The sequence below is a fragment of the Rhinolophus ferrumequinum genome, chromosome 10, assembly GCF_004115265.2.
Source record: "Rhinolophus ferrumequinum isolate MPI-CBG mRhiFer1 chromosome 10, mRhiFer1_v1.p, whole genome shotgun sequence".
NCBI classification, from domain to species: Eukaryota; Metazoa; Chordata; class Mammalia; order Chiroptera; family Rhinolophidae; genus Rhinolophus; species Rhinolophus ferrumequinum.
In genome coordinates this window covers 25851196-25995374 of record NC_046293.1, presented here as the reverse complement: position 1 = coordinate 25995374, position 144179 = coordinate 25851196, and the positions used below count along the sequence as shown (strand labels likewise).

The following is a 144179-nucleotide window of genomic DNA, read 5'->3' as shown; positions in this document are numbered from 1 at the left end:
AGTGTTTTCTGGATTAATCGGGGGAAAGGGACAAGTAAGAAGTGTAAGCTAAAACACCCAAGAAAAAATTACACAGTGCTGAACAAAAGTGACCAGGACATAGATTATGTTTATTTTGGGAAAATATGGAAACAATCACTGTGTGAACCCTAGTTTCAAAGCAAGAGGCTCAAACTAAGTTTAATGAAATAAAAAAATTAAAAATTAAAAAAAATTAAAAAATATATTTTTATTTAAAGTAGAGACAAATAAATTTCATTATCACGAATATAAATGGTTTAAAATTTGTTTACAAAACATTTTTACAATGAGATAAATACATATTGATACATTTCACTGTGTTCTAGAGTTAAAGAAATGAGCATGATTTTTTAATGTAATAACTTTCCGTTTTTAATCATATAAGGTACGAATTTTTCCTAAGAAAATAGTTAAATAAGCTATTTTTTACAGATATAACAATGTTACTTTCATAATATTTCCCGTTTCCTGCACTCTACCGGATGATGATGATGATGTGTGTGTGTGTGTGTGTGTATGCTCACAAAAGGAACAGAAGTCTAAAATTTGTATGAGCACAGGAACACTTTCATCCTGTGAGCTTGCTGCAATATCGGGGTAGAGGTAAATTATTATTGTTTCCTTTGTTTACTTGTCTCAAACTTCATACTTTGAGACCTTACTTTTAGTGCGAGTCTATGAAATGTAAATTGGTTGGTCAAACCTCAGCTTGAACTCAAAAACAGCAAAAGAACAGTTGAACTAGGAGATTCTTAACAAATTAGGGTTGAAAGCAGAGCCATCCTCCCAGAACCAGGGTCTGAGTGTTTGACCCTGTACACAGGTGGTGCAGACTTCTTGAACCCTGGTTAGGAACAGAGTCAAACATACAGGATGAATCCCTTTCCTTACAGATCCGATGACAGATTCATGTGTTACTTCTGCCTGTGCAACCCTGGATACCTTGCATTTTGTATAAAGTAAATGCATGCCATCAGCCTCAGCCATTTAAAATCATGCTCGACATTACTTTTCTTATAATAAAAATTCACATGACTTCTCTCTCTCTCTCTCTCTCTCTCTCTCTCTCTCTCTCTCTCTCTCTCTCTCTCTCTCTCTCTCTCTCCTAGTATACATTCATCCATGGAGTATAAATCACCACCAAATGGCATTCATCTTAGCAGAGGTCAAACTTAAATGTTTTAAGCAACAGTTCCTTCCTAAGTAATTAGAGAGCCCATCCGAAGACATCAGAATTCAATGAAATTTGTGAATAAAACATTGGGTATGTCCTAGAGTTTGTATAGTTTGTCAGCATTGGTTTTGAATGTAGTGGTAGGAAAATTTTCTTTCTTAAAATGATGGACTAATTTTTTTTTCATACCTCTATGTGGTTCCACATGTTCTTTCATAGACATGGAAAAAGCTACAATAATTTAAACCAAATAACAGTGATGAGTAAAAAGTTATTATGATTCAAAGTACTTTAATTTTTTGTTGAATATTCGATAGATAAGAAGAAATTTTACTCTCTATGGAAGCCACGCAATAGAATTCTGATCATCTGTTTTATCCCTAATTACTTAAATTACAAAACACAAAATTCATGTTTATTTAAATAATAAATCAAATAGTAAGAATCTTAAATATATGTACTTTATTCATAACTTAGACCATTTTATTTTCACACACAGTTGGCTATATCTTAGTGTTTAATAATGACTAATTTTTTATGTATTGTAAATTTTTCTAAGAGTTTAATTACCTTTCCTAAGAACCTGAATTTTTGCTATTCATGTAATTTGTTAAGGTACCTCATGCTAGTTTTACAGTAAGTATTTTAAAGAATAATTAATAAACAGATAACAAATTCAAAAGTCCACTTAAAGTGTTCAGCTTAACTATGAAGTATGGTCTCCCAAAGGAACCTGTGTGATACTTAGTTTGAGAAAATATTGATGTAGCTCTATCTTCTAACTGAAATATACTGGGATTCTGACAACCACAAAGACCCCCACACTCTATCAAAATTTTTGCATAATTACAAATGAAGTAATACTTGTAACTGTTCCCAATCTACTATGAAACATGCCACAGTCACAGAGAGGGGGAGACAACTTCAGAAAGAAATGAAGAAAGGACCTACATAAAATTGAAGTTTTAACAAGACCATATAAAGGAAGTAAGACTTAGAAGTAGAAAACTGTGGTTACTATAGAGTTACAACTGGATAACAGGCCTGCCTCATATCAAATCCTACTTAAGGCAAAAATAACTCAACAAACATATTCTCCCTTCTCACATATTTGAATAAAATATAACTTACATATTAAAAAGTAATAAAATACAAAGTTTGATAAGCTTGAGAATCAACACCCATGCAACTACCACCCCTGCCAAGAAACACAAAATTCCAGGATCACCAAGATCTTTCCTCATTTAAATTTCCAGTTAACATCTTCTTTCTCCTTACATATATTACCACCACCACCAAGATCTCTAACATTATCTAGACATCTAATGTGTACTATAGGCTAGTTTTGCCTGTTTTTCAAATTTATATGTAACAAGAACAATGTAATACAAATTCTTCTGTGTCCAGCTTATTCTCCTCAAGTTCTTGTGATAGTCACCCAAGAACACCTCTCCACTTTACTGACGATGACTAGGCTAGATGTAAATTACTGTGGCTGGTGGACACACTGATTGATTTAAATTAGTTGGGGGTCAATTTGGATACTAGAATGGATCATAAGGATTATTACAAAAGAAAATTTTTATGCATGGAATTGCCAGGAGGATGATCTTTGGCAAGTTGCTGACTCCTTTCAATAATGTTTTGGTTGTTTTTGTTTTGTTTCCCTTTTTTCTTAGGTCTTTGTGAATGTGTCTCCCACTAAGTCCAAAAATGAGCAGGTTAAAATAGTAAACGTGCATTATATGACACAGTTTCTGAGGATTAGGAATCCTTGAGTAACCTGGGAGGAAGGATACTCAGATTCTCTCAGGAGGTCGCTTTCAAAATAATGGCTGGGGCAATGTAGTCATCTGAAGGCTTGACTAGGGCAGGAAAGTAGTTTTCCAAGAGAGGCTCGCTATGTAGCTGTTGGAAATAGACTGATTTCATTGCTAGTTGTTCATAAGAGGCTTTAGTTCCTTTCATAGTGCCGCTCATGGGAGGATAGTTGGCTTCTGCAGATCAAGCGATCCAAAGGGAGAAAAGAGGGAGAAACCACACTGTCTTTTATAAACTAGACACAGAAGTGGCATGCTATCATTTCCACTGTTTTCCATTGGTCGTACAGATCAACCCTGATACAATGTGGAAAGAAATCATGCAAAGGTGTGTGCACCAGAAGGAGGGGATTATGGGGGAAATCTTGGTGATTGGCCATAACACCTGTAGGGAGCAGGCTGTAAGCTGACAAGGGCGTGGCAGCCTGCAAGGTCATTCCTATGGGAAGCTTCACCTCAGCATCTTTCCAGGAAGAACAAGATAACACTAATGCAGCCACAGACATACAAACTTGCCAATACACAAAACAGAATGTTCTACTGATACCTGCTTGTTCTGCTAATACTTGTTTGTATAGACAACTGTTCTAACATTGTATAAAAACTGTGTGTGAAATAAAGACTGCGCCACTGCTCCGCCATCCGCTGACGGTGGACCTCTGGATCCCAGTTTTCCTGTCTCCGCGTCTTTTCTCAATCTCCTCGCCCTTCCCCCTCAGGCCGAGCCCAACTGGCCGCACGGGCCGCAGCAAACTACTTTATGGATTTTCATCTATAATAGTGAACACAGCCTGATTAAATAAGACATAACTGTTTTAGTACTGTAACATTAATGAGTACAATTACAACAGTTATGATGTGACCCAAAAAGGATAAACAAAGTGGAGAGTCGTGTTGGTGCCTCCATAGTCTCATTATACACAGTTTGACAGGGGTTGGCAAACTATGGCCTGTGGACCAATTTGTCTCACCATCTATTTTGGTAAATGAAGTTCCTTTGTAAGAAAGCCAAACAATCATTTACATGTGTTCTGTGTCTTAAATTGCACTGCAATGGCAGAGTTGAGTAGTTTCAGACCGGCCTAAAAAGTTGGGAACGTTTATTAGCCAGTTCTTTAGAGTGTTTTTCACCCTATGTACTAGGATGTAAAGTGAAAACATTCAAAAGATCCAAAATTATGGAAATGAAAAAGGGGGTTGCAGTGTATTCCAAATAGTTGCAGGGCTATTTAATTAAAAGAATTCATAAAGCTCAAGTGAACATACTCATATAATGCTTGTAATGATGGCAAATAGTATTATACAGTGGGAGATAGAGAATTCAAAGAAGAAGGTGGGGACCAAGAACCTTCCAGGAACAATCTCCCCAATGTTCTCATTTGTACAGAGACCTATTCTTTTCTGGATGAAACTGCTTGGTTTCAGGAGAGCTGAGGCAGAAGTTTCCTGAGATCCTTGTCACTTAGTGGAGACAATATCTAACTGGTTATCTCAACTGTAACTTATCAAGAAGCAAATTGGCCTTAGGCTTCACTGAGACTTAAGAACTTAAAAATCCTTACCATAAATAATTATTTAATTATTATTTGGGTAGTTAGTTAGCTCACTGTCCTTGTTATGGTCAAGAGGCAAAAACTGATGCTCAAGCATCTCTGGAGATAAGCATAGAGTTGCCCCAGTCCAGCTATGAAATAATTATCTTCATTAGGAAACATTAGAGGTCACTAATGGAGGAACTAAGAATTTATATTAGGGTAACTAGAAAAGTATTTCTTGTCCTGGCACATGTGAATTGAGTCCCTAGTTATTTTACCAGAAATCAAAAGGCAGTGTTTAAATTCAACAAACTATGCAGTAGTGATTAAAACAAATCTTAAGAGTTTGTCGGTATGGTATGCAGAGCTCTAGCTGACATCTAAAGTTTCCATTTCTGAGATATACATCCCTATAACCCCCTCTCCTTTAGTTTCAGTGGGATTTGTGAAGACAGGCATATCTCCTTTCTCCAAGCTTCTATTTATTGTGCTTCACAGGTGTTGCATTTTTTACAAATGGAAGGCAAGACCCTCCACCAGCAAAAGGATTATGACTAGCTTTTTTGTGATATTGTCTCTATTTAGGTGGTCTGGAACCAAACCCACAATATCTCTGAGGTATGCCTGTATGATGGGATGTGACTCTGTGATGAGAATACAGTAAATGTCAAAGACGAGGCTTTGACATTAATGAGGGTGTCAGATGGGCACTTTTTTATTAGGGAGACCACTTCATGGATGGTATCGATGCTTGACCACAGCAATATACATATACATATATATATATATATATATATATATATACATATCATGGAATGTGGAGTACAGCATATGGAATAGAGTCGATGGAATTGTAACATTTTATAGGATGTCAGAGGGGTAGTAGTTTGGGGGAGGGGGGTTATCACTTTGTGAGGGGTGTAAATGTCTAACTATTACATTGTTTTGTACGCCTGAAACTGATAAAAAAAATAATAATAAAGGTATAAGCTAACTATTGGCAATATTGTTTTGTTATATTGTGTGTTTCTTGGACATTTCCTTACCTTTTACATTCAACACTGAGACAATCACTCAACTATACCCTTCCATGTGCATTAGCCCATTTCACAGCAAAAAAATAAACAGAGAGCAAAAGAAGAAAATTAATGTCTTTCCCTGAGAATAATGAGAAATCTCATTTCAGAGGGAAAATTTGGGGGAGGGTACCAGGGCCGGGGGGAGAGATAGAAAGACCTTTACATAAAAGAAATCTTTCCCATCCCAAAGACTACTAATATATTTTCAGGGTAAAGGAAAGCAGAACGCAGGTAAAAATGGGGGAAGAATAGCAAAGTGAAATGGGTCAGGTGGTCCCAAATGGAGTATGACTAAAGTGATAAAACCAGGCTGTGAGAAACAAACACTGCCGTGGGTGACCATATCCTACATTCAACGCAGAACTTTCCATTACAATTCCATGAAATGATAGGGGAGCTGGAAAAACCATCTGAGTTGTAATTAAGAGGCAATGGAAATTTCTATTCTCGGGGGGGACAATTTTGACATAGATTATTCTCTGAAATCCCACATCATCCACTGTATTTATCACCTATGTTTACTTATTGCTGTTGTAACTGTAATGAATGTTTATGAGTTCTCAGAAAAAATCATAGATTTGGCTCTGGACACTTCATGGGTGATGATATGAAAAGTGATCATTTGAACGTATGATTGGGTTTGGCTAAATGAAAAGAGTTGAGATTCATCCTGAACAAATATTGTGAAAATGGACCATCCTTGGTTCATTACAGAGAAAACCACTCTAGTCAGGTAAAAAACAAAATAAACAATAAACAAAGATGAAATTGCCTGTGGGAGGAAGACAGGAAGATGGGATAGTTGGGACAGAAAACTATTTAATTTCATTATCAGCTTACCTATACTGTTTTTAAATTTGTAATTAAAAGTATATTATTGTGGGCCAGCCTAGTGGCTCAGGCTGTAAGAGTTCCGTGCTCCTAACTCTGAAGGCTGCCGGTTCGATTCCCACATGGGCCAGTGGGCTCTCAACCACAAGGTTGCCGGTTCAACTCCTCGACTCCCGCAAGGGGTGGTGGGCTGCGCCCCCTGCAACTAGCAATGGCAACTGGATCTGGAGCTGAGCTGCGCTGTCCACAGCTAAGACTGAAAGGACAACTTGAAACTGAACGGCACCCTCCACAACTAAGATTGAAGCAACAACTTAACTTGGAAAAACATACTGTTTCCCAATAAAGGTCCTGTTCCCTCTCCCCAATAAAATCTTAAAAAAATAAAATAAAATATATATATATATAATTGTGCAATCAGATGGACAATAAAGCCAAAACATGAAATATCCATTAGTACAATGCATGTTCTCTTAGACCAAGTTAAAAAAATTCGAAAGATATTATGTCCCGTCCCTTATTTTTCACAATATAACGTCAGTGCATTTTCCTAAGTCAATCTTCATACAAGAAATGTGAAGAGTTCAGGTGGTAGTTCTGTTATATTTATATTTTGAGAAACAAAAAATGAAGTGTTCTTCCTGGATCTTTATATATGAAATATTAATTTGGATTCTTAATTATTATGATATAATTGAAATATAAAACTAGAAAGCAAACACAGATGTCCATATAAATTTTTTAAGATGTCTGAACAATAGTTAAAAAAAGAGAATAGTTAAAGAGAATAGTTAAAAAGGCTTTTGAAATCTGTGAAGTCAGGAAAATCCCATCCAGGTCACAGACATCAGGACTCTGTGTTCCCAGTCCTTCTGTGAGACACTCAGAAAACCCTCAATAAAATGGATTTCTCCCTCTCCCACAAAAAAAAGGGAGTTGTTCATACTTTACACATAACTTTTAGGAAGAAGTTCTTGGGAGTAAGTAGTTATTAAGATTTTCAATGCACATGTAGGTGACTCTTACTGATGGATAAGCATAAGGCAAGAAACACTTGTGGAGTAAAGAAATAGCTATTGTAAATGTATGTGATCAGGGCTTGTGTCTCTTTACTTTTGCAAATCTCAAAGCCATCACACAGGAACCACATATTTGGCCAAAGATTATGATTGTTCTGCAGAACTCAGGAATTCAAGAGAAGACACACAAATGTGTTCATCTGTGAGTCTGAATGATACACATGAGGAAAGTGTCCTATGGCATTTTTAGCTCTAAATTAAAACATATAGATGGGTAAATATCTAGAAAGAACTAACTTTCAGAAAAGTGAGGTAGAGATGGTCCTTTATAACATACACAGGACTGAAATTATGTTGATATATATTTTATTATGTAAATTTTTAAATTCATGCAGATAAAATTTACAACAATGTATACGGAAGAATATATCACATGCAGTATTGAACACATGCATTACATCAAAACACTCATGAAATTATTTATCTTGGTGCTGTATAATTTTACCTGTGGGTGCATAATTTTATCAATCTTAAAACACAGGGTTTCAAATATATGAGATAATTATATAATAAGAAATAATTTGAAACATTTCACACACCTTTGAAGTAGATGATTTATAATAATATAAGAGGTAAACTTACTATTCTTAGTATTACTGGACCTTATTACCTACCCCTTCTGACCTAAGAAACACCTAAATAAGCTCCTATAAGCTTCTTCTTACAGATATAACGGCTTTTACTTTCACAGGCTTTATCCAGAGTACTTCCGCTTGCTCTATAAGTTATGCAATTCTGTATATTTACAGTTTGTGACAATGAAAATCTGTAATGAAAAATAAAATATTAACATATGGCAAAAGGAAAAGAGAATGTTCAAGGATGGTGTTTTTATTAAATGGTATAACTTTTTAAAGCATTTGAATGAGATATTAACATACTGAGCCATTGCATATTTTTCATTCAATAGACACAATTTTCACGATATTACAAAAAGGATTTATTGCCTCAATAATCAATAGTATTGACGTCAGGGATTTTTTTGTTCCTGCCATTGTTCTTAATGGTTTTAATATGTAACAAACTTTGCCTCTATTTTGTTTAAAGATGTATTGACTAATTTAGCTGAGGAAAAGAAATCAGAGCATAAAATTTGTCATTGTATGATGATGCAAATACCATGTTTATAAATGAACATGAGAGTCTAAGATTACAAATATGTAGAAGCCCAGCATATTTGAAACATGAGGATGCTGAGAATATTGGGCTCCCCCAGGCTAAAGAATATAATGACTATCCTGTTTTCCCGGGGCAGCTTCTCTCTGCGTGAGCATCAGTACATGCACAACACATCAAAGTGTGTGTTTCAAAGAAGAAAGAGAAAGTCATAGCTCTTTTATGGTCACAAGTACACTAACTTCATATCACTTGAGCATATATATGGATGTTCTAGGTGGGGCTAAAATTGCTACTGTCCTATATCTGTTCTATTTTCTGTATTCTCAGGCTCCAGAGAGGTTATTTTAGCTACGGTATTCCCGGATGTTCCAATCTTTGGTCGGACTAAAGGATAAACTCATAAAAAGACCTTAAGTGAGAGAAACTTACAGATCTGGGGAGAGAGCAGAGCCATCCTCCCACTGCCAGACACCCTGTTCTTCATTGTAAGACAGTCCAATCCAGTAAAAGTTTATACTGTGGTTCATGAAACTCTGATGGGAAACAGAGACGAACATCTTAACTTAAATTGAATCTACTCTGAGAATAATGTAACTTCAAGAAAATCAGTGTCCAACATTAGATCCAGACTTCAAGTCACTTGAACTGAAATCCTTTTTTATGTCTAGTTTAGGAGGTATAGTCACATGTCTCATATTTTCTCACTATAGGACCCATTCATTTATGGAGACACAATATCACAAAATCTCATTCTTGAAAGAATAAAAAATATTATAAAGGGGTTAAATTTTCATAGAACAATTTCTTCACAGATATCGACAATCAAATTTGATCCCAAATCACCAGTATCGTGTCAGATAAAATTATCTGATAGACCTACTCAATCTACACTCAACACAGGTTCCTCATGTTGGAGAAATCTTTCACTTTTTGTTAAGAATTGGGTAATTATTATGATCATGTTCTCCATGTTCATTGCACATTATATCCAAGAATGATGATAAAAGCTATATAATTATCAAAGAAAATATAAATTCAAGAACTGAACATTTAAAAACTTAATTGGTTGGTTATTTGAATAAAAATAATGACCTATCATTTCTTCTTTGATTTCTCTAAAATGTCTCTTAAATATTATCTATCTTGGAGTATCTATCTTGGATTATCTACCTTGGATTTCTGTAATATAAATATTTGAGAAATTTTATGTTGGTTTTATAATGAATGTTCTAAGGGATAAGAAATCTGTAAGTCATTATTAGTTCAAATATAACCATCCAGTTATGATCAGATTAGAGATTTCAAAGTACTCATTTTTCTTAGACAGCATATTTTTCCTAGGTCAAAGAAAGTACCAGAAACCATAATTAAATACATACCAATTCATCTTCGTTTTGCAAATGAAGCAGACTGGAATTCTGAGAGGCACAGAAATCCCTGCTTTCTGTCCAAGTTTCTTTTCCATTAGAAATGAAGTAACAGTTGCATCGGTACCCAATCCACTTTTCTTGACAGGAACAGCAGTCAGAGCCTCAAAGAGAAAATGAAAAATGAATGATGACATTGGAGATTCAATTTTTTTTAAATGGTAAGTAAAAGTATATAGCTTTCAAGTACATAGTTTTATAATATTTCATCTATATATTGTATTGTGTGTTCACCACCCAGAGTCAGTTTTCCTTCTATTACCATATATTTGTCCCTCTTGCCCTCTTCTATCATCCCCTCTCCCCTTCCCCCTGGTGTGTCTATGAGTTTTTGCTTGTTTGTCTTGTTTGTTGCTTTAAATTTTATGTCCCACATGTGAGTGAATCATATGGTTCTCAACTTTTTGTGTGTGACTTATTTTGATTGGCATGATAATCTCAAGATCCATCCATTGTGAGACTTAATTTTTTAACTGGTATTTACTCATTCAAAACTCATTTTTTATTCGTTTCTACAAATAATCTTTGAGAATCTACTACATTACCAAAGTGCAGAGGATATTTATGTGCCTAAGACAGACATGACCTTTTCTCCTTGTGGATATTACAACTTCCCATCATTTATTAATTAATAAATGTTATTTAATTATGTAACATTAATTAGGGTAATTATGCACCAAAAAAAATTCATTATGTTAAAACATCCCTTAGAAGAGTGTAGGATGGGAGTGGTGGTGGTTAAAAGAATCTTTTTTTAAGGAAGTGACCCAAAGTTGAGCTCTGGTGTGTAAATACGAGTAAATTAGAGCAAAGAGATATTTAAAGAAGGTATACATTTTAGTATATTTCCTGAGTCAGAAAAGAGTATGGGACCTTGGGAGAAATTTGATATATATCTTGAACATTTTATTTTCAAAATGAACATAAATAAAACAATTAGTTTAAAGTCCAGTCATACAGTTTAACGGTGATAGTACCTTGAACATGTACTATTCTCAGTGATAGCTACTCAAATCTTTGCCAAATGAATGGTGCTAATATTATAGAGAGAATGGTGGTTACCAGTGGCTGAGAGGTAGGGGAAATGAAGACATGTTGGCCAAAGGGTACAAACTTTCACTTAGAAGATTAAAAAGTTTTAAGGATCTACTGTATAACATTGTGGTTAGAGTCAACAATACTGTGTTATATATTTGTAAGTTCCTAAATAGTAGATGTTAAATCTTCTCACAATATAAAAGAAATGATTATTTTTTGACATAATGGAGGCATTAGGTAGTGGCCATCATAACCACATTGCAATATATAAGTATATCAAATGAACACATTGCATACCTTAAAATTACACAATGTTGTACATCAATTATATCTCAATGAAGCTGAAAAAGTTCTAAGAAAACCACAAATATAAGTAAATTCTATAGGATCACAGAAGATGGTAAGACAACTTGCAGAACATTAGGGAAAAAATATATTTAAAAAATTGGACTTGACCTGGCTTACATTGGATAAGAAGGGTCAGAATTGCCAGAAATCTCTTAAAAATTGGCAGAGTACCTTAATAGACACTTCTCCCAAGAAGATATCCAGTCAACACATATATGAAAAAGTGCTAAACCTCTCTAGCTATTAAGGAAATGCAAATCAAAACCACAATGAGAGACCACCTCACATCTGTTGGAATAGCTATTATCCACAAGACATGTAATTACAAGAGTTGGAGAGGTTGTAGAGGAAAAGAAACCCTCATACACTGCCGATAGGGATGTAAATTGATACAGCTACTATTGAAAACAGTATAGTGTTTCCTCAGAAAATTAAAAATAGAATTACCGTATAACCCAGCAATCCCTCTTTTGGGTTTCTGGGTATCTATCTATCCAAGAAATCTGAAAAAAATTATCTGTAAAGATATACCTATGTAACTTTATTAACCATTGTCACCCCTATAAACTTTAATTTAAAAAATTATATATATATATATATATATATATATATATATATATATAGAGAGAGAGAGAGAGAGAGAGAGAGAGAGAGAGAGAGAGAGAGAGAGTCTGACAATGAAGTTCACGAACTTGTTGCAATGATGTTGTTAACCTTTTTTTGGTATCAGAGGGAATATTCCTTAATAATTTGTATTAACTGGACAAACAGTGAACCAAGAATATGATTTGGAATCGCTGAAAAGGCTGCATGGGAAAGTTAGATAAAAAAGACCTGAACTTTTCTCCAACAATTCATGGCTCTTGCATCATGACAATGCACCAGCTCCCATGGCACTATCTGTGAAGGAGTTTTTAGCCAGTAAACAAATAATTGTATTGGAACACCCTCCCTACACACCTGATCTAGCCCCCAATGACTTTTTTGTTTACCCAAAGATAAAGGAAATATTGAAAGAAAGACATTTTTATTACATTCAGTACATCAAGGGTAATACGATGACAGCTCTGATGGCCATTCCAAAAAAAGAGTTCCAAAATTGTTTTGAAGGGTGGACTACATGCTGGCATGTGTGAATAGCTTCCCAAGGGGAGTACTTTGAAGGTGACTATAGTGACATTCAGCAATGAAGTATGTAGCACTTTTTCTAGGATGAGATTGCGAACTTAATTGTCCTTACCTCGTATGTACCTCTGTGTTCATTGCAGCTTTAGTCATGGTGGCCAAGACATGGAAACACCCACAGTGTCCTTCGATAGATGATTGGATAAAAATGATATGGTATATATGCAAAATGGAATACTATTCTGCCATAAGAAAAGATGAAATAGTGCCATTTGGGACAACATGAATGGATCTTGAGATTATCGCGCCAAGCAAAAGAAGTCAGAGAAAGTCAAGAACCATATGACTACACTCATTTGTGGGATAGAAAACTGAAATCAACAAAGGAACAAGACAAACAAAGAAACAAAAACTCATAGACACAGACAACAGTTTAGGGTTACCGAAGGTTAAATGGGGAGGGGGGCGGTGAGGTTAAAAAGGGTAAAGGGGGTTTAACATATGGTGATGAAAGGAAATTTGACTTTGGATGGTGAACACACAGTGTAATACATAGGTGATGTGTTGTAGAATTCTACACTTGAAAACTATATAATTATATTAACTGTCACCCAAATAAATTTAATTAAAATGAATTAATTAATTGCAGAAATCTCTGAACTATATTCTGAATTATGGAACAAATAGAAGGAAAATTATAAAGATATAAAAGTATGAGTTATGAACAATCACAGAATGGTGATTAGGATTAGCTGAAATATTTATTATAATTTATTTATCATTTGTTACTTAAACACAAGTACTCATGTAGGAAAAATATGTCATTTCAGGCTAATATTTTCCTTATTAATTAAATAAATGCACACCTATGTAAATTAATAATTCTTACATTAGAGAACAATGAAATGAGACTATACTACAGTTAGTGGTTAAATTGTTTTACTATGTGTAATATTCCATGAACCTTCTGTGTGAAGAAAACAAGAAACTGTCTGCTCATCTTCTACAAACAAAGTTTTTCCAAAGTATGGAACCTACCTTCCGGAGGTTCTGTGGCTCCTGGTGATGATATTGGCCCAATACTTTGTTTAGGAAATACTATAGGAAATGATTAGAAATTACTTAATTACATACAAACTTATGGAATAACAAGTTATTATACATTAGTAGAATGAAACCTTTATTCTTAAATGTTTTCATTAGAGTTTTGATTTTAATATAGACTTGCTTACAAAAACTTACAATTTTTCAACAATAATCCCAAAGCAGCCATCAACAGAAGGCATATTACTGCTAAGATCCCAGAAATCAACCTCCATGGAGTGGTCCGAAAAGCTGTAAAGAAAGAGAGGTAAGGTAGTGATTTAAAGAGCAAACACAGGAGCCGAAGTTCTTAAAAGCAGAAACCTGGAAGAGAGAATTTAAAAAGTTGCTTGGTTTGACGACCCTATCATTGAAAAATGAAGACATTCCCTTCAGAACTTCACCCAATAACAATTATTTTATGAGATATACTTTTGTTCTTCAGTAAGATTACCCATACCTTTTCTTCTTTACCAGCTCTATCTCAGAAAAATGGATTTAACATTTGTTTTTTAATTTGGCAAAGCAGCTTAGAGTACTGCAGTAAAAAGACATCAATGGGCACCAAGGTGTTTTACGAGCTTACATGACGGACATTTACTTTTATTTTCTCAAACAAAAATCACAAGATAGTTGTATGAACCCTGTTATGTAGATGAGCAAATTTAGGATTCATTAATAACATTATTTTGTAAAGGTATCAAAGCTAGTAAATACCCAAGTCAGAAATGAAATGAAAGTTTATCTAGGCCCAGAGTCCTTATTTAACACATTCTATCATTGTCTCAATGATTCTGCTTAGGAGTGCGTCCCCCTGCTAATCTCAATGCATTCTCTGCTCTGAGAAATGGCTTTTTAGGTGTTCATGGCTTTGTAGAGGTTTTATAGGGAAGAGAAGACATAAGAGCATCTGTACCCACTATAATAAGAAGGTCTCCAACGAATAGGTGGGCAATTCCTTGAAGAGCTGGATTCATTTCACAGCACATTGAATTATACATAAGCAACCATTTTTTACAAGAACATTACATTTTCTCATGCCCAAAACAAGTTGTTTATACCTTTACCCTTAAAACAATTTAATATTAGGAGATTCTGCATTAACATTAGGACGCTCCCAAAAGAGTGTTGTCATTAAAAACAGTCCCACATGACAAACAGTTAGTCTGGGTGGTTTTTGATGTACCACAAATGGTAAATTTTTAAATAATACTTTTAAGCATTGCATCTTATATATTTGACATTCTCTCATTATGTTAGAATTATGTTGCTCATAATTTAGATGAAAATTCAGTTCTCATTCAAAATTTAGAGCTTTCCCTCTCAGAATCACCTCTTTAAACCTGTTATAGAAGATTCACAAAATCATTTTTAAGTTACAGAATAAAGAATGAGAGAAATAAAATGAAGTGGAAAATCCTGATACTCTAAAACCTAAAATTTTCCATTTTTTTCTGAAAGCATGCCCTGAAATTAGCCATATCCATAAAATAAAATTTCTGCAAATTTTTATTTTTTAATTTTATGACTTGGGTTGACATACCTGCCATGAGAAATATTATTCCAGTGTCGATACCAGTAAGCCACGATGTGTGCTTTTTCAAGAAGCACGTTGTTGGATCACTGACTTGAGATGGGGGCTAGAAATCTGAAAGTTGTATATGTAGAAATTTAAAAGAAAAAGGAAAAGAAAAACTGTGTATATAAGCAGTGTTCTTCATGAGACAAGATGTATAGTATGAACAAGAAGCAGTAAAATCACTAACTTCTAAAATGTTACGGAAACCACAACACAGGAAATTCTCAGTGCACATGTGTAATGCCAATTACTTTACTATCAGAAAACAAGGTGAGAGAAAGGTGTTTGTTGTTTTTTTTTTAATGTTTAAATATTAATGACCTTTTTAAAATATTTGTAACATAGGAAAAAAGATAGGCAAATCAAAGGTAAATTAACTTAGAATAATGAAGTTCCACAAAGTATTTTCCTCTTTTAATAATGAGAAACATTTGCAATTTACCTTTATTAAAGTACTTGGCATATGTTAGCTCACTTATTTCTGAAAAGTGGGTGGTTTTTGAAAAGAAATAAGTGAGTATACATAAATATACTCATTTTAATGATAAGAAAACTAAGGCAGAACTACGTATTTGAGTAAAGTTACCAACTTTGAAACTCAGGCAGTCTTTCTCCAGAACACACATTCAAAATATTTCAAATCAAGCCTATCTCTCTGTGTCTGTGTGTTTTGTTGATTTTTATTTCCTTTCTTTAGCAGAGAGTGGTTACTATTTCCATCTCTCATTATGTTCTTCTGATTGCTGCCTCATTAACCCAGCAATGAAATGCAAAGATCAAAAAGGAAGAAACAGAGTGACTTTCCCATTACTGTTCCATGTACACACACGTCCACACCTGTTCTGACTGCCTCAGCTGGTCTACGCCCCACCCTTCAATGCCTCATTCACATGAGCCTTAAACCTTCCTTCAACATGTAACTCTCCATTGTTCTGGTCCCTTGAAGTCCTTCGAACATGACTACAGCTGCTCTTTTATCTTATTTGTACTAATATTTTAGTATTATGTTTTTTATTGTGTTGTCTCATTCAGATAGTATACTGACAGTTGAATTCATATGCTTTTTTTCCTGCAAAGAATAACCTTATCAGGGCAAAATTCAAATGTGGGACAGATGGGCAGAATAAAAATCTTGAAAGTAGAGACCTTGATCTATGATTAAGTATCTGGAAATATAAACTACCATTCACCCCATAGGAACCAGACTCCCTCCCAATTTTTTTTTTAAATTTGTGTAACATCAGACGTGTGAATGCCTAGATCTGATTTCCAACTTTTACAGTAACTGAGATGTCTACTTTTCACTGGCCCAGAAATCCTAAGGCTGGAATGGCTCAGTGAGAGTGGCTGCAGGTGCTGTCACAGGACCTACTGAGGGTAGGATGGGTACATGGGAGAGCTGAGAGAACCCTCGGTGCAGGCAGTGGTCTATCTCACAGGTACATTTATTCATGCCGTGAAGGAAAGGGCATTGTACAAATATACAGCGATGTGCATGGTCCCTCTAACAGCTTGCTGAAATTTACAGCAGGGCTAACGTTCCATCTGATGGAAGTCCAGGTAGCACTGGTTAGTGATGGCCAGGGGCAGGTGTAGGGCTCGAAGCTTTCAAAGCTTTACTTGTTTACTTACTGATTTTGTAAATGACGAAGCTCATCAGCCTCATCCCTACCCAGATCTCCTGGTAAACCTGGGTGTAGTAGGGCTTCATGGGGACCCAAACATTTCTAATGAGGCTTTAAAACATCTCGCAGTAGGACCAATGGCTCAGGCCACCCCAACCCACAGTCAACGTCTTGGGAAGGTCACCGAATGTACAGGTGGTATACAGGGACTGCTGAGAGCCAAACAAGTTTTTTGTTTGTTTATATTTTTATGTTTAAGCATTATAATATTTCCATAGGTGAAACTTTTTGTAAAATTTGGCATTTTCAACCTAAAAACAAAAATAATCAAACAAGCAAACAAAAAAAAAAAAACAGAAAAGAGAAGAGAGAAAACAAGGATTGTGATTTGATTTCTCAATTTCTGTGAAGTTAAAATTTCCATCCTTTAATATGCATTATGTAAATAGACCTGCTTTCACTGAACCACCAAAATGAATAAAATTTAAGTGCTTACCTGATAATGTAAACATGGAAATTCTTCATCCACATTTTATGCAAGTCCAAGTTGAAAGAGGTAATGTATGTGATCCCTTGCCCACTTGAAGTCTATTCTTTTTTAGTTTTAATGTTGGACAAAGTTGAACTAGCAAAAACTGCCTAATTTTTCTCATTTTTACAACATGTAACATCGCCTTAACTAAATAGATTAAGATTTCGCTTTCAGTTTTTGTTTTGAAATGGTACTATTTTGTGACTGAATATATAGAAAGGGCCATTACTACACTTTTAACAGTAATAGGACCACCGTCATTTGGAAGTTATTCTAAGTTTTCAGAACCATATTTGATGAAACTTAATTTAACCGTTGTCTTTTTTTTTTCATCTTAGTTGACTGACTCTGAAGTAAAATCCATCAAAGACGTGTTCAATTCAAAAACTCAAGGCAGAAGTCACAAAGAAGATAATTCTTTCTGAGCTGGGAACCGTGACTGATTGCTTCATTCCTATAAATAGGCACATGAATTGTTTGTGTACCAGTGTCCCTGTTCGTTATCTACACTTGGAGCAGAGGTCAGCATTGCCCCACTCCCATCCCTCAAGATATTTGGTGAAGTCTGCCCAACCAATATCTGCAATTCTGTATTTCATTTTGTCTGTTTTTGAAATTTATATATTTAGAACAATATAAAATATTTTGTGTCTAACTTATTTTCCTCAACTTCTTGTGATAGTCATTCAAGAACTTATATCCATCTTATTGATGATAACTAAGCTACATGTAAAGAACTGTGGCTGGTGGATAAGATCCACTGATTGATTTGAATCAGTTGGGGTCCAAGTTCAATACTGGAGTAGGGTCAACTTTACGAAAACAAAATGGATCACAATGATTCCATAAAGGAAACTTCGAGGCATGGAATTTTAGGAAGTGGCTGACTTCTTTCAATAAGGTTTCATGGGGGAGGAGGGGTTGTTTGTTTTTTGTTTTTGTTTGTTTCCTTTTTCCCTTAAGATAGGCTTTTATGAATGAGTCTACTGCTAAGTTCAACACTTAGCAGCCTAAAAGACTAAACACTTACTATATCACAAGGTTTCTGATGGGTTAGTAATCCTTGAATAACTTAGCAGAATGGATGTGACTCAGGTTCTCTCATGAGATGTGGACTGGGGCTATGTTGTCATCTGAAGGCTTGACTAGGGCTGGAAAGATGACTTACAAGTTAGGCTCATCACATAGCTGTTGAAAATACACTTTATTTGATTGATGGTTGTTCATAAGAGGCTTCAGTTCCTTATCACATGGTCTTTTCAACAAAGTTACTCTTGACAAGACAGCTGGCTTCCCTCAGATCAAGTGATCCAAAGAGAGAGAAGAGGAAGAAGCCATACTGTCTTTTAAGATCTAGACTCAGAAGTGGCATGCTATCACTTTGACTGTATTTCACTGTTCGCACAGATTGACCCTGATACAATGTGGAAGAAAATCATGCAAAGGTATGTGCACCAGAAGGTGGGGATCATGGGGTCGTCTAACAGATTGGCTATAACATCTACTTTATGTTATACATTTGGGTTCACATTTTATAGTGAACACAGACTGATGAAGTAAGACGGAGTGTTTTAGTTACTATAAAATGTATAAGTAAATTTACAACTGTTGTGATGTGACCTAAAAAAGGATAAAGAAAGTGGAGAGTGGTTTGGTGCCTACATAGTCTCATTATGCACAGTTTGACAGGAGTTGGCAAACTATAGCCTGTGAACCAAAATTGTCCCAACATCTATTTTTGTAAATAAAGTTTCCTTGTAACATAACTAAACCATTTATTTACATATTTTCTATGTCTTCTTTTGCACTACAACAGCAGAGTTGAGTAGTTTCAACAGAGACTGGCCCACATTTACTATCCAGTTCTTTAGAGTGGTTTTCACCCCATGCACTAGGGTGTAAAGTGAAAACATTCAACAGGTGCAAAATTATGGAAATAAAAAAGGGGGTTACATGTTCCAAATATTTTCAGGTTTACTTAATTTAAGGAAATCATAAGTCTTCAAGGAGCACACTCATATAATGCTTTTAATAATGGCAAGTAATATGATACAGCAGGAAGAAGTGGATTCAAATGGGGGCGGGGTGGTGAGGCACCAAGAAATACCTAGGAACATGCTTCCCAATTTTCTTCATAATTGTGCAAAGGCCTGATTCTTATCTGGATGAAACTGTTGATATTGGACTGATATTTATGTGATGAATCTTGATTTCAGGAGAGCGGAGGCAGAAGTTTCCTGCAGAGTCTGGTCACTTGGTGAAGACAGAATATCTAACCAATTATCTCAACTAAATATCTAACCATTATGCTGTAAATCTGAGGTGAATATAAAATAACATTGAATGTTAACTATAATTGAAAAATTTTAAAAGGGGGGGAAAGGTGAAGGGGAATAAGAGGTCCAAATTTCCATGTATAAAACAAGTAAGTCATGAGAATATAATGTACAGCATAGGAAATATAATCAATAATATTGTAATAGCATAGTATGGTGTCAGATAGTTGCTGGACTTGTCATGGTAATCATTTCTTTATGTATATAAATGTTGAATAACTATGGTATACACCTGAAACGAATATAATTTTGTATATCAGCTATATTTTTAATAAAAATCTTAAAAAATAAATAAACAAATTGGCACTAGGTACCATCTGAGAATTTTGAACTTTTAAAAACTTGGCATAAATAGTTAGTTAGTTAACTGTCCCTGTGATGGTCAAGAGGTAAAAACTGATGTTGAAGTATCTCTGGAGATAAGCAAAGAGCGTCCTAGTCCTGCTGTAAAATAACTATCTTTATTAGGCAAACTTTGATATCTCTAATGGAAAAACTAAGAATTAATATATTGGGGTAACTACAAAAGTACTTCTTGTCCTGACACATGTGAATTAAATTCCTAGTGACCTCATCAGAAATCAAAAGGCAGTGTTTAAATTCAGCAAACTATTGAGTGGCAATTAAAACAAATTTTAGGAGTTGTTGGTATGGTGGTCAGAGCTCCAAGACGACCCCCAAAGTTTCCATGCCCCACACTTGTATAATCACTTCCCCTTGAATTTCATGGGGATTTGTAAATACAGGCATACCTCCTTTTGGGGAGCTCCTCCTTATTACCTTTCACAGGTGCTCCATTTACAAAGGCGGGCAGGATCCTCCCGCCAACAAAAAGATTATGACTAGTTTTTCTGTGTGTGTGATTGTCATGCGGGGTCTCTAGTTCTGCTCCCCACATAAGAACACAGGATATGGAGGCCAAAAAGGAACACCCACGGAGCCATAGATAGGGGAGTCATACCACTATAGTCTCGCTGGCGGCTGGGTCGGAGACACAGGAAGCAGGAGCCACACGATCTGCAACCTGCCGTCCGCTTTTCTACCAGCCAACCAACCCCACTTGCTAACTGCAATCTGCTCTTGCCAGCTCAGCCACCATGTTCTTGCTAGCCCACATTTGCTGCTAGCGTAGCCACAGCAGTTATATTAGTGGCCAGTGGCTCACTGGTTACAGCTGACGGCCAACTAGCCACAGCTGATGGCCATCCAATCACAGTTGATGGCCATTTACTACCTGAGCCAGCACCTTTCCACATGAGGCTGAGAGCCTGGAAATTGCATTCCTGGCTCTGTCCCCACAGTGATACTTCCTTTATTAAGGTGATCTGGAACCAAACTGTCAATATTTTCAAGGTATGCCTGTATGATGGGATGTGACTCTGTGATTAGAATAAATTAAATGGCAAAGATGGGGCTATTTTTCAGATGTAATTAAGGTTCCACATTAGCTAATTTTTGTTAATTGAAAGACATATTATTACGGTTTATCCTGACTTAATCAGAAGAAAAGTTAAAAGAAACTATACAGGTCAACTAGAAAGAGGAGTCAGAGAAGCTCTCCACATGGCCTTGAAGAAACAAGCAACCATGGTGTGACTGTCAGTGCAGAGGGGCAGCCTTGGGAGCTGCGGGGCTCCGTCCTACAACCACAGAGTAGAAACTCTGCCAACAGCCTCAATAAGCTTGGAAGAGGAGGCTGAGTTTCACCTCAGAATGCAGCCTAGCCAAGACCCTGGTTCCAGCCTTGTGGAAACACGAATAAAAGAAGCAACTAAGCCATGCCCAGTTTCTGATCCATAAATAATGTGATAATAAACTTGTGTTGTTTTAAGTTTCTAAAATTCTCATATTTATTATGCACCAATAAATAACACATATATACATGCAGAATAGTTCATTTGGGTTACAGGCTAAAATTAAGGCAGCATAATCTGAGTATTTGCAACATAATTCATTATATTTTTTGTGGTTTTTGGACATTTCCTTACCCACTCCCTTTAGTTCTATATCCAGCCCTGAGATAGTAATCCACCTATATCTTTCCATGTTCATTAGCCCATTTCCAAGCAAAAAATAGTAAAAAGAAAAACAATGTGTCTTTCCCCAAGAATATATCAGAAATCCCAACTCAGAGAAAAAAATATATTTGGTAGAAAGACTGTGGGGACAGAGCCAGGAGTGCAGTTTCCAGGCTCTCGCTCTCACGTGCAAAGGTGCTCACTCGGGTAGTAAATGGTCAGCTACTGTGATTGGATGGCCATCAGCTGTGGCTAGTTGGCCGTCAGCTGTAACCAGTGAGCCATTGGCCACTAATATAACTGCTGTGGCTATGCTAGCAGCAAATGGGGGCTAGCAAGAAGATGGTGGCTGAGCTAGCAAGAGTGGATTGCAGTTAGCATGGTGGATTGCAACTAGCAAGAGAGGTTGGTTGCCAGAGAGAAATGGATGGCAGGTTGCGGATAGTGTGGCTACTGCTTCCTGTGTCTCCAACCCAGTTGCCAGAGAGACTATAGCAGTATGACTTCCCTATATATGGCTCCGTGGGTGTACCTTTTTGGCCTCACCATGTCCTGCATTCTTATGTGGGGAGCAGGACCAGAGACCCCCACACGACACCCTGCATGACAAAGACCTTTATGTAATGGAAGTCTTTCCCATCCCAAAGGCTATAAAGATATTGTTAGGATGAAGGAAAGCAGAATGCATGCCGGCATGGAAGGCATATAATAAAAATGAAATGGGTCATATGGTCCTGGACTGTGTATGACCAACATGAGAAGACCATGCTGTGAGAAAGACACTCTGTCATGCGTGACCATATCTTTCATTCAACACAGAACTTTTCATCACAATTCTCTGAAATATGGAAACTGAAAACACCTGTGAGCTATAATGAGGAGGCAACAAGAATTTTCTTCTCTCAGTGAAAACAACTTTAACATAAATTATTCTCTGAAATTAGACATCATCCAACATATTTTGCACCTTCTGGCCCTTCACTGTTTTTGCAAATGTAATCAGTATTCATGACTTCTCAAAAAAAAAGTCAGATTTGGCTCCAGGCACTCATAGGGTGATGACATGAAAGGTAATAATTTGAGCATAAACTTGGGTGTGGCTGAATGAAAACAGTTGAGCTTTATCCTGGACAAAATTATGAAAATAGACCATCCTGGTTCATTACAGAAAAAGAAAAAACACAAAAAACACTTTAAGCAGGAAACAAACAAACTAAACAAACAGGAAACTCGGAGGAAATTGCCTTATGGAAGGAGGACAGAGAGACAGGTGAGTTGGGACAGAAAACAACTGATGTTTGTCATAAGCTCATCTAAACTATTTTGTAAAATTTAATTAAAATGTAGTCCTTGAAACCACATGGACAACAAAGCCAAAACATATAAAATATCCAGAAAGTACAAGCATATCCTCTTAATCGAAGTGAAATATTTTAAAGATGTTACATTATATCCTTTTTTTCTCATAATATAATTTAAGTGCATTTTTCCTAAGTCAATCTTCATGCAAGAATGTGAAGAGTTCATTTTTATAGTCCTATTATATCTATATCTTGAGAAAGAAATAAGACGTCCTTTCCTCTTCCTGGCTTCTTATATATTAAACATCAATTTGTGTTCTTAACTATTATCATTTAATTAAAATATAGAACTAGTAAGCACATAGATATATCAATATAAATTTCTTAAGATGTATATGTAACATTAAAAAAAGGGAAAAAAAAGGAATTGGCTTTTGAAATCTGTGAGTTTGGAAAAATCTTATCCAGATCACAGGAACTGGACTTTAGGGTGTTCTTACCCCTTCTATGACACACTCAGAACGCCCTTAATAAAATGGGAAAATGGGTGGCTCCTTCGCCCACCAAAGGAAAAAAAAAAAAAAGAAGAGAATTGTTCAGTATTTAACACTTAACTTTTAGGGAAAGGATTGATTAGAGATTAAGATCTCCAATGCACATGCAAATGATTACTAATGGATAAGCCTGAGGCAAGATGCATCTGCAGAGTAAGAAATGTGTATTGGAAATTTCTGTGATCAGGGCTCCCCTCCCTTTACCTTTGCAAAATCTGAAAGCAATCACCCATGACTCATATATTTAGCCAAAGATAACTGTCCTTCAGAACACAGCCACATCAAGAGGAGACATACAAATGTGTTACCCTCTAGCACCGGTTGACACACATGAGGAAACTGTCATATGGCATTTTCAGCAACAAATTAAAACATATAGATGGATAGATATTCAGAAAGAACTGACTTCTGGAAAAGTAAATGAAGATGGGAATTCCCAATTTAGTATTTCCACAAAGGTTTATAATGATGTTGTATATACTATTTGATGTGAATTTTTCTATTTAAATTCTTGCAGAGAAAATTTACAAGAATGTATGCCTAAGAATATATTACATTCAATATAGAACGTATGCATTAAATAAAAATGTTCATGAACTTCTTTATTTTGATGCTTTATAATTTCAAGTGTAGGTACACAAATTTTATCAATTTTAAAACACATGGTTTCAGACTTATGAATATAAAATATCATACAAAACATTTTTCAGATCCCAGAAGTAGATAATTAGTAACAATATAAGAGTAAAGTTACCATTCTCAATAATACTGGACCTTCACTGCCCTCCCCTTCTGCCCTAAGAAACTCCTAAATAAACTACTTCTCACAGATTAACGATTTTTTTCTTCCACACGGTTCGTCAGAAACACTTCTGCTTGTGCTATACGTTATGCAGCTCTGTGTATTTATGGTGCGAGAGAATAAAAGTCTGTAATGAAAAATAAAATGTTAACATATGAGAAATAGAAATGAGAATGTTCAGGAATGGTGTTTTTTATTAAATGATGGAAATTTTAAAAGATTTGACTGCAATATTAACATACTGAGTGATTTTATCTTTTTCATTCAATAGCCACAGTTTTCACAATTTCAAATACAATGTTACTGAAACTCAGTTATTGCTTCAATAATCAATAGCGTGAGGCAAGCGATTTTTTGTTCTTTCCATTGTTATTAATGGTTTTGATATATAATAAACTTTGCCTCTATTTTGTTTAAAGATGTGTTGACTAATTTAGTATAGGAAAAGAAATCAGAGCATAAAATTTGTCATTGCATGATGCTGCAAATGTTTATGAATGTTTATGAATGAAAATGAGATTCCAAGATTACAAATATAGAGAAAATAAGCACGCGTGTATTTGAAACATAAAGGATGCTGAGAATATTGGGCTCCCCTAGGATAAAGAATATAATGACTATCCTGTTTTCCCGGGGCAGTTTCTCTCTGCGTGAGCATCACAACATGCACAACATATCCACGTGCTTGTACCATGGAAGAAAGACAAAGTCAAAAGCTCTTTTATGGTCACAAGTACACTAACTTCATGTCACTTGTGCATAAACTTGGATGTTCTAGGTGGGGCTAAAATTGGTACTCTACTGTATTTATTCTCTTTTCTGTATTCTCATGCCTTAAACAGATTATTTTAGCTACAGTGTTCCTGGATGTTATATTCTCTAGTCAAACCGAAGGATAAACTCATAAAGAACAGCAAAGACTGGGACTGCCGGAAACTTACTGATCTTGCGAGAGCAGAGCCATCCTTCCGAAACCAGGCACATGTTATTCATTGTAAGACCATCCAATCGAGGAAAAATGTGGATGGGAGTTCATGAAATTCTGATGGGAAACAGAGACAAACATCTTAACCTAATTTGAATCTGCTCTGGGAATAATGTACTTTCCAGAAAGTCCGTGTCCAACATCAGATCCAGACTTGAAATCACTCATACTGAAATCATTTTTAATGTCTAGCTTAGGAGGTATAGGCACATGTCTCATATTTTCTCACCTAGAAGGCCCATTCATTTATGGAGACAAAATATCACAAAATCTCATTCTTGTAGGAATGAAAAATGTTATAAAGAGAATTGGAGTTTTCATGGAACGCTTCCTTCACAGGAGATCAACAATCAAATTTGATCTTAAATAAACCGTATCCTGAGGGCTAAATGTCTTGGATATACCTGCTCAACCTATGCTCAACACAGGTTCTTCCTGCATCTGGAGAAATTTTTCAGTTTTTCTTAAGAATTGGGTAATTTTCATGGTCATATTCTCCATATTCATTCCACATCATAATCAAGAATGATGACAAAAGCTATATAATCACAAAAGAAATTATGTATTCAATCAAAGAACTAAAAATTACAAAGTGGTTTAGTTGGTTCTTTTAATGAAAAATAATGTCCTGTTATTTGAACAGGACACCTCTATTTAAACACCTCTTGAACTTTATGTGGCATCTATCTTGATTTTTATTTCTATCATATAAAAATTTCAGAAATTTTATGTAGGTTTTATAGTGATTGTATTAAGGTATAAGAAATTAGTAAGTCATTACTAGTACAAATATAACCATCCATTCACTATATGATTAAAGACTTGAATCAAAAGTAGTCAGCTTACTTAGATAATATTGTTATCCTAATATTGAAGGACAAAGAAAATATAAGAACCAGAATTAAATACATGACTGTTCATCTCTGTTTTGCAACTGAAACAGACTGGAATTCTAAAAAGCACAGAAATCCCTACTTTGTATCCCAATTCTTCTTTCATTAGAAACAAAGTAACATCGGTACTCAATCCAGTTTTCTTGGAAAGAACAGCAGCCAGAACCTAAGAGAAAAAAATAAACCATGACTGATGGCATTGGAGATTCCATTTTTTCAGTGCTATTTACTCATTCAAAAATCATTTGTTATTTATTTTTTTCTAGAAATATTTTTTGAGAATCCACTACATCCTCAACAGTTTAGAAGATATTAATGTGAATAATATCATGAGTCAAACATGACCTTTTTCCCCAGGGAGATTATATAATATAGATAGGGACAGAATTACATAATTTCCAATTATTTATTAATTATATTTAATGATAATTTGGATGATTACACATAAGAAATTAAGTATGTTAAACATTGTGTATCAGAGCATAGGATGGGGATAGGTAGGTACTTAGAAGAAACTTGTTTTTGAGGAAGTTACCCAGAGTTGAATTCTGCTGTATAAATAGAGTAAACTCGATGAAAGAGATAATTAAAGGATGAAAGTATTTAAGCATATTTCTCAGGTCAGAAAAAAATGTGGTACATTGGGAGAATTCGGATATATATTTTGGATATTTTATCTTTAAAATAACTATAAATAAAACAATTACTTTGATATCCAGTCATACAGTTTTCTAGTAATAGTACCTTGAGCATTTACTATCTTCAGTGATAAGAGTGATGACACATGGTATGTACTCAAATCTTTGCCAAATCAATGGTGTTCAAGTTATAGATTAGAATGTTGCTTACCAGTGTTAGGGGGTGGGGAAAACGGAGAAATGTGGGCCACAGGGTACAACTTTCAAGTTAGAAGATGAATGAGTAGTGGGGATCTACTGTATACCACTGTGATTATAGTTAACAATACTGTATTATATACACGTAAGTTGTTAAAATTGTATATGTTCTCACCACAAAAAAAAATGGTAATTGTGGGGCATGATAGAGGCATTAAGTAGTGCTATGGTGGTGATCATATTGCAATTTCTAAGTGTATCAAATCAACACATTGTACACCGTACGCTTATACAATGTTATGCATCAATTATATCTCAAGCTGGAAAAACACTAACGGAACAAAACTATAAATAAATTATGTATAATCACAGAAGATGGAGAGACAACTTGGAGAGCATTTGGAAAAATGCATTTAAAAAACTTGGACTTCGTGCTGACTTACATGGAATAACTAGGGTCAGAATTACAGAAATCTCTACACTCTATTCTGAGTCATGGAAGAAGCTGGAGCAAACTTAGTGATACGAAAGTATGAACTCTGAGCAAACACAGGCAAGTAGTTAAGTGTAATATTACTATAATTTAGTTTTGGTTTATAATTTAAACATGACCACTTGTATAGGAACAAAATATGTCATTTCACGCCAATATTTTCTTATGACTTAAATATAGAAATCATGCAATAACAATATAATTTAATAATTCTTACATTAAGAAATAATGAGATGAGACTATCCTACAATTTGTAGGTAAACTTATTTTTAACTAAATGAAATTTCCCATCACGCTTCCTTGTGAAATAAATAAAAAAAATGTTCATCATCTACCAACACTGATTTTCCAAACAATAGAACATACCTTCCTGGGGTTCTGTGGTGCGCCCTCGAGATAAAATTGGGTGAATAACTTGATTAAGAAGTACTATAAGAAAGGGTTAGAAATTTACTTCATTAGATATAGGCTTATGAAATAACAAAATATTACACATTAGTAAAATGAAACCTTTATTGTGAAATGGTTTCATCATCGCTTTGCTCTTTATATAGACTTGCCTATAAAAACATACAGTTTTTCAATGTTTCCAAAGCAGCCATCAGCGCAAGGCACAATACTCCTAAGATCCCAGAAATCAACCTCAATAGAATGACCTGAGTATCTGTAGAGAAAGAGAGGTAGGGCAGAGACTTAAAGAGCAAACTTGTAAAAAGAATGTATCAGAGAGAGAATTTTAAAAGTTCTTTGGTTTGGCAACCCAATCATTTTGCCAAGGCAACACTGGAAAATGAAGACATTCCCTTCAGAATTCCATTCAATAACAATAATTTTATGAGATACACTTTTGTTCTTCAGTGAGATTACCATACCTTTTCTTCTTTACCAGCTCTGTCACAGATAAATGGATTTAGCATTTGTTTGTGTGTTATTTTAATTTGGCAAAGGAGCTTAGAGTACTGGAATAAAAAGATATCAACATACACCAAGTTCTGTTTTACATGTGTACATGACAGACATTTACTTTTATTTTCTCAAACAAAAATCACAAGATAGCTGTATGAACCCTGTTATGTAAATGAGCAAATTTAGGATTCATTAATAACATTATTTTGTAAAGGTATCAAAGCTAGTAAATACCCAAGTCAGAAATGAAATGAAAGTTTATCTAGGCCCAGAGTTCTTATTTAACATATTCTACCATTGTCTCAATAATTCTACTTAGGAGTGCGTCCCCCTGCTAATCTCAATGCATTCTCTTCTCTGAGAATTCTCTGCTCAAGGTGATCATGGCTTTGTAGAGGTTTTATAAGGAAGAGAAGACGAAAGAGCATTTGTACCCAGTGTAATGAGGTCTCCAACAAATGCCTGGGCAATTCCTTGGAGAGCTGGATTCATTTCACAGAACACTGAATTATACATAAGCAACCATTTTTTACAAGAACATTACATTTTCTCATGCCCAAAACTAGTTGTTTATACCCTTACCCTTAAAACAATTTAATATTAGGAGATTCTGCATTAACATTAGGACACTCCCAAAAGAGTGTTGTCATTAACAACAGTCCCACAGGACAAACAGTCTGGGTGGTTTTCGGATGTCGCAACAAAAGTAAAAAACGACAACAACAAAAAAACACTTTTAAGCATTGTGCCATTGGTATTAAGCATTCTCCATCTATGCTATGCTAGAATTATGTTGCTCATAATTTTACCTGATCAATTCTATTCCCACTCAGAATGTAGAGCTTTCCCTGTCAGAAGCCACTGTGTAAGCCTGTTGGAAAAGCTTCACAAAACCATTTCTAAGTTACAGAATACAGAATCAGAGAAATAAAATTCACTGAAAAATGCCGATACAGGGCAAGCTAAAAATTTCCTTTTTTTTCTTCTTAAAGCATGCCCTGAAATTAGCCATATCCTTCTGCTTATCATTATTTTTTAATTTTATGACTTGGCAGGACATACCTGCCATGAGAAATGTTTTTCCAGTGTCGAAACAGGTAAGGCACTATGAACTTGTTCAAGAATGGTGTTTGATCACGGAATTGAGCTGGAGGATAGGAACTTGAAAGTTCTGTATGCAGAAATTTAAAAGAAAGAAAAAGAAAATTTGTGTATTTAAGCGAAGTTCTTGAGTCATCTACTGGTGAGACACAACGTATATATATTATAAAAAGAAAGTGAAATCATTAGCTTCTAAAATGTTCTGGAAACCACAATACAGGAAATTCTTAGGGCATTTTGCAAAGTGAATTCTTTGACTATAAGAAGATAAGGTAGAAAAAGTTATTTTTTAATGTTTGAATACCAATTATCTTTCAAAAATAGTTGGAAAATAGAAATAAAATAGGCAAACCAAAGGTACATTCACTTACTATAATAAAGTTCCACAAAGTTATTTTCCTCTTTTAATAATGAGAAACAGTTATAATTTACCTTGTACTAAACCCAAATTAAAGCACTTGGCTCATTTATTTCGGAAAATGGCTTAATGAGAAAGATGCATAAATATACCTATTTTACTGATGAGAAAACTAAGGCAGAACTACACATTTGAACCACATCACTAAGTTTGAAACCTAGGCAGTTTTTCACCACAGCACACATATTTAAAATTAAACTCATCCCTCTACATATTGCTGTGGTTTTTAATTCTCTCTCCCCCACACTTTTTTTTCTTTTTTTTAGGCAGAGAGTGGTTGGTATTTCCATTTCTCATTCTTTGCTTCTAATCACTGCCTCATTAACCAGCTATGGAAGGCAAAGATCAAAAAGATAGAACTAGAGTGACTCCCCATTACTGTTCCATGTACACACACACACACACACACACACACACACACACACATACACACACGTTCTCTATGACTGCCTCAGCTGGTCTAGGCCCACCCTACAATGCTTCATTCACCTGAGCCTTAAAGCTTCTTTCAATATGTGACTTTCCATTATCTCTTCCCTTCAAGTTCTTTGCATGTGACTACAGCCGCTCTTTTACCTTATTTGTACTAATATTTTAAGCACTATATTTTCTACTGTATTATTTCATTCAGATAGTATACTGACAGTTGAATTTACAAGTTTCTGTCCTCAGAAGAATAACCTTACCAGGGGGAAATTCAGATGTGAGACAGATGGGCAGAATAAGAATCTTGAGAGTAGAGTCTTTGATCTATGATTAATGTATTTAGAAATACAGTCTATAACATTCGCCCAATAGGAAGCAGTTCCCAAATAAGTTTTGTATTTGTTAATGTTCTTTATACTTAAGCATTATAATATTATCATAAAGAAAATTTTTGTAAAAGATGGACTTTTCAACCAAAAAACAGAAACAAGACTGATTTGATTTCTCAGTTTCTGTGAATTTAAATTTCCATCCATTTAATATGCATTTTGTAAATAGAGTTGTTTTTACTGAACCATCAAAATAGATAAAATTAAAATCCTTACCTGATAATATAAACATGAAAATTATTCATCCACATTTTATGCAAATCCAAGTTGAAAGAGGTAATGTATACCTAATCCTTTGCCTACTTGAAGTCTATTCCTTTATAGTTTTAATGTCGGATAAAGCTGAACTAGCAAAAACTGCCTAATTTTGCTCATTTTTGCCCCATGTGACATTGCTTTAACTAAATAGAAGTTTAAGATTTTACTTTGAGCTTTAGTTTTGAGATGATATAAATTTGTGATAGAATATATAATAGTGGTTATTACTATACTTACCTTACTAAGAGAACCATCTTTGTTTGGAAGTTACTCTAAGTTTTCGGAAACATGCTTGGTGAGACTTATATGAATCATTTGTTTTTAACCTTAGCTCACTGACTCAGAAGTGCAAATCCATTAAAAAGGTGTTCAATTCAAGCACTCTAGGTTTGAGTCACAAATAAGATAACTTAACACACAAATATACACACTCACACACAAGATATACGTGTGTATATGACATACACATTTAACCCATCCCCTTATTCTTTCTGAACTGTCAACCCTGGTTGATTCTTTGATTACTTCTTGTACATAGGTAGTTGAATTCCTTCTTTGCCAGTGTCCCTGTCACTTATCTCCACATGGAGCAATGGGTGTCATTGCGCCACTCCCATCCTTCAGGGTATTTGGTGAATTCTGCCAACCAGAGCCTGCAACTGTATTTGCAGACTTTTTCTCCTAGAACAGCTGAAACCCTTGCTGCTCTCACACATTGCAGTCCAGAAGTGCTAAGTAGTTCTCACCTGGAAGGGCCACAACAAGTAAGCCTCAAGATTTGGAGAAGTCCAGCAAACTCAGCCCTACCATAAGGCAATTCTGAACATTGAGGTTTGTCCCATTTTCCAGAATCAGTCAACAGTGTGATTCTAGTGTCCTCTTACAGTAGCTCCTTTATTGTATTATTTATTGTAGGCTTCCTTTATTATATTCTGCCTCCCATTTTCTGTATTAGCAGTCTTTCCTACATCTTTGTGCCTGGAGCCTTCTTCTCCCCCTAGATCTACTGAAAGCTTTGCTGTCATCACACCTACAAATTGCAAGATTTGATATATAAATATCCCAACTCCTTTTGCCTTTCTAATATGCAGAGAGTCTTTGGGGATGCAGCGTTCAAAAAACAAAATGGATGGAAAAGTGTTCACCATTCTTAAGACTACAAAAAACTCCCCTGACATGATGGAAAGGAGAATAAGTTAATAGTGTAATGGTGGAGGAGGGTAGAAAGACAAAAAAGAGAGGTCAGAGTGGTCAGACTGAGTGCTACTGATAAGAAGGAAATGTTCTGTGAGAGGAAAGGATGCATTGGGGAACAGTCAGGTACCACTCAAGTCAGCACTTCACTTTTTTAATATCTTGAATCATTATAGTAAGTGAGTAAGCATCTGAAGACACCTCTATTCTTATTATCAGGAGATTATTTCCCTTTGGAAGAGATAGCATCCATTCTATTTAAAACTGTCAGACACCTGTTCCCTGCAACAAGCAATAATCTTTGTAAGCCCTCAGCAATACTAAATAAATAAATAGATAGATAGATAGATAGATAGATAGATAAATAGATAGATAGATAAATAAATAAATAACCAAGATGAAAGCCTAATGGTGAAGTAGAAAATAATGTTTCCGAACCTTGGTTTTGTTAGACAAAAGATATCCAAGTTTATCATCATCTGGAAAATAATAAAATACCCTTTATACTTATACAGAGAAAGCTGATAAAAATAGAAAAACCAGAATAGAAACCAGTTGCTCCTTGGAATAAGACCAGGGAGAGGACAAGCAGGAAAAATAATTGTTCACTTTCATAAGTCCTTCTGTATTATTGATTTTTAAAGCATATGCATGTTTTGTTTTTGCAGAAAAAGACACTTGAGCAAAAAAATAAAACTTCAAAAAGCACAATTCACAACTATTTTAAACTTCGAGTTTCTTAAAGATGGCATTTTCTAATCTGTATCTATCATTATATATCCTAAATTCATTTCTTCTATGTCTCACTTCCTTCAAGAGTAAAAATGATTTTCATTTGATAGTCACACTATCCTTAGACTTTAAGAAATAAATGAAGGTGTTTCGTTATCTATGTGGGACCATTGTGTAGTAACGTGGTAAAATCAAATCATATGTACCTCAATTGTATTTTTAGTGCTTGACAAATACAATAGATGCAAAATAAGAATATCAGTCCAAGTTTCTTAAGATATCTTTGTAACATTACCATAAAAGTGAGTTTTACAATACATGACACATGATATTTAGGGAAAGTGTTTTCTGGGTTATCAGGGAAAACAACAGATAAGTGAGTGACTCCTTTACTGAGAAGCATAAGCAAAAACACACAAGAGAAAAAGTACAAAGTGCTGAACAAAAGTGATCAGGTCGTAGATTATGTTTCTTTTGGGGAAATCTAGAAGCAATCACTGTGTGAACCCTGGTTTCAAAGCAAGAGGTTCAAATTAAGTTTAGTAAAACAAGAAAAATTTTAAAAGTAATTTTCTCGATCTCTGTATTTCAAGTAGAGACACATAAATTTATCAATAACAGTGTAAGTGATTTATGTAATTTTTATGTAATATTTATTACAATGAAATAAAATAAACATTGATACATTTAAATATACTTTCTTCTGTTAACAATTCTTTTCACTTTTTATTTTGAAATGACTACAGATTGTCAGAAAGTTGCAAAAATAATACAACAGAGGGAACTCCCTTGTACCCTTCACTCAGTTTTCCCCAATCGTGAATATCCTACTTAACTAGAGTACAATATCAAAACTAAGATATTAACATTAGTATAATTCATAGACTTTATTCAGATTTTACCAATTTTGCAAGCACTCATTTGCTAGAGTATGTTTGTGTGTGTGCACGTACATACATAGTTTTATGCAATTATATCACATGTGTAAATTCTTGTAACCATCACATAATCTACTTTTTTATGTTCTAGAAAATATTTACTACTAACTATTTTGTTACTCTCAAGTATGGTTATTAAATAAAAGGCAAAATATATGATTGCAACTTTTCCTGTGTTTACAATATTTATTTTAATGAGTTGTTTTGGTAAGGGGGAATTTTAACATTTATGGAACACATATCACATGCCTAATCTAGTGTTTAATGTAAATGTCTCATCAAGTATATGAGTACACATTAAATGTATCAGTACATTTCATCCCAGTGAAGTATTTTGGCATCTCACTATTTTGCTGATGCAGAAAGTTATTGGTACACAAGAAATTCTGTTATGTATAATACTTTCTTTAAAGTGATGATCACACAAGTATACCTAGCAATAGGAAGTTATTTCAATTTCTCCAACTTCTGAATATTTTTGTCCGAGATTTAAGATTCTGACGTTATTTTAAATTGAGTAGCCAGTTTCTTACTGGTTATTAAGTTGCACCACAGGACGTTTTCGAAGAGTTGACTAAGATTGTGCTTTACAGGTCTTGCTCTGGCCTCTAAAGTGTAGAGATAATGCCCTTGTAGCTCCAATCAGGGAAGGAAATGTTTGTCATCGGTAAAGACGCTGATTTTCAACATATTGTTTTAATTTGTTCTCTGATATGTTACCCAATATCTTTGGACACTGCATTGTTAGTTTTACAAGTACCATACGACAGCATTTTGCAGTTGCAATTTAACTCCCGGTGACAAATTCACTCATGAATATTAACCAGAGACATTATACAAGAACATTTTACTTTTTTGCATGAAGAGTACCATGAGAACTGCTTTCCATCAAAAGAAATAAACAGAAAAACAAGAAATAAAACCAAAGCAGCAACCTATTCTTTCCTAGTTCAAGAACAGCTTACTCAGACTCAAATGAAAGCAACAAAACAATGTGAAAATTTTGGATATATTTAGATCTTTCTCAGCACTTGACTCTGCCTAATAGCCATTTTATACAGTGAGATGTCTACACAGAAAAAGAAGCACTCAAATAATGATCTAATTGATAATACAAATTTTGGATAAAACATTGGTATTCTTGGATTGTTTAGGGTAGGGAGAGGTATATAAAACCGGAATGGAGAAAAGGTACAATTTGTTTCAAAATTTCTTAATTTTATTCCTTAATGAATATCTCTTCTAATTAACAAGTCCCATCATGTGAGACTTAAGCAAAGTGTAAAAACCTCATGTAAGAGCTGCAAAAATATTGTTGGCTGCAGCTGTGGCTTGTCTGCCCCCATTTAACTGGAAACAGTTTCTCTGTGGTGAGCTGTTGGATGGACCTTTGGGTTTTCACTCTGAAATAACATGCCAAATGTGACAAATTTGTCACTTCTTGAACTCTGAAGCTCAAGTAATTTTACTGAGTATCACTGAAATGGCACTGAGCCTCTTTCTCAGCCTTTAGGCAAAAATATCTACATTGTAAAGCTCTACTGTCAGTATCTATTGATGAAACTTGGACATAAAAAAAGAGACCAAGGAAGTAAGAGGATTCCATAAAGAGAATTATCAGATTATTCAGATCAGTAAAATTCCATGAGTCTAAAGAATTCAACTTTTTACTTTTGTAGTAAACTCTTACCAAGTGTCAATTAATTTACACATTACCAAGCTCCAATATCCTGAAATAAATCTGAGAAAAGAGTCATATAAAGGATTATTGTTAAAATTTTATAATTTTTTCTAATTCTTTAGTAGAAAAGTAGTCTATAATTTATTATATTTAATTATTATCTATAAAACAGTGAAACAATTTTTGGGTTTACTATATGCCAGTTTTGTTAAATATTTTGCATAATTTATTTAATCTTCATAAACCCTATGTTATTAATGCTATTATTTTTTAAGTTTTATACTTGAAGACACAGAACATTATTTTAAAAATATTCTCAAAGTTAGCTAGCTAGCGATGGCTGAGCTGAGCTTCACTAAGCTTTGTCTACCTCAATGAACAAAATGTAGAGAGACACTTTGAATAATTGTAAGAGAATATATCATTTCACTTCAATTATCTTGGTTATTACTAGTCTTTATTTGATTTTAGATACATAAATAACCACAGATGTATTGGTATATTTATTATACAGTAATTATATGTTTGTATATATGTATACTTATGTAAATACACACACACACACACACACACACACACACTTGACTAGGTACTATCTGATCGTTCTTTTGCAGATAAAATTCAGATTTAAACAGATAATCAAAACAAGTTGTCACCACATTTTTGTATTCCCTGAAAGTGTTTCTTAAAGTCTGAGCAAGCTTTTAGTTATACGCATTATTTCCTGATTTCCTGATTTCATGTCTTTTGTCTTCGAAGAAGCATAATTTAATTTTTAAAATATCTGTTTATGTAGACTAATATCTATTTGTGAATTCTAAGCTGTTTTCAGATATAAAATCATTCACGTGAAAAGGATATTGTCAGCAAGGTCCTTTATAAAATTTATTTGGATTTGTTTGACGTTAGATTTCATGGGGAGAAAATATTATATTTTGCTCCCTTCTTCTACTCTGTGTGTGTGTATATGTGTGTTTATATGTGTGAGAGGGTGTGGGTGGTGAGTGGTGGGAAAGGTAAGAAATCTTTGACCAGAAAGATGTAGGTGCAAAGTACGCATTATAATTTGACATTAGCAGTTAAAGGATATTTACTCTTCACTACAAGAGAACATTATGTTTATTTACAATGTTTCTGGCAGACACCAAGGGGTAGAATTACGTGAATAATGTCATCTCTTATTTTAAGATTACCGTTTAGTGAAAAAGGCAGAACATTATAGCACAATTTATTCATAACACAATAGAGGTGCATAAAACATGCTCTAAGACAGCAGCTTTAGTTACAGTAAATCTTCTTCATGACATGAAGTAGGAAATGTAAATTATGTGTAATTTGAGAAGAACTTTATCATTGCTAAGCAATATGATTTTGTCCTGTTACCTTAGGATAATCAAATTTTTAATATAATATATACAAAGTTTATAATTTACTTATTTAAAATGAACTTTTGCTGGGTATAGACCCCTTCAAAGTGCTGGAAACTAAAAAAGAAGCAGAGATGGCCTGTATTTTGTTTAATTTTTCCAGGTCCTTAAAAATGTAGTTGATTCTCTTAGTGTTTCCAATGATTGACGTGAGAAGAAAGTGAGTGTTGGCTGTTGTTATTCTACTATGGGAAATTGTAAGAATGTTGATCAACACATGGAGGCATCCAAAGATATATTATCAAATCTTTGCTATGTACTTGGTTGTGTCTTTAAAATGATATGCTAAATGTTCGGAAACTGCCATTAGTTAATCTGAATGATTTTCATTCTTTCTCTTCAATACTAGAAAACAAAATCTTACCTTCCATTATATTAAACTTATACAATTTTTATGGATACAGAGTTGAAACAGCTTTAATGGAAAAGTGAAGCTGATATCTGAATGTGTTCAAATCAGTTATATTTTTTTAAAGTCACTATTGTAAAGGTATTTAAAGTTAAATTATTAAGATTTTCCCACTATTATGTCAACAAGCATCAACACTTGCTCTGAAAATATTTTAGGCTAAAATTGATTTACTCAAGAAATGATTGCTGGTTACCTACTAAGTGAAGGGCGCAAAAAAGAAACAAAAATCCCTGTTTTGTGGTAGTCTTACTCTATTATCGGAGTCCAACCATCAGACCACACAAGTGTAAAAGAGTTTATCAGAAAAAGAAATATGAAACAAAGAAGGAGGATTTGAAAAGCTGGGAGAAATATGACATGTGATTAAATTTCAAAACAGATGACGAGGGAAAGCCTCGGTGTGAAAAAGAGAACTGAGCAGACATAATGCGTGTGTGACTGAGCAAGCCAGGCCCCTGGGACAGAAGCACCAAATGCTCTGTGGCTTCCACAGTTAAAGTGTAAGATTCATTTGGCTCCTTTATTGAAATAGACCTCAAAGTGTTACTAGGAAATGCATAAACCAATTCTACATGTGCTTCCTTATACTAAATCTAGCTATATCAAGAAAGAATGGCCTAAACTCAGTCAAGAACCCTGAATTATTTTATTTTCATTAGAGATTGTAAAACAGATTTTTAGTTTGTTTCCAAAATGGATGAATTGACTTTTAGTTAAAAATATCCAACATTTGACCTCAAGCTTTTTGACAGCAAATACATAGAACTTTCTGATGCTTTACTAGTGATAAAATATCAGTTACAAAAAATAAAAAGGGATGATTGCAAGAAGGCATGGGCTACAATTGATGCATTTCTCAACTTTTGTCACTATTTACTTTACATTAAGCTAAACAGACAGACAAATATCCTTATAACAACAAAAATTAGTAGCCACAAGGATAGCGAGGTTTCACTAAGGAGTTTTGCCTGCAAGAGTAGTAAAGGCCTGATTAGGGCATCCTATCCATATTTGAAAGCGAAAGAAAGGAAACGTTATTCACATTTTGACACCCTTTCTGCTTCCTAGAATTAGATATATTCATGTACTTCTGAGGGAGATCTGTCACGCCTCTCTAGAAAGGCCAGGCGATTTGTCCTTTGCCCTAATTGAATTGCTCAACAAGAACCCAGGAGTTACTATTCTAGCACTATAGGAAATTCCAGGAAATAAAGGAGAGTGGCTGCACGTGAATAAGAACTGGGCCAGTGTTCCCTAATTTCAGGGCTGAAATACAATGAAAACATGGGCAAACATGAGCAAAGATACGGTAAGAGTGGCACTTATGGTATGAACACCAGATGCTATCCTGAATCACAAAAGTGTTTCCAAATTAGTGTCCATACAGTTATGTACAGTGTCTACACATCTCGGTGAGCTTGGGAAGTATGGCTGTGAATTGCAAGCAGTGTCTTTAGTGGCTGCCACTATTAAATGTACGCACATGCTGGCAGTGACTACAAAACACTTAGTTCAGGTTACAGTGTCCAGCATAAGTGGAGCTACAGTAGCCCCTTTTTTGTTAAGGACACAGTCTTCAGTCTGGCACCAAGTGGAGTCCTGAAATCAACTTCCAGGTCTCCTTTGTTTTCTGTTCCAACCTTAAGACATGTATGGTTTGAGAAGGACTAATCTGTCCCCTGTGGACATATTAGTTGGATCTTCCAATTATTTCAATAGCTGAGATTTCAATTAAATTTATTATCCTGAATGTCTATTTTTCAGTGCTCTTCTGCTCCATGATTCTATAGTCCCAAGATTTAATTCCCATGATCACCTGTCATTGACCACACCATTCTGCTGAATGTTCACCATTGTTCATCTGAAAGGAAATACCTCCCATTTCCAAAGTGGATACAGAACACACTTCCAAAAGAACACATCTCAGGAAAGAGTCATTTCTGCTTCCTGTTGAGCCCTAACTGTCTAGTGATAAAATAGGACAAACACCACAAAGCACATGATACAACTCAAGGAAACTCCGGGATAGCAGGGTAGCCATGGTGCCTCAGACACTGGTCATGCCATAGGGAGGTATGCTTGGCTGGGCACGGCTAAAGCCACTATAGATGGTGCCACAGGAAAGCAATCCTGATTCCGTTCAGACTCATCTGTCTATAGAGAAGTCAGGAAGCATCTAACCTGGGCTAGAGCTACCAGGTCATACAGTGGGCTAACACTCAGGAAAACACTTCAAATAATCAGTGGAAAAAAAGAGTGAAAAAAAAGATCTGTCACAGCTACAAAAGACAGGCATTACAAAACATTAAAGAAACATATCAAAGGGTCATATTAAAACATTTTTGCTGACAAACTAGGGTTTATTATAACTTCCTTCTCACATGTCAGTTTATACCATTTTCAATATTTTTCAGATCCAAATTTAACCTTTGATATATAAAAACAGTGATTTGTTCCTTGAAAATTCCTAAAGTGTGCAAGAAAAGTTCATGAATTATTTATACGTTAAAATGTTTATTCTTAAGATAAGAATAGCTTGTCAGACTAGTTTAATGTATAAACATATAAAATATTTAATACCTCATAAGTTCTCAGAAACATTAGGATATATATATATACATACACATATATATGTAGATATTTACATATATGCACATATATGAGTTCATAAGACAAAGGCCATTAATTACAATACATTATAGGACTAAACATTACTGGCAATGATGTCTGGATTATGAAACGGCCCTGACCCTTTTGGTAAGACCTCATCATCAGCTCAACACACTCTATGTGAGTGAAAGGGGTACTGTACAGTATATAATATTTCCAACCGCATACTTGCTGGTGCTTGAAATAACATTTAACACCTATGCTAGCCTTGACGACCCACGATCTTGGGGATGAGGTGAATGGGTCACGGGCAGAGGAAATAGCATGTCTGATCAAAAGAAGCCACAGCAAAAATATAGTGGGGCTTGAAGCAATTTACCTGGTCATGGAACAGAAGATAATGCTTGAGGAGAAAGGAGAACAAAAAGGGAGGCGCACGGCCAGGATGTGGGTAATCAACAACACTAGAACTGTCATTGTCTGTGTCATTTTCACTTGGACAAACATGATCACAGGAAATGACACTAATTTCACTAATTCCACGAAGAGAGGAGGGGGAAAGAGGTAAGAGCCAAACAGAAAAACAACATAAAGCATTGATTAGGCTGACACAATATGTTAAATTTATTGATTTATGTGAACTTTACAAGTGTGTTTTTATCTGACATTTGTAACTTTATTTACCAGGGTTATACACAATGTTAAAGTAATCAGGTATTTGGATTTTAACAAATATTATTAATAGAATAGTGACATATAATCCTCAGAGGACATGATTCTCAAATCGACAAGAAGGCTAGATAAGTAGGAAGATGAAAACTAGAAGAGCTTATAGATTATTGATAGTTTTAAGCGAATTCAGATAAAATAATTATATTTGTATGTTAGTGATTGTTACTCAGAATTCCAAAGTCCTATTCGTACAACCAAAACAATGAAAATAACTTAGATAGTGCCCGTGTCAGTTTAGGATTCAGGCTTCTCTGAATTTCCCTTTAAACCTAAATGCAGTTTTGTTCTTTACCTGCTTCCCTCGCATCTCCAATAGTGCATGCAATTCTCAGATAATTCAGTTTTTCAGTCATATTCAGTCACAAAAACATGCCATTCCAACAACTCAAATTTCTAATTCTATGTAATAACACGATTATTAAATATTATTCAAATTTAGTATTTTTCTCCTTACAGCTTTAACTGAGTTCAGACTGGGAAAGCAGCACAGGCCAAGGGTGTGTTTGGCTTCTCTTTCTCTCTAAGGGCAAGGTCTTAGGAAGTTCTTGGAGAAACGCCCCTGGGGCCCGGTACCTGCAGCTCCTATGACCTGGGCAATTAACCTCCCTGCTCTGTTGTCTAGTTTTGACTCTCCCCTTGAACAGAAGACTCTGTGCACCCATTAAAGGCTAGAAGTCCAACAAGACTTATAGGGCTGATATCAAGTTTTCAGCAGGGCTGAATCTGTTCCTTGCTTCAGCTAGCTTCTCGCGTCTGCCAGTGTTCCTTGTCTTGTGGCTACATCACTCCAATTTCTGTTGCGTGGTTACCTGGGTTTCTTTTCTCCTCCGGACTCAAATTTCCCTTGGCCTCCCTCTGATACAAATATTTGTGATTATATTTCAAGCCCACCTGCAAAATTCAAGCTACTGTCTCTATCTCAAGATTCTTACCTTCATCAGTTCTGCAAAGTCCTATTGCTATATAAAGTAATATTTACAGTTTCTAATGATTGTGTCCTGGATGTTTTGGGGGCAATAATTCAGCCTACCACAGAACCCAGGATGCCCACCATTTGCTCCCTGCTCTCTGTGGGCGCCTTTTAGCCCACTGGGAACACGCAGTTTATCCCAGTATTGCAGAAGTGTAATACGTTCCCAGTGGTGCTTTCACTACTGTGTCACCAAAAGCACTTCAGTTGACATAATTCTGGTATGTTTTATTCATAAAGCCACTCCCACATCCATTCTCCATGCTTCTTTGCCACATTCTGTGTGCCTGGCAGCCAAACTCTAGCAACCACACCTATGGATTGATTTCACCTTCCTTGGCCTCTGGTGTCTGGCTGTTGTCAGCCATTAAGAGACATTGGCAGATCAGGGGGATAGAGGAGAAAGTGGACAAAATATTTAATTCTCCAGCTTCCTCCTTGAATGGTCAGGTCCTGGCAGTGGCCAGAATCTATCCTATGAGTTCTTAGCATCTTCTGATGCTCAACGATGTGATCATTGTCCTCAGGTCCTACGTTGCCTAGAATATATGTAGCTTAAAACTCTATTTGATTTATTTTATTTATTAAGAAATTAAAAATGAGTTATGATGAAGTTCTCTGATGTTTTTCTAGAATAATGGCTGCTAAAAGTGGGTGTCAAAAAATGTATACAGATTTTAAGAAAGAAAAAATCTATATTAAAATTGTAATAATATATACCGATAACAAAAGATGAATACAAGTCACGTTTGTCTTCTGCAATTATAAGAGGTGCTCAAAGTGGTTATCATCAGCATAATTTTAATAGTTTTGTCCTTTCTTAAAATGTGTATACGTTTTTTTGGCACCCACTGTATTTGTCATATAATTGCTAAATAAATAAATCATCTCTGTTTTGATATGGCCCATGTTGCATTTTTTTCAGAAAGAATACTAGATTTTGTTCTGCATTAAACCCAGTGGCTATTTTTAGTTTATGCACCCTGCATCTGGTCAACACACTTTAGGTATGTAAAGGTGTTGATGACCTATCCACTCACTGTACACGACTCTGTACAGAATATTTCCAACCACAGTGTTGCCAGCATTTGAAATTGCATTTAGCACCTTGACCACTCTTGACGTTATTGTAATGATTCTTGGGAATCTAAGCAGCAGCAGTGGGGTGGGGGAGTGGGGGGTAAGAGTGCTTATGGGAAATGAGAATAAAATTTCTGATGAAAAACTAAGATCTTACTGCAGAAGATATTAGAAGTAAAACCTGTGTAACCAGCCAAGAAGCAGTAGGTTTAACTTAAAGGAAGTAGAAAACATCAAAACTGAGATTTACAAACTTGAATGGGGGGATCACTGTCACTTTAACTGTCACATTTTAGTGTCATTATCAGTTGGACATGCAGGATCACAGCTAACAGAGACACATAACAATGTGGAATAACATGAGGCTGGAACAATATTTGATGTAATGAGAATGAGAAACAAGATAAGGATAAAAAAATCACAGATGCAAGTCACACATATGACTATGTAAATATTGAAGTCATGTATTTCTTAAAAATATGTATTTCTTAAAGATTTTTTTTTCAGTCAGGTGTTTTTAGGTGACATATTTTGTGAACAGAAATAACAGGCAAGTAAATGCATATATGAACCGCTGACACACTGCCTATTTATATAAAACAATCTTTCTTAATCTTGAACTTCTTAAAAAATAAAATATGCTGGGATGAGAAAGTTTTCAGAAAACACATTCAGGCACTCATAGTGGAGAAACAGAAAGCTAGACCATGATAAAAATAATTCCTGGAATAATAAGTGAGTATAAGAACCATAATTTGCACAACATATTGAAAGAAGCAGCTCATTCTTAGCAATCAGTAGCAAAAACTCTATACTTAAGTGGCCATTTTAGGAAGAATATAATTTAAAACTAAGGAATTATTTTGTGAATAGTAGTAAGGGTTTTTAAATCCATGGTTATCATGACACACAGACTATATGAGATATGCAAGAGAAGCAAGTGTCAGAAAATAAAGAGAAATCAAGACAGCACTAGTTCACTGATTATTCTTATACATATTGTATGAACAAAGAGGAAGTGAAAAAGGTAGAGTCAGACATTACTTTTGTGTATTTTGGGGGGAGGCCATAGCAAAACTGAACAATACTAGTACCTATGGATTGTAGGCAACTATGGAGATCCATCAAATACCTTAAGTACTAGCCATTTGGGGTGGTTTTACAATAAAATATAAACCATTGCCAGGCTGAAAATGGTCTGGAAAGCTAAAAAGTTGACGCAGATTATTTTCATGGGCCAAAATGGTGTGACAAGCGTTGGATAAACAGACTGGAATAGTAACACTATTGCCTAGAAAAGGGCTGGCGGCAGTGAGGCAGCACTGATGATAACTGTAAGCCAGGGGTGACCAAACTGCGGCCCGCGGGCCAACTGCGGCTCGCAATCCATTGTTAATTGGCCCGCAGCAAATTCCAAAAATATATTTAGTTTACTTGAATAAACCAGGTGAGGCAATACGTACTTCACCTCGAGTGAGTGGCCTGGCTGTTTGTGTATTTTACCGTATATGGCCCTTGGTGAAAAACGTTGAAAAAAGTTTGGACACTTCTGCTCTAAGAGGAGGTCAAATGTCCAATGTAGTTAATTTGCCAGGAGAGGATGGGGCAAAATGCCCTGTGCATTGTGGTCTCCTCCACCAGAAAACAACAGGATCAACTTGGGTATGTGTCACAAGCCTGGCATGTGGTGGTAGCCTCTGAATCAGAAAGAGTCCTATACTTCATGCCAGTCTCTGATGTCCCTGTTTTTGTCATGTCCAGTATGATGATGGATCCAGGCAGCAGTGGTAGCATTCAAGCGTGCAGAGTCAATCAGCAACTTGATTCTGATCATTCTCACCAGAAAATGTGCACATCTACATGACAGACACAGACAAATCAGTAGATGTATATTTGTACAGTTTGTGGCCCAGAGGAGGAGGTCTTACATCTGCCAGGGTAGGTTTCTAAATCTAGGCACCATAGGTGGCAACAATCCATCTATAAATCTATGCAAAAACATAACAAGATTTATCCAGAGGAATACTGGCTGAAGCTATGAGAATGGCTTTGAGTTCTGCTAATTGAGTGTGGTGACCATATAAATCTTAGGTTTTGCCTAGCTGGCAGTTTGCCAAAACAGGCACATCTGTATCAGATTTCAAATAAATTATCAGTGAACCAAACCTAAGTATTTAGAGACCCACTGCGGCCATCACTTTTCTTCAGGTAATGGAATCGGGGATAAAGTTTCTTCAAAACGGATAGGTGATACTTTTTCAGGTAAAGACAAGACACTGCTGCAAGCAGGCTATCTTCTGTTCTTGAATAGAACAATTCTATCTGACGAAGAAAGCTTGTCGTGTCTTTCTCACACTGTTATTGCTCAATCCAAGTTGTATCACCCCAAAATAGAATTGTCAGGCCGAGGAGTCACAAGGTCCCATTTTTTATGTCCCATTTTTACAAGAAAACTTGATTTAGAGCAAATGCTATTTTTCAAACACAACGTAAAAAGTAGCTATGTTAGGGAGACAACCAATTTATATCAAGGGACAGCTTCAGACAGAGGCTTCCTTTGATAAAAGGCTCCCTTCGGCCAAATCATCAGTTACAGAAAGTTATATTTCCAAGGGACAATTAAGGTCATGAAACCACAAAGTTCGGAAGCATGCTACAGATTACCAGACTTCTACCAACAACCACTCAGAGTATGATGATTTGCAGATTAACCCGTCAAGTAGAATGCCCAATACTTTTTCCAACACCGGATAAGACGCTGAGCCTCCCTGTTTCAGGTGAGATCTGAGGTGAAGAGACAGCAGTGTTTGTGTGACTTTTTAAAGTTAAGAAATTAAGTATTGTGAATCAGTACATGTCGTCCCAAGAAACTTTACTTGGAAAGCAGATTTCTGAATTTGGTGGGGGGTGAATCAGCCTCCCCACCCCCCACGCACATTGGCTGAGGTATAATACCACTGTAGTCAGGGCTGTTGAGACCAAGGTTTTTCTGACTTTCCAACTAATAGAGCATTGTTTATATGGTGAATACTTTGGATGTTGGTGGTAGAGACATTCCCTATAAATCTTGACCTCCCCCCCTCCCGCCCTACAATAATGGCAGATACCAGGGAGTTTGTCTCTCTACACAGATCTACTTCGGTCTCTTCCGATCTAGAGGATTCTCTGGCACAGATGGGATGAAGAAGTACAAGCATGTAACACCTCAAGTCCTACAGTACATTCAAATGTAGAAGCAACAACAGTAATGCATTGAATTGGCCCATAGGTTTCCACCTACGAGATTCTGTAAACTTTGCTTTCCCACCCTGAAGACTGCCCAACTCCATCAGCTGAATCTAGTATGCATCTTTTCTCTATGAAACTGGGTATAATGATGACATGGGTGACTGTATCAAACAGAGCCTTATTATATATGATTTAGTAGGCAATAATTTATAAACAAAGAGAATATTCTATTTGGTTTCTGTGTTAGAGAATTCCATGAAGAAAACGATTTTTTGCTGGGAGGGGCAAGCATATTTACTAATATGTCTATCAAACGAAAGCCACTGATGTTAAATGGACTCTGAATATTTGCATATTCAGATTTTTTTTACACGTGCAGGAATCCACAATGACTAGGCATTTGCTGTGGTTGTGCATAGATATGTGAGTTTTGTATTATTTAATTTACATATTTTTTCTATTTTTTACTTTGATTTGGTTTTGGTTTTATTATAGCTAGAAAGAAATTTGCTTAAATTAGAATTGTAAATGTTGCAGAAAATATTTCCAGTTGGCATTACGTGTGTGTGTGTGTGTGTGTGTGTGTATGGAGAGAGAGAGAGAGAGAGAGAAATGAAAGAGTAAGCAAAAATCAGTTAAAGATCTAAATGCATAATATTGAATATTTTTATAAAGCATATTTTGATAAGTCAACCTACATTTCAGTCACAGCTAAAGGACCTGGGACATGGCAGAGGAGTGCTTGATTTCTGACGATCTGGATTCAACGTACCATTTACAGAGCTAAGGTGGTGGTTATAGAAATATGCCCTTGAGTACAAAAATGTCTTAATTAGTGTGAACTATGTAAGTAGACTAAGGTTATACAACTTTTTTTTAATATTTGACAACCAAAGAATTGTGTATCATAGAAGTCACCAACAGAATAAGGATGAAAGTTAACAATTTTATGCGAAACTTTGGACAATTTTCTTCTCTCTATTCCTAGCTTTCTTAAGGAGTAATCAGTAATAAGCACTTGCTACAGATTCCTTTACTCCTTATTGATTCAGTTTCTGTGGTGGAACATGACTTATTGATTCACAGTTTCTGTGGTGGAACATGGGAATCTGAATATTGGGAAATTCTTAAAAATAATTAAGACTGAGAAGTACTCTTCTGTTTCTATAAAGGTTTACATATGCTCAATTACTTTTAACATTATTTTCTAACATGAGACCACCCAGTCAACAGAGACTAAGAATTTTCCTTCTTTCTAATAGACTTTTATTTTCTAAAAGTGGCAACCCTAACTACTGTTCTAGGACTAAGGGTAAAGTTAAACTAAATCAACTTCTCTCTGATTACTGACAGGAAAATTTTCATTCTAAAATATCTTCCCTGAAGCCAGGCTTTATGTGAATTTATAGGCTGCATTAACACCACCTCTCTGGGTAAAAAGATCACCAAAGATTTTATTTTTTTGTATTTTTTGTTGTTGTTGTCAGTTTATTGAGATATAATTTATATATAGCACAGCATAAATTTAAGGTTTACAACATAATGATTTGATATATGTATATATTGCAAAATGATCACCACAAATAAGTTAACATCCATCACCTCACATAGTTATAAATTATTCTCCTTGTGATGAGGACTTTTAAGATCTACTGTCAGCAATTTTCAAATATACAATACAATATTGATAACTGTAGTCATTGTGCTGTACATTACATCCCAGAATTTACCTTTTAAGTGAATGTTTATACCTTTTGGCCACCTTCACCCACTTTCTTCACCCACCACACCCCACCTCTGGCAACAAATCTGATCTCTCTTTCTATAATTTGTTTTTAAAGATTCCACGTGTACGTGAGATCATTCAGTATTTGTCTTACTCTGTCTGATTTATTTCAGCTAGCATAATGCCTTCAAGTTTCATCCATGTTATCCCAAATGGCAGGATTACCTTCTTCGTTAAGGATACATAGTGATACATTGTGTGTGTGTGTGTGTGTGTGTGTGTATCTACATCTGTATCTATATAGCTATACCTATATCTATATCTAATAAATATATATACCACATTTTCTTTATTCATTCATACATCCATGGACATTTAGGTAGTTTCATGCCTTGGCTATTGTAAATAATGCTGCAAGGAACATAACTCTTCTAAATTTTTATGCTTTCAGGTCTTACATTTGCCTTTAAACCATTTTTCGTTAATTTTTCTGAGTACTGTAAAACAGGAATCTACTTTTACTTTTTGCATGTGAATTTCCAATTTTCTAAGCATCATTTATTGAAACAATCTTTTCCACATTGAGTTTTCATGGCTCTTTTGTCTAATATTAGTTGACCATATATGCTAGGATGTATTTCTAGGCTCTCAATTCTGTCCCATTGATTTATGTGTCTGTTTTTATGCCAGTCCGATACTGTTGTGATAGCTATAGCTTTCTAACATAGTTCCAAATCAGAAAGTATGGTTTTGTAATATGGACAATATTAATTATTCTTATCCATTTATAGGCATACCTCAGAGATATTGTGGGTTCAGTTCCAGACCATCACAATGAAGTGCATATTGCAATAAAGAGAGTCACACAATTTTTTTTTGGATTTCCAGTGCATAGAAAAGTTATATTTACACTATACACTACACTATGTAGTTTATTAAGTGTGCAATAGCTAAAGTACATTAAAAATACTTTATTACTAAAAAACGCTAACCTTATAAATCAACAAGTAGAAATCTTTTCACTGGTTGAGGGTCTTCCCTAGATAATGATGAAAATGCATTACTATGAAGTGAAAGAAAAAAAAAACTGAAGTTTGCCTGTATTTGTACCTTTTTCAATTTTTTTTCATCAATGTCATATTATTTTCAGAGTAAAGAGCTTTCACCTTTTGGTTAAATTTTTTCCTAAGTATTTTATTGTTTCTGATGCTATTGTAAATGGAATTGTATTTCTTTTTCAGGTCATTCATCATCATTGCATAGAAATGCTACTAATTTTCATATGTTAATTTTGTATCCTGCAACTTTACTGAATTCATTGAGTAAACTTAACAGGTTTTGGTGGAGTCTTTAGGGTTTCTTATATATAAAATTATGTCATCTGCAAATAGAGACAATTTTCCTTCTTTCTTTTCAATTCTGATGCCTTTTATGTTTTTTCTTGCCTGTTTGCTCTGTCTAGGACTTTCATTACTATGTCAAATTAAAATGGTGAAAATAGGTGTCTTTGTCTTGTTCTTGACCTTGGAGAAAAAGCTTTCAAACTTTCACTATTAAGTATGATACTAGCTGTGGGCTTGTCATATATAGATTTTATTATGTTAAAGTATGTTCCTTCTATACCTAATTTGTTAAGAGCTTTTATCATGAACCAATGTTGAATTTTGTTCAGTGCCTTTTCTGCATTTATTGAGATAATCATATGATTTTTGCTTTCATTCTATTAATGTAGTGTTTCACATTTATTGTCATCAGAGTATAGCCATTCCTCTTACCCTTCTAATATAGTCCTTCTTGGTCTCTATAGTCCAAAGGAGTGTTTCATCCTTACCTGTTCTAGGATTTTCACAATGCTTTGTTGTCTATGGACAGTGCTATTTGGTCTTTTTTGAGGGGAACTGACATCAAAGACAACCTATGTTTCCATCTTGATGACATTACTCCTCCAAGGTTTTGTTTTACGTGTCCAAATTTTAGTAATGTTTCTTTGTCAGCTTGCAGAAGCAAACATAAAATTTCTCTAGAACAAATCATTTCATACCAGGCTTAATAATTTTTATAAATAAATTAGTGAGGAAAATAAGAAGTTAAAGCCATAAACAAATACACTAGAAAACTAAGCACACAAATAAATAAGAAACCTTAGAAAGAACCAGCAGGAACAAAAAGACAGCAGGAGATGCTCACAAAACTACTATTACTTCAATAATCAGACACATTATATAAATTAACTATATTTACTATGTTTAAATGAATATAAGACAAATTTGGAAATGTGTTTAAAGAATAAGAAACTCTTAAAAATAACCAAGTAGATTTGAAATTGTACTAAATAGAATTTCTAAAAAAATACACTGGGTGTTGGATAGATACAGCATCTACTTAAAGATGAAGAGATAATTAATTAATTGGAAGACATTTCTGAAGACTTTGTTCAAAATACAGCAGCAATAGGCAAAAAGAAATTACCAAAAAAAATTAAACATGAAACAACTTATACAAATACCTAAAGGTAGCATTCCAGGAAGAGTGAGAAAAGGGCAGAGGTGCTCTTTGTGAAATTAATAACAGAGATTTTTCCAGTGATAATGAGACATCAACCCATAGATTTATGAAGTCTAGTTAATATTAGTCAGGATAAAAGAACGAAAAAAGGGTCACAAAAGTACATATTACAGTAAAAACTGAAGAACACCAAGAACAATAATAAATTTCCAAAAGCAGCACTAGGGAAATGGTAACTACTGCAAATAAACATTTGATATCTTTGGTGTGCTAGATGTATCAAAGATATGTTAAAATTTCCCCAAATGATTGTGTTTTGTTTATTGCATGCTCTCTCTTTATATATGTATATAAATTATATTATAGATAGATATAGATATATACTATTTGTCCTTACTATATTTCAAAATTATATTAAAAGTTTATATTAAAATTGTGATACATTACTGTTGAATTGAAACCTTTATTAAGAAACCTACCTTAAATACTACATTTTGAACTAAAGTATATTTTGTTGGATATTAAGAGCTATGATTGCTTTAATTTGATGTGTTTGCATTACACTATATCTATATCTATATCTATCTATCTATCTATATTTATTTATTAATTATTTATTTATTTATTTATTTATTTATTTATTTATTTATTTATTTTTCCCTCATGAAACGGTTTTAATGAGTCTCAAAATTCTGTGACAGATTTTTGGTCAAGTTGTTTCCATTAAAAAGTACTGATTTCAGGTGTACAATTCTGTAATACATCTGAAACTTTATTAAAGTTACATCTGTAAATTTATTAACCATTGTCACCCCAATAAACTAATTTTTTTAAAAGTACTGATTTTAAAAACTAATAACTTAATAACACCCACACACATACAGACACCCACACACCAAAAAAAAAAAAAAAAAAAATAGTCCACAAAACATTGTCCTTTCTTCCTGAAGGTTTTATGATGCTTTGCAATCATTAACCAGACTTTTACTATTAAACTTAAATGGCCAGTTGAGACAAACAGTTCTGAAACGGTTCTCCCGCCACTGATTGAGAGTAAGGGGTTGTCACCTTAATAAACTTTAATTAAAAAAGACTGGGGTGGCAGGTATTGGGAATAATATTCATTTAGCCTTCTGAGCTTTCCGGGCAGACTTGGTGACCTTGCCAGCTCCAGCTGCCTTCTTGTCCACTGCTTTGCTGACACCCACAGCAACTGTCTGTCTCATGTCACAGACAGCAGAACAGCCCAAAGAAGGTTAATCAGAGAAGTTCTCAACACACATGTACTTGCCAGGAACCATATTAATAATCGCAGCAACACCAGATTTCCAAAACTTCAGGCCATCTTCCAGCATTTCCCCAGAATGATGATCAATGTTCTCCTTCAGCTCAGCAAATTTGCAAGCAATGTAAGATTTGTGATGGGTGCGTATCTGGCACTGATTTGGACTAGATGGTTCAGGATAGTCACCTGAGCCGTGAAGCCAGTTGCTTTCATTGATGGGTCATTTTTGCTGTCACCAGCCACATTGCCACAACGAACATCTTTGACAGACACATTCTTGACATTGAAGGCAATACTGTCCCCAGGAAAAGCCTCACTCAAAGCTTCATGGTGCATATTCAACAGACTTTACTTTTGTTGTAATATTGACTGGAGCAAAGGTGACCCGCATGCCAGGTCTGAGAACACCAGTCTCCACTCAGCCCACAGGGACAGTACCAATACCACCAATTTTGTAGACATCCTGGAGGGAGAGACACAAAAACCTTGTCAGTTGGATGAGTTGTTGACAGGAAGCAATCCAGGGCTTCAAGCAGCATGGTTCCACTGGCACTGCCATCTTTATGGAGACTTTCCATCACTTGAACCAAGGCATGTTAGCCCTTGGCTCCAGCATGTTGTCACCATTCCAAACAGAAAATTGGCACAGATGATACTGTGTTAAGGTTGTAGCCAATTTTCTTATTGTAGGCACTGACTTTCTTAACAATTTCCTCATATCTCTTCTGGCTGTAAGGTGGCTCAGTGGAATCCACTTTGTTAATACCAATAATTAGTTGTTTCACACTCAGCGTGTAAGCCAGAAGGGCATGCTCATGGGTCTGCCCATTGTTAGAGACACCTGCTTCAAATTCACCAACATCAGCAGCAACAATCAGGACAGCACAGTCAGCCCGAGATGTGCCTGGAATCATATTTTTGATAAAGTCTCTGTGTCCTGGGACATCAATGATGGTCATATAAAACTTGCTGGTCTCGAATTTGCACAGGGAGATATCAATGGTGACACCAAGCTTATGTTCAGCTTTCAGTTTATTCAAGACCCAGGCAGACTTGAAGGAGCCCTTTCCCATCTCTGCAGCCTCCTTCTCAAATTTTTCGATGGTTCTTTTGTCGATCCCACCACATTTGTAGATCAGATGCCCAGGAATGGTAGACTTGCTGGAATCTACGTGTCCAATGACAATGATGTTGACGTGAGTCTTTTCCTCTCCCATTTTGGGTTAGATTTAGCAGTGGTTTTCACTACACTTGTGTTCTGGCAGCAAACTCATTGCAAAAGAGCTTTTATTTCAACCATTGCACATCCTTATCGATTAGATGTCCCTTTGGTAAATAACACATAATATTGAAATTTTTTCAAAAAGCTATGCGATAATGTTTATCTTTTTTTTGTTGTTTTGTTTTAAGATTTTATTGGGGAAGGGGAACAGGACTTTATTGGGGAACAGTGTGTACTTCCAGGACTTTTTTCCAAGTCAATTTGTCCTTTCGATCTTAGTTGTAGAGGGTGCCGTTCAGCTTCAAGATGTCCTTTCAGTCTTAGTTGTGGAGGGCGCAGCTCAGCTCCAGATCCAATTGCTCTTGCTAGTTGCAGGGGGCGCAGCCCAACATCCCTTGCAGGAGTCCAACCGGCAGGCAACCTTGTGGTTGAGAGCACACGCTCCAACCAACTGAGCCATCCATGAGGCAGCTCAGCTTAAGGTGCCGTGTTCAATCTTAGTTGCAGAGGGCGCTGCCCACCAACCCTTGCGGGACTCGAGGAGTTGAACCGGCAACCTTGTGGTTGAGATCTCACTGGCCCATATGGGAATCGAACTGGCAGCCTTCAGAGTTAGGAGCAGGGAGCTCCAACCACCTGAGCCACCGGGCCGGCCCTGTTTATCTTTTTACTGGATCATTTAGAGAGTGAATTTACTATTGACATATTTTATTTTTAATCAATATCACAATTTTGTGCTATTGATCTTATTCTCAAGTTCCCCACCCCCCTTCCTGCTTCTTTTGAATTTATTTATTTTTTCTCTGTCTATATTTTTCTCTACAATTTTTGAAGTTATACTTTCTTGCCATCCTTTCAGCATTTACTCTAGAGTTTAATGCATGTATACTAAAATTATTAATGTCTGAAATTGGTTAGTATCTTTTCCATCTTCCTAAACAAGACCCGGGTGGCGATTCACTCAGTTGGTTAGAACGCAATGCTCATAACACCAAGGTGACCAGTTCGATTCCCACATGGGCCATTGAGCTGCGCCCTCCACAACTAGATTGAAAACAATGACTTGACTTGAAGCTGATGGGTCCTGGAAAAACACACAGTTCCCCAGTAAAATTTTAGAAAAAACAACAACAACATTTTCCTAATTTGTGTTTGTGCCGTCAAGGGCGCTCCCCAGGATTATTCTTAAAAAAATAAAAAAATAAAAAAATAACAAGACCCAAGAACATTCTCCGGTCACACACTCAAATTATATACTTTTGCTTTGAAGTATTTATATTGATCAAAGTAAGGGCAGTACTCCCTGTGGTCACTGTGGTGTATACATCTCAGCAGGGATTAGACTAAAGATAAAATTTCACGTATGCAGACTTTAACCCTTTTAATGATAAAAATAAATTATGTTCATTAAAAACAGTAATAAAAAATAGAAAACCACATATGTAAAGTAAAAATTTACCAAATTAGTGACTTAAGTATTATTACGTTGCAATCTTAAACTAGCAGTTTAGGCACGTTTTATGTTACAAGTACATGTGTAACAACATTTTTTCCTACCAAATATAATATGAAGTGATATTTTGCAATAATGTGCATCCTTTTCCCACTTAATATGTCATAGAAAATTATTTATATCAAAACTTGCAGAACTCTCTCATCTACATTTAACGACAATATGTTTCACTATAAAAATACATTATAGTGTATTTCATCATCTAATTTGTTGGTAGTTAAATTGTTCCTTTTACTTTTCTAAAGAAAATATCTGTTGGTCACATGAACAATTAGGAAAAGTTATAAATAGTTATGTTAACAATGGTTATGTTGAGGGGACAGGGTTGTATGTCATTTTAATTTTCTATAGGATATGATCTAATATTGTGTGAATTATTTAAAATGGGCATGGATATTTAAAACCACAAAAAATATCTCTAAGAATTAGAAATTACAAAATTATCTGTTCCAAGCTTATTTAAATATATCATTTGTTTGGATAAAAATGTTTTAGTCTTCATCGTTTATTCATTGTTTTAGAAAAATAACAAGGCAGAAAAGAAACCATGGTTAATATAATTTTAAAGTTTAGCTTTGGAAATAAAGAAGTGTTTCATCACACATAGAAGACAGACAAATTTAATGTATAAGGGCTAGGTTACATTGCCTTTTATTTTAAGTGGGAAACTAGTTTACATATTAAATTTAAACATCCTGTCTGATGTGGCAGTATTAAGAGATCTGCTTCCTTGATCCTGTCTCATTCTGACCCTCTGCTCATCATCTGATCCATGCAATGTAAACTATGGAACCAGAGACGCCAGCTCTCTCCAGCCCTTGTACTGACCTTCATCCTTTGCCGGTGGACTTTGATGAGACAAATACAGGTAAAATCAGATATTGCTGTTATTACTAAGTAATTCCTTTATTTGATGAGAAAATAATACTATAAACAGCAAAGTTCATGGACAGATACTTTTAGAGGAGGAGTTGAAAATCTTTTGTCGCTGTGAATGAACTTAAAATTTTCCAGTTGAAGGGGATTTAAATTTCAGGCAATAATTGTTTGATGCATAAATATTTACAATGGGGTTAAATTTAATATTATTTGGGGAAATGTTATTGACTTGGCGGCTGTGAAGTCTGTTTCACTTACACTGAAGGAGTACATGCAATATGTTGCCAAGAGAATTTATCTACCTAATGAGAATTAGATTATTTTTTCCATGCTCCCTGCATTAAGATTAAATTCAACTGTAGAAAGAAACAAAGATAGGCATTTAAAATAATTTTTCTATTTCTACTCTGTCTTCCACAACTAGTGTTACTTCTGATGCTATTGGCCATTGTATTTTTCTAATTACTATTCTACACTACTACTATTACTAGTACTACAAACATAACACTTATTGCATGATTATTGTTTTAAGCATTATGCTATTGACTTATATATATTAACTTAATCACCACAATACATCTATGAATGAATATGGTTATTATCCCTATTTTATAGATGAAGAAACTAAGAATTAAAAAATAAACTTGCTACATTTTACAAACCAACTACATGATTGACCTAATGGTAAAACTTTCTTATAAACATAAAATAGGACAACTTTTGTTTATTTCTAACATGATTTTAATTGTATGTTTATGCATCATGTATATACATTAATTATAGTTGTTGCATGCATTTTTCTTATATATTTTCTAGAGCTTTGTGAGGAAAGTGTAACATACTCAGAACTCAAAGTTCGTTGTTCTTCAAATATTCAGAAGAAAAAAAGAACCAAGATTTTGAAGACAAAAGGTTAAAAAAAAACATTTAAAACTCTAGATTCCTTTTTTGTTTTTGCTTGAATATTTTAATGAACTAATCGTAACAATAAATATTCCTGGATTAATCTCTGAATCAAAATTCATCTTTTATGCCAACATTTTTTAACTGGTCGTAGTGACTTAAACTGCTGTGTAAAGAACAAATAAGAATGCACAGCTATATTTCCTTACAATATGCTGCTCTCTGGGCTTAGACTTCAGTACAAGTAGGTTGAATATTCTGACTAAAATTCTTTCCAACTCCTGAATCTTGTTTTCACTGATTATTATAACAGCCCTCTTTTCTCCCGGACAGTGTCTCCGTGGTGCCTTGCTGCAGTTGTATTTGCCTTCCTTTATTTAATTGTTCTGGTAATAGCTGCAGTTATGACAGCTAAGGGTAAGTATTTTTCAGAGCTATTTCATTAATTAGTTTTAAATTATTAGACTATAATCTTTAAAAGCTTTTAAAATTGATGCTAAGGATTTCCTCAGGGTATTTTTCTCATTTGCTGCTTTAATGATATGAGTAATTTTATCAATTCAATTTTTGAATTTTCGACAATGGCATAGGCCTAGGTGATTTTGTTGAAGATGTCAGTGGACAGCTGGCGTTTTGATAAAAATGGAAAATCATAGCATCCTATACTTTATCATATTGTTATTGACATTAGATTCACCAACACTGAGATGTAATAAAACAAAAATATTTATAGAATTTATTGGTGGGACAGTTAAAAATTAACTGTAAGGGCATCAGTCAAAGAATTTGAAAGAGAATTTAATAAAGGAAAGAAAAGATGGTGGGCATTACTCATCAAAAAATGAAACAAAATGACCAGGATATTGGACTGAACCTACACATGGCTTGAATTCAACATGATGTCTTACTACTATTTAAAAAATAGACAGCTTTTAAAATAATAAATCTATAAACACTTAATAATAGTAGGAAATCAGAAATGGGAAAAATGTCTTCACATATAGAGACTAAGATAAATTAGTTTTATAAAGCAAAGAAACAACTGCTCAAAACTCATAGACTATAAATTTATTCTAAAGGTATAATTAGATCTAATCAATTATAATCTCAAAGCAAATTATTTCAAAATATAGCAAAATATATAATTTTTAATAATAAACATATAAAAACTTGTTTAAATATATGATTTCCTGCAAAGACACATATGGTGATAAACTCAAGACGATGTAAAGAAATTAAACAAAATTATATTCTATAGATAAATAAGTAAATAAACCAAAGATGTGTACCCAAATGGGTACCTGACTGATCATTTTTAAGGGTGAAATTGAGAATATCAACAAAAACTGACTCCTTGATAAACTGTTTAGTAGCTAGCAAGAGATGAAATAGTCCCACTCAAATCAGTAAAATGAGCATAGTAGCATTACTCTAAATTATCTCACACACAGGAGGATATTTTAGGACAGTATCCCTTACAAACATTGAAGCAAAAATCCTTCACTAAAAAAAGCTATCATAATACACTACTTTACTAAGAGAGTATTACATGATAACCAAACTGGTTAAAACCAGAGATGGGTTTGTACATCTATCAAGAGATCTGTTAACACGCAGGAGAAAAAGAAATAACTACATGTAGAAGAAAACATATTTACCTTGATTAAGAGTACTTATAAGAACCTTCAGCAAGTATCATCCTTCAGAGTGAAAAATTAGAATGATTTTCAATAGAATCAGGAAGACAAGGATATCTGATAACTTCTATTATTTAACATTTTTTTTGGATGTCCTGGCCAAATAAAAGCAATGTTGCAAGAAAACCTATTTAGACATAAATATTAAAAATTCAATAATGAAATTATCTGCAGATGGTGTGCTTTCTTACCCAGATATTACAAAAAATATATATATATAGAGAGAGAGAGAGAGAAAAAACACCAGAAAAAAAAAAGAACACTTCAATAAGAAAGCTGAATACAAATTTAACACAGCCAAGAGTTATATATCAATACTAACATCATCTATCTAGGTCCACATTTTAAGCCTCTTACTTGACATTTCTTCTTAGATATCTTTGAAAAATACCTAGCACATGACATTTCCAAACAGACTCTAGCTTCCCAACCCTGATCCTTACCAACATCAATTAAAAATCAGATACTTTAATACTGTTGTCTTTCTTGCCACTTGATGTCTAGTGAAATAAACCCAAGAATCATGTGTATTATCTGTGTTATCTAATTGTCACTGATTGTCTCAACTTAGTGAATTACTATATTTCTCTATATTTGCATTACAACCAATCTAATACAAGACAATAAACTAATATCCTCTCCCTCCCCCCTCCCTCCTGTTTCCCTCCTTGCTCTCTCTCTCTCTCTCTCTCTCTCTCTCTCTCTCTCTCTCACACACACACACACACACACACACACACACACACTCACACACATTCTCTCCTTTCCTCCAAGTGATCTTATATATGCACCTTTGACTTCTTCAAATCAATTTCCATAATAACCTCTTCAAAACATAAATTTTATAAACCTACCATACCTTTACTTTTTACTACTCAATACTGTAGATTTTATATATTTAAAAATGTTTAGCATAGTTTATAAGGACGTTCCTTACTTGGTCCATGGCTGTCTACCCCACATAGTTTCTCACTCTCTATGTCCCATTGCAGTTGTCTTTTAGTTCACCGAATGACTCAGGAATATAGTCACCACATAACATCATAAAAACAAGGATAATTTTAAGGATGAGAGTAGATAGTGTTATTAATAATTACTTTGGGACAACAAGCATAAATCTTGAATTCTCTGGGCAGATTGGTATGAACTGTAACTGTTTCTGTGATCCCACTCTCTACAGAGCATATGCATAGACTATTTCTTTTACCTGAAGTATCCTTAGTTCTACTTTTTCAAGGTAACTAAACCCTAGAGTAATCAAAAATCACAGAATAATCAATATTGTCTTATGATTAGGCCAAATTTCTTTATTATAATATCTTATGTACCACTCATTTGTAGCATCTTTCAGTCTCATCTGTATAATTATTTGTGTGGTTATTTACTCAAAATCTGTCCCACTAAGTTGTTAGCTTCATTAGAACAGAGCCCATGTCTGTATTTGCTCTACATTTTATCCTTTGCTTTTGAATACTATATTGACATTATAAGTACTTAGTGATTATTTTTGATTAGGGAAATTCATCCACTTAATAACGTTCATGGCTTATAGAGATTTTAATACTTTATTAAAAGGCACAAATAAGAGCATTAATGAATTGAATATATATTAAATGTGCCATGGTGGGAAGATAAATATGTGAGGATGGTAATACTACTCTAAATTCAACTAAGATTTATGTAACATCAACACAAGTATATTTTCCTAATAAAAAGTATATTATAAATTATACACAGAAGTAAAAATGTATGACATTAACAAAAATACATATTTAAACATATTAACAAGAGAAGTATGGAGCTAGCCTTTCCAGGTATAAAAATAGTCTTTAAAAGTACAAGTACGTAAGGTCACATTATAATACTGGTATAAAATGAATATATCAAAATACGATTTTTTTAAAAAGCCTAGTAATAAAATCATATGCATGTGTGTATACCCATAATGTGTGTGTGTGTGTCCAAAAATTTTAATACTCAATATGTACCAAAAACAAAAAATGAATACAAGTCATGTGTATACGTTTTTTTGGAACCCCCAATATATTTAATTATAGTTGACATACAATATTATTCTACTTCAGTTTCAGGTGAACTGCACATAATATTTTGATGAGTACACCTTGGTAAAGTCATGAGAACACCAACATAATTTAAGGGTAGACTATTTACTTGATAATGAAATAAAATAAATTGGTAAAATGTCCTAAAAAACAGAAGCTTTTTCTTCTGTCTTACTATTAGAAAACTTTGTCTTAGCAAGAGAGAAAAGAGAAGCAGTTGAACCAACAGAAGTATATCCCTGTATCAAATAAGCTAATCTTATCTGTAAATTACCAACTAGAGGAGAGATCTTCCTGGATATCACGGCCTTAGCATAAATGAACTAGGGATGAATAAACATATGACAGAGAGGAGGGGAAATTCTGCGAACAAGTGAGAATGTTTGGCAGACATTTTAGTCAAGCATGACTTGCTTATTCAATGATGCCTTCAGATTTAGCTTTATTATTTCACTTCTCATTTTAAGGACAGGACATTGTGGACATCACTCATTCATAGGATTGCCAGGAGTTGGAGCCAACTCAACAGCATGTAACACACACATTTCTCATGAGATAGAAAAGTTATAGGTCCATATTCAACTAATGCCAAATCAGTGACTAGCAGCATCCATTGTAGGAGAATATATTTAAAATATGGAATAATCCAGTTTATGGAAGAAATACGGAAAATTGCAAGTTTGAGGGAATGGAAAGTTGGTGACAGTACTTTCTTCTTGTTCCATTGAATTATCATAAGAAAAATACACAATATTAGTACTCTACGTGGTCTGGCAAGGGAATGACACAGCAATATTTATTTCATTTATGCCCAGGAGTCCAGCAATGCATTTAGGACTCAAGCTAGGGTAATATGGTCCAGAGAAATTAAAGTCATGGTGATAGATGTCTGCACTGGACCAAATTGAAATCCTTTGTCCAAAAACAATTACATGACTTTATATTATAATCGGACTGGGATCAGATCTCGATAAAGTAGGCATGCAGAACGATTCTCTCTACAATTTGTGTAAAGTCTCCAAAATCTCTTAGCAGTAACCATACATCATTTAGACTAAAATAAATTCAAACTAAGAACATTCCATTCACTCTATATTTATTTTAAAATTCAAGTTTTGCCACCTGGAATTCCAGATCCTACAAAATATAACAAAACACATCCATGTGAAATGATGTGGGATAAAGGTTTCATATTTTAAGATAGTTAGAAACAGAGCTGTTAAGAAAAAATGGTATGATTTTATAATCTTTTTATTTTAGCATATAAACAATTGATAGTCTCTGAATATTTTCCAAGCTGTGCACTGAAGGTGTTAATGCTGGAGGCATTTTGAAGACTAGAGGCAGAGAGCTTGTAGAATATTATAATAGTTTAATATAAAAATAAAACCTGAATGGGGAAAAGTTATGAAGCATCCTAGTGACAGAATAAACAATACTTTGTGATTGAATGGATGTGTGCTATGTCAAAGGTATTTGCTTCAAAAATAGCTTAAGCCATTATGCCCTGACTTTCCAAGTTTACTAATTACTTAGAATGGCATCAATCAGATGTGGAAACTTGCAATTATTGAAGCATCAGTCATCAACTCATAAATATCTGTCATACGTAAAAGTTCCTTCTTTAATATTAGTTACTTGCAAAAGTTACAATTCATTCCTCATTTAATAAAAAAATGAATGAATAAACTGTATCTAATAAATTTTAGATGTCTATTTTATTTGCACTCCCATATGTTTGAAAGTAGTAATAGTCTTAAAATATTTTTTCTTTTGCAAATTTTATGAATTTCAGTTCATTGTCTAGAAGAGATTCTGAAGGAAAATGAGACTGGACACTGCAAAACAATATAACAAAAAGAGGTATGTATTGGATTGCAATGAGAATCTTGTACTACATGTAAGCTGTTTAAATCTAGATGTATCCTATGTACAGTGAATAAACATAAGATCAAAGTTAGATAATTATGGTGTACTTATTAGAAAAATTCTCATGTATCAGGACTTGTCCTGAAGTTATGGAGGATAATTGAAAACAACAGTGAAAAATTATAATATACTGAGTAACCATGGGTGATAAGTTATCTTCATGAACGTACTTTTAAAAACTTTTTTATAGTTGACATACAATATTATATGTTTCCAGAGTACAACATAGTGATTCAACATTTATGTAACTATGAAGTGATCAGTGTAATGTCTAGTAATTATCTGTTACCGTACAAAATTACAATATTGTTGACTACATTCCCTGTGCTGTACATTACATGCCCATGGTTTATTTATTTTATAATTGGAAGTTTGTACCTGCTATTCCCCTTCTCCTTTTTCACCCATCCCCCCAACCCCTCCCCTCTGGCAACCATCCGTTTGTTGTCTGTATCTATAAAGCTGTTTCTGTTTTGTTTTGTTGTTCATCTGTTTAGTTTTTATTTTTTTTAGATTCCACATATAAGTAAAATCATATGGTATTTTTTGTTTATCAAGGTACTGTTCTTTGTTTGAAGAAAATTGATACATTATTTCTGCTGAAAATAAAATCTTGGCAGCAAGGAAATTCTTCTGAAGCACTGAGCTCCAGTCTTATCAAGAAAAATAGCAAGGAAGAATTGGAGTGTAAGGCATGATATTCATTCCTATATTTTCTTATACAGAAGATAATTATAAATACTGTTTATCATCTTGTGTTCATTCAAGCATGCTACACTCAACATTATAATTGGAGATCTCTTAATCAAACTCAAAATATCAAAATATGGACTTAAAATGATTGTGTGATTTTAAAAATTTAGATATATTTACATGTAGAAGTAAATAGTAATATGTAAAAATTTCAGGCTTTGGTAAATAAATGGGAAAATAATCATATATGACATACAAACTACAGGGAATCTGGTCACAATGGCACCTAAAATATAGCTAACATTTATTGATGGCTTCTAATATTCCTAGCTCCAGTACTTCAGTGCTTTCATATATTATAAAGCATGTATGGCCCAGTATCCTATGAAACAGTACTTTCATTATTACTGTCATAAAACTAAGGCCCAGAGAGGATGACAAACTTCTCTAAGGTTTTATAGTAAGAATTAAAACCAAGATTTAAGCCAAGAGAGTCTTACTCTACAGCCCATGAACATAACTACCATGCTATGTTGACCCCAGAGCAATAGATCGTATCAAACCATATTGCTTCTTTGCAACTAGTTGGGGCTGCTTATACAAGCAGATTTACATTTTTCTCCCCTGGATGTATCTTTCAGAGAAGAACAAATGAGAAAAAGAACTTTCAAGAATCAAATATCATAATAACTCCTCATAAGGACGGACTATTTTTATATTAATTATTCTTTGGAATATATAGAAAAGAAATTAATAGAAGTGATGCTTTTTTCCCCCTAGTAGACTCTAGCAAGTCTAAAAAATACAAGTCTCTCTTATTGTTTGGTTCTCCACTAAGTGGCTGGCCATTCAAGTTCTGTTATTACCTTAGGTAAAGACTTCAAACTGTATCAGTGATGATAAATTTATGGCATACATGAAGACCATTTACATATGGTGCTCTTGGAAGGCACGCCTCATAATTACAATATTCTTCCCCACTGAGGTTGCACGGCGTTTTGAAGAATTTTTAACAAAGCACATCTGAAAGTCTTCCCCGTTGCATTGCTGTCATCCCCTCTACATACAATGCTTCAAACTGAACTGAGTCTGTATATATAGATCATCAGTGAACTCTCTCAGTAAGAGCAAGTAAAAATATAAAATATGTAAAAAATAAAGTTAAATATGATATAGTCACATTATTTCTTTAAAGAAATAGAGTTAGAAATGGATGCCAAATACCTGCTATATATACTTTTTAAAATTAAATTTATTGTGGTAACATTAGTTAATAACATTACATAAGTTTCAGGTGTACAATTCTATAATATATCATCTGTGTATTGCATTGTGTGCTCACCACCCCAGGTCTAGTCTACTTTCAACGCATACATTTCAATGTTTTCACCCTCCTCATCCTCCCCAACACCCTTCTCCTCTGGTAACCATCATACTGTTGTCTGTGTCTATGAGTTTGTTTGTTCATGTGTTACTTTCTGTTTTACATCCCACATATAAGTGAAATCATATATAGTCTTTATTTGTGGTTGAAAACACACACAGTTTTCATTGTTCAAAAACGAAATGTTTTATGCAAAAGAATACATGCTGTATTATTTCAAATTCTCGAAAAAGAATACATAAAATTAATCTATAGTAGAGAAACATTACAACAGTGGTTGACTCTAGGGAGTAGGTAGAGATCTATAGAAATGCTTGAGGGAACTCCCTGAGATGTAGTGATATTTTTCATCTCTATTAGGGTTTGCCATAGTTGTGCGCCAAACTTATTGAATGTTACACTACGTAAGATTTGTGGATTTTACTGCAAGTAACTTTTGCTTCAAAACAAAAAGAATTGTAAACAAATGCTGAAATCAAGTTAGTGATATCCATGCTGCAGTGTTCAGGGGAAATTATTTTGAAATGCATAAAGAAATAAGATGAATTAGTGGATGGATAAAGGGATGAAGAGAGGAAAGATATGTGATAGAAAAGGTATAATAAAATGTTAATGGTACAATCTGGGTGGTGGGTATATCTAAATTTGCTAGAAAATTCTTTTGCCTTTTCTGTTTTAAAATTTTCACAATATAATGATGAGGAGATTTGAATGGCAATGCTTAACTTTATTTCTGTGCTCAATCTAGTCTCTTCTTGGCATATACTTTAGGGATATTTGGATGAAATGTATACAAATTATGTGTGATGCTTTGTGAGTTAATACAACTAACTCAGTTATATTACACTGACTTCCCATGAGGGTGAGCTGTAACATGACATTTTAGTGCTTCAAATATATCTATTCAAGAATAGGTAACAAAAATATATATACTATAGCACATGTGCTACATTGTTATAAATAATTATATAACTTTGAAAGAACCAAGTTGAAAAATTACTAATTTTATATATATGATGATATATAATTAATAACACCATATTAAATAAACACAAACTCCTATATATAAAATATCTGTTTTATTTAGTTTTCTTGAAATAAAATTTTTCTTTTTCTTCTGTGTGGTTTACAAGAATTCTTGAATATTCTTTCTCATTTTATTATTGATATCTTTCTGTGTCTAAGTACTTCTCTTGTATATGGGTTTCTTATTTTTGTCAAGATTTGGAAGAATTTGTTATTCATATTTTGAGGCAATCATCATATTTTATAATAGTGAGAATTACTAAAACTTTGTGGGGGACTAGCTTATATTTTATGTTTTTATTTTTTTAGTGTTGCAACTCTATTTGACAATAATTTACTTCTCTCGTGACCCCATAGTCTATAAAGCACAGTTGACCACCCTCCCTTCATGCAGGTTTAGAAAAGACCTTATATGCTAACAGTATATTTCCTGAAATAAGGAAGAATATTGTCATCTTAGGAATAAAACAATTAACTGCCACAAAAATAAAGTATCTATTTCTTTTCAGAGTCTGTTGACAACAGTGCTCCTTAATTTTACAGCGCTTGGGATATTCAAGAGTAACTATCACCCTAAACACTCGTCACTGATTGACAAATTTGCATGCATATGTTAATATTGTAAGTGACCTCCTTTAAAAAACAAACAAACAAGCAAACAAAAACCATGAAGATATATACCAAAGTAAAAAATTAAACTCTGAGAAGTTGCTACATTTTTGTTTAGAATGACCATCTGGGAAGGAAAGTATTTAGAGTACAAAAGTATAATGAACGAGAAAGAACTGATGTGTGAATCCTTTTTTAATCTGCTTAAAAAATATAAAACAGTCAAGGAAATGGAAACACTGATAAAATAGCTGATGATATTAAGAAATTATTGTTGACATAGAGATTATGTGATACAAATGCATTTGCCTTGTAGAGATTTACACTGAAAATTCACAGATGAAATCATACGATATCTGGAATTTCAAACTCATCTGCACTGGAGAATTGATGTTTGTTAAAGCTGGGTGATAGGCACAGGGCAATTCATCAAACTATTGTCTTCACACTACTTAATGTTTAAAAATTTTTCCATAACAAAAAGTTAAAGAATCTAAAAACCTCTCTCTCTCCAGTAGAGATGGATACAGAGAACATGATTGAAGAGCTGCTCTACTGAGTAGTCACGGTAAGAAATAAAATCATAACATGAAGCTAAATAATAAATGTAGAAGAAAAAAAGACACTTAGAAAGTAGAAATGAGCATCCCAGAACACGTTGATGGTCCATTTGTGCTAATTTTTTTCTAAGGCAAATTACTATGGCGAAGCCAAGTGAGGAAATTTAGCGTTAAGCAGAACGTTCTAAGAAAAAGAAGAGGTAGCAAACAGCTCCACTAGAAAGCAGAATATGCAAAATAAAAAGTAATATTTATTGTGCATTTTCCAAGCGCCAAGCACTTTTCATATGTTAATGTATTCGACCCCCACAAACACCCTCTGAAGTTATCTCCATTTGTCAGATGGAGCACATATATTTTGCCCAAATTTTTACAGCTGGTAAGTGGAGGAGCTGGGATTTGACCATAAGCAGCCTGGCTTCAGAACTCACATTCACAATCTCAACCATGCAGGTCAGCAGCCATCACAAGAGGGATGGGCCCAGCTGGCAGATCCTTCAATACTTAAAACACTCCTCTCTCACTCTGTGTAACTACTATGCCAGAGCCTTGGATCAGGGTGTCTAATTGCGGGTACACACTCGATGTTAAATCCCAGAGCCCTCCATGGTCATTTTATAGGATGGACAGATGATGCATAAAAAACACATACAATATGCTTCTTACCTGACTATATGGTTTCATAATTTTAGCAGGAGGAAATTAATTCACTTGAAATTGACAACATTAAAAGTTTTATTGGTCATCTGTACGTCCTCTTTAGAGAAATGTCCATTGACGACCTCTGCCCATTTTTTAATTGGATTGTTTGTTTTTGTTGTTGTTGAGTTGTATGAGTTCCTTATATATTTTGGATATTAGCCCCTGATTGGAGGCGTTGTTTGCTAATGTCTTCTCCCATTCGGTTGGTTGCCTCTTTATTTTGTCGATGGTTTCTTTTGCTGTGCAGAAGCTTTTGAGTTTGACATAGTCCCATTCATTTATTTCAGTTTTCACTTCCCTTGCCTTTGAGGTTAAATTCATAAAATCCTCTTTGAACCCAAGGTCCATAAGTTTAGTACCTATGTTTTCTTCTATGCAGTTTATTGTTTCAGATCTTATATTTAGGTCTTTAATTGCTCAACCTCACTAATCATCAAAAAAATGCAAATGAAAACCACAATGAGATATCACCTCACCCCAGTTAGAAGTTAGAATGGCTGTCATCAACAAGACAAATAATAACAAGTGTTGGAGAGGCTGTGGAGAAAAAGGAACCCTCATACACTGCTGGTGGGAATGCAGATTGGTGCAGCCCCTACAGAAGGCAGTGTGGAGGTTCCTCAAAAAATTAAGAATAGAATTATCATATGACACAGTAATCCCTCTCTTGGGTATATACCCTAAACATCTGAAAACATTTATCCATAAAGATATATGTGTTCCAATGTTCATTGAAGCTTTATTTATGGTAGCCAAAACATGGAAACAACCAAAGTGTCCTCCGATAGATGATTGGATAAAGAAGATGTGGTATATATACACAATGGAATACTACTCTGCCATAAGAAAAGATGAAATTGTGCCATTTACGACAACATGGATGGATTTTGAGATTATTATGCTAAGGGAAATAAGTCAGACACAAAAAGTCAAGAACCATATGACTTCACTGATATGTGGGATATAAAACTGAAAGCAACAAAGGAACAAGACAAACAAACAAACAAAAACTCACAGACACAGACAATAGTTTAGTGGTTACCAGAGGGTAAGGGGGGAGGAAGATGGTAGAAGAGCATAAATGGGGGCAAATATATGGTGATGGAAGGAGAACTGACTCTGGATGGTGAACACACAATATGATATATAGATGATGTATTACAGAATTCTACACCTGAAACCTATGTAACTTTACTAACCATTGTCACCCCAATAAATTTTAATTAAAAAAAAAGTTTTATTACAGAAACTGTACTACAGTAATGTTAGAAGAGAAGGAAGATGGTAGGTCAAATATCAACATCAGAACTCAAGATCACACTAACAAATAGACAAGAAATGGTACAGCTGAATTGATATCAGCCTCAGAGAGGAGGTCATGTGTTTAGAGCCTTTTGCCTGGACATAAAAAGCAATTCTTCTGTCCTCTTCATAGTAGTACCTGGGCTTCTTAGGACTCATACTCCTAGAGATAAGTTATATAGGTGCATGTTTTAGTACCAAGCCTGCCTGCTATATAATAGATGTTCTTACTTTGAATACATTATCTGACTTTTATTACCTTCCCTATGCTTGTTCATTGGCCCGGTAGAAGCTTACTCTAGTCATGATACTGAATCATTATCTTGGGATCCTTCTTGATAAATTATGCTAAACAGTTAAGTGCCTAGTTGCAGCAAAAATAAGAATAAGATAACAGGAGAAACTTTCGTGATGGCTAATTCCCCTAGTCAGGACTTCCAGAATTCCTGAGCTTCTTAAACAACTTAGTAATAATTACGTGAGTGCTCAAGACTCACAAAGTTTTGAAGGCCTAAGTAAGTGGATGAACTGAAAAAAATCTCAGGCCCAGAGACCACAAACTCAGTCTTCAACCACTCATTGTTATACTTTGTCAGATCAGATCCACGAATGTTACGGAAAGGTCACCATAATCATATATTAAAGTTAGAAACTCCCCTAATGTAGACCTCAAGTGGGCTGGCTTTGTCTCATCTCACCAAATTTCAACACATCACTTTGTTAAACTAATACTGTATGCTAGATTATTTTTGTTCTATGCTAGGATGCTTCTGGTTCTGTGATATGTGGTCTGCATATATAAATCATTAGGTCAGTAAATGTTCTTTAACATTATATATAAACACATATATATATAAACATATATATAAATATATATATATATACATTTACTTAATAGGCTGATGATCAAATTTATTTCTCACTGAGATTCAAATGAAATTATCTACTTAGGATAAATTCAAGAGTATGAACTCTTAACTATTTGCCTCCTGATTTATATGTAGAAAATTTTTAAAGGGAGGGGATTCCTCTAAAGAGATACTGTTATTAATTTAACAAATATTCATTGTGTGCTTAATCACATAGTACCTGACACATAGCAGGCACAACTTAAATATTCAAGTGACACAATTATTGAATGAATGAAAAATAGACATGGTCTCTGGTTTCACGGAGACTGTATTTTTCTTAAGAGAAGAAATTACAAAATCTAAAAGGCAAGTAAAAGCTACACGTTCAAATTTGTGTTATAAATGAAACAAAAAACAGTTTGAGATTCAGAGCAATAGTGGATGGAGGGACCCTACAATCTCTAACTGGGTGATCAGAGATTGTAATAGTTGAACTAAGACAAAGTATAAGAATGAGCTGGATGTACAGAGCTAAGGGAGGAGCAATTGAGCAGAACGTGCCAGCATATGCACAGCCCCCAAACAGGAAATTGCTTAGTGTAGTTCCAGAAACAGATATAGGACCAGTGTGGTTCAAGATTAATTAGAGAAAGGGCAACTGACTTATGATACATGAGGTTGGCGAGAGAAGCAGAAAACTACCATATACATGTAATCTCTTTAGTAGATCTGACCATTACAAACAACATTACCTAGGTGTATATTTTATTCTTATTTTTTATTGTTTATTTTTTTCTTTTTGAAAGCAATACCAAAATGTAGTTCTAGTTTTTTTATCCTTATTTGAAAATTTAATCTCCTAAACAAACAAGGAGTAGAGCACATTTGAGTAAAGATGCTCAAAAAGTGTTCATGTCCTTTTCTTTTTCTTGCCTCATCCTCCTCTACCCACCTTCCCGGGAGCAAGTTCTCCATTAGTTTGTAACACAATAGATGGAGGCAATGAGAACAAAGTCAATTCTGACGATTTAAAGGGATTTGTAACTGATACTTACTTTTTGGATTGCAGTGATAGTCTATCAACAAAACTTCACTTTTTACAGAGGCAAATACTCTCAGGGGTTTAAAAACTGATAAAACAAAAAGCATTTTGTTTTTTCCTTCTTATATATCTTTCTTAGGTCTCCCCCTCATGTATGTACGTAGGTATGTATTTATGTATTTACCTTTTAGGTAACTCAAACAAAACAAATGAGGAAACGTATTTATGTTATAATATTTTCTTTTAAATATGTTTATTTCCTTTCTTGGATATGCATCACTGTTAATTTTTGAAAAGAAGCACTTCCATGTGTGTAAGATATAGTGAGTGCTAATATTTTTCTTAGATTCTGAAACACATATCAAAGAGGGGGAAAAATTAAAAATGTGTAATTCATCACCCTCCTTTAGAAGATAAAAATGCTTGACAATCAGTGAATAAGATGATATCTCATATTATGTGGTCTGTGTTTACAAAAAGGTAACACATTCTTGGGAAAATGATAGTTGCAACCAAAGATGTATTGTTATTAAACAGATCTGGCCCGCCACCTTGTGGCCATCAGCGAAATGAACATAATTGCTTCAAAAACCTACCTGTGACGAAGTGGGAGGGAAGAGTCAGGGTTTGGAGGCTGCCTTGAAAGTTAGTTCATCAAAATAGCATCAAAGTCAGATCCAAATAGCATCAAAGTTATTGTGGGCAGAAGACAGGCGGCTAACCTTTTCAAAGCTGTGCGATAGCTTCTACTACCGGTAGCAGAAATCTAATTCACTGACTGGAATCGTCTTAGAGCCGCGGTACCCCAAGAAGTGACGGACAAGGAAATGTAGATCTGGCAAGAACTATTTTAGGTCTGTTACTTAGTAGGAAAATGAAGCAAATTCAGGGGAGAAGCTCTATATCCAGAACTGCTACCAATGAGTTTGTTAAACAAAAAGTATCCAGTAGAGTTTCATAACTCAACTGTAAGATCATTTGAGGGGTTTGTAAAAAGTAAAGATACCCAGACCCGCCCACACGTCCTTCCCAGGAAGGATGCTGAAGTGGGCCCTGGAATCTCTGTTTTTTCAAAGATTGGCATTGATGCTAATGTACACCCAGTATTAGAAACACCACATATCTTAACCCTATTCAGTAGGATGGATGGTGACTTTAAGTGACTAGTTATAAAGACCCAGGTTATTTTGTTCAAGAATAAACAAACAAAATCCCCTACATTGCAGAAGTCATATGCAGATTATAACACACCAATAACACACAAACTTATCCAAGTTTTTAAAAAATGATTATCAGTTGAAAACCATGATTTCACTCATATGTGGGATATAAAACTGAAAGCAACAAATGAAGCAGAAAAACAAACAAAAAATCATAGAAATAGACAATAGTTTAGTGGTTACCAGAGGGGTGGGGGGGGCCAGTGGGGATGTTAGAAGAGGGTAAAGAGGGTCAAATATATGGTTATGAAAGGAAAACTGACTCTGGTTGATGAACACAATGCAATATATAGATGATATATTATAGAATTGTACACTTGAAAACGATGTAATTTTACTAACCAATGTCACCCCAATAAATTTAATTTAAAATGTTAAAATTATCAGATGAAAGTAAATCCAAAAGACCATTTTTAAAATTTTCCTTGAATAGGGCACCACAAATGTGCTCCACAAAAAATATCCCCCCCCAAAAAAAATATCCAAAATATCCCAAAAATCTCCTCGTCTTCCTTCCTTTTTAGGCCTCAATACACTGTATTGTAGACTTATTTTTACAACAATTGTGGATTTCTCTCATTCTTTGCCAAGTTTAACACTTTACCTAGTGGTTTTCAAGATTCCATCCGCATACATAAAACCTTGTTTAAAATGCAGTTTTCTATGTTTATCCCTAGAAATTCACATTAGAAGGTCTGGCGTGGTGAGTAGAAATCTCTCCTGTTTTACAAGCAAGCCAGACAAGTCTAATGCAGTTGGTCTCATACATCGCAGGGAAACATTACTTCATCATATTTCAACTTGCTAATTCACTGAGGGTGAGGTGATGTGTTTTAGATAGGGGATGTAACGTATTTTTGTATTACAGTGATTTTCAAAGTGTGGTCCTTGGGTCACAAAGTGTGGTCCTACCATCAGCATCACCAGGGAACTTCTTAGAAATGCAAATTCTAGCCACATTCTAGAACTGTGGAATCAGAAAATCTGGGGGTGGGGTCCATTAAAGTACTTGAACCAGCCGCAGGTGATTTGACTCTTAAATTTGAGAACCACTGGTCTCCTCAACCCCCTCATCCTCCTTGATGGCTTTTTGATGTAGCTTCTCCTTGTTCTTAAAATGTTTCATCCTCCTAACACACATCTTTAGGAAGGAACCATGCTGTTTCAGTCTTTCGCCTTGAAGGATGGGCTTGAATAACCAACAGGTACAGAGAACAGTCTTTAGTTTTCAGATGAGCCATGCTGAGGAGAATCCTACAGCTATCTTAAGGTGGTTTAAAAAAGAAAAAGAAAAAAGCCAGGCCTTCCCTACTGTCCTCTTAGCCCTATGTCGTTGTGCTGCAGCCTATAAGGCACCTGAGCGCTAGGCAAGCCAGCACTGCCCGCAGGAACGTGCGACATCTGTGTCCATGAGGATTGCAACTGTGTTTGGCAGGTCCCTGGGGTAAATGCTTGCAGATGTGTCTCACCAGATGAAGCCAAGTGGCAGCTTCTCCAGCGTTCCAGGTGGAACTGCAGATCAACACAAAGCCTGCACTACTGCAAACGCTACTGTTTTCTTTTTCCTCCTATTGGGTGTCTTTGCAAATAAATCATTGCATTTCTAATTTTATGTTTCAAGTAGAAAACACATGAGTAAAACCTGAAGCTAGAACCGTGGTTAGTATTTTGACTGTTCATCTTTGTTTGTCTGAGGGACAAGTTATGAAGAAGCAGGATTGGAGTAGGTACTTAAATTGTACAAAAAAATATTTTATACGAGTATACCTCTTTATATGATCTGATTGGTTTTCTTTCTTTAGAGAACCCTGACTAATACAGAGGGACAAATATTCTAGATAAATCTTTAGAAAGTCTTGAGTTTATAAAAATCTTGGTGAATTTGAGAAACCAAGAGAACCACAAAGCTACAGCATAGAGAGCAAAGGGCAGAGTGACATTAGCTGAAGGTGGATAGAGAAGCAAGTAGGAAACAATGAGGGAGCCACTTATCAAGTTACACTCTGTTCTAGTTGACTTTGAAAGTTTAATTTGGCTTCCAAGGACGCCTCACCTGCTAGCTAGAGAATTTTGAGATTTGTATTTAATATGCAACATATGAAAAATGCCCAGTCTGCCTTAGTCTTTATTGCTATATCATACTGCACAATTGTTTTAGATTCAACAAAACTGTACTGAGAACTGGGCATTAGGATACAAATATGAATTAAATATAATCCAGGTCTTAAGGAACTCAAGACAATGAAGGAGATAAATTTCTAAATGAAAAGTTACAGTACTTTAGGATTAACACACTCTAGGGTAATTATGTACAAAATCATGTAATTCTGAGGCAGGCATTATTATTTCTAACTTACCAATGAGGAAATTGAAATTCATAGAGGTTAAGTAATGGCATATTGATACAGAGCTGCAAGTAGAACAGGAAAATCTATTGTTTATTTTGGATAGCCAAGTGTCCGGGTACGAAATCTCTTACTATGGAAAAAGAGGAAAATGGGTTCAGGAAACAGGCCATCTCAGCTGCATCTCTCAAGACTCAACCCTTAAGGTGATGTATACCTTTAAGGTTCTTTCAAACTCTTAAGATTCCATTTACCACCATAATCTTTAAATATTTGTGCTAGTCCCTGTGGTAGGGTTTTTTTAAGTAGAAATATAATTGCATTTTAAAGAAAACTTATACAAATATGTTCACAAAGTATAAATATATCAATCATTAACTTTCCAAAAAAGGTTGAAAATTATTAAAACTGGGAACATTATGCAAATCACTTAATCTCTATCTCAGACTCTTTTAGAGGCAAAAGATAGGATCAAGACAGAGATTCAAACTACTAATTTTACTTAACACCCACCCCTCCTGGGGCCATTGTGAGTTTTTTGGCCAAGGTGGAAAAAGAGAGCTGGGCAATTAGCCTTATACTCATTAAAATAACTCAGTCTCTTCTCATTCTAGTAATAAAATTGACCCTGTGGATTTAAGAACGTTAATAGTGCTATATTAGTATGTAATTAGTACATTGAACACATTCATTAATTTATAATTGCACCAAAATACCACTATATTTCAGATTCATTTTATAGTATGTCTCCAATACTTTACTGAGAATTATGTCATTAATGAGATAAAGGTATTCCTAGTTCCTTGGTTAAGCAGTTAATGCCAGAAGTGTCTAGATTAAGTTAAAGAGCACATTTGGACATACTCTGAGAGTTAATAACTAAATCTCATTTTTTAGTACAAGCATCCATATGCTTATTTCTTCATTCCTTCATATAACAGTCATTAGCTCCTAGTCACTCGTTGGCTACCAGGGATACATTAAGACAATTAAGGGGGTCCAGCTCTTGAGGGACCTAAAACACAATTTGGGAAGTTAGATGTGTATAAAACAATATAAACAATACAAAAAAATAACAGTGAAATGTATGGCTTTTATAACAGAGGGATAGAGAGACAGGATACAGTACCTGCACAGAGAATTATGTGCCAGAGTTCCGAGAGTGTTGATGGAGTTATTAGAAGCTGGAGTATCCTTTAATGCTCTTCTTCCACAGTAATCAAGTTTTGAGCTGGTTAGGTGGCCACCTAGAATAAAGACTAAATTCTCCAACTCCATTTGCAACTAGGTTACTAAGTTCTAGCCAGTCAAAATAAATGGAACTGTCTTGAGTGCCTAAGGGAACCTGCCTTAAGAGAGAGCTGGCTCATATGCTGTCCTTTGTGGATCTCTTCCTCCATCTGATTACAGGGAACAGATGTTGTCTTTGGCTTTAAGGATGAGGGTTACCCAGCTGATGTGGGACAGAGGGTAGCAGTAGGTGGGCCTCAGAAAGCAGAGCCGTTATCCCAAACCTGAACTTGTTTACATGAGAATGGAATCCATTATCTATTTGAAGCCAGTTATTTTGGTTTTACAGTTATTTGTCCTTGTGCCTAATCCTCACACAGGTGCTACTCCTGGAGAGTAGGCAGGTAGGACATGGAAGGGCATTCCAGATAAAGCAACGATAAGGAGAAGGCCTGAGGTGTAAAGTTACCTGGTGTACTTGTAAATGCAAGCAGAAACAACTCAGGTATAGGACAGGGGAACATCACAAAGAGAAATTGAAATCCTTTACAGTTGCAGTCCTTAATCCGATCAAAACTTCACATGATGGGAGATGAGGGTAAGGGGGATCAAATATATGGTGATGGAAGGAGAACTGACTCTGGGTGGTGAACACACAATGTAATTTATAGATGATGTGATACAGAATTGCACACCTGAAATCTATGTAATTTTACTAACAATTGTCATCCCAATAAATTTAAAAAACAAACAAACAAACAAAAAAAACTTCACATGGAATCCCTGAAGGCCCCAACGGCTATGACCACGCAGTTTGCAATGAGATCTGGGCTTGAATCGAGCTATAGATAGCTCAACATTAGCAATTTCACCTTAGAAAAACTGACCTTTCTTCCTCCTAATTAGAAGTCAATTGAACTAAAATATTCACTGTAGAGTTTACTTTCCAAATTTCAGTGAGAGAACTGGTAAGTATCGAGCACAGTGATTTATACATAATAATTGGTCAGTAAAGATTTGTTCTTTCCTGGCCTTTTCCCTTTAATTCACCTTCTTGCTTATTTGTGGGTATTTAAGAAGTGTGGGTCCTTGAGGGATCTGCCACTGGGGATGGGCAGTTGAGTAAAAGCAGGCAAAAAGAGAAGATACCTAACTTGCCACCCCAGCACTAGTGACTCCCCAGCACCGGGCTGCACTCACTCAGGAAGGAGACAGCGCTTCGGGCTGCAGACACCAGGGCCCAGGGTTTCCTCCTTGGAAAGCAGTTCTACACAGTTCATTCTGCTTTGAGTGGTATAAATGGAGGGAAGCTTTATCTGTTAATGTGCGTAGAGCACGATTAATAGTTGTCTGGCCATTTTATAATTATGTAGCAAAATAAATTTTAAAAAATTCATATTGATTCCACCCTGGTAGGGCTGAAAAAATGTTCTAGCTACTCTGCCCCACGTCTAGGTTTTACCTGGTGGTGTGGAAGAGGAGACCAGCAGTATCGTCTTTGAAAATAAATGGCAGCTACCGTCATCAGGAAAATCAACCTTCAAGGAGAGTTTAATGGAAAGGAAAAGAGCCGTCTCAGCTGTTTTTCCCATCAACTCTGCAAGCTGTCTTTAGAGACATCCAGCTAACCTATTCCGCTTCATTTTCCCTGACTCGTGCCATATCCTGCATTTGCCATTGAAAAGTACTACAGTATTACCAATGAATAAAAAAATGAAAACCTAGATCATTCCTGTCAACTAGCCTAAATTATTAAATCAAACTTATTCCTAATAGGCAGCAAGTTAGAGGTTTGCAAAGGATTTATTTAATGTTCCCTTCAATCTATGATGTAATTACACGTTACAGGAAGGGAATTCAGAATTTCATTTATACAAAAAATAAATTGGCTCATGTGACAGAGCTAGTGAAGTAGCAGAGCTGGGATTCGAACCCTATTTCCTGCCTCCAGATCTTCTCTCTAGTAAGTAAGCTTCCCAAAAGTTCTTTGAATGGCCCTTTTAAACTTGTGCTTTCATGGAAAATTTACTTCTTACTTGAACTACCTAGTCCTTGAATGAAATTTTCAATATTATCAGAGCTACTACTCTTACACTGTTTCTTGAGCATCAACTACTGTGTTTCCCTGAAAATAAGACCTAGCCGGACAATCAGCTCTAATGTGTCTTTTAGAGCAAAAATTAGTATAAGACCCGGTCTTATTTTACTATAGTATTTACTATTTTACTTATTTACTATTTTACTATAGTAAAATAAGACCGGGTCTTATGTAAGACTGGGTATAATACAATAATATTATATAATAAATATAATAATGTAATGTAATATAATACTGGGTCTTATATTAATTTTTGCTCCAAAAGACACATTAGAGCTGATTGTCCGGCTAGGTCTTATTTTCAGGGAAACACAGTATATGTCAGGCACTGTTCTGACTGGTTTGTCTATATCAGTGACCAAAGTTTCTGCCTTTGTGGAGTTTACAAATCTACTGAGAGAAGACTAAACTTAAAATGTTAGGTGATCAGTGGTAAGCAAAAAGGACAAAAGCAGAGAAAAGTAGGGATGAGTGGGAGAGCGGTGAGAGAGGGAGATGGTTGAAACACTGAAGAAGGTGTTCAGGGTAGGCCTGACATGACAGCTGAGCCAAGACTGAAGGGGGCAGGCAGTTAGCCAATGTTAGCATCGAAAATATGGCTTATTGTTACTTTCAGTCTTTGAATACCCACCAATAAGCAATCATGATTTTGTTGAACGATGTGAGAACGCTGAGCCAAGCGTAAAAATAGAAAATGTGTTTCAACCCCCTTCCCAAGAGCTCAAGATACTTTATGTAAGTTTGAAGTGCTGAACACCTCTCTAATCAGAGATCTTGAATAAATACACTGCTGTGTTAAAAGTAGAACTGTAAAGACAGATGGTCCACAATGTTGAATACACACCAGGAGAATGACTTAAGTCTTTTGCTTTGTTAGTCACTGTTAAAATATATGCACACTTGCACAATGGCATGCTGAAATATCATTTGACTACTTCCTGTTACTTCCAACTTTGAAAATAATCTGGTTGTATGGATTTACAAAGCACCAAAATGCCCATCCATAACTGCAAGAATAAGAGGAAAAAAACATTTTTTTTAAATGGTCCTATGATCCAAAAGGACAATTAGGCTGACATTACCAACCTCTCACAGCTTTTGATACAGGAACTCCAATGCATATTTTTGTTTTGTCTTTTTGAAGATGGATCAAAATAGCTGAGAAAAACAAGCTCTGCAGCCCTGAGTCATCCACAGGATAATATGCCACAGGCTGAGATGACCAAATTGCAGACCTAGCACTGTAATAGCTAGGTAAATACAAGGGTGGGTGGGGAGTTGGACAGCAGGCAAGAGCCCTCAGGGCTGTACTGAAGTGACAACTGAACTCAGAGCCACTCGAGAACAAAATGGGCCAATTTCTGAAAATAATTGTGGTTCCATGCAGTAAAAACAAAACAAACGGACAAAAAAAAATGAAGATGAATGCTTGGAGCATGTTCAAATCTCTCTGAGTAAAAATACATATGAAAATAAACTCAGTTAGAAATAGCTGATTACAAGTTTCACATAAAAACTGGCTGAAACCAATTTGTCAACTAGTTTGTTTTCCAGAAATGACTGAATTTGATCATTGTGACAGCTGACTTGGTCCTGTATCCATGGGCAATGTACAGGATGCCCCAGCCTACACACAAAACCTCAAAATTATACCATACCCGTTATATATTTGGGGGTTAATGACACAAATACAACGGGGAATTATGTGCTTACTAAATGTAACATTGCCACAGCAACTGGCAACAACTGACAATATTGATCCAAGATGCAGTGCAACAGCCAGAGCCCCAAGCACATACTGTTCTGGGGAGCTCTGTTCACACTGTGCAATGGCATGGTGCCCCCTAGAGTTGTGCCTGTCTGGAAGGGGACCTGTCTGCCTAGTTGCCACCGTGGAGCATTAGTTAACCCCCAGTTGTTTTGTTCTTTTGCAATCCTAACCACTGATTTCAAATGCAGTCTACAAACTTTTTAAAATATACAATGCTTTATAGGAACAAAACAATTCTGCACTGGGGGAAAGAAATGGGAAAACACTGCCATTCCACAGTGGCATTCATTCTTAGTCTCTGCCCACACAGGGTAAGAGCCACACTGAAGCACGCTGCATCTAGATGGCTTGGGCATTGTCTCTCTCTTGACGTTGGGAATAAGCTTCCGTTTTATATGACCGTGTTTCCCCGAAAATAAGACCTAGCTGGATGATCAGCTCTACTGCGTCTTTTGGAGCAAAAATTACTGTAAGACCTGGTCTTATTTTACTATAAGACCTGGTCTATATAATAAATATAATATATGATATCGGGTCTTATAGTAATTTTTGCTCCAAAAGATGCATTAGAGATGATTGTCCAGCTAAGTCTCATTTTCGGGGAAACACGGTAAGTATAAGAGTGACCATATGTTTTTGTCCTTGGGGAAACTTGTTACAGTGAAAAAAAGAACCATAAATAAAGCAATCAGGACAATAGGAATAAATCAAGACCATCTTTGGCAAACCTAGGTGTATACAAACCCTACAGATAGATACAAGATCTTTCAATCAAAATATATGGTAAAAGCTAAGGACTCCATCATCTCCGATACTGTTGTCACACCAGCTTCCAAGGGAAGAATGGGCTTATTTGACACAACATTCAAACTTGGTTCCCAGAAAGAAGTAACAGGGTGTCAGTCGATCTGAGATGGGACACGCGGCCCAGGTTAGTGAAACGCCATTTCCTAAACTGCTTTCAGTCCTAGACTTGGCTCACAATGGCCTGAGGGTTCCAAGAAGCTTTAAAGCTTGGCTAGCAGGAAACATGGGACTCTGAGAAATTCTTTTATTCAGGAAAGATCATCATGTCCTCCTCATCAGAGCACACTGAAATATCCGGACTGCCTTTGCCTGTGAATTTCTCTAATTTACTTAAACTTCATGGATTTGTAAAACCAGAGGGCTGGTCAAACATGGTATGTAATGTTCCATCCAAGGATAAATTTTTTCCAACAGGAAAATCTAGAGATAGGTCAAACTGAAATAAGCCAACGCCTCCTAGGGAGACACAGGCTCTAAATGCAAAGTACCTCTCTGGTTTAGCAATGGCCTGAAGTTTCCTGGCACTAGTGTTACTGCTCCTCGAGTGTGTCTGGAGGGCTGGGATCTGCCATGTGCTTCAACATTCATTTCATTGCTAGGTAGTGGGTATGTCTATTAGTTTCAAAATATAGTTCCCATTTTAATCCAAATATTAGCTTCTATTCGGCTTCATCAATAACAACACGCCAATATTTATCCGTCAGTAGTAACAACAGTCCATTTTCAGTGCTTTGACATCAACATCAAAAATTCCTAGCGCTTTCCTTAGTTTTCTTCATGGGGTGCTTGCTGGGCTTGGGTTTTTTTCCTTCCCTCTCAATCCTGACTTAACTTTCTCAGGTGGTGCACTAGGCATGGTTTCATGGTGGGTGTAATCTTGCCACAGATCTTTTATACCCATCTATTTCTTTTCTGGTAACTGTGATGTAGTCCATAAAACTCTACAAAGGTAGATACCACTTGGGGATATAGATATAAGAGATGAGGGTTAGAGAGGGGCTTTCAAGTTCCTCAAAGGACTTTCTACTAATCTGTTTTTTATTGTCTCATAGCTTGCTCCCCGACTGCCCACCCATATATTGGTCCCTAACTGACTGAAGGAAAGACTCGCGGTCAGAAGATGACACCTAGCTCGTCCTGACCCCAGGAGCTTACTTGGGTGCTTTTACTGTTTTAACCTCATACTGACCAAGAAGTGATGAAAAACCTAAGGTCTGGTTGGGACTTACGGCAAACCAGGTATACAGAGCAATGCCTCTCCAAACTTCAGTGTGCAAGAGAATGAGGAGCAGGTTAAAAACACAGCCGACTACGCTGAGATTCTGAGTGGGCTAAATCCCACTAAGGCCTAGACATCTGCATTTTTAATAAGCACTTCCCCATCCCACACCCCTATATTCTGATGTAGGCAGTCTTCCACCTTCAGCTTTGAAGAACACATCAAGCAGTGACAAAGCATTTATCTACAAAGAGAAAATCAGACACATACCACCAAAACACCAGACACATCGCCCCACATCGCTATTCACCTTTGGACGGTAAGTCCCGGTCAGTAAACGTCAATACATCTGACCATGTGTGAGCAATCATTGCTTACAGCCACACTCAAAGTTTTCTGCTCAATGACTCCACATGCCATCTATTCTAACACACACTAAATAAAGGCAACATTTCTGAACTCACGGTGAGATTTAAGGTATGCAATAATTTTATTTCCTTGGCCTGACAGCATAATCTTTATTATACAAGAACCTGCAGCTGACAAAATTGACACACAGATTTCCCCCACAGGAAGGACCCTTTTCATTAGTAGAGATGAATTGAAATGTCATGTCTGAGTGCAATTCCTGTGCCCCACCCCCACCCACATAACCCCTAAAGTGAAAATAATCAGAATCAACAAAATCCCCATGAATTACTAAAAGTCATCCCCTCAAACTTTTCTAACTAGCAGCTGCAGTAAATAAAAACCCAAGAAGGGAAGCAGCTGGCTATCACTTAGCGTTTCTGTGCATGTGAGACTGAAGGGACAGCAGGAAGGGAGGACATCCCTTTAACCTGTCACTGGAAATGGTTGAGGCTCATTCAAGTCCAAGGTAGGTGTGGGATAAGAGGCACCAGCAAGAGAGAGAGCAGGTTAGACAGAGATGTTCAATACTTCATCAATTCCAGTTATGCTATGGAAACTACCTCCATAGTTAACCACAATGTCCTTCCCACCCGGCCCACTTTCTCACAGTAAGACAGCTCCATCTAAATTTCTGTCTGATGTCTATTGCCAGCACTGGGCTGGTGCTGTGATGTTTGTGTGTGAGCTGACGACTGGGATTGAGAAGGAGGTATGGAGACAGGAGAGAGCAGGGGCACCACGCTTTAATTACAGTGTGTCTCTTTTGGTCCCCAGGAATGGTCCACCACCAGTAGTCCTAAAACATTACCATCCCCTTCCCCTACCTGTCTCGTGCAAATGTCAAAGACAGAATCTCTGCCCAAAGGGAAGGGAGAGCAGGAAGTTGATGCTGGTCCACAATCATCTCTGGCCCCAACTCACCCACCTCCTGACTCTTCAATGAAAAAAATTCACACAAAAAAGTAATTCACAGCACTGCTATTCAATTGTATCATCTCCATTCCTCTAGCGAAGCTAATCCAACTGCTCTGTCCTGACATGTTTTCTCCCTGGACCGAGGAAGCAACAAAAAATAACAACTGAGCAGGTGAAAATATGATGACGGTGTGTGTGGTGTAGTCTTTCCAGATGTCTTCACCTTCTGTGTCCTCCATGGTGGGAGCCCCCCTTCTCTTTCCCCAAGTCCCCCACACACCCCTCCCCCTACCCCCGAGTCCAGGTGCTCCCATCTGCTGGGCTTCCACCACTCACTTCCCATAGACACTCTCATCACTGTAGGCCACATACAGAAAGTAGTCTTCCTCATGGTTGTCCTAGGGGAAGAGATAAGAGGAGAGTTTAAAAAAACATAATCACGTTCATTATATTATCTCCAGGATTCTGAGCCTCACATAACCTTATAAAGTAGGTACTGAAGGTATCATTAGACCCCATCAAAAAGGAGGAACAAAGACTAAGCCGAGTGGTTGGAATTTAACTTTGAGTTCATCAACAGAAAACCTTCATGGAGAACATCATGCACCTAGGTGTCAGGGATAGGAACATGACTAGGGCACGCTCATTCTAACCATGGGGACATAGGTAGAGCAAAACGTATTTACTGATAGGGAATATATGCTATGGAATAAAAATGAGAAGTATTAGAGAAGTGTATTTGATTCACTGACGGGGCACAAGAGGAAGGCAGCATCTTGTATGAACTCCTTTAAGGAATAACAGTTACTCTCTTAGGTGACATCGCATGAGATCACATAAATTCTTCTCTCCAGCTGAGTGTATGTGCTAGGATCAATCAATTGAAAGATTTTTGCCTTAATTTTAAATTTCAGTTTATTTGGAACTTCGGCAACCAGAAGCCATTTCCTGCTGCTTCAATGAAGACAATCCGATATTAAAACACTAGCAAGGCAAGACTGACAAGAGAATTCAAAGGGACTGAATCTAGTAGCTGCTCCACCTCTAAAGGACAAGTGGTATCTAATCTCCGGGAGCCTCACACTGCCCTGTGTAAAAGGATCCTGATAGACAACACCTCCTGCCCCACTTCCCAGGTGTGTTATCAGAATGCACTGCGACAAAAGCTGGAGAAGAGCAGACTTCACGGTATTGTTGTGACCAGGACCATTACCTCATACAGCTGGCCCATGGTAGCGCTGGTGGGAGGGATGGTATTGTTGACAAAGAAAAATAAGGCGTCCTCAGGTCTCAGGTGGATCCTCTTCCGAATTAAGAAGTAGAACTGGCCAACTGGATGAAGGAGGAAAAGGGTTTGGAAAAGGAAGGCAAGAGAGAAGGAAACGAGGGATTAGGAGTAGGGTAAGATCTAGAACAGAAATCTGCTGCACCTGTTCCCTTTCAAGTACCACCTTTACGCACCATCTGAACAGAGGCCAATACTGTCCTACAGCTATAGAAACAGAAAGTATTAGGTTGGTGCAAAAGTAACTGTGGTTTTTACAATTATTTTTAACCTTTGAAATCGTAATTACTTTTGCACCAACCTAATAAAACTCAAAGAAGCCTCATAGTCTCTGACATGCCATTGAGGAATTTATTTCTTAGAAAATAGGAATCTCCCCGCCTTTACTCCATTTCAGACCTAAAGTTAGCATATCCACTCCACTGAGGACAACTTTGTGGGAACAGCATGTACATCCAGACAGAAACATTCCTATCGTTGTCTAAATCTGATCTGAAACACACTTCCATGCCCACTCCCACCCTAAGACAAACTAATGATGGAAAGAGGTCTTCTGGACTCCAGTATTCCTTAGCACTTTCACTCATCCCAATGTTGAGGTGATGAGTGGGGTCCAACGCTTTCCCTTTGACTGGGCACTCTGAAAAAGTTTTAGAAGGCAGTTATTCAAATGGGGCAAACATCTCTACAAAATGTGTCGGGTGTCTCCTGGATGGAGTGGTTATTCCATTAAGGATCGAGTGAAGTATGACGATATCCTTTGCAATTCCAAACAGTATCTACAAAACGTTAACAAAGAAACGTAGCTTGAGGAGATAAGGTATTTGGCTGAGAATCTCTAAAATGTGATCCTTCCAAGAAACTTGTCTGGTTTTCCTTTTGGAATAAATTGGTTTCACAAGAACAAAGCTGAATTTTAAGCGGTTTAAATAATGAGTACCTGATCTTCTCTTTCCATGTTTTGCACTTGGTTGTGTCAAAATCAAACAAGGCACTACGATGGGAAATGCATAAGGGAACTGGTGATGGGGAAGAAAGGTGTCACCAGTTTTGAATCACCTAACTCTCTGGAGAATCCCACTCACTTTCTTCAACCCTACTTCCTCTGAGTCTCACGATGTCACACATGCAGGAAGGCCTGGGAATGCTTTGCCATGAAAGGAAGGGTCAGGGGAAGAAAGAGCATTACCAGTGAGGTCAGAGGGCACTAGGTACTTCCTCTTGTCCAGATCAGGCACCCGGGCCTTAGGAGCCTTCTCCACGATCACCTGGGAGAAGAGGCAGACAGTGGGAATGAAAACTACAGAATCTACTCTCGTATTTTTTCCTTCCTCATCCTACAGTTGCCCTAGCTAAAGTGAGTTTGTCTAGGCCCGATATAACTTTTCTATTTCTTACTCTTCTTTACCCCTTACAAAATGAGTTTTCTTAATAAGGTTGTAGTTTTAATCATGCAATAGGGCATATGATGAAAAGTAAACAGAGAACCTTGATTTTAAGTAATGGTAAGTTACGTCTAAGGTGTACTATAGGATATATGCTTCTATTTAATTACAGCATTAAGAAGATCACCCACGTTTTCTCAGATGGTCCGGAGTGTCTATCAGTTTTGTTCTTTCTTATAAACAGCACTTATTAATGTTATAGATAACATGGTTTAATTTTATATTTTGCCAAAAATTGCAAGAATGACTGCAAAAGAATATTTTCAAGACAGTGTTTTATTAAGTGAAAAAAAAGTCAGTAGTAAAACAGTTCTTATAGCATGATATTCTGTAATATGATGCCAGTACAATAACCATTTATCAATATTAATGATGTTAGGATTTCAAGGGACTTTCAGTGTCTACATTAAATCTTTCTACAATACTTTTAGTTTTAAAAATATGTATTTCTGTAATAAAAAAATTAAGCTATGCAAAAATTAAAGACTTTTTATGCATGTAAATTTATAAAACAAGATTTATAAATATTTTAAATTTTAAATATTAATTTAAATAATCTATTTAAATTTAAATTCTATTACAACATTTATTATTTATGGAAATCATAATATAGCACATAAATGTGATATAAATCACATTTAATTTAAATTATACATTTTTAAAATCTATAGTAAAACCATGCCTGAGCTTTAGATTTTTAGTTTAGAAAATATCGTCATCCTAGATAGAAGATATGGGAAGGACAGAAAAGTTAAAGAAGCAGAAATAAACAGTGGCCAAGTATCCCTAGTAGTGGTGTAATCTTCCTTCAAGAGGATATTTGACCTGCCTGAGCTTCAGCACTCCAATGAGTAAAAGGAAGATGATAACTTTCCAACATGTTTTACAAAGTCATGGTACTGAAACGGTGAACTTGAGTAATCCATAAAATTTTATGTGAAAATGCTTTGTAAATTATACAGAACTATCTAAATATAAGGATTGGTTTAGAGCAAGGGGGGGGGTTGAAGCTTTTAAATGTAAGGAGACAGATTAAAGGAGTGAAAAACTTATCTTGTGTTTACAGAAGGAAAAAAATCCTATTCTAGAACACCAGAGGAACCGTGATCACACTTAAAATTAAAAACTTGAGTAGTGATATAGGAATCAAAAATTCAAAAGAAAAAGTAGGAAGAGATGAGTGAAGGCCCGACAATGAGGATGAACAGGAGGTAGGAGGTTATAAAACCAAAGGCAAACAGGACACATAGCACTGTGTCTAGCAGGAGCTCTGAGACCTGGCAGCTCCAGCTCCAATCAAGAGATGGAAACCACAAGAAGCTAGCAGAAAGAGGGCAATAAAGCTAGCCAACCGCAAAGAAAATATCAGCAGGGGAGGAGGGACTTGGAGGGGAACAGGAAGAGGAGGAGTAATCATTTAGGCCCTGGTTTACCAGAAAATATTTCGGTTTTCAGGAATCCCAGCTCTACTCCACAGTGGGCCCTGGGTTAGCTGCTTTTCCTGTCTGCTTCTCTGTTTTTCTGCAAAATGAAATGTGGCTAATACTCCTTAGGGCTGTTCCTGAATTAAAAAATATATATATACAATCTGTTCCTAACAGTTTCCTGCTATGTTGCAGGTTTTCAATACACTGTAGCTATTAAGATCATTGCAAGAGCCCATGAAACCCTCCTCTCCCAAGGCACATGCACACATAGTCAGGTATGGCAGCTCTAGAGATATTGTTGGGGTTAAGCTTGAGTTATGTGAACAGTCAGGGTATGTGATTGCTGTACCACCAATGGTCCAGCTGAAAGGGGCTTTGAAAATCATTTACTCTAACCCTCTTTTTTTGTAAACAGGACACTTTAGCACAGCAAGATTAAGGGTTGTGCCTGGAACTGGAATCAAATCTCAGAACTCAAGACAGCAGAGCTCTTCCTCCTGCGTCACAACTAGAAAGAAGGTCATAGGCTGAGTACCTAAGGAGCAGTTGGAAGGCTTATCACTGGTTAAAAGATAACTGGAGGGACCAGGAGAACTGACTGATGGTCCTAATAGCTTACAAATTAAACAGTTTTGTAAAACATTTAACTCCAAATTATGAGCAGCAAAACAACAGTGGGGGTGGGGTGATGAGCAGAAATATTCTGGGTGAAAGCATGTAAATGATTGAAATGGGAAGGGTTTGGTTTTAAGGAAACCCATGGGAATTTCACCTCAATTTGGGAACTGGTACATTTCAGAGTTTGTAACTTACACAGAGCTACTGGAACAGAGCCTCATACTGCTCTGTGAACTCTTAAGGGAAACAAGAGTTCTTTTCTCTATTTCCAATACCTAAGACTGTGAGGTACACAGTGCACCCTTAATTCTGTCTAATAGAACTGCATTAGAATGCTAATAGAAATAGCAAACCAGCTGCAATCTGGGGTCTGCCACAGAAGAGCCATGTGAAAATTTTAGGAAATCACTTCTCTGTGCTTCAGTCTTCATCTGTAGGATGGGCATTATAATGGTGTGAGGATTAAGTGAATGACTATAGACACAGTATTCAGAATACGCCCAGGCACATGGTAAACTATCAATAAAAGTTACTTGTCACTTCTAAATGTTATTATAATAGAGTATCACCAGAATTGGGAGAAAATTTTATAGTTGTCATTCAAGGTCCAGGGACCAGGGAGGGAAGGATTAGGGAAGGATCTCTTTTGTGTGCAACTCCCAGGGAATGAATGAAACCAGCCCTCAAGTCTCCTCTTCCTTATAGGAAAAGGACGGCAAGGGGTTTATACCGCTGGCCTAAAGCCCAGGCTTCTTCTGGTAGCTGTGAGACCATGACAGATTAAGGATTGGAGAGGAGGCCCAAAGAGTACCTGCGGGTCAAAAAAGCAAATCAGATCATCGCAATTCCTTCACCTGTAAATTATTTGTAACATTTATCTTAATGACCCTGTCTGAAGATAAAGAGCACAATCTTAAAAGTCTCCGCTCCTCCATTTCCAAAATTCAACGGTTGTTCCCTCTACCACACTTAAGTCGTCTGCCTTCCAATCCGGCTGCGCAGCCCACAGGAGAGAAAAACCAGGCAAGTGGCGGGGGAGGGGTGATGGGAAAAACGCCCGGATGCAGAAAGATACCTTAATATTTCTCCTCTGTTCCTCCTCGCTGCCTACACGAGATTTAATTACATAAACCAGGGTTCAAAACGGAGAGAAAAAGGCCTTAGTCCTTCTTGATTGTGCCCAGCTACAATCTAATCAGATAGGTACCGGGGAAGGCTGGCTGCCCCCGTACATGTCGCCGGAGCCAAGAATGATGAGGCAACCCGGCTGTTGCGCAGAGAACGTGACCTTGTTTTCTGGGCCAGTCCTGTCTTGTGGCAGCCCCCTGCCCCCCAACTCCCAGTCCTCACAGTATAAAAGGATTCCCTGGCTTCCCAGCCTTTCCCTCCCAAAGCCAATGCTACGAGGACTGAAGTCAACTTGATTAAGGGAGAAACAGAAATCTATGGGAGCAATCCCCACGGCATCAATTATTCCCAGAAAACTTCCCTGCGATCTCAAAGGCAGCAAATGTGTGGTCCTGACCGAATCATTCTCGCACAGAAGGGCCACATTTTGAGCACATCACAACCTAAATAGCCTCTGAATACTGCTGAGTCACTCAAACGTAGGCTCCGCTCAAAGGAAGCGGTCAGCTCTAAAGATGGGTATGGGCCCCGGGGATACAGGTTTTAAAAGGTCCGCAGTCAGAACGTCCATTCCATTGGCTCTCCTCGCAGTGAAGGCCATTCAGGGGTAAGTAATTTTAGGGACCAGCGTTCTTCAGTGCCTTAGGGCAGCCATCACGACTCTCCCGCCCCCCGATATTCCCTTCTCCTCCCCCTTCCCGCTCCCCTTGCACTCACAGGGACCCTATCAGGATATTTCTTCCGGATCTTTTCTCCTTCCTTTTTCCGATACTCAAATGGATGGTCCTCCTTATACTGGAACTTCATGATGAACCGCAGGGTTTCTAAGATCCCCGGACGGGGCCTGCCTTCCTCGCTGATGATTGCGTCTCTTGGGTCTTATTCCCTCCGCCAAATTTCAATGTGTCGGAATCGCTTCAGAAATGGCAGCTCCTGTCGCAACGCAGCTTGGTAGAGCTTCTGAAGGGATCTCGGGTGCCCTAGCCTGCAAGTAGGAGATGGCCAGGTAAAGAATTCCCGGTGGCTTTTCCCGAGAGCTGGCAACACAATAACAACACGGCGGCGCGTTGGTATTGTGACGTCACGGCGCCCCGCCCTTCATCCCGCCCCCAGCGCTCTGGACCGCGCGAGTTGGGGGTGGACAGACACTGTCGGTTTCAGTGTATTCTTCTTCTATCGAAACTTTACCTGAACAGAGTTCTCATGCAAATGAGAACAGTTTTTACTTCTTATTTTATTGATAATGTGGCATTAAAGGTGGTTTTAAAACAAAACATTTTCTAAAGATGTCTTTTTCCCTCTCCCTCGCTGTTTCTTGGTTGGATCCAAAAACAAACACACTGGAAGAAAATCCAGCTTTTTCCAGCTTGTTAGGATCTGAAGTCTGGGGGAAGGAGGGATCAGGGTCCTGGAGTTTATTTGGCCAGTGCAGACGTGCCAGGCACTTGCATTTTGCCCTTTGCTCCTTCATTTGCCACCTCCAGGAACCTCGGGAGCTAGGCTGGCTTCCTCTGACCGTGACCCTTCCTTCACCACGTTCGCGTCATTTTGTTTGGGTCCATGCCGCAGTTGCAATTTGTTCCTGGAGCAGGAACGTAAACAAAACGTGACTCAGGAATTTGAAAAGACACATTAGGTAAAGGACATCAGATGTAATCAAGGTCCAGAGAAGTGGTGTCAGTCTTAACTACTAAGGGCTTCACGCCTTTTCAAATATAGAAATGATTCATTTTCTCCTATTAACGCAGAAGTTGGGCCTATCTGATGGAAAAGAAAATATCAAGTGATCTAAGTGATTAACTCAGTGGTTCTCAAACATTCTTTTCTCTTATGCAAAAATTCACCTGAAGGTTAGTACTGGTTAAGTATCCCTAATGTGAATAGAAAGTGCCACCTGAAAAGGGGGAGTGGAGGACTCTGGGTGGTGGGCCAGGTGCCAGTATCACCTCTCTCTGGCCCTCCCCTTTCTCCAACAAGAATCAAAAGGACTAAGGCCTTTCCAACCACTGTTCCTGGCAGTGATTCCAGGAACCTATGGTGGGGGACAGAGGAAATTGTGAAAGATAAGGGTGAGGACAGGCTGGTCTGCCCAAAACAAGGGAGCTCTGCTAACTATTAATATATTAGAAAATGGCAGCCCCTATCTACTTTTGTCAAGGTCTCAGTGTCTCTGATTTAAAAAACAAATCCACAAAAGAAACTGAGTTTCATTATTGAAACGAGAATGAATTACATAGCCCTACTTCTTGATGTTAATTTTTTTTCTCCATGGTATCTTTCAGTCCTTTTTATGTGTGAAAATCCAGGAATTATTTTATCACATTATATTTTTATAATTTTTATTCCTTATTTTCAAATTGAAATTTTCAGCTTATTTTAGCTTCGGTTCAAATAGAGCTAAATGTCTCAAAGGAGAACCTTACAACCAGTTGAGAAAAGTAATTACGATGAAGATTAATATTTTAAGACTATTATTCTATGATCAAATCTACTGGAAACAATCGTAGCTAGTTAAAAATACTGATTTTAACTTTTAAAAATACCTAAGCACAGTGGCAATTTATATATGAAAAATAATTTGGAGATGGAATTTCGATTAATCTTTCTGCCTCAAGGCTTTTCTAAATGCTAATGCTTTATTGTAGAATACACAATCTGTGAACTTCCAAAGTTTGCTCTCTGCCTGTATTCTCAGCATAACATTTAATATATTACACAAAATGTAATATTCTCTTAGTTCATATGTGAGAAATTTTAAGGAAAGATTCTGATTAGTCTTTTATAAGTCACCTGGCCTTCTTAATGGTCAAGGCAGTGAGAATCTATGATTTGTGGGTCCCACTAGAACTACGCAGTGGTTAGTGTGGGAGGAGTAGCTTCCTACAAAGCAATGTATACCTCCGCCGCCAAAAAAAAAAAAAAGAGAGAAGGAATGGACATGGTATTATCTAATGAACAATACATCATTTATGTGTCCTGTGACAAAAATAAGCACACAATGCTTTCAGAGCACATTGTAAAGACACAGAGGGACCCAGGCAAATGGGGGTTAAAAGAAAGGCTTCCTGAAGAAGGCGATGCCTGAACTAAGCTCCAAATGATTTACAGGAATTAGGCCAAAAAAAAGAAAAAAAAATAGGAGAAAATGTTTTTACAGGAAGATCATTTGACGATATCCAATGACCATAAATAAGGGCAATATAGGGAAAGAAGTAATTTAAATAATTTAGTATGCCTGGAACATAGACTACAAAATACGAAATGGCTATATATGAGGCTAGAGAAATAAGTCCCTTTTTTAATTATGGCGTTTTGATGATGTACGATCAGAGGCTTACAGTAGCCACTGTATTCATTTCATAAAATCTAAATTTGCAGTCTAAATGCACCAGTCCAACATAAGAAAGATAAAGAAGATGTCAGTCAGAGACTCATGATGTATAGATAGGGATAGAGATAAATGTAAAGATAGAGTTGGAGGGAGAACTAATGGCATTTAAGTCCCTAGTTTCAGGTAGTCTCTGTGCTATTTGGTAACATGTTACTTGTATTTATATCCTCAATGCTTTGGATACAAAATGAAGACTCAAAAAGTGCATAGTATGTCTATGGGGACAGAGCCAGGAGCGCAGTTTCCAGGCTCTCACCCTCACGTGGAAAGGTGCTCACTGGGGTAGTAAATGGCCATCAACTGTGATGGGATGGCCATCAGCTGTGGCTAGTTGGCCGTCAGCTGTAACCAGTGAGCCATTGGCCACTAATATAACTGCTGTGGCTACGCTAACAGAAAATGGGGGCTGGCAAGAAGGTGGTGGCTAAGCTAGCAAGAGCAGATTGCAGTTAGCACAGCAGAGTGTGGATTGCGGATTGCAGAGAGGCGGATTGCAGTTAGCAAGTGAGGTTGGTTGGCAGAAACAAGTGGACGGCGGGTTGCAGATCGTGTGGCTCCTGCTTCCTGTGTCTCCAACCCAGGCGCCAGTGAGACTATAGCGGTATGACTCTCCTATCTATGGCTCCGTGGGTGTTCCTTTTTGGCCTCACCATATCCTGCATTCTTATGTGGGGAGCGGGAGCTGAGACCCTGCATGACACCGTGCATGACAATGTCATAGTCAAGAAAGCAAAGGGTAGACTACTGATTTAAGATGGTGGATTGAAAAAGATATAGTTTTCTTTGTTGTCTCCTGAAAATCCACTAAATCAACTGTGTCATAGGTTCAATTATGTCCCCTGAAGAAATGTTGAAGTCTCAACACCCAGTATCTATAAATGTGACTTTACAAATAGGGTCTTTGCAGATAATCAAAAGATGAGGTCATTAGGGTAGGCCTTAATCCAGTATAATTGGTGGCCTTCTAAAAAGGAGAGCATTTCGACAAAGAGAAAGACATGCAAAAAGGAAAGAGGATTTAATATACATGCTTTATGTATAGTATGTGTATATGCATTAACCCCTGTAATCCACACATAATAATATAATGTATATGTACTCATTTTATCATTTTACAACTTAAGAATTTGAAGCATAGAATGATTAAGTGACTACACCATGATTGGACAAGGAGTAAGGAAAAAGCCCAAAAGCCTGGTTTTAGCCTCTTATTCAATAATAGTCTTTTTGCCACGACCCATTATACTCATCTAATTAAAATTACGATATAACTATGCTTAGAAGATAGGAGGCACAAGAAATGTTCAGATGTGTCATGGTAGCAAAGGTAGGGATCATGGTAACGAAAAGGGGTAAATTTTATTTCTTCTATAACGGCAAGTTGATAGATGATGCACCAAACTGAACATAAAAATCAAGAATAGCAATATATGCATAGTATTTGTTGAAATGTAGATTTTACAAAGTCAGCTGAAAAAGTAGGGCGTATGCGTACATGTACGGGGGTAGTGGGAAGGTGCTATTTTTCTTCACAATCCTTATAGAGCTCTTTGACTTTTTAATCTTCATAAATGCATACATTTAATTCAAATAATAAAATTAAATTTAAAAATAAGAGCAAAAGTTTTTTCCATTTGGTATTTCAAGCCTGAGGAAGTTGAGTATAAAACCAACTCAGACATTCAGATCCCTGCAAGTTACATCACTTCCTGCAATTCAGCCTCCAAAGCTGACAAAAGGGAACACACAGTTTGGAGAAGTAAATGGTGCTCTGCAGGCATTCAAATGGCTATGTTTACTTACTATTTACTTGGCTTTTGATGAACTTTTGTCCCCTTTGAATTGACTGTGTATTCATCCACTTTGGTATTTACTGAGTGTGGATTTACAACTTTTTTGAGAAAGGGAGCGAGTAGTACTCAACTTTCCCACCTATAGTAATTAGTATTAACATCATATGGGAGAGCAGGTTCTATGTAGTGCAAGAGGGGAGTATAAGAGAGAGCCGGCGTAGGCAAGTTTGATATACAAACTGGTACTCAAGAAACATCTAGAGACTTGGAACATTGATATCATTTGTCAAACAAGGATAGTAATAGCCAAAGGGCAATTTAAACAGTTAAAGAATGACTATCATGAAGCTGAAATAAAGAGGTGTAAATTGAGCCTGCCTTATTTCTAGCTTTGCCTATAACTAAGCATTTATGAAAGAAATTGAAAAAGTACTTGTGTTCTCTGTGGAATAGTTCAGTAGCCATAATGGTCTCAACTCTCTTCTACATTTCACTTCTCGTATTCATCCTCTAGAGATAGCCAAAGCATCATATAAGTTACATGATCTCTTTCCCTCTTCAAAAACTTATGATGGCTTTCATAGAATGTAGGATTAAAGATCAAACTGCTTAAGCTCCCATGTAATACCTTCCATAAAAAGATGCCAACCTATCTTTCCAGATTCATTCTTTTTATATCACTCTTGAAATTTTTTAACATTCTCCATGACTCACATTCTCATTATTTCTATCCTTGCACATAGACAGAAAATGCTCTTATACTGTGTATTTGAGGTTTAAAAGTCTATCATAAATCAGGTTTCAATTCAAACACTACAACTTCCATGACACCCTTTCCAAACTCAAAGTTAGAAGGAATTCTGAAGTGGGAAACAGTGTAAATCTGGCTTAACCAAGGTGAAGGTGCCAGCAGGAGAACACTGACCAACATCACTCAGAGACACCATGTAAAATATTTTCCACAGTTTAACTCTCAGTGTATCTTAGACGATCCATAAATCACTAAATTGTTTTCTCAGTCAGTCTGCTCAAGGGCAGACTTCCCATCATGGCCTCTTTATTGCTTTCCAGCCAATCTGCTTACCCAACGAAAAGAAAACACAATTCACTATTCCCAGACTTTGCAATTTTTCTCTTTTGTCTCTTAAATTGGTTACATAAATCTCATTTTTGCTTTATTTCCATACACCCATGTACAAGTAAACTCTTAATGTGTTAATCAGACCCTCTAATAAAGGTCTTCTAGGCCACATCTATAAGGCCAACGCAAGTGTCCAAACCGCAGACAAAACCAGTCATCACAGCCCAATTTTCTTTCAGACCCATCTTCCCTCAGGAAGGAAAGCCTGTATTGTCCTGTGTAAACTAATATACACTGGTCTTTCAGGTCTCTCAGAGATTAGGAGCTTTGTGCTGTCAAGAGTTATTTCCTGCTATGTTGATATGGACACTTCCTTTCAGATATCGTTATCAGACTAGACACAGCCCAAATTGTTTGCAGGAGTTTCGGTTTTGGCAAGTAAAAAGTGATGTAAAAGGTGGCTTTTTGCCCAGTGTAATCACCCCCAGGCTACCCAAAGAAGGCTGTCCAGGATGGGTTGTGCAGCTTCATGGCCACGTTGCAGGTCTATACACAAGGTGTCATTTGGGCTAAGAAAGAGGTGGCAGAGAATCACTACTGCTTAAAAAGAGAAAAGGCCTAGAGAACAATGGTAAAGACATCCCATTTCCCAACCATTTTGTTGTTTATTTTTCAATTTGAGCACAGCTGAGAGTTCTGCTGAAAAAAGTAAGGAATTATCATCCATTTCATCACTACCCCCCAGTTTATTTTCAGGCTCTCATCATTTTTAACTAGGATTTTTACAGTGTGCTCCTAGGTAGAATAAAGACCTGCCTTCTTCACGCTTCAGCTAAGACCTCTGACTTTCATCAGAGTATCTTTCTAAAATGTTGATCACATTATGGCACTGTCCTGCTAAAAACACATTAAGTAGCTCCGGATTGTCTTCAAGTTCAGTGTCTGAATTACTACAAGGCTTAACAATGTGACAGTTATTTTTTTTTCTTCAGCTCTCCCATTTTACTATACTCCTTCTCCAGTTTACAATATATAATTCAGATTGCATATAGAAGGAAGTGAAGCCAAATGGATGCTAATAGCTTGTGACAAAATGGGAGGGCGACAAGAGTGAAGTCTTCCGGGGGCTGAGGAGAGGGGCAAAGGGACAGGGAGAGGTGGGGCAGAGAGATCTCTTTAGAATAAAACAGGATTTCTTCTAAGATCTTTTTATACCTTTCGACATTTTAACTTAAGACCCTGGTATCTTGAAGGAGTAACAGCCAAGAATAGTTTATGGAATGTGTGATAATGAAGTGATTCATTTGGCAGTGGCAAAACAAGGCCACCTCAGGTGCTATTAACAATCCATGCATTTCAACAATTTCCAGAGGCCCTTTGATAAATGACTCAGAACAGATGCAGATCACCCGCAGGTTATGCTCAGAACATTTTCCCTGTGGCTGGGCTGAGTGAGAATGCCTCAAAGAATGGATTTAACAAGGTGCTGCACTACTCAGCTATTCCAGGCCTCTGTCATGTCTCCCTGAGTACAGGAGCTAAATCCCTAATAAATGAGTTTTCTCAAATGTTCCTTACCTCTACAGAAAATATTAGGAGGAATCACATATCTTTAGTTGTTTACATCAATTAACAAATATGATTGATGAAATAAAGCTAGCTACTTCAAGTGTGACTTAGCAGTAATGTGGCAAAAGGACAAATCAGAACAATAGCAGGCAGGTGAAAATTAAATGTCCATACCAAGAATAACAAATACATGTGCATAATACTTTACAAATCTTGTCATATATACTTAGCTTATTTTATCTTCACAACAATCTTGTGAGGTGTTATTATCGCCTATCTTACAGATGAGAAAACTGTGCTTTGAAGATTTCAGTGACTTATCTAAGGACACTACTGAGTAGTTTTTCCCCAAATATTCTTTACTTCCTCAATTTTCCAATAGCAGTACATTTTGGAGGTAGTGTGTTAGGTGGACAGCTTAGTGTCACACAGCTGGATGGTGCCTAGGAAAGGGTTTCACTCAGGCTTAGTTCACTTAACGCGGCAGGAACTGGAGAGGTGTGTGGATAGGCTCAAATAGGAGAATGCATTTTCCATCGAGTCCACTAGGTGGCAGTAAAGCCCACCACTAGAGACTAGTGTTTGTCACTGCAGACAGTTGATTTTAAGTGGTCAAAGCAGGAAGGAGGAAAAAAAGCAAAGCAATGCTATTCTTTCAGTTAGAAAAGTGTGTGTGTGTGTGTGTGTGTGTGTGTGTGTGTGTGTGTGTTCATAGGGCAGAGGAACTGAAAAACGAATAAAACTCTATGCAGTTTCTCACACCACTGGTGGGTAGAACGGGAGTGAAAAAAAGCCGTTGATATTTTGCGCTTCAATACTGTACTGTGCTCTCCTAGCCCACACCTGCAATCCCACCCCTGGATTCTGGATGTCCAGTTACGTATTACATGATGTCCAAGATTATCATTGTCATTCAGTATAAAAGTGGGTGTTCTCTCAAGAGGAAGTGTGAATTTGGTGAATTATATTTATGGCTGTCTTCCTCCTTGAGTGTATTATTATCTATTAGCTGGCAGAGAAGAGCAACTTGCAGTATCATATGCGTAAAGGAACTCAAGAGCTGAAGGAATTTGAAGAGACCTTTGATGCTTTCCTGGTTCAGTAGTAATCAGCATTGCTAGAAGTTAGTTGCAAATTTTGGCTATTGGATAAAGATGAGAGTTCTCTATTAGAGCATTCCATATCAGAAAATACATGAGGCTGGAAATAAAGAGTTGGAACCCATCTTTTCCACCAAATGATGTTTAGATGTCATCCTAAATCTTCTGAAAGTTAGAAAAAATTGCTCCATTTGTCTATCTTTACCAATTCTGGGGACACCCTCACCCCACTTATAAAACTAGAGTTCCCATCAATTTGAAGAGTGTTCTACTTGAGGAACCTCTTTCTCCATTGGAGGCAGCTGCTTTTCTTCTGGCACCGGGGGCAGATCAGGTGCTTTCTGCCCACATCTTGCGACGGTGAAGCGACTCATGTGAAGAGCTTCCTCATACCCGGGGAGGGTGTCCAAAGATGAGGGCAGCTGGCCCAGGGAGCTGTGAGAGTGAGCCACTGCCAGAATTCTCCGAGCCGCGGGGCCAAATGCTGACTGCAGGGCTGGTGAGGGAAAAAGGAACTGAGCTAAAGTAAATGTGGCATTCTCAGAAATCAGATTTACAACACACTTAATTTCCTTTTACTTTTAACAAGTGTCCAAACACATTGTCAACTCTCTGCCACAAATGTTATGAAAATCCTGTGAAGCTTGTTTAGAAACCAACTTCACTTTCTTCCAGAAGATTCTGTCTTCTCTGGTATCTTCAAATAATCTAAATTGTGTTCCTGTCTTATAACCCTTTTTCCCCCTTTATAGATTTAGAACGCTTTACACTAACCCACTGACTCCTTAGAAATATTTATTTCTGCCTTATTCATCTTTTCTCAAAAATGATAGTGAGAACAGGGAGGCAGGAAAGATGAAAAGCAACACACTATATTGTTCTCTTCGCAAAATAAATACCGCAGTGTTTTGTCACCTGCTGTTCTGCCTGGTATTTACTCTCCGATTTTAGGAAAGAATATAAAGAAAACAGAAAAAAATAAAGTGTCTTATGACCGACCTTCAAGGATATGTTGGGGTTAATATTTATTGTATCAAGACTTGGAGAATAAAGAACTGAAAGTACCCAAGACAAATTTCTCTAAAGATATGAAAGAGTATAGATAGAAAATGGCAATTTTTACAAAAGGCAAAACATTTTTGAAAAAGGGATTTGCTCAGAGTTTAAAATAATTTTATCAAAATAACTATTTGTGAACTGGGTAATTCTGCCTACAAATCATTTCCAGTATTGTCTTAACATTTCATTTCTTTCTTCATTCTTCATTCTCTTCAAAAATGTTACCAATATTTGAAAATACAGCATTTGCGAAAGCCCTGTGAGGCTTCTGGAAATTAAAACTACTCTGAGCTCCAGAATCTTTAATATTATTCAATCAATGTTTTTATACCATTGTACCATCCTAACTGTTTGTTTAAATCTTGGTTCACCTCCCATGTATAATGTCAGTGTACTCACAAGTGATTGTGCTTTGGAGAGTGCTGTCATGATCAAAAGCTATGACTGTCACTTCATACGGTGGCCGGTCCTCGTCTTCTCCATTTTGCTGGCGACTCAGGCAGCAGCGGAAACACACAGAAGTCAAGCCACATAGTAGAAGCAAAGCGCCAATCACCACCAGCAACCTGCAAGGAACCCCCCGGGGCAGTGAGAGCTCTGTGATCTACTTTGTTTCCCAACTTTGGCATAATCAGTCTTCAATGTCTGCATTTTGATTCTTGTGTGAATATTTTATAGAATAATTATAAGACTTTAATTTCAAGGCTTTCACTTCACATATATACTTCCTTATTTTGTCAGCAAGACTAGTCGGTTTATTAAAACAATTGGTAAGAGATTTAATGTTGTTTGGAGAGACTGCTTTTAACTTTACTGAAGTAATCTCCTCTATGTGGATATGTCTAGAACTGATCCTGAGAAAGTACATAATAACCTGTTCATGTCGGTCGAGGAGATGGTATTGAAAGAGGAAATCCTGGCATATTGTGACAGAGAGTAGTGATGAAGCAAATAAACTTTACTCCATGAGACACTAGGTAAGTAGGCTGGCTGTTCCACACATTTTTTCCCCTGCTGACAAATATTTAAAAACTAAAAATACTAAAAATAATAAATAAGACCTGAGAAAAATGAAGTCCCTTTTAAATATCTTTCTGGGTTTTAAAGTTGAAACTTACCATATATACCAGAGATGTACCCAATCTGTGGTCAGGCAACTATGAAGAAAGAATAAAAATTTTTGCAATAAAAATATAGTCAATACCTCTTATGATTCCAGAATCAGAATGAGTTACAATAATATGATACATTGTTATAATAAAAGCATCACAGTTTATAATTTCAGTATCACCAGCTGAATCTATTGTGAAAAGGAATGCCTTAGTGTTTTATACTATAGATGGCATTGTGTAAATCATTTTGTAAATCATAAGATAGACTAAAGTAACGATCATGAAATAGTGTTAATAGAAAATATAACCATGACCATTGTAAACAGTTATGATGAAAATTACCAACAAAGAACTTCTAATGCAAATTTACAGAGTGAGTTTGAAAATGGGTGTGAAAGTTAAGGTTTGTATGTATTTGAGGTCGATAAAATTTAAACATAAAGAAAATTTTAGTTATAAGCATGAAAGCAATACAATGAAGTTTGTAATTTCTGTTTTGCAAGTTGTTGCAAAAAGGGCCACCATGAAATCATAAAAACTCTCACCATAAAAAGGGCCCTAAATATTCACATCCAGAATTAAAACTGATATACATATCTGCTGAGGCCAAACAAAAAATAGGAAAAAATGTGGAAACAAACTTTATCATAATGAAAGCTAATTAAGTATTCTGAATTAAGTAGGGCAATTTTCTTTTTAGGGATAAAAAAATATGGATTACATGGAAGGAGGAGTATGGGATAAGCTCAGGAGTGGAAAGGAGAGGGAAAGGAAAATATTTGTTTATCTTTGAAGATGAGTAAACTTAATAATACTTTCTGATCTGTTGATCTATTCAAATTCACTTCTATATCCTTTCTTTGTTTGAACAGTTGTAGAAGATACAGTTTGCTTTTTCACTGAACAGTGTCTCCTCTAGGTTTTCTCACATCCCTCATTTGTTCAAAGCCCCTTCTAGTTCTACGACATTATGATCCGGATTCTATTAAAAATGACTCTTCCTATGGTGGTAGGTGTCTAAAACCTGACAGTGTGTGACAAGTAACCAAGGCCATCACCATTTCTCCTGGGTGTAACATATTTGGCTGTTGGGAAACGCTTCTCATGGCTAAATATGTGTTTTCCTTCAGCCTGAGCAAGTCTTTTTATTCAAACTGTCCCTGCTTTTTTTTTTTTTTTTTTACTAGTTTACCTCTAAGTGGAATGAAACTTTCCCCTCTTTATCTTTATTTTGTCCATTTTGTCTACATAAGACCTAATTGTGACAGGTTTAGGTTAATGGATAATTACCTCAAAGTGATAGCTAAATGAAGTCTGCAATACATATCATCATGTCCTAAAAAATAGAAAATGCTTTTCAGATTTGAAGTAGTGATACACTTTGGCAATCACCCAAATATATCTGCTTGTGACTAAGATATTTACTGAATTCAGTCTGTCTTGATGAGTCACTGAGAAGCACGGGTAAGAAAGTCTGCTGCAAATCTCTGTGATTGCATAAATTGAGATTCAGTCAGCTGTTTTGTTAGGAAGATTGGCTTTGGAAAAAATGCTGTCAGCGGTATTATTTTGAGTGCTTAGGATAACACAAATGCTTGTCTTTATTTCTGGATAATCCATCTGTGAGATAAGTGGGTTGAGATGATGCCCATTTACGTAGAAATAAAGGAAGTCACAGATATCTGATGACCTCTTGACCCTGTGTTGTGTATTGATGTTTTTGTCTGTCTCTCCTTCCTCCCCAATTATATTCTCAGATACTTACTGCGCAGGACTGACACAGTTCTCCTCACATCTTGCCCAAGGAAGCTGTAGGAAGGGAAAGAGTCTCAGACAGGGAAATTGTCTCATCTGCTGCGCTAAGCAGCCTATCTGTTATCCCTCATGACTATGCTCAGTTAGATCAATTAGTAAGAGCAGGGCAGATGGAAGGACAAGGTCATAAGTTTAGCCAGTTTAGGGCTGTGTTTTCATCTCTCCCATGCTTATTCATTGCTACATTTGAAGTGGCGGAACTTGGAACAACAACTATCTAATCTGGTTCTTTCTTTCTTTTCTTTCTTTTTTCTTTCTTTCTTTCTTTCTTTCTTTCTTTCTTCTTTCTTTCTTTCTTTCTTTCTTTCTTTCTTCTTTTTCTTTCTTTCTTTCTTTTTCTTCTTTTCTCTTTCTTCTTTCTTTCTTTTTTTTTTTCTTTTTTCTTTTTTTTTCTTTTTTTTTTTTTTTTTTTTTTTTTTTTTTTTTTTTTTTTTCTTTCTTTCTTTCTTTCTTCTCTCTCTCTCCCGTCTCCTCTCTTTCTTTTCTCTCTCTTTCTTTCCTTTTTCTTTTTTTTTCTTTCTTTTTTTTTTTTTTTTTGTGATGGGTGGGGCATCACTGTTTTGTGAATGAGAAGTAAATTTATATCAATCTTTGTCCTTGAAATTCCTGATCTGTCCCTCAGGATATTGTTATTGTTCTTCCTAATTCCCAGTGCAAGCTGAATTCTACCCCACTGTTCTTTTTCATTCCCTTAATACATCAATAACTCACCAAACAAGAGAAGAAGAGCAGTGAGGGGACTTATTTATCAAACAGCTACTATATGCCACTCTCACTGTTAAGCACTTTTAATATTTCATAACATTTCATCAAAATAATGCTATAGGTGGGTATATTTAACTTTATTTTAAATGGTCAAGGAACTAAGGCGTAGGAGTTTAAGGAGCATGACCAACTGCACACATTATGGATTTGGCCATAATTCAAAGCAAACTCAGTCATATATGTATGTTGAATGAGTTAATAGAACCAGGGACAAATCTGCTCTAACAACCCTTTGACATTCCTGTCAAGTCTCTTCAAATAAACTTTCTAGCAAATAAACCTTCCACTCCTTCTTCTACCTTGCATTATAGTTGACTTTCTCCTTCAAAACCTCTCTAGGTAAACTAAAGGCTAGAAACACCTAAAGTTCTTGGTAGATAAAATGCTTCTTTCAGGACTGTTGCAAAAAGAGAAGAAAAGAGAAAAGAAAGGACAGGAAGGTCAAGGAAAAGAAGAGGAAGTAAGAAGAGAATACAAGAAATGGATTTTTCAGACATTAATTTAACTCCTACATAAGAAGTGAAACAGACAGTCCACACCCTGCTAGGAGCTGAGCAGGAAACTGATACCAGCCAGTTTCTTCATTTGCTCTCCTTCTTAGTAGATTTCATAGCTGTGTAAACTTCCCCTTGACAGTTGACCAGAATCCCTCAGTCCAGTGACCCCTTTCCCAGCTCATGAGTTACTCAGGGGCTTCTGATTTTTAATGGGGAGAAATAAAAGATCCAAAGTATTTTTAAAGAATTTTCCCTCTTTTGACTTACTTCTGATCTGGAGGCACCTATAAACTTCAAGAATAGTGTTAAAGCTGATATGGGGAACTCTCTTTAGGGGAATTACATAGCTAGTTTTGATCATACTTGGGAATTTGAAGGATGGGTGATGAGCCGCTAAAAGATAGAAATACGCATAAGTGGCTCTTCTAAATTGCCTTAGCCTCTCTACTTGTATCTATGAATGCCCTAATTTCTGTCCCCCTTTTCACTGAAGTTGTCATTCATCAGTCCTGCACTATGTAACCACATATTAAGGAAACATTCTAGTTATTCATTTCCCACTACCCTCTTTGTTCTGTAGAAGTCTTTCCCCCTCATTCATTTCTGTCCAGATTCTTCTGAGAGTTGATTTATTTGAGAAACAAACAAAAGCTTTATTCTTGAGTTTTTGCAACTCACCTGCATGAAACACACCAGGGCGGAAGCCATCACTGCAGGGGCTCGTGTTCCCATTAGACTGAAGTCCTGCTTCTCCAGGACCACACACTGAGGTCTGTTACCTCCTTTCCATGCTCTGTGCCATGTCTGATTTCTTGACCTAGAGGACTGAAGGAGAGAAACTTTTCTCAGCAATAAATTCATTTTCCTTTTCTCTCTTTCTCTCTTCTTATTCCCCTGGGCTTTATTTTCTGTGGTCTTTCCTTTCCCTTTCATCCTGGCTTCTTTCTCTCTATTCCTATTTCTGGTTTTAGGGTCTCCACATTTGCTTCCCTGTGTCTTCTTTTCTTCCCTTCTACTATTAATCCTTTTTATATGCCTTTAATTTTCTCCCACTGCCCCCAAAAGGAATATATTCAAGGAGGACACATCAGTCCTCTGAATTAGGGTTTTTTTTAGGCAGTGGTGAGAAACTTGACTTTGAAGAGGATCAAAGGCAGATTGCTGGTGACCAAATAAGTTCTCTATTCCATCAGAAATATTCTTGGTCCTTCACCGCAGCACTCCAGGGTGACTGTTGAAGGTTGAAAGTCACCCTGTCAATTTCCATTCACTCCCCTTCCATGTGATTAGCCCTCCTTGCTCTTTGAAACCCTCCCCTTCACTATGTTGATAATCAACTCTCCTGGTTCTGGGTCATTAATTTCTAACCATTGCAGTGGGAATGACAAGTTGCCAAATGAACTGGAAAGCCATCCCATCTTTGGAGAAAGAAGGTATGAAAATGAGAATTTCTGGGTCCTGTCCATGAAATTCTCCTCCACCCTGACTTAAATTCCCATTGAAACAGATAAGTAAGACAGATACATGTTTTTTAAACTGGATTCCAAGACACCTCTCTCTCTCTGTCTGTCTCTGTCTGTCTGTCTGTCTGTCTGTCTGTCTCTCTCTCTCTCTCTCTCTTTCTGTCTCTCTCATTCTCTCTCTCAAATAAAATCTAAGGTAAGAGTAAAAATAAGCACAAATGGAAAGAATGTAGGATATTTATAAAGAAACATATCCACAGGAATGAATGAATGCTCTATAAATGATTTATACTTGTTAGTAATCTTTTACTTACTAGAAAGTATTTAAAAATTTACTAAATATTTTATAAGAAAATTAGACATTAGTTTATAGAGGTATATCTATCTCATAAGAATCTAATAAAACTACTTTTCAAATCCTTTCTAACTCTAAAAGTCTAATTTTACTGAGTGATTATTGAGGGGGAACTGTTGAGTGAGATTGATTCTAAGAGTGCTCACACAGCATGACAGTATTACGTGAGAATGGAGAATATAAACTTATTTTTTTTCCCATAGCTAAAAAAATCAAATAGTGAGAGAAAAGCCTAGCATGACACAGATGATTTAAAACCAGTCAGTTCCAAAACTAAATGAGCATTGCTTTATTTTTTTAAATGTAAGGAAGATGGAGTTAGGAGGAACAGTATTTTCCAAATTTCAGCAGAAAGCTTGGTGAGGAGTGAGGTATTTTATAGGACAAGGAGAGCAGAACTCTAATCCGGGCCCTCCATTGAGTTGTTATGTAGTCTCTTCAGTCCTTAATTTTCCCATTCATGAAATAGGAGTGCAATGTCCATTTGACCTGCCCTAGATGGTGTTTGACAGAGAAAATACAATCAGAGACACAAAGGCATTTGATTAGAATATTTCTGTTCAGAGTGCCATGTATCTGAGTAGCAGCATCAAAGTTTCACGTCTCTTTCTCTTGTCAGAGAGATAGAAGATCATGACTAAGAATCCAGCTAGGTTTTCTGAGATTAAATACTTGCTATGTGACTTACTAGCTGTTTTATATCGGGCAAGTTATTACATCTCTCTCGGTTCGGTTTCATTCTATCTAAAATGGGTAATAATATAACAATTTTTCTTCATATACTTACAGAGACTAAGTAAGTTAATGTGTGTGAAATGCATATAATTGTCTTGATATAACAAGCATTTTATAAGTGTTAACTAAGATGATCTTGATTTCCACTCAATTTTACCAATGACCTTCACCTTCATGGATAACTAGTGTCCTCCATGCTTCTCATATGTATTATTACCACGACCATGATTTACCTTTCCTGGCATTCCAGATCTTAAATAGTTCCCCTTGCTATCGTGGCCCCATCTCTTCTCCCAGTGGTGCTAGACTTCACCTGCATGAACAGGTTTGCCAATTAACGTGACTGTTTATTCCACTCAGTGCCCTTTCCTGCCATGTGATTGCCATCAACTTTTTGCCCTCCAGCTTCCTAATTGGTTTGAACAAAATAGGATTCTGTTAATGACCTCCTTGTTGCGGTTTCTTTCTCAGAATTACCACCGCCATTTTTTTCTCTCTCAATGGGTTATTCCCTGGAGAAATAGAACTTTTTTTTTTTTTTTATCTCAATGAAAGTGATCATGCCCTGTGGCAATTTTAACTCTGAGCTCAGTCTCATAGAAGAGGAAAAGGGATTCAGGTGGGAAGACTAGAGAAGGCCCAGCGCAGAAGGGCAGGTAGCTGAGGTAGAGAGAAATGATCTCATTACTATCCTACACAATCTTGTAGTTCCATTAAGCTTGTGAATCATTAGCTTATACACAAGTTGTTAAGGACTTGGAGCGGAACCAATAGAGGGTACATGTACACAGGCCTTTTCACCTATGCTTCAGGGCATTGTTATACAATAGTTGCAACAAGTGGGACTAAAGAACTACTTATTTATGGTTTCTTTGATTATTCTCCTTTTAACCTTGCCTAAATCGTGTGACCCACCATAGATTCCCTTCCTCTCTGTGCCTCAGTGAAACAGAGGCCAGGACTATTATTACTCTGAGGCATCAAGTATGAGTTAGAAAGAGCTGAGCAGTGAGTTGAGCCATAGCCATGGCTTCAAAAATAGATAATGTGGCAGAAGAAACCAGTTCCATCTTGCAACTACTCCACTAGGAAGTGTCTCTATTATATGAAGCAAGATTGCAGCCTGAGTTTGAGTGGCAACCTCAGAAACATTGAAAGTCAGCGGTAGGATTAGATTTAAGGAAGTTTAACAAAAGTGGAGTTTGAAGTTTATCACAGGATTATTAGTTTTATGTGCCATGTAACACATTACCACAAATCATATGAGCAGCAATGTAAAGTGCCATTTATTACCTCACAGTGTCTGTGGGTCAGAAGTGTCGGAAGAGCAGCTGTGTCCACTGCTTAGGGTATCACAAGGCTGCTATCAAGGGGTCCACTAAGTTGTGTTCTCATATGAAGGCTCAACTGGGGAAGAATACAGTTCCAAGCTTCCTCAGGCAGCATACATTTCTATGAGGTTGTGGGATTCATGTAAGCTTTCTCCTTTAAATCCAGCCAGAGAGAAAGAAGAGGGAGAGAAATTTTAGCAAGTTTGGCAATATAGCTTATGTAATCACGTATACATGATCACATATATTTCCTCACCTTTGCCACACTCCAAGCCACAAATCCTACCCACATGCAAAAGAAGGTGGTAACACAAGGGCATAAACACCAGGAAGCAGGGATAATGAGGACTACTTACAGTCTGACAAGTCTGTCCAGCTATCTGCCATGTAAGGATTAGAGAAAGTATCCCCCCCGGATCTTTAAATACAGAGAAACCCAAATGTCTATCAATGGATAAATGGATAAACCCAATGTGGTTTATACATACAATAGAATATTATTTAGCTTCAAAACAGAGGGATTCTGGTACATGGTACAAGTTAGATGAACCTTGAAGATATTATGCTAAGTGAAATAAGTCAGATACAATAGGACAAATATTGTATGCTTTCACTTATATGAACCACCTAGAGTAGCAAATTCATAAAGACAGAGTATAGAAAAGTGGTTTCCAGGGGCTGAGAAGACGAAGGAATGGGGAGTATTATTAGTCAGTGTCCTCCAGAGAAACAGAATCAATAGGATGTATATATACACGGAGAGAGAGACTCATTATAAGAAATTGGCTCATGCAGTTATCGAGGCTGGCAAATTCCAAATGCAGTGTGGGCCGGCACGCTGGAGACCCAGGAAAGCCAGTGATGCAGTTCCAGTCCAATTGCTGTCTGCTGGAGAATTTTTTTCTTATCTGGAGGGAGGTCAGTTTTATTGTTCCATTCAGGCTTTCAAGTGATTGGAAGAGACCCATTCACATTATGGAGGGAAATCTGTTCTACTGATTAAAATGTTAATGTCAGCAAAAAATACTTTCAGAGAAACACTCAGAAGAATGTTTGACCAAATATTTGGGCTCCTCTGGGACTCAGAGACGTTGATACATAAAATTAACTATCATAAGAGTTATTGTTTAATGAGTACAGTTTCATTTGGAGAAGATGAAAAAGTTCTGGAGATGAATGGTGATGATAGTTGCACAACAATGTGAATGCACTTACTACCACTGAACTGTACACCTAAAAATGGCTAAATGGTAAATTTTTTTTTTAATTAAAGTTTATTGGGGTGACAATTGTTAGTAAAGTTACATAGATTTCAGGTGTACAATTCTGTATTACATCATCTATAAATCCCATTGTGTGTTCACCACCCAGAGTCAGTTTTCCTTCCATCACCATACATTTGATCCCCTTTACCCTCATCTCCCACCCCCTTTCCCTCCTTACCCTCTGGGTAAAAATTTTATATTAAGTTTACCACAATAAAAAAAGAAAGGAAACCATTTGTTTCTATCCAGCTTGAATAGTGAAAGGCAAAACAAGCTGTGCAGAGGAGCGAGATCACTCAGAAGATGGTGAGTGATCTCACTTTCAAACTCTCCATGTTGTGGCTCCTCAATATGAGCTTTTGGTTTGAAGGAAGTCAAGAAAAAATGTGAGGGTGACCCTGGTGTGGATGTTCCCTACCTCACACTGTATTTTTAAAGTCTACTATGAAGTGGATAGTCTGCCTTAGTGATCTGAGAAGTCTCCTACTGAATCCTTCGAAAGATATTCATACTGAATTTATAATGTCTTGGATGTCTCCTATGTGTCGTATTAATTGACATAATTGAAAGAACAATGAGCTGAGTTCTTGGTCTGACATCAGGCAGAAAAGAGATATTCAGCAAACCAGTTAAGTGATTTGGGCTTTAGTTCCACTTCCTCAAAAGAATTGAGATAGGTTTTTGCTAAATTTCTTTGTATTTTAAAAATCCAGCTTATGTTGTCATTGTCTTTATAGTTAAGAATCTCAAGGATCAACTGCCCACTCTTTGCAGAATACTACACAATTTACATGGTGTGCTGTGTAGGAAAAAATGAGCTGTTCTTAATAGAAAGGGTTCTACCCTTGCTTTTAAAGAGCTTGTAATTTAGTTGAAGAGATGGAATATATTGATGGAATTGAAAATCAATACGGTGCACTGTCAGAGTATATAAAATGAGGAGAGTAAAGAAATTGATGATGTCAATCCTACTTGTAGATATTAAATAGAGAGGATATTTTAAAGAAAAAATAATAAATTGTATTTGAAGGGAGTATAGGATTTGCAGAACTCATCACCATGTCCTGGACTGCTTAGTAGGCTTCCTGTGAGTGTTGACTCAAAGGACAATGGGTGATTATGCTCTCTTGGGACTCGTAGGTGAAGTGTGGAGATGAATATCCAAAGTCTGAGAGAGCTAGTTCAATCTAGTTCAATTCTCTAAAAAGTATAGTTCTTGGTGCTGTGCGAATCTTTGGGTGTTTTAACTACATAGTCACATATATCCTTCCTTCTGAGAAACTTCTTCTCAGGACAACCCATAAAAGTTACTAGGATGTGATGTGCACACAAGAAATATGTGTCATGTCCATTTCATCAACAAGTGTATTTGTATGTCTTATCTTAACCTACTAGTGTATTGATGTGAAATAACTGAGTCATTGTGGGGAATAAGGTGTCTTCTTCATTGTGATATAATTTCAGTATTTATTAAATCATTGTTAAAAACTTTCCTGAGATTTTATTTATGTGAACTGAAAGTCACCATGTTGAATTAAGAAATGGATCCAATTTTGTTTCCTGGCACAGTCAATGGAAATGGGATGGGGCTTGAAGGATAAAGGTAAGCTTAGTTACAAGCTGATCTGGCTAAGATATATTTGCTACATGCTAAGCTTTTATTGTGTATGAAGCGTGTCATAGAGTAAAACTTTAAATGACGATAAACTATTTTCAACTTGGTCTCAGATACTCTACACGGAAAAAAAAGAATACAAAACAAACCTAAGGAGAAGGAAGGAAATAAAGTCCTAATTAGGTTGTCAATATTGGTAATTTTTGTTTACTATCCTAGGTATTTTATTTATTTCTATATTTTCTCCAATGTTATTTTATGTGTCTCCTTTTATTTTTTTTCCTGGTTTAGGTTAAAGTTAATCCCAGATAGCCTATCATTTTTCCCATAAATACTTCAGAACAAATCTCTAATAGATAAGGACTTTTTTCCAAAAGCATATATAACTATAAAGAGATGTTTATTTTATGGTTAGTAAGTTGTGAAGGGAAAATAGGTACGAATTCTATCAATGAATACATATAGTCCACTGAAGAATCTTTGTGACTCAAGTCGACCATACATAGAATGAAATTCTTTGACAGGCAATTCAACTGTACTGGTTAGTACTATGAATATTAAGAACTATCATTTATTGCGTTCTTATTATGTTTGAAGTACAAAGCTAAGCATTTTTACTGAATATCTCATTTGAGTCCCGTAACAACAATATTAACATTATGAAGTGGACAGTATAATGTCTCAGTTTACAGACAAAGACGTAGGTTCAGAGTGTCAAGTAATTCCCCAAGATTATAGATCAAGGGACTAGCAAAGGAAAGATTTGAAACTAGCTCCATCTGGATCCAAAGTTTTCTGTGCTGCTATGCTATACGGCCCCTATATGATTAGAACACGTATTAAGTTCTAAAATTACTTAGGTCACCGTGGCTAGAGATTAAACCCTAAAATTCCTAAGTCTATTGCTAATTAAAACAGTCAAAATTAAAAAGGGAAATGTGCAACTTTTGAAAGGCACAGTATGGAGATAGTCTGCTACAGTGAAATAAACAAATAATACAGACATTGGAATCAAATAATCTGGTCTAAATGCATATATTCCCTCAAATTTAGTGTGACTTATCCTTTTGAGTTTCACTTCCTTATCTGAAAATTGTGTACAAATTCCTCTCTTCAAACTCTCATGGAAAGTACAGCTTTCCTTTTCATAAATTATTTAGTGAAATATCCTGAAATACTGTCAGAATCATCCCTACCTGCAATAGACATAACCAAAGAATTTGCGTCAGTAAATATGAAGCAAAGCCTCTCCTTCCTCCTACCAATGACTGAGTCATTCTATTAGATAGCAGTAGCTATTTAAACACTCTAGCAAGAGCTCACACATTTTTACTTTGTAGAAGTCCTTGACTGCTTCACTTTCTCATTCATGGAATGAGACTATGGAAGAGACTTTTGATGATCTCAAGAGCAAGACTATGAAGGATCAACCTGATCATAAGCCAAATGGAGAGACAGCCAAAGGTACTAGGAAAGGGTGAATGTGTACATGGGCAGATTCCCTAGATTAATTAAAAAATGTAAGTTAACTGAACATAGGATTAGACAGTCAAAACACATGAGTATGGGAAAATATTATAGAATTAATAACTTTTATTTAAAAGAAAATCATGTTGGATATAATGTTAATGATGATGAAGAAGAAGAATGAAATAACTTGGTATGAATGATGATGTAGTAGACGATAATAACTTTTATTGAACATTTACTATAGGCTATGTTCTATGCTATTCACTACATTCATTATTTCTCTGACTCTTCACACCTTGTGATTAGGACTGCTATTATCTCTCTTTTCTAGAAAACTAGCTGGAAGCAGGTGGTTTAACTGAATTATCCATTTTTATATAGCTTATAAGTAGTAGAGGTAGGATTGTATCTCAAACTCCCATTTATCCAGAATCCAATCCATCAGAAGGTTCAGAAAATATTGAATTCACCCAGTGTATACAATGATAACTTTTATAATGGTGTCCAAGATATTGCAAAAACTAGATAATATTTTATGAATTATCCTAAGCAGATTAAATAATATTCAGTATGGTTTAGCATAAATTATGTTTTATTGTATACCACTGCTTTGAAAAATTCTAATTTGATATGCACAGTAAGTTAAATTGCTTAAGTATAAATTAATTCATAATCCCAATTTGACAATCTGAATAAATTGACTTTCATATTACATTCATTCTGAGAGAAAGAAACAAAATATAAAGAGGGGAAGTCATACAAATGTTGTTAAGAATTTGGATAAAGAAATTCCAAGTCATGTTTCCACAAGCAAAACAGAAATTTCTGTCAGTAGTAAAAGTAAGTGTGAACATGGAATGATTTAACATTTGATCTGATGACCTTAACTTGGTATGAAAATAATACTGGCATTTATGGGTAGACCTACATGTTAACCATAGTCATTTGCTTATTCATTCATTTATTATTCATGTAGTAATACTGAGTGCCTGACTTTTACTACAATTATGAACTTAATTCCCTTAGAATCTGATTAGAATAGTCACATGCTGCATAAAATCCAATTACTTTTTGATTTGAAAACTACTAGTAGGAGTAGGGGTTGGATGAATGATCTCTACTTACTAAGAAGACAGAACAAAGTGTGGCCTATAGAAAGTGGGAGTGTGTGCCTTTCCTGCACAGGTGCGGATCCTGTGACTTTCTTTTAAAAATTCAGGAGTTTCATCACTCATGTGGTGAACATACTTGATCGCCTACAGTATCTACTTCTACGGAATATAGATACTGACGAAGGGAAATGTTGGTTGAAAGATTTACACGGATATTTGCCCCGGAGGATAGGATTAGGCAATTCTTGGCACAAGACACAGATATCTTCCACTTCTTCTCTGCCAACTTGCCACACACATCGAAGAGCTTAATAACTTTGAATCAGTAAATGAACCATATTCCTTCCTGTCAAAATTTCTATTTTGTTTGTATCACCTGCAGAGCCTAACAGAAGTGCTTTTGAGACATAAGAATTCTGTGAATATTTTTGACCATTGATTGATTTAGATCGTTATACATTCACACTGGATATTGAGTGATGTAATGTTCTAAGTCATGCAGCTACTAACAATTGGATTAAAGACCTATGCTGGGATTTTAACATCTATGTGAACTTAGGAAGTCACTGAACTTTTCAGTTTCCTCGTTTGCATATACAGGATAACATTATCAGTGCCTTATTTGTTTTTCTTACAAGATGAGGAATCCAGATACATTATATGAGATGCTTTCCTGCTGAACCAAAGTATCTGTGTTTTTTAAGTGGTGGAACACATAATTAGACATACATACACCTGAGAGCTACATAATTATTTGCTTCTATATTAATGGTGAATTTTTTTCTGTAACAACAGGGCCAGAAATGGTGTAAGTATAGAACATGACATTAATATGAGTCAAGTGAATGTTGAGGTCTCATTTTTAGTTTTCTTTGGTCAATAACCCCAGTTCCAAGATACAATTTTAGTGGAATAAAAGTTGAATAGCACACAGTTATATTGTAATTTTTGGAGGCGATCTCAGTTTAGTAACTGACTAAAGTGTATTTGCTTGACATCTGACATTCATTTATGGTATGTTACTTATAAAACACCCTGTTTGTGTGTGTGTGTGTGTGTGTGTGTGTGTGTGTACACTGTATTAAAAACATCAGGCTCTCTGCCCTGTGGATGAAGTTGATCCAACCAAGTTGGACTGAGAATTTCTTGAAGAGTCGTTGTGGTGGGGAGTAGACAAAGTATAAACTTTAGAAGCAGATACTTAGAATCAAGTATCTGGCATAGAATCCTGGCCTTACATTATGTCAATTGTGTAAATTACTTAAATTCTTTAATTGTCCATATTTTTCATCTGTAAATATGGATAATGCATTACTTGCATAGTCCTTGGGAGGAATAGAAGTAAGTAATGCAACATACCAGGTACAGACAAGAGCCAAAGAATTGTTTGATTACTCCACCTTATTTGTCTAATTCTGTCCTCTGGTACTCTAGGTCTTCATTTTCTTTCTTCTCGGTGCTGGTGCCCTGTGGCTGTGACTCTGGGCATCCTTTGCCTGGGTTTACTGGTGACCATCATAATTCTGATAATGCAATGTAAGTGCTGACACAGGGAAATGATGGAGGGGGGTGGAAATGAACATCGTTTGTGAATTGGTTTCAGAACACCTATAAACAACCTTGATTTAGACACATTTTAAGCAAACTCTTTTTAGAATGAGTAGGAATCTGACTGGGTATATTTTGCTTGTCTCTCGATTGACTGTGGCATAGAATGAAGATTATGAATGGTAGATTTTTGTTTTGATTTGTTTTCATAACTTCATGGGTAGAGCCTATGTAATCCCTAGAATAATGAGGAAGAAACTAATTTGAAGTTGCTTATTACAAGGTCACCTGAGAGACCCAAGAGTAAAGGAAATGTTGTTTAGTTTAGTTGAGTTAATAGAGATGATTAAATACCAATTTAAAGCTAAGAACCAGAAATACAGTCTTAATAAATAAAATATTTAAAACAAAATGTACTTCAAATTTATAGGATGGCCATTTAGGAAAGAGAGGATGCTGAGAGTAAAAGAAGTGAAAAGAAGGATGAGAGTGGCCAAGGAGAAGAGATGGTGTTGATCGTCTATTTAAACAGCCTGTGTATTTAGGTTGTAGATCTGAGTTATTTCTGCTATTTAGAATTCAGGTTAAGGCCTTTAAAGTGCTATTTGTTTTTCAATTGTTTAAGGTCGCAAACCATTTATTTATTCAATTGGTAAACACTAAGCCCTTTCCTAATGATTGGGAGAAGTGATTAGTGACTATTGGAGAGTCTTTCTCTGAGGCTTTGATCACTTTATAACACGGTTAAATCTGGCCTTCAAGGCAAGGTGTTTGCTACGTATTTGAACCATCAAGCTTCTAGAACAGAGACATTTGAGCATTAACATTTGTTGCCTGCTTGATTTCACAACATTCATTGCATCTTCATCCTTCTTAAAACGTGCTGTGGCCAAACAAAAAAAAAAGAAAAAGTTTTGAGACTCTTATGACTTGTGACAGAGTAACTTAAAATAATTCTGTGGGAGGGTGTCTCAAAAAAGTGGTGAGAATCACAGTTCTTAAATAAAATTAGAAAGTCTGAAAGGGTAGGAGACACAGAGACACAGATGAATGAAAACACAAATAGAGAAAATCATTAATGACATTCTTACTAATAGTCACTGAGTCCGGTTGGTGACTATTTTAGTTTATCTATATTTTATTTATGTTACTGATACTTAGCTTGGGATTATTTTTAACTTGTGTGTGACTCTCAGTAACAAGTAAAATCTTGATAACTTTAATCACAAGTGTCCGTGACAGTTCCTAATATTAAAAAAAATATATTGCAGGAACACCAAAACACTTTCAAATCCATAATTTCTGAGTAAACACGGGTCATTTTCTGTTTATCTGTTAGCAGTTTATCTGTTGTCAGATTATTTGATTCAGTTCTTTGATTTCTTCAAAATCCATTAGAGGGATTTTTATTGGGGATTGGAAATGAAGTCTTAATTCAACTATGATTTAGTATCCCAGGTGTCTGATCTTCTAAAGCAACAGCAAGCAAACCTGACTCACCAGGAAAATATACGGGAGGGACAGAGTTTAGCCCAGAAGCAGGAGGAAAGAACTTCCCAGGAGTTACAAAGTGAACTCAAGGAAATGATAGAAACCCTTGCCCAGAAGCTGGAAGAGAAATCCAAAGAACAAATGGAACTCCATTACCAGAACCTGAATCTTCAAGAAGCTCTGAAGAAAGCAGCAAATTTTTCAGGTATAGGGGAGGGAGGAGTGAAGAGAGGTAGTGGAAACTTCCCTGTTTAATCTTAACTCTTTTTTAGAAATATCTCTAGACACAAAAATTGGCATACTGATATGGGTATCATTATTTATATAATGTTATAACATCATTTTATAATGTTCTACACCAGAAGTTCTCTATTTCTGTCATCCCAACCCTATCCTCTGCCAAATTCTTGAGACATCTGATTTAGTTAAGCCCACTTTTGGTGGATTTAAGTTTTCCTTCCTTATAAGCACCTTCTTTTTTTAAAAAAAATCTAGTTTTGAGATCTTTTTTCTGGAATAACCGTCCCATCCTCACCCCTTGCCATAGATGTTCTTATCTCTTTCCATTCCAATGTATCTTAATCATTAATTTCTTTTCCGAAGGGGTCTCCTTTGTCCTTGGAACATCTACCTCTACATTAGCTTTATTCTATAGCACTATTTCTAGATGTATACTACATCAATTTAAATTGAATCAAATGAAGGTAGACTGGCTTGGAAGTGTTAGGTAAATACTTCTGATCAGACAAAAATATGGGGGACCCAGGAAGTCAGTTTATTGTGAGAAGAATTAAGTTGACCTCAGCTGTCTAATGGACTCATGCTCTAAGAGGTAGGTAGAAATAGTAGCATCTATAAGAGGAGAGGGTAATGTGAAGTCTGATGTTATTACAGATGTTATCTGTATTATTTAGTTTTCCTACAGTGTGTAATTAAATCAGGCATATGCTTTTAGTCATAAGGAGAGTTAGAGGTGAAATGGAGTACATTGCTTCCTTGTTCATAATGAATGACTCCTGTTCTAAGCATTACTAGCTAACTATCACTAATAAGCAGAAATTTCTCCAGTTTTTTGTATGGCTCACTTAATCTCAACCATGTAACTTCTTTGAATAAATATTATACACTAACAGTTCACAGATAACCACAAATCCCTTTATTTTATAGATGAAAAAAATTGAAACTCAGATAAGTTAAATGATGATAATAATGATAAGCAATTTTGTATAAAGTTATACAGTTTATAAATCCTTTTAATATTTACAGGGTTTTTCTAAATTGCTAATATAAGTGGAATAGTATATCCAGGATAAGAATGTTTATATAAGTAGACATAGCTACATACCAGCCAATGGTTTATTTCACAGGTGGGGCCATAAAACAGTTTTGTTTTTATCAGTTGTATGGAATTAAATGCATATCATTTCAGAACCATCTCCCAGAAATGCTAGGCATGGATAACTAATTAAAAGTAGTAAGTGATATGTTTTTCACTGGCAGATATACTATGTAACATGTTCCATTCCTTGACAGTGTCAGATAAAGGCCAATTAGTATTGATACCAAATAAAGTACTGCTTTTCGTCAAGCAGGTTTGAGAAGATTCTCAAAAACATTAAAAATAAAACACCATATGGAAAAAAGTGCCAGTTTTCTCAAGTTTGAGACAAGTTTTATCTTTCTTACTAACAAATCTGTGGTCCTTGGTGTATATATGAAGAGGGAGAGACTGAGAAGTTACCATATGTGGTTTGCTTGAGGTCATCCAGCTAGAAAACTCAAGACTCAGGGTCTTCACAGTAACATACTTTACCGTTAGCCTCGGAATTGGTGGTGGTTCTCAACCTTTAGTGTACAAAATTATCACCCAAGTCACTTGTTTAAAATGGTAGATTCCAGCTTTATCCCAAGATTCTGTATCAAAATGTCTTGATGGTCACCAAGAAATATTTCCTCAATCAACTAGAACTCAGAGTTTTGGAGGTAATGTGATGTAGGGATTAAACACACAGATGCTAAAGTTAGACTGCCTAGGTTCTAATTCCCATTTTCTCTACCTGTCAAAAAAAGAAAATGAATGCAACTTATCTTGCATTCATTTGAGGATTAGATGAGTTAATATATGTAAAGTATTGTCAACAGTTTTGGCACATAACAATATTTGTGTTTGTTAAGTAAAAATAATAATTAAAATAAATAGAGGTGGTTTGAATATCATATTTTGAGATTTGTTTTTCTCGCTTTGTCATAGCTTGGAAAACCTACCTAGACTGCCCTTTAGTCCACGAAAACCAATACATTCTTTCCTTTTTCATAAAATGATGGGACTAGGAAAATTAAGAAGTAAATACTTGCTTTCATTGCTTTCAACCTGGCTTTTTGTATTCCCTTTCTCGTTCACTTTCTTCTTCCACAGTTCAGCACCCTCCTACTTTCTCCTCTCTGATAAGTACTAGTCTTATAAAATTATCTAATGATTTTATGCCACAATAAAAATTCAAATTAAAATGTTATCTTTCTCAAGGATTTTATTTTATATTTTTGGTCATACCGTGTTTCCCCGAAAATAAGACCTAGCTAGACAATCAGCTCTAATGTGTTTTGGAGCAAAAATTAATATAAGACCCAGTATTATATTAGAATATATTATATTACATTACATTACATTACATTATATTATATTATAAAGTTATATTATATTATATTATATTATACTATACTATACTACATTATATTATATTAAAGACCTGATATTATGTTATGATAGTAAAATAAGACGGAATCTTATGTTAATTTTTGCTCCAAAAGACACATTAGAGCTGATGATCCGGCTAGATCTTATTTTCGGGGAAACATGGTAACATAGACCGAAAGGCTCTGTTTCTTATGAAAGAAATTCCAAGTGTTACTAACACACGGAAGAGGTGATCACGATGAAGATGATGATGATGAGCAGGAGGATTTGAGGGTTCTTTAAAATATCCATAAATATATAGCCATTGGCATATTTTGCCTATTGCTTAAGCCCTCAGTTTGGTTTTTTGAACTGCCTAGAAATTTTGCTACTGAAAACTCCCTATTTTCTGAAATCTTATTGAAATTGAGATGCTCACTTTGGATCAATATGCTGTTCTGCCTAGAACATCTCTGTCCAAAAGAAATATAGTTGCCGCATATGCAGCATTAAAAATGAAAAAGAAGCATGAAGTTAATTTTAATAACATTTTATTTAACCCAATATATTTGAAATATTTTTTCAACACTAATCAACATGAAAATTATTAATGGGATATTTTACTTTCTCATTTTCATACTAAATTTTCAAACAGATGCGTGTCGAGTTAATGCAGACCTGACACAATTCAAGTACTCATGACCCACATGTGGCTACTACACATACAACATGTGTCTAAAATCAGGAGGCATGCTAGTGAAGTCTAAATCCATTATTTAAAGATCTGACATTCTAAAACACATAAGCATATCTTTTTAATAAAATAATAGCCAAATGGCTATTAAGTCAACATTCCCCTAACTTCCATTATTTCAAACTTCACTTTAAAAAATAGATCAGATTCTAAAATTACATCCCAGCTCAAGCCATGCTTTTTAACCGCTTTGCTTTTAAATTTAGTTTACTAAAATCAGAATGCTTTTTCTTTTTCTCCAAAAAACTGGAAAAATAAATGCTCAGAGGCTATGGCAGTATTTGCAGAGTCTGGGTTTCATTCTGATTAAGAAGAGGTGGTATACCTGTGAGAGTCCTGAGGGAAGAATTGATCTAAGAATTCTAGAAATAGTCTTACTCAGGCATAATTCACTCATTAGACATGCTACACTTCCTAGGTCCTTGTCCGCAAGACTGGCTCTGGCATGAAGAACACTGTTACCGTTTTTCCTCCAGCTCATTTAATTGGGAAAGAAGTCAAGAGAACTGCTTGTCTTTGGATGCCCAGATGCTGAAAATTAATAGCACAGATGACCTGGTGAGTTTTTATGGCTGTGTATTAGGCTGGAATATTGGCTTAGAGGGAAATAAATCAGGTTTAGGTTGTCTGTAGAGGAACTCTTGAGAGTCAGAATACCTGTTTTGTAGCTTAGCTGAGCCACTAATTATATGCATGACCTTTGATGGCCAAGTTATGGAGGCTTCAGTAAACATTTCTGCGTAACCATTGAGGGGTGTAAGAGATCTCTTTGGGTTCTTTTGGTTTTGTGAATCTTACTGAAACGACTACATTGACGCCACCACAACTCAGAAATGTTACTCCCCACAGGAATTCATCAAGCAAGCCAGCGCCCATTCCAATTTCCCGTTCTGGACAGGGTTGTCTCAGAGGAACCCCAGCTACGCATGGCTCTGGGAGGATGGTTCTCCTTTGATGTCCCATGTGTAAGATTCCTATTCTTTTTGATGTCCCACTTGTGAGTGTCCTATACTTTGCTGAATCTGTTAGTGAAATTATTGCAGCATTCCACACAATGTCCTCTTCTTGCCAGAGAGAAACTTGAGGGAATTCCTGAGAGTCTCTTTCACAAACGTCTCACACAGGGGCTTGCCCTTGTCTTGGGTTTTCTTTCCCACAGTCATCACTGATTTGAAATTTTAAGACAAAGCTAAAATCCTTACGCAAGGCAGGTGGCAATAAATCTGTTATTTTTTTCTCCCCACATGCAGGTTTAGACTCCAGGGAGCTGTTTTCCAGAAGTATCCCTCAGGCACCTGTGCATATATACAAAGGGGAGCTGTTTTTGCCGAAAACTGCATTTTGAATGCATTCAGTATATGTCAAAAGAAGGCGACTCTACTGAGAGCACAGTGAATTTGATTGCTCTGGGAAAAATAGAGGAGCCGATCTTTGAATTCTCTTCTGGAATTTAAGCTATTCTTCCTCACTTAGGTGCAAATTGTGAGAGCCCTGAGAACTGATATTACCTGACTGCGAACTCCTTAGCAGAAACTGGGGTTCTAGCTGCCTGACACCGTTATGTCAAAAGTTTTGATTCTGTCTGTTTACATTTTTTCACCTAGCTTGTCCCAAGCTTCCCAGCCAGCCTTTGATCCTTTTCCCTTTTAAATTACAACATTTTGCTCCTCTCCAAGCATTGGGAACCCTCTCTACCTCAGTCCCCTCACTCCCTTAAAACTGCATAGAAGATAGAACCTAGAGAACTTGCCCAACTGCATGCAGAGGGCAAAAAAGGGGAAACATGCATGGGAAACAGAGCACATGAAGAAATAAAAAAGGGAAAGTTCATACTGGAATCAAGAAACTTGCATTCTCAACGTTAAAAGCTACCAATTGTTAGTCTTTGAAATTGTTGTCTCTCTCCAGACTCCATCCTTTACACGTGTAACACAGACACACACACACACACACACACACACACACACCATACCCTCACATTTTGGGGCAATTGAGATGTCTCAAGAAGTGAATTAGTCTATAATTAAGTATCAGTTCCTGAATGAGTTATTCATCTTTTCTCTAACAAAGGACAGCTTAATACCTTTAATTCTTCCAAACAGTGTTAGATTCATGGGGTGAATGGCTCAGAGGGAAAAATAGTTGATTTTTTCCCCCTAAAGTACATACCTTTTATAGGTGACCTCTTCTCAATTTTGTTATGTTATGCTATAATGCAGAAACATACAGGACCAAAAAAATAATTACACTCAATTCTAGAACAAACTGAGCCAGGTATGGAAATATTGCTAGATAGAAACAGATGGAATTAGGAATATTCCTTCTATTTTCAGTGCTTCTACCCCTTTTCTACCTTCCTTCAAAGGAAGCCTTTCTATTTTGTTTCACATGATCTAGCACCAATCTTATTTTTTAAAAAAAATAAAATTGTATCATCTGTAGGAAGACAAGAGATATTTTCTTTTATTAATAGCTGTATTAAAGTATAATTAACATAATAAACTGAACATATTTAAAGTGTACAATCAATAAGATTTCACATATGTTCTCTTCAAATTTTCACCACAATCAGGATAGCGAACATATCCATCATCTTTAAGTTTCATCATGCCTCTCCCCAGTACCTTCTCCCTAGACAACCACCAATCTGCTTTCAGTTTGCATTTTGTAGCATTTTATATGAATGAAATCACACAGTATGCATTTTTTCTTTTCTTTTCATCTAGTTTCTTTCACTTAACATAGTTATTTTGAGATTCATCCATCTTGTTATTTGTATCAATTTCTCATTATTTTAAAATGTTGAGTATTGTTATGTTTATACCACACTTTTTTTTATCCATTTACCTGTTGATACGATTTGGGTTCTTGAAAAGAGCCATTATAAATAAAGCTGCTACGAACATTCACGTACAACTCTTTGTATCGTCATAGGATTTTTCTTCTCTTGGGTAAATATTTAAGAGTGTAATGTCTAGATCATTCTGTAGGTGTACATTTAGCTACTTAAGAAAATGCCAAACTGTTTTCCAAAGTTTGACCATTTTACATTCCTACCAGCAGTGCATAAATGTTCCAATTCTACCTCATCTTTGTCTACACTTGGTATGGTCAGTTTTGTAATTTTAACCATTCTGATAGGCATGTAGTGGTGTACTATTGTCATTTTAATTTGCATGAATTATTGTCTTTTGTTGTTTTATATCTAGTGTTTGTTTTTTAATTCTTGCTTTATATATTTTGTTTGATTTTGTTTCTGTCCAATTGGAAGGTAAATCCAGTCCTTGTTACTTCATCTTAGCTTTAAGCAAAAGTCCAAGACAAGGTTTCGTAATCAGTTATCTAAGTTCCTCTTTCTGTGGGAGCTACTGAGAACTCTGAACAAAGACATGCTCAGCTGAAAAAAATCCCTGGAAAAAATTCTAGTCCAAGGGTGGAAGATTAATTTCTTGCCTCTGTGTCTGGTATAGTTTCTATTTCAGACTTGATGACAGAACTATCTTCTTTAGCCAAGCTGACAGTACCTATGAGTCATTGTCCAGTAACCTTTCCTATTTCTGTCTCCCATTCTTACAGATATTGGTGACTTATCTTCCTAAACCTTAGGCTCAGAGACAGATGCCCTAATCTGATCTATTTTGGGGACTCTCTCTCTCTCTCTCTCTCTCTCTCTCTCTCTCTCTGTCTCAGTTTATATGCTGCTGGTTGATCTTAACCACATAAATGTTCTTATTCTTGTTATTGTTTAAATCAAGGCTACAACCACAGCTTTTGGCCTGAAGCCTATTTATATATGTCCTGAAAGCTAAGACTGTTTTTTACATTTTTAATGTGCTGTTGAAAAGAAAATGTGCAGCAGAGATTATAAGTGATCCATAAAGTCTGAATTATTTGCTACCTCATCCTTTGCAGAGAAAGTTTGCTGATCCCTGATGTAAATAATGTATTGCTTATGCCATGTTCATTTCGCATTAAAGAAATGCACCAGAACTCTGAATTTGGACTACCTGAGTTCAAATCTCAGTCTATTACGCTCTCTGTTATCTAAGGCAAGTTACTTAACATCTTATTACCTTGATTTTCTTAATTGAAAAATAAGAATAACACTAGTAACTCATAGATCCTCATATCATATCTAGTAGTTCTAATAGATATTTAGATAGATATTTGATATCTAATAGATATTTGAGGATTTACTGGCATAATGTTTATAGACTACTTCACATAGTGCCTAGCTTTTGATAAGAGTTCAAAAAATGTTAGCTATTTATGCTATTACTTCATTTTTTTTCCCCTGTCTTATAAGGTCCCACAAGTGTTTCTGTTTTTGACAATAGGTTCTTAACCTTTTACAGAAAATTGACTAAATAACTCAGTGATCTTCTTAAGTTTAATTGTATTTGTAAACATTGCTTGGAATTCTTTTGTCGTTGTTGAAATAGTGTGCTGTGGAAGGCACCCTGACTTGGCGCTTCTTTCCTTAACATAGAAAGTATCATTCAATATTTTTTCAGTTTCTTAGATAGAGGTTTTCTGAGTTTATTAGGGCTCTGCAAGGTATTTAGTTTAGTATTGGATTAGACAGTACATAACTGAATATTATTTCAAATATTGGATTACCTTAGAGTATTTCACAGACTTAGGCTGTTCTGATTTGGAAACATGAACAGGGCATGTATGTTTTCCTGATTTTATTGTTCAAATTTTTAAATCTGAGCAAGCAAACTGAGCAAATTAAAAATATCTGAACTTTATATCTTAGTATCTCCAAATGTTTAAAATGAGGGAGGATTAAGCAGTTATAAGCATTTGCACATTGGGAAATTCTGAATTCTAACTAGGAGTTTTAGCCATTTGATTTATATCTGGGCCATATGAAAATCTAAGTGGACTTGAAAATTATTAAATTGGTCCTTGGTTAGAACACATTCAAGCTAAATGGTCCATGTTATACTCCAGTAAATGGTCATGTACTTCAGCTCTTCCCCAGTTCTTTTACTCTGTTAAGAGCACAGCTGACAGATAATTCTATTCTTAGAGAATAATAAATCCAATAATAACATAAATAATTTAAGTTCAATAAAGCATCCTATAAGACTGACAGCAGGAATCTATCTCAATATATTCATAAACATCAAATCATCTGCCTTTGCTAAGCTCTTTTCTGAGGCATGCTTATATAACACCAAATCTTTTATTTATTTACAACAAACTCCAAACATTTTTTAAAAATTAAATAAGCAACTTTTTCTAAATATTGTTCCCATTTCATTAAGCATGTGTGTTATGCTTTAGAAATGATGTAGGATGCCTAATATATAATTTTAAAATACCTGATTATAGTCATGAGTGGCATAACAATGTTTCAGTCAACCACGAACCACATATACCATGGTGATCCCGTAAGATTATAATAAGCTGAAAACTCCTATCACCTAGTGACATCATAGCCATTGTAAAGTTGTAGCACAAGGCATTACTCACATGTTTGTGGTGGTGCTGGTGTAAATAAACCTACTGCGCTGCCAGTTGTACAAAAGTTTGGCACATACAGTTATGTACAGTACATAATACTTGATAATGATAATAAATGACTCTGTTACTGATTAATGCATTTACTATACTGTATTTTTATAATTATTTTAGGGTGAACTATGTCTACTTATAAAAAAAAAGAGTTTGCTGTAAAACTGTGGGCCACATTACACTGGCAGCAGGCTCGTACATCTTGTGTTTACCTTGTCTTTTGATTGCATCATTTTCGTTTGTGCTTGAATTAATCTCATGTTGTTTTGTTCATCATGGCCCCTAAACATACAAAATCCACTGTTTTGTAAGAGGTCACATCAAGCAATTGACCTGGAAACAAAATTACAAGTGATTAAGAACTATAAAGATAAAAAAATCAGTGATGGTTATTGTTGACCAGTCAGGCATGCCCCATCCCACTGTAGCTATAGTCTTGAAGAATAAGAACAAAATGACAGAAGTTGTCAAAGGATCAGCTTCTTTGGAAGCAACAAAACGAAAAAGAAATGAGAATGGCTAATATCAGATCCTCATCAGATCCTCATTAGAAACTTCTAATGACCTGGATTGAAGAACAGACACAGAAGTGTATCCCTCTCAGCACCATGATGATGACTGCCAAAGCAAAAAGTTGTTTGTGACATTGAAATGAAAGTCTTGATCCAACTACAATGTTGAATTTCCTGCTAGCTCTGGATGATTTAAATGATTCAAAAATTATTATTTATTACATAATGTGAAAGTGAGGGGTGAGTCTCTAGTTATGATGTGAAGGCAGCTGAAAAATTTTTACAAACTCTAGACACACTGATTGTGGAAGAAAAGTACTTGCCAGATCAAATATTCAATATGGATGAAACTTCCCTATCCTGGAAACAGATGTCTGAAAGAACTTTCATCCATAAGAAAGCCAACTAAATGCCAGGTTTCAAGGTTTATAAGGACAGGATAACAGTCTTGCTTGGGGACAATGTTGCAGACTACAAATTGAAACCTTTGTGATCTAGCACAGTGAGAACCCAGGGTCTTCAAACCTATTAATAAGCACACACTGCCAGTGTACTCCAGGAGCGATAAGAAGCTGTGGATGGCCCAGCTCTTTTTCCAAGATGCCCTCTTGAATTGCTATGCCAGCAAAATGAAGTGGTTTGTAGAATAGCATGCTTTTTAAGATTTTGCTTATTATTGATAATGCTCCTGTAATCTTCCTTTTATTGGTGATTTTTTTCACAATATCAAAGTAGTGTTTCTCCCTCTAAACACCACCTCTTTGATCCAACCAATGTATCAAGGAATTTTGGCAACTTTTAAGGTCTACTACTTGAGGAAGAACTTTGCCCAGTCTATTGCTGCAACTGAGGAAGATACTGATGCAATTCTGGAAAGATCATATCTATGACTGCATCAAAAACCTTGCGTAGGCTTGAGGTGATGTCACCATGGACTGTATAAATGGCATCTGGAAAAAGATACAAAGATACTCAAGCGATTCCTCCATGACTTCAAAGAATTTGCCAAAGATGAGGAAACTGCAAAGATCAACAAGGCTGCAACTGATTGAAATGGTAAATGATTTTAACCTGGATGTGGATGAGAATGACACTGAGGAGCTGGACATGGTTCCTGAGACATTGTCTAATAAGGAGTTGTTAGAACTGGAACAGGAATGCATGGCTGAAGAGGAAAGAGAAAAGGAAACCACAGGAGAAAAATCCTCCAAAAAATTCAGAGTGAAGTGTTTAACAGAAGCTTTTGCAGACTCCAACAAACTTCTTAAAAAGTTTGAAAACATATACCCTAACTCCAAAAGGTTTTCATTACTAGAGAGCATTGTTCATGGTGTATTATCTGTTACAAGCAAATCTAAGATGGAAAAAAAAAAAAAAGAAGCAAACCACTGGAAATATTTTTGAAAAGAGTGACACCTCTTCAGAAGAGCCTCAGGCAGGTCCTTCAAGATGTATTTCAGAAGGAGGTATTGTTATAGGAGATGACAGCTCCATGTGTGTTACTGCTCCTGAAGACCTACTGGGACAGACAAGATGTAGAGATGGAAGACAGTGATATTGATGATCCTGAACCTGTGTAGGGCGAGGTTAATGTGTGTGTTTGTGTCTTAGGTTTTAACAAAAAAGTTTAAAAGGTGAAAAATTTTTAAAAATTAAAAATAGAAAAAAGCTCATATAATAAGGATATAACGAGAGAAAATATTTTTATATAGTGCACAATGTGTTTGTGTTTTAAGCTAAGTGTCATCATCACAAAAGTCAAAAAGTTAAAACAATTAAAAACTTTCTAAAATAACATTTTATAGTAAGTAAAGTTAATTTATTATTGAAGAAAGAAAAATATTTTTAATAAATGCAGTGTAGCCTCAGTGTACAGTGTTTATATAAAGTAGTGTACAGTAATGGCCTCGGCCTTCACGTTCACTCACTGCTCACTCACTCACCCACCCAGAGCAACCTCCAATCCTGCAACCTCCATTCAGGGCAAGTGCCATATACATGCAGATATACCATTTCTTTAAAATCTTTTATACCATATTTCTACTGTACCTTTTCTATTTTCAGATATATTCAGATACACAAAGTCTAACCATTGTGTTACACTTGCCTACAGTATTCAGTACAGTAACATGCTGTACAGGTTTGTAGCCCAGGAGCAACAGGTAGCCTAGGTGTGTAGTAGGCTGTACCAGCTAGGGTTGTGTCAGCGCACTTTATAATGTTCACATAATGAAGAAATTGCCTAATGAAGCATTTCTCAGAACGTATCCCTGTTGTTAAGTGATGCATTATTGTATATACATTAGTAATTTAAATACCAAAATAATAGTATCAGGATATTTTGATATCTCCAAATTATTCTAATTTACTTTGACGAAGAGACGTGCATTAGAAAAATTTTCACCTTTTTTTATTCTTGTTCATTCATTCATTTAACAACTCTCTCTTGTATGGTTTTTCTCTTTAGTGCTAACAGGGTGGACAATAATGAATATACATAAGGCCTATTCTCGTGGTTCTTATACTCTAGTGTGGAGAAAGAAAATAAACAAATTAAAAACAGCTACATATATGCTATTTTATTCATTCATTTAAAATGGGCAAGCACTACTCTTGATGCTGGGAATTAGTAGTGAACAAAACAAAGTTCCCTGCCCTCTGGAATTTATGCTAAGGTGGCAGAAATTAAAAATTAAATAAACATATGTGCTAATTATTGAAGGAATCCAATGGCTGCTCATAATAGAAGGTAACTCCTAACAACCACAATTCCTTAGGAATGAAGAAATAGAGATGCCTTTAAGTAGAGCAAAAATCACATTGTTATTGTAATTCAGGTCCAGGCTGCAGAAACTCTTTAATTTTTTTACTCTCTTGTGAGTATAGGTTAACTTCTTCTAACTTGCCTTGAAATTTCTAATACAAAGCAGCAGATGGCACTATCACCTCATTCACTCTCGCCTGATTTTGCTAAATCTTTTTTTCTTTCTTTCGTTTTTAATTAATTAATTATTATTATTTTGTTTAAAGTAGAGTTGATATACAATCTTATATTGGTTATGTTAACTTCAGGTGTACAATATAGTGATTTGACACTTTTATACCTTACAAAGTGATCACCCCACTAATTCTCATAATCATCTGTTACTGTGTGAGACTTATCCCAATATTATTGACTATATTCCTCTTCCCCTTTACACCCGTCCTCCTACTTTCTTCCTTTGGTCTCTGTTTCTATGAGTTCTGTTTTTGTTTTGTTTGTTTCTTTAGATTTGTTTTTATATTCCACATATAAGTGAAACCATACAGTGTTTGTCTTTTTCTGCCTGACTTCTTTCACTCAGCATAATACCCTCTAGATATATACATGTTTTTGCAAATGGCAAGATTTCCTTCTTTTTTATTGATGTGTAATATTCTCTTGTGTATATATACCACATCTCCTTTATCCATTCATCTATCCATGGACACCTAGGTTGCTTCCATATCTTGGCTATTGTAAATAATGCCGCAATGAATATAGGTGTGTACAGACCTTTGCAAATTAGTGTTTTTGTGTTCTTTGGATAAATACCCAGAAGTGGAACTGCTGGGTCAGATGGTATAACTATTTTTAGCTTTTTTGAGGAACCTCCATACTGTTTTTCATAGAGGCTGTACCAGTTCGCAGGCCCACCAACAGTGCACAAGGGTTCCCTTTTCTCCACAGCCTTGCCAACACATTTGCTTTTTGACTTTTTGATAATAGCCATTCTGACTAGTGTGAGGTGGTATCTTGTTGTGGTTTTCATTTGCATTTTTCTGATGATTAGTGATGTTGAGCACCTTTTCATGTCTGTTGGCTATCTGTATGTCTTCTTTGGAGGAGGTAGCATGGTCCCTGATCTCAGACTATACTACAACACTATAATAATAAAAACAGTACTGGACTGGCACAAAAACGGACACATAGATCAATGGAATAGAAAGAGAGCCCAGAAATAAACCCTTGCTTATATGGTCACTAATCTATGACAGAAGAGGTAAAAATATACACTGGAGTAACAACAATCTCTTCAACAAGTCGTGTTGGGAAACTGGATAGATACAAGAACATGCAAAAAAATGAAAGTGGACCACTGTCTTATACCATATACAAAAATAAACTCAAAATGGGTCTAAAGACTTAAATGTAAGGCCTGAAGCCATAAAACTTCTAAAAAAAAACACACACACAGGAAATAAGCATCATTCTGAGTAATACTTTTTTGGATATGTCCCCTTGAGCAAGGTAAACAAATGCAAAAGCAAACAAATGAGACCAAGTCAAATTAAAAAGCTTCTGTGCAGTGAAAGACACCTCAACAAAACCAAACGGCAGCCCATTGGATGTGGGACTATATTCACAAATGATATATCCAATAAGGGGATTATATCCAAAATATATAAGAAACACATACAACTCAATAACAAAAAAAATAAACAATCCAATCAAAAAATGGGCAGAGGACATAAATCTTTTTGATTAATTCATACTGACTTAGTTCAGATCACACACCACCAGGAATCTAATATTTTCGTTTCCTGTACCCCTCCTATTCACCATCCAAGGATCCCAACAGAGATTTAAGACCCGTCATCATTTCACTGGTGAGGAAACAAGAAGAGAAAAATTAAACAACACAGCTAAAGTCACTCAGTCAATCAGTGATAGAATAAGGAGCAACAGGACAACATGATACATTTATTAGATATAACATGGACTTTGAATTTAGAAGTTCTGACAATAACTTGAAGATATTACCCCCCATGCAATCCAATTTCCTTATCTTGAGTTGTTTCCCATCTTAAAAAAAAATTAAAAGGAATGAATGAATGAATGAAATATACCAGGTGAATATCTTCCAAATATTTGATGGGTTCAATTTTTTTTTTTAAATGAAATTATGTATGAAATTCCCGCATATAAAACAAGCAAAATCAGAGATTCTCTGGTTGTATCAATACTGGGGCAATCTAAAGACTTTCTTGTTTGGTCTGTCGTGCTTCACCTTTGGCTATAATTTTTCTTCCTATAAAAGAAAATGCTGAGTTTAAGTTTAATGCACAAAAAAATAAATAAATAAAACATAGTCAACATATTCAACCAAAATATGGATGGCCCATGTAATAAAAAGCAAATGCAAAAGAGAAAGAAGAGTCACTGTGGTGGAAGAAAGAGAGACAATGGCACATATAACTTAAAACAAATATACAAACAAAAAAACAGCTCCCACTTAAAAATAATAACCACCATTCTTCATTTTCCCCTGTTCTTCTAAGGCAATTTAAAGATAAGTTGGTTGTGATTTGGGACTAGAACTTGGAATTACCTAGAGTTTATTTCTTAGTTCACAAGAAGCATAATTGTTTGTTTTCTTGTCTATTTCCCCCAGTAGATAGGACTATTGAGACACTGCCCAACACATTGGATACAGAATACCAACGGAAATAGAATGCTTGTCCTTTTGGAGTTCAAAAACCAAATCAGACAATAGAACTGGGTTATTTTATGTTATAATATATGAAGGTAGTTATACATGTATTGTACATATGGTATTACTTTTTAAGTACTTTCATTTATTTTTACACATTCATTTATATATCAACCCAACATATATTTATTGATAACCTACAATGAATCAGAAGTTAGTTTAGGTACATGGGATATATCAGTGACCAAGACAAGCGATATTCTTAACTCATGGAGCTTACAAACATGTGGATGGGAGACTAATCATAAACAGTTGAGATATACAAGTTCTGACAATTATGTTCGCAAACTCACCCTAGAAAAAGTTCTACATACCTCATTGCTGAATATCACTACGGTCACCTGCAAAATATTCCCCTTGGGAAACTATGCACCAATACCAGCGCCTAATCCACGCTTCAAAGCAATTTTGGAACTCTTTTTATGGAATGGCCATCAGAGCTGTCATCGTATTATCCTTGATGTCCTGAATGTCATCAAAATGTCTTCCTTTCAATATTTCTTTTACCTTCAGGTAAAGAAAGAAGTCATTGGGGGCCAGATCAGGTGAGTAGGGAGAGCGCTCCAATACAGTTATTTGTTTACTGGCTAAAAACTCCCTCACAGACAGTGCCGTGTGAGCTGGTGCATAGCTGTGATGCAAGAGCCATGAATTGTTGTCATTTTCATCTTTTTCACGCAGCTTTTTCAGCACTTCCAAATAGTAAACTTGGTTAACTGTTTGTCCAGTTGGTACAGATTAATAATGAATAATCCTTCTGATATCAAAAAGGTTAGCAACATCGTTTTGACTCTTGATTTGGACTGACGGAATTTTTGTGGTTGTGGAGAATTGGCTGACTTCCACTGCGCATTTTGACACTTTGCTTCAGGGTCATATTGATACACTAATATTTCATCACCAGTTATAACACAGCCCAACACATTGTCTTGCCTTTCCTAAAGGTCTTGGCAAACTTCGACTCTCCTTTGTTTTTGTTCATTGGTGAGCATCCTTCAGGATCATTTTGCACACGCATATCTCATGCCAAGATTTTCAGTTAAGATTTTTCTAGCTGTTTCTCTATCAATGTTTACTTGGTCTGCTGTGCTTTTCACAGTCTGCCGATGATTTTGATGCACAATTCAATGAATATTTGCAATGTTTTCATCAATTCTGCTCATTACTGTCCACCCTGGCCTCTCTTCATCAGTGACACGTTCTCTCCCCTCAGAAAAACATTTAATCCATTTGCACACTGCTTTTCTTCATGGCACTATCCCCATAAACTCAGACTAATATGTCCCTGATTTCACTTCCTTTCTTGCCAAGTTTAACAAGAAATTTAATGTTTGTCCGTTGCTCTAATTCAAGCGCAGACATTCTCATGATGGCACACAAAAACATGCAACAACAATAATGAAGGCGACTCAGCAAGACACCGCCACATGTCGGCACAAACACAGCTGTGAGACACTGATATAAGAAGGTTATGAAAATTTCTTCAAGGACCTGAGAGCCATCTCTTTGAATGCAAACAATCAGGGAGTTAGGGACATACCTCTTGCTCTCCCAGTTCCTGTGGGAGGATAAGAGGGTGTAACGTCAGTGGGAGCACCACCCAGTTTCAACACCACTGCCTCCTGTCATGAGGATAGTTTTTTTCTCTTCTGGATATGCATCAGTTAACAAATCCAGATGACGTCACATGAATTAATTCTCACCACCCCCCTTAAGGAGATTCAGTGCCTTTTCCTGAGCTCACCCAAGCCTTTAAAAAGTCTTCAGTCCTTTTTTTTTGGAGAAGTTGAGTTTAGTTCATGCTTGGTCCTCTTCTCTGTTGTAATAGCACTACTGAGGGACATCTGTCCTCATTGCTTCAATGTCAGATATCTCCTTCATTCTGTTCACTTTAGTCTTGTAAATGGGTCGGATACATCACTAGTTTCCAGCAAGGATAACTGTTTTCCATATCTCCTTAATTGGGGCATTACAATAGCAATTGGATGAGAGAGAGAGAAAAATCAAACATTTAACATAATATTTCAGTCCCAGAATTCTTCATAAGCAGTTACTAGCAATATAGGCGGACAGAATGGTGAAAGAGGCAGTTTCTGAAAAAAAAAAAGATCATGAATTGTGCAGAAACAGTAGATTTTGGTTTGATTCCTTCCTTCAATGTTTTTATTAGCTTCTTAAAAGTGAGCAAGGGACTAAAATTTCTGTGTCTTATCTTCGTCATTTAAAAGAAGGACAAATAATACCTACCACAAGGACTTGTTGGAAAATTAAGATTGAATGAAAAAAACATGTGCACAGGGTAGTACCTACCTCATGGTAATTGTTTAATAAATAATTACTACTTTTTATTATTAATCTCTAACAAATCCCAGAAAAGCTTTGTTTCCTCTCTGTGTCGTTACAGCAATGTCCCTCTTTATGGCATCCTTCATATATCCATCTGTGGATTTACTCTATGAAACAATGAGCTCCTTCACAGGTATCATTTTTTCTTGTATCCCCAGCTCCTGCCAATTGAAAAGACGGGCATTTGACAAATGTTTAGTGAATGACTGAATACATGAATAAATGAAGGAATGTGTAGTTATAGTGAAGTAATGGTAAACTTAAGGTACCAAAATTTTTTTTACATTTGTATAGGCCAAGTCAATTAATGATGTCAAATTCAGTTGTAAAAATAATGAAAACAGCATAAGATGTCAATCTTTTCATATTTCTTTTATTTGGTCTGAAACAAAGCCCAACCTGTTATGAGACCTTATAATTTCCTTAAGAGTCATCAGTCTCAGAAACAGGATCTAAAGGTACAAATGGGAACTTAACACAGCATCGTCTCCATTTCCTGCTTTTGGATAACTGGTAGGACTACTTAAGCTCAAGTTGTTAAAGCTCAGTAAAGGCCTATCCCACGTGATTTGACTCATAGATCCTCTTTTGTTCACAAGGAGTTGTCTTGGAAGAGAGGAAAGAGCTCTCAAATGCTCTGTCAATTCAGGAACGCAATAGAACAATGGAATATCACCCTGACTTAGAAAATTTGGATGAAGATGGATATACTAAATTAGACTTCAGCTCTCGAAATGTCCCCAGGAGACCTGTGTTCTCAGAGAAAGGTATTTTTTCTTTATGCCTTCAACATTTTCATTCTCATCAACTAAAAACTTAAGTGGAGAAAACTTGAGAGGCTTGTGATTTGTGGGGATTTTATTACTACATTTTAAAAGTTTTTCAGAAGTCACTGAAGATAATTTGAATGTGCACTAAGACATTTTTCATGGCAACCATTCAGTGGCTAATTAATAGTGTTTAAATTAATTATGATGATGACAGAAAATACAATGTGTCTGTTCCATAGAAATAGAAACTTCTGTAGTGAGGAGTTGGTAATACGTATGACGAATTGCAAAGATGAAAGAATTTCAATAGGAGTGGCTTATTGCTTGTTTGATAGAAAGGTCTAAATTGTAGAATGGAAGTTCAGGAAACTTAAAGAAGTATATTAACAATATCAGGATACTGGAGATGAGAAAGAGAAGAATGAAAAGAAGAAAGATAGGTGAGGGAAAAAAACAAACTTGTGATTTTGTGGTAAAGGCCAAAGGGAAGTCAGAAGTCATAGGATTTATAATCCCAAATTTGATATGTGTACTGTGGTAAGAGCTTGATTTGGATTTTTTTAAACAAAAAGCAATTCTTCATATACCAGTGAATAAAAATATATGTTATAGATGAAAAGAATTTATTAGCAGGACATGAGTCTTAAACAAAACGTAAAAATGATATATGGAGAATAGTGTTAAAAGATTTCTCTCCTCATAAAATGAGCCATTTAGTCTCCTTTATGATTCTCCTATTTGACAACTCTGAAATGTTGTTACTGCTTATTCTCAGTCAAAGGCAAAACTATGTTCTTGGTGGTGATGTTAACATAAATTAGACCCCTGTTATCAAGAGAGATTATTCATAGGTTTTGACATCAGTTTGCTCTCTTCTGCTTTCTGGTAGTTCACATTGCACAATTATTTTTCTCTCACCACTTACGCAATACTTTTCTTGGGTAACCTTTTGGGGGAGAGTGGAAAAATTGGATAATGCAAAAGGTAGGGAGGCGTGCATGTGTTTATGCATAGGTGTGGACAAACCTGTAATGTGCTAGTCATCTCTGAACTGGGTGCTTTTACATGTGTTATCTCATTTAATTCCCACAATAATCCTTTGAAGTATTATTACCCCAATATTGTACAAAGAGAAATGGAAAAACAGAAGAAGTAATTTGCCCAAGATCATGCAACAAATAAGTAAAAAGGGAAGATTACCCTTAGTCATCAGTGTTATTTCCCCTGTATTTCTGCTGTATCTTCCAAGAATGAGTGGGATTTCATGAATCCTGGTGGTGTGAGTTGTAGAGCCATCAATGTGGAACTGAAATCAGGAGTGCATAGTTATCAACTCACTGAAATCAGGAGTGCATAGTTATCAACTCACTCAAATTACATTTCCAGAACCTGAAGACGAATGCTGAAGTTGGGGGAAAATTCAGACTAATTCTGGATAACTGGAGTATCTGGTTATCAGTGATTAATGGTTCACTTCAGAATTTGCCAGATTTTAATGAATTATAGAATTTAAGTACTCCACAATCCATTGTCTTATTTCTTCATTCAATTTCTGCTCTGTCTGGTCTTCAGGATATTGTGGGATATCTCACTGGCGTTCCATTGCTGTGATTTTGGGAATCCTATGCTTGATAATACTGGTGATAGCTGTGGTCCTGGGTGCCACGGGTGAGTATTGCTGGGGAAGATTAACAAGAAACATTTAATAAGCATTTATAATATAGTAGACAATTTTTTAAAAGCTTGGCATGCATAATCTAATTTAATCTGTATATTAACCCTATTGAATTGGTGTTATTAATTTCCAGTTTATTAATAAGGGAAGTGAGAGCCTGGGAATTTATTTTACTTTTCCAGGATCATAAACTAGTTAGTGGTAAGACCACAATTAGAAATTTAGGACATCTGTCTGAAAAATTCAGACTTTTAAGTACATTGCTCTATTACCATCCTTGAATGGCTGATTTCAAAGCTGTAGAATTCCCAGGATAAATTAATGGAAGAAAACTAGTAAAGGTTAAGATGGAAGTATATTTTGGTGCTAGCTTCCTAATAAAACAAATGCCCTAAAGAGACTATAAGCTATTTTTATGAATCTCATGATTTAAGGAAACTATTTTAAACCTCATCTTTAATCTAAACTCCTTTGGATTATACCAGTTACTTACCTGAGGCACTTACTAAATACTAAGTACATATTTTGTGATTAATGAATGACTTTCCTTAGATTTTATATCTCAAGCATTCTATTGTCAATAAAGTATTATTGTGCTCTCAGGGAGTCTTTATTAGATTCCTTAATTATTCAAATGTTTATTGGGTACAGTCTATGTTATAAGTACTGGACAGGTTTTCAAGGAGCTCTCATTTTTAAAACACAGAGAAAGGTAGAAAATTTACTATAATTTCAAATCTATCATGGCTCCAATTAACTCTATTCTATCTGTCACTTGCTTTCTCCTTAATACTTATTCTCCTTCTCAACCTGCTTCATTTTTCTCTTTTTTACTATACCGTCCATGTGGAAGTTATTTTTTTCTATCTATTTAATCTATCTATCATCTGTCTATCTATCTATCTATCTATCTATCTATCTATCTATCTATCTATCTATCTACCTACCATCTATATATATATATATATATATATCTGTCATGCGGGGTATCACGTGGGGTCTCAGCTCCCGCTCAGGTGCTACCTGAGCCAGCACCTTTCCACATGAGGCCGAGAGCCTGGAAACTGCACCCCTGGCTTTGTCCCCACACTGTCCATCTATCTATCATCTCTCTGTCTTTACCCCTCCATCAGCAGTGTATTACCTATTAATCATTAATCAAGAATGCATCTCTTTATATTACAACAAAAATATGGGTTTGGGGATTTTAATTTTCAAACATAGTAAAATGATTTTTTGTTGTTGTTGTCATTATTGTTGTTGGTGGCATGTGAAGGTATGTGGAGATCCAATTCAGGAAGCAACTCATTGAAGAATGACAATTTTCCGTCAAGGAATAAAGAGAACCACAGTCAATCCACACAATCATCTTTAGAACAGAGTGTGGCTCCTACCAAGGCTCTCAAAACCACAGGCAAGGGCAGAGTTAAATGATTAATGGAATTCTGGATTCAGAAGAGTTAATTATTGGTGTTCCAGCCTAGAGCGGGGGTGGGGGGTGGGTGAAGAGAGCACTTTTACATGATTGTGCATTCAAGGAAAGCACACATCAGTATTATCTCACTCTAATATGCCCCTGTCATATATACAATAAAGTGATATCATAGATACCCTCATGTACTTGGCCGGACAGTTCTAAGTTGTATTTTTTTTTTTTTTCAAATCAGTAACTATTCTTGGCTGTGTGTTTAGGCATACAGGAGATTGTATAACTTGAAATGTATTCTCTGCCCTTAAGTTACTGATATTTTAAGGTGATACAGTAAGAATAAGAAATAGCATATCAGAAAGGAAGAGAGGGAGAGAAAAAGGAAAGGACAAATGTTGATAAGGATTAAGAGGTTAAATTAAACACATGCAAAAGAAATAGACCTAATAGATGTCTTCCTAAAAACTCTGGTTAAATTTGTTTTCTTTAATCATATAATTTTATTTATTTCATTACAATTTTATATACACTTACCTTTATTTCTAATGGCATCATGATTGACTATGATGATATTTTGACTTCAGTTTTCCATCTCTGGACCCATACATCTTCATTATATGTATCAAATAATTAATACAAATCAGAGATACTCTATAATGTAAATAATTACTCTTATACTTTTTTCATTTGGAAAATTGCATTCTAAAATGGATCTTACACCTGTAAAATAAATTAACATGAAATTACTGTATACCTTAATGATTGATTTTGAGTTGATTTATTTTAAGACTTATCAAGAAAGGGAGTTCTGGGCTGAATTCAAGGGAATGGAAGACAAGTCAAGAAGGAAAGGAAGGTCGACTGTGTATAACACTTTTATAGTTACTCAATTTTAAATGAATGGGGATATTTTAATGTGGTTTCTTTTGTAAAATCATATCTCTATAGTTTTAATTGAAAATGAAATATATTAATGGCAATTTGTTGATTATTTATTGTATCCTATGGATGTATGGTGCTTGCACTGACAGAGTGAAGTGGTATAATATGAATCTCATCATATTTATCTTTTATTTCCAGGAGTTCTTTCCAGCTCTTGTCCCCCTAACTGGGTTATACATGAGAACAGCTGTTACCTATTTAGCACACCACTGGATACCTGGGAGGAAAGTAAAACACAATGCTCTCAACAAGGCTCTAGTCTACTGAAGATAGATAGCTCAAATGAATTGGTGAGTGCAGATTTCAGTTATGATTATCTGTGGTCTATATTGAGCAGAAAAATAGAGTTAGATTCCAGGTAATTATAATTTTCCCTAAAAGAAAGTCACTTTTAATATCTCCTTAATTATATTGTAATAATAGCATGCATTAAGCAGGCTAAAGTATATTTTATATGCTTTTCTTTTTAATTAATTAATTAATTAAAAATAAACACATTTCATTTTAAAACAAACCTTTTCAAACACACTGCAAATCTGTATGACTAATAATAATCAGGCCACTACTCATTTTTGTGGGTTTGGATTTCAATTCTTAAATTTGGTGGAGTAAAATAGAAAATTGTCCTACTTGTCATCATAATTATTAAGAAAAATAACAGCAATGCTAATACACATTTATAAATCATTTACTCCTTGCAGGATACTTGGAATGGTAAACAGATTTAAAAAGTAAACTTATTATTGCATTGCATATATAATTTGTAAGAAAAAATAAACACCTCAACAGCTGTTAAAAGTTAAATATTTGGTATTGCCAATAAATGTGATAGGAATTTAGAGAGAGAGAGAGAGAGAGAGAGAGAGAGAGGGAGAGAGAGAGAGATTGATCTGTGGACATAAAGTTTTACAGAAAAAGTGGGACTTACAATGCATTATGAATGAAGTATAGAACTCAGATGGGCTATGAGTAGAGGGTAATAATCAGGAAAGAGCAACACTGTAAATCTAAACAATCTATAACTTCTACATTTACTTCCACTACTCTCAATTTTTTTGTTTCTGTCCTGTCATACCCAACAGTTGTAGTTCAGATGAAAATTAATGGAAATAGATGTATGGCAAAGAAAAAGAAAAGGACCCAAAGCCTATCTGGCTCTTAGACCTTCCTGTAATTGCCTCTATATGGTGCTATATTTGTCAACAATTCAAATGTCATCATTACACCCCAGATTAGTTATTCATAAAACATGCAGTCAGACAAATTTATTTTTAAGTTGTCATCTAACTCTGAGGAGCATTTCTTGATAATGATCATATAAATTTATATTTTCAATTTGAGCGAAAGATAGTGACCAATCATCTTTGAAAATTGCCTAAGGAACCTGTTGTCCTTGGATTTTGTCAGGGAGGTTAAATGGAGTACAATTTTGACATTATGAATCTATTCTTTGTGGAAAATTAAGCAAATGACTCTGAAGAAATGAAATCTGCCTTTTGAGACAGTGGCATTCAAGAACTGGCACTTCTCTCTAGGCTGATGCCAGTGTGTACTCATGCATCCTTCACCAAGGTGATTCAATCTGTTGTCTCTTTCTCAATGTAAGTCTCTCTTTGTCGTTGTCTCTCTATCTCTATTATGTCTGTGTATCTCTATCTCTATCTCTCCTTGACATGTATTTGTGTTTGTTTCCCTACAGACATTTATAAAAAATCAAAGCTCTTTCAAAAGTGCTGATTCATTTTGGATAGGGCTCTCTCGCCAGCAGAGTAAAGGACCATGGCTCTGGGAGGACGGCTCAATGTTCTCTTCTAACTTGTAAGTATCTCAGAAAGGTGAGAGCACGTCAAGCAGTTAAGAATTCGATTTGTGACCATATATAAGAAAGACAGAAGGAATGATGAATAGTGTTGGGGAGAAAGAAAAAGTGAGCCAGGAGAAAAAGAGGGTAGTGGAGGACTTCATAGTAAAAAAAGAACTGAGTGTCCATCTAGCGCTATCAATACAAGTGTTCCCTCAGCTTTCTCACCAGGAGGGCATCTAGCACCTGTTTGAAGTTGTCCAGTACAGTGCAGTCACAGTTGGTCAGTGTAAATCTGTGATTAAGAGAATGGGCTTTGGAGTCAGGTCTCAGCTTGAGTCCATGATTGGCTCACTCATGTGTGAAATTGGATAAGTTGCTTAACCTATCCGAGCCTCTTTCCTCATCTAAAAATAAAACTAAAAATAGTATCTACCTCTCAGGATTTTGAGATGAAGGAAATAAAAGCAAAACCACTTAGCATAGTGTCTTGCACATAGTAAATGTGTAATACAAGCTATTATCATTAACTTTAAAAGCAACTGTATTTCACATTTTATAAAGTTCCTTTAAACATATTTCATGCTTGCATGATTACAAATTCTTCCTCATTGTGTATGTACTAGTCAAACTTCTCCAGAGAAGGCGATCTGTGTAGATCGCCTATTGGTTCTGTTTTTCTGAAGAACCCTAAAAATACACACACAATAAGGAAGAATTTTTGTATGGATATTTATTATGAGGAATTGGCTCTCAGGATTATGGAGACTGAGAAGTCCCACAATCTACCCTCTGTAAACTGGAGACCCAGGAAAGCCTGTCCTGTAATTCAGGCTAAGTATGAAGGAACAAGAACCAGGGGAGCAGATGGTGTAAAACCCAGTAACAGGGCAAGGAAAGATGACATGAGCTGAGATATCTCAGCTCACAAAGTGAAACAGGAAAAATGGAATGGATTCTTCCTTCCTCCGCCTTTTTGTTCTATTTTGGCACTCAACAGATTAGATGATGCCCACTCACATTGGAGATGGCAATCTGCTCTACTGAGTTTACTGATTCAAATACTAATTTCATCCAGAAACAACCTCACAGACACTCAGAAATAATGTTTAATGTGGGTATGACCAGTCAAGTTGACAGATAAATTTAACCATCACAAAGTGACGAATCGAAGTCTTCCTCACTGCAATTGTCATTCATTTTTCTTTTCATATCTGCAGAATATGAAATTATATTCCCCTTTTAAGTTTCTATTATTGGTGTGTGTGTGTGTGTGTGTGTGTGTGTGTGCCTGTCTCTTTTTTCTTTTTCCCGATCAATTTCAGTGGGTGTGTTTTCTAATTTAATTAATCTTTTCAAAGAAAGTTTTGGGTTTGTTAATTCTCTTTCCCTTTATCTGTGTTTTCTAAAAATTTTTAATTACTTTCAGTTCTCATCTTTATTACTTCTTTTCAACCAATTTCTTTGTGTTGAATTTGCTATTCTTTCTCCAACATTTTTTTGTCCTTGACTCCCGTAATTCACCCTTTCTTTTTCTCAAATATGTACATTTAAGGCTATAATTTTAATGTATTTTCATTGTCATTCAGTTCAAAATACTTTCTATTTTGCATCAAGAGTTGTTCTTTGACCTATAAGTTACTTCAAAACATATTTCTTAATTTATAAATATCTATATTTATAGTTATACTTTGGTTTTAAATTTCAGCTTAATTTCATTGTGGTCAGAGAAGGTACTCAGTGTGATTGAAGTTTCTTATTTTCACCTGCTTCTTCTTCCCATATGGAGAGAATTATATTAAAATCTTCCACTGTGGCTCTACTTACAATTCTGCAAATATTTTAATGGAAGTGTTAAAGCCACATTATTAGATGCATATAGACTTAGACTTATTATAATATCTTACAGGTATGTGGTCTACTCAGTGTACTTTTTCTTTCTGCTTTTTGAATTGATTTAATACTTTTTATTATTCCACCTTTTCTTATATTAATGTAGATTTACTCTTTTACTAATATTTTACTAGTTACTCTAGAGATTACAACAACTATTCTTCACTCATACATGTCTAATATTAATTGGCCTTTTTATGTTCTTCCTGGGTAATATAAAAATATTAGAATATTCCTTTACTCTGTGTACGCCCTCCTCAATTTACATGCTATTATTTCTGCATAACTTAATGCTGACACGTATTTTTTCCACATTTAATATCTCTAAAATTGGCAAACTGCTGGCCTTTTATAATCACTGTAGGCCTGAACTGAAGTTGAGCTCTGTCAAGGAGGATTAGCAATTGTTTCTGCCAAAGAGAGACACCACAAACCTGAGACTACTTAAATTAAACATTCCACTTGAATGTTTGTTTGGTGTTTTTTCCCTCCAATACACTGGTATTATGGATTCAGACGGATAGAAGAACTGTATTAGTACAAGTTTGTGGTTCAACTTTTCAGGGGACATAATTTTTGCCTTCTATCTTCCACCTGGTGGCAAGATTGAGACATGCACTTTTCATTGTTATTCTTTTCTATTCAGTAGTTTAATTTTTCATTTATTCCATCCCCAAAATAGTCCTTTGTTTTCTAACTTCTGTCAGGTTTTCATTTACATTTCTATCTTTGATAAATTTATTTTGCTGTATTAGATTAAATAACTAGTACATCAACAATTGATGTCATCTTGGATTCAATAAAAATATAACCCTAGAAAACAGTAGACGTATAGATTTATGCAGTCAGTTCGTCTAGATTTTCTCAAGTTTCTATAGTTTTCTTTGTGTCTTATTCCTTTCTGTCTCTCCTACCTTCCACTTTGAGTTATTTTCCTTAAACTTGGAGAATACTCTTTAGTATTTCTTTTAGAGTTGAAATTTTAGAGTTGAATTCTGGTTGTCTAAAGTTGTTTTATTCCAACTTTTCTAAAAAATATTTTCTTTGAGTATAAATTAAATATTTTTAATTTTTCCTCTCAGCCATTCAAAGATATTATTATAATGTGTTCTGTTCTTTTATTACTGTTTTTGAAAAGTAAGCTGTTTGAAGGTAATACATTTTTAAATATGATGTCTCTTTTCAGCTTTGGAAAAATCTCAGCCATTCTTGCTTAAAATGTTGCTTTCTCCCTGTCTTCCTTTCTTCTGGGATCCCAGTTATGTGTATTATAAACCCATTCACAATATTTTATATGACTTGTTTCTTTTTCACTTATTTTTATACTTTTATCGTTCACAATTAATCCACTTATTTACTTCTCATATATCTTCGAGTTCACTATTTTCTCATCTGTTGCTATTCTGTTGTTAAAAGTATTCATTAAAGCTTTAAATGTTGTTCAATTAATTTTTCAGTTCTTAATTTCAACTTAGTTCTTTCTAAATTTACCCCGTCACTATTTATAATTCCTAGTAGCTTACTTCCAACATTCTCAATATTGTCTTTTAACTCCTAGAATACACTGAGTATAATTGTTTTAACATTTGTCTTTGATAATTCCAATGTCTTATACTCATGTGTCTGTTTCTACTACATTTTCTCCTATTTTTCATTTATGTTGATTTTTTTATATGCCTTATTATTTGTGATGTGTGCTTAACATTATATCTTAAATGTTTGTAGAATTAATTTGAAGCTTACAGAGTAGCTTTTCATTTGCTTCTGGCAGGCACCATTTGGTGTGACTAAGACAAATTGCTGAATATGGTGACATTTTAATTTTTACACCACTTAATATTTTACTACCAATAACACAAACACAGTAAATTCATTAACGATCTTGGCAAAATACATATCCACTTTTCTATAGCACTTGTCTTGAGCTTTGTTTTGCTATTTTAAACATATGATTAATAGGTTCTTTCTAAAATCACAACAGTGGGCCCTAATTAACATTTTGATATGTTACTATGCCTTGGTTTCCTGGGTGGCAGTAACTTAATCTAGCTCTGTTCATATCCAAAAAAAACTATTGGATGTGAAGGCAAATTTTTAGAGAACACTTGTCAGAAGACTCCCTGAGGCCTGGATCAAAGTTGTTTCATGTCCTTAGCCTAGTGGTTTCTACAAAAGAATTCTTTCAATCCTCCAAGCTCAGAGCCAAGAAGAGATAGATACACAAGATGAAGAATATCAGACTATAGCTTTTACACTGAGTCTTGGTGATGTCCTGTGAGCTTGAGTAATTAACACTGCTCCTTTAGGAGACTGACGAGCAAATAGAACAGAGCTGTGCTTCCACTTACCCATGGTAATTATTATAATTGTCTGTCATTTTATTCTATAATAATATAATTCTGCCTTAAGAATGCATTAAAATATATAGGGTTATCTGCCTTGCATTTAATATATATATACATATACATATATATATGCATATATATATATTGCAGTTTTATATATATATATATATGGTTCTTCATTTAGTTCTAGATCCCTTTCAGTAATAAATCTTGCTCTACTCACTAAATACACCCAATAATAATTTCACTAAACTGTTGTTTTATTTAATAAATACACTTCTAAGTAAGAGGTTGAGCAATAAGAAGAGAACTGTCTATAGAATATTAATTGGTGTTTTTTTTTGTAAGAAGCTTTATTTAATTTTATGCAACTAGCAGTATTTCTTTAAAAAAATTTTATGCCTTAAATTTCTTTTTAAAAGTTTTATGCCTTAATAATGTGATGGCTATTCTGTTACCATTTGAGAACTAGTACAATCTAAATTCAAGTTTCCTTTTCCAATAATATACACACTTTAGAAACTCTTTTCACTAATATCATCATCAATTTATTTTAGCACTGTGTAGACATTGGACAATATTCATAATGTTTGTTCTAATTACCTCACTATATTTTATTTTAACAGGTTTCAAATCAGAAGCACAGCTACCCAGGAAATCTCACCTCACAATTGTGTATGGATTCACGATTCAATAATTTATGACCAACTATGTAGTGTGTACTCATTCAGTATTTGTGAGAAGAAGCTGTTGAAATAACAATGGGGGTATTCGTGCGGAGAAGCAGAGAGAAGTGTATGAGATGGCAGAAATATGAGAGGGCAGAAATATGAGAGGGCAGTATATGAGAGGGCAGAAAACAAAACAGAAAAGAAAAATATCTGAGGTCAAAATAAATGCTGAAAATATCAAGAAAGCTTAGCCAATTTTAATCTTCGCTGAGAAACAAGATGGAAAAACTGATTTCTGTACATAACGCTAATGGTAGGCCAGTATCATGTTCTAATTAACAGACCAGAAATGGAGCCAGGGCAGCTGAACTTGAATTTTTATTCTACTATTGACTTGGTATTTATCTAGGATTAGCCACAACTCCTTGGTATTTCAAGGAGATTTTAATTTCTTGTTCTACCAGAGTTGCTTTTTGTCCTTAAAAATTGCCACTGGAGTACACCTGGTATGTTTCCGTGATATTTTCTTCTACATATAGGAATGCATCAGACACAGGTGGAAGGCACAATATATTTCTAAATAGCTAAAGAAATTAAAAACACTTCATTACAATCAGAGCTATTTTATTATTTTGTTCATCAATATTGTCATGATTGTGAGCAAAAGCATCATGAAACAACAGCAAACCCATCTTTTTCTTAACAATGAAATAGCCCAGAGAACATGTTTGCTACATCTCTGAGTAAAAGGAACTTGTATAATGTGAAATTGTAGGGAAACTGCTATTATAAGAAAGTTTTCTCCTTTTTAAATAC

The 144179-nt window shown here is 35.7% G+C and overlaps 5 protein-coding genes and 2 pseudogenes across 8 annotated transcripts; 2 read left to right on the top strand and 5 right to left on the bottom strand.

Annotated features, from left to right (window-relative positions):
* Positions 1-8143: 8143 nt before the first annotated feature.
* Positions 8144-15392, bottom strand: KLRD1 (killer cell lectin like receptor D1). The gene is made up of 6 exons (XM_033118070.1): positions 15223-15392; positions 13839-13931; positions 13635-13694; positions 10038-10189; positions 9088-9191; positions 8144-8305 (listed from the first exon to the last, which is right to left on the bottom strand). The coding sequence occupies exons 1-6, from the start codon at positions 15227-15229 to the stop codon at positions 8164-8166; spliced, it is 558 nt and encodes a 185-aa protein (XP_032973961.1). The 5' UTR covers positions 15230-15392; the 3' UTR covers positions 8144-8163.
* Positions 15393-16828: 1436 nt separating this feature from the next.
* On the bottom strand, positions 16829-17005 carry LOC117029454 (ATP synthase subunit ATP5MPL, mitochondrial-like; annotated as a pseudogene).
* A 34482-nt stretch (positions 17006-51487) lies between these two features.
* Positions 51488-52868, bottom strand: LOC117029006 (elongation factor 1-alpha 1-like; annotated as a pseudogene).
* A 28314-nt stretch (positions 52869-81182) lies between these two features.
* Positions 81183-89024, bottom strand: GABARAPL1 (GABA type A receptor associated protein like 1). The gene is made up of 4 exons (XM_033118036.1): positions 88663-89024; positions 84517-84595; positions 83256-83374; positions 81183-82440 (listed from the first exon to the last, which is right to left on the bottom strand). The coding sequence occupies exons 1-4, from the start codon at positions 88750-88752 to the stop codon at positions 82375-82377; spliced, it is 354 nt and encodes a 117-aa protein (XP_032973927.1). The 5' UTR covers positions 88753-89024; the 3' UTR covers positions 81183-82374.
* A 6909-nt stretch (positions 89025-95933) lies between these two features.
* On the bottom strand, positions 95934-103060 carry TMEM52B (transmembrane protein 52B). Its single transcript, XM_033117907.1, is given in 7 exon segments — positions 95934-97375; positions 98338-98504; positions 99057-99095; positions 100816-100859; positions 102806-102897; positions 102900-102954; positions 102956-103060. Coding segments are annotated over 7 exon segments (747 nt in total). The 3' UTR covers positions 95934-97130.
* A 7157-nt stretch (positions 103061-110217) lies between these two features.
* On the top strand, positions 110218-121211 carry OLR1 (oxidized low density lipoprotein receptor 1). Its single transcript, XM_033117531.1, has 6 exons — positions 110218-110355; positions 112908-113009; positions 114472-114717; positions 118359-118498; positions 118790-118905; positions 119191-121211. The coding sequence occupies exons 1-6, from the start codon at positions 110274-110276 to the stop codon at positions 119333-119335; spliced, it is 831 nt and encodes a 276-aa protein (XP_032973422.1). The 5' UTR covers positions 110218-110273; the 3' UTR covers positions 119336-121211.
* Positions 121212-132407: 11196 nt separating this feature from the next.
* Positions 132408-143827, top strand: CLEC7A (C-type lectin domain containing 7A). Of its 4 annotated transcripts, XM_033116180.1 has the most exons (6): positions 132408-132604; positions 134180-134275; positions 135559-135696; positions 136792-136943; positions 138353-138471; positions 143319-143827. In XM_033116180.1, the coding sequence occupies exons 1-6, from the start codon at positions 132502-132504 to the stop codon at positions 143449-143451; spliced, it is 741 nt and encodes a 246-aa protein (XP_032972071.1). In that variant the 5' UTR covers positions 132408-132501; the 3' UTR covers positions 143452-143827. The 4 variants fall into 4 exon arrangements, with proteins under 4 accessions (XP_032972071.1, XP_032972072.1, XP_032972073.1 ...); XM_033116181.1 differs by lacking the exon at positions 135559-135696; XM_033116182.1 differs by lacking the exon at positions 138353-138471.
* The last annotated feature ends 352 nt before the right edge of the window (positions 143828-144179 follow it).

Excerpts from the sequence above, each read along its gene's own strand:
- KLRD1 (XM_033118070.1), bottom strand. Across the intron at positions 9,192-10,037 it reads TGCAAAACGAAGATGAATTG|AGTTTCATGAACCACAGTAT; the intron begins GTATGTATTTAA and ends GTTTCCCATCAG. Across the intron at positions 8,306-9,087 it reads TCTGCTCTCTCCCCAGATCT|ATTTTCATTGTCACAAACTG; the intron begins GTAAGTTTCTCT and ends TTTTCATTACAG.
- GABARAPL1 (XM_033118036.1), bottom strand. The coding sequence starts at position 88,752 with ATGAAGTTCCAGTATAAGGAGGACCATCCATTTGAGTATCGGAAAAAG. Across the intron at positions 84,596-88,662 it reads AATATCCTGATAGGGTCCCT|GTGATCGTGGAGAAGGCTCC; the intron begins GTGAGTGCAAGG and ends CTCTTCTCCCAG. Across the intron at positions 83,375-84,516 it reads AGTGCCCTCTGACCTCACTG|TTGGCCAGTTCTACTTCTTA; the intron begins GTAATGCTCTTT and ends TCCTTCATCCAG.
- OLR1 (XM_033117531.1), top strand. The coding sequence starts at position 110,274 with ATGGAAGAGACTTTTGATGATCTCAAGAGCAAGACTATGAAGGATCAA. Across the intron at positions 110,356-112,907 it reads AAATGGAGAGACAGCCAAAG|GTCTTCATTTTCTTTCTTCT; the intron begins GTACTAGGAAAG and ends CTGGTACTCTAG. Across the intron at positions 118,906-119,190 it reads TCTCCTTTGATGTCCCATGT|GTTTAGACTCCAGGGAGCTG; the intron begins GTAAGATTCCTA and ends CCCCACATGCAG.
- CLEC7A (XM_033116180.1), top strand. The coding sequence starts at position 132,502 with ATGGAATATCACCCTGACTTAGAAAATTTGGATGAAGATGGATATACT. Across the intron at positions 132,605-134,179 it reads ACCTGTGTTCTCAGAGAAAG|GATATTGTGGGATATCTCAC; the intron begins GTATTTTTTCTT and ends TCTGGTCTTCAG. Across the intron at positions 136,944-138,352 it reads TAGATAGCTCAAATGAATTG|ACATTTATAAAAAATCAAAG; the intron begins GTGAGTGCAGAT and ends GTTTCCCTACAG.